Below are 144,179 nucleotides of genomic sequence, written 5' to 3'. Positions count from 1 at the left end.
AGACACGGGGCATGAGCGGGGGGTGGGCGGCGGGAGGGATAGCGACACGGGGCGTGGGCAGCGGGAGGTATAGAGACACGGGACATGAGCGGGGGGAGGGATAGAGACACGGGACATGAGCGGGGGTGGGCAGCGGGAGGGATAGACACACGGGGCATGAGCGGGGGGTGGGCGGCGGGAGGGATAGACACACGGGGCATGAGCGGGGGGTGGGCGGCGGGAGGGATAGACACACGGGGCATGAGGGGGGGTGGGCAGCGGGAGGGATAGACACACGGGGCATGAGGGGGGGGTGGTTGGCAAGAGGGATAGACACACTGGGCATGAGCGGGGGATGGGCGGTGGGAGGGATAGACACATGGGGCATGAGCGGGGGGTGGGCGGCGGGAGGGATAGACACACGGGGCATGAGCGGGGGGTGGGCGGGGGGAGAGATAGACACACGGGGCATGAGCGGGGGGTGGGAGGGATAGACACATGGGGCATGAGCGGGGGGGTGGCGGGAGGGATAGACACATGGGGCATGAGCGGGGGGGTGGCGGGAGGGATAGTCACACGGGGCATGAGCGGGGGTGGCGGGAGGGATAGACACACGGGGCATGAGCGGGGGGTGGGCAGCAGGAGGGATAGACACACGGGGCATGAGCGGGGGCTGGGCAGGAGGGATAGACACACGGGGCATAAGTGGGGGGTGGGCGGGAGGGATAGACACATGGGGCATGAGCAGGGGGTGGGCGGCGGGAGGGATAGACACACAGGCATGAGTGGGGGGTGGGCGGCGGGAGGGATAGACACACGGGGAATGAGCGGGGGGTGGGCGGCGGGAGGGAAAGACACACAGGGCATGAGCGGGGGGTCAAGGGTGGGGGGAGGGGATAGACACATGGGGCATGAGCGGGGGGTCGGGGTGAGGGGCGGGGGGAGGGGAGAGACACACGGGGCATGAGCAGGGGGTGGGCAGCAGGAGGGATAGAGACACGGGGCATGAGCGTGGGGAGGGATAGATACACGGGGCATGAGCGGGGGGTGGGCGGCGGGAGGGATAGAGACATGGGGGTGTGCGGCAGGAGTGATAGAGACACGGGGCATGAGCAGGGGGAGGGCGGCGGGAGGGATAGAGACACGGAGCATGAGCAGGGGGTGGGCGGAGGGAGGGATAGTGACACGGGACATGAGCAGGGGCGGGCGGCGGGAGGGATAGACACATGGGGCATGAGCGGGGGGTGGGTGGCAGGAGGGATAGACACACAGGGCATGAGCGGGGGGTGGGTGGCGGGAGGGATAGACACACGGGGCATGAGCGGGGGGTGGGTGGCAGGAGGGATAGACACATGGGGCATGAGCGGGGGGTGGGCGGCGGGAGGGATAGACACATGGGGCATGAGCGGGGGGTGGGTGGCGGGAGGGATAGACACATGGGGCATGAGCGGGGGGTGGGCGGCAGGAGGGATAGACACATGGGGCATGAGTGGGGGATGGGAGGGAGGGATAGAAATACGGGGCATGAGCGGGGGGGTGGGCGGGAGGGATAGACACATGGGGAATGAGCGGGGGATGGGTGGCGGGAGGGATAGACACACGGGGCATGAGCGGGGGGTGGGCAGTGGGAGGGATAGACACACGGGTCATGAGCGGGGGGTGGGCAGCGGGAGGGATAGACACATGGGGCATGAGCGGGGGGTCGGTGTTGGGGGGGAGCGGAGAGACAAACGGGGGCATGAGCGGGGCGTGGGCGGCGGGAGGGATAGACACACGGGGCATGAGTGGGGGTGGGCAGCGGGAGGGATAGACACACGGGGCATGAGCGGGGGGTGGGTGGCAGGAGGGATAGACACACTGGGCATGAGCGGGGGGTGGGCGGCGGGAGGGATAGACACACGGGGCATGAGCAGGGGCGGGCGGCGGGAGGGATAGACACACTGGGCATGAGCGGGGGGTGGGCGGCGGGAGGGATAGACACATGGGGCATGAGCGGGGGGTGGGCGGCAGGAGGGCTAGACACACGGGGCATGAGCGGGGGTGGGCAGCAGGAGAGATAGACACATGGGGCATGAGCGGGGGGTGGGCAGCAGGAGGGATAGAGACACGGGGCATGAGCGGGGGGTGGGCGGCGGGAGGGATAGCGACATGGGGCGTGGGCAGCGGGAGGTATAGAGACACGGGGCATGAGCGGGGGGAGGGTTAGAGACACGGGACATGAGCGGGGGTGGGCAGCGGGAGGGATAGACACACGGGGCATGAGCGGGGGGTGGGCGGCGGGAGGGATAGACACACGGGGCATGAGCGGGGGTGGGCGGCGGGAGGGATAGACACCCGGGGTATGAGTGGGGGGTGGGCAACGGGAGGGATAGACACACGGGGCATGAGGGGGGGTGGTTGGCAAGAGGGATAGACACACTGGGCATGAGCGGGGGGTGGGCGGTGGGAGGGATAGACACACGGGGCATGAGCGGGGGGTGGGCGGCGGGAGGGATAGACACACGGGGCATGAGCGGGGGGTGGGCAGAGGGAGGGATAGACACACGGGGCATGAGCGGGGGGTGGGCGGTGGGAGGGATAGACACATGGGGCATGAGCGGGGGGGTGGCGGAAGGGATAGACACACGGGGCATGAGCGGGGGTCGGCGGCGGGAGGGATAGTCACACGGGGCATGAGCGGGGGGTGGGTGGCGGGAGGGATAGACACACGGGGCATGAGCGGGGGGTGGGCAGCAGGAGGGATAGCACACGGGGCATGAGCGGGGGCTGGGCAGGAGGGATAGACACACGGGGCATGAGCGGGGGGTGGGCGGGAGGGATAGACACATGGGGCATGAGCAGGGGGTGGGCGGCAGGCGGGATAGACACACAGGCATGAGTGGGGGGTGGGGGGCGGGAGGGATAGACACACGGGGAATGAGCGGGGGGTGGGCGGCGGGAGGGATGGACACACAGGGCATGAGCGGGGGGTCAAGGGTGGGGGGAGGGGATAGACACATGGGCCATGAGCGGGGGGTCGGGGGTGGGGGGCGGGGGGAGGGGAGAGACACACGGGGCATGAGCAGGGGGTGGGCAGCGGGAGGGATAGAGACACGGGGCATGAGCGTGGGGAGGGATAGATACACGGGGCATGAGCGGGGGGTGGGCGGCGGGAGGGATAGAGACATGGGGGTGGGCGGCAGGAGTGATAGAGACACAGGGCATGAGCGGGAGGGATAGAGACACAGAGCATGAGCAGGGGGTGGGCGGAGGGAGGGATAGTGACATGGGACATGAGCAGGGGCGGGCGGCGGGAGGGATAGACACATGGGGCATGAGCGGGGGGTGGGTGGCAGGAGGTATAGACACACAGGGCATGAGCGGGGGGTGGGTGGCGGGAGGTATAGACACACGGGGCATGAGCGGGGGTCGGCGGCGGGAGGGATAGACACATGGGGCATGAGCGGGGGGTGGGTGGCGGGAGGGATAGACACATGGGGCATGAGCGGGGGGTGGGCGACAGGAGGGATAGACACACGGGGCATGAGCGGGGGCTGGGCAGGAGGGATAGACACACGGGGCATGAGCGGGGGGTGGGCGGGAGGGATAGACACATGGGGCATGAGCAGGGGGTGGGTGGCGGGAGGGATAGACACACAGGCATGAGTGGGGGGTGGGCGGCGGGAGGGATAGACACACGGGGAATGAGCGGGGGGTGGGCGGCGGGAGGGATAGACACACGGGGCATGAGCGGGGGGTGAAGGGTGGGGGGAGGGGATAGACACATGGGGCATGAGCGGGGGGGCGGGGGTGGGGGGCGGGTGGATGGGAGAGACACACGGGGCATGAGCAGGGGGTGGGCAGCGGGAGGGATAGAGACACGGGGCATGAGCGTGGGGAGGGATAGACACACGGGGCATGAGCGGGGGGTGGGCGGCGGGAGGGATAGAGACATGGAGGTGGGCGGCAGGAGTGATAGAGACACGGGGCATGAGCGGGGGGAGGGCGGCGGGAGGGATAGAGACACAGAGCATGAGCAGGGGGTGGGCGGAGGGAGGGATAGTGACACGTGGCATGAGCAGGGTCGGGCGGCAGGAGGGATAGACACATGGGGCATGAGCGGGGGGTGGGTGGCAGGAGGGATAGACACACGGGACATGAGCGGGGGGTGTGCGGAGGGAGGGATAGACACATGGGCATGAGCGGGGGCTGGGCGGCGGGAGGGATAGACAAACGGGGCATGAGCGGGGGGTGGGCGGCGGGAGGGATAGACACACGGGGCATGAGCGGGGGATGGGCGGGAGGGATAGACACACGGGGCATGAGCGGGGGGTGGGCGGGAGGGATAGACACATGGGGAATGAGCGGGGGGTGGGTGGCGCGGGAGGGATAGACACACAGGGCATGAGCGGGGGGTGGGAAGCGGGAGGGATAGACACACGGGCCATGAGCGAGGGGTTGGTGGTGAGGGGGAGTGGAGAGACAAACGGGGCATGAGGAGGGGGTGGGCGGCGAGAGGGATAGAGACACGGGGCATGAGAGGGGGAGGGATAGACACACAGGGGGTGGGGGGCGGGAGGGATAGAGACACGGGGCATGAGCGGGGGGTGGGTGGCGGGAGGGATAGAGACACGGGGCATGAGCAGGGGAGGGATAGAGACACGGGGCATGAGCGGGGGTGGGCAGCGGGAGGGATAGACACACAGGGCATGAGCGAGGGGTGGGCGGGAGGAATAAGCACATGGGGCTAATGCAGGGGGTAGGCGGCGGGAGGGATAGACACAGGGGCCATGAGTGCAGGGGTGTGGGGGGAGGGGAGAGACACACGGGGCATGAGCGGGGGTGGGGGGGAGGGGAGAGACACACGGGGCATGAGTGGGGGTTGGGCGGCGGGAAGGATAGAGACACGGGGCATGAGCGGGGGGTGGGCGGCGGGAGGGATAGAGATATGGGGCATGAGCAGGGGGTGGGTTGGGGTAGGGATAGCAACATGGGGCATGAGCAGGGGGTGGGCGGCAGGAGGGATAGACACACGGGGCATGAGCGAGGGTGGGCGGGAGGTATAGACACACGGGGCATGAGCGGGGGGTGGGCGGCAGGGATAGACACACGGGGCATGAGCAGGGGTGGGGGGAGGGGAGAGACACACGATGCATGAGCGGGGGTGGGGTTAGGGGAGAGACACACGGGGCATGAACGGGGGGTGGGTGGTGGGAGGCATAGAGACACGGGGCATGAGTGGGGGGTGGGCGGCGGGAGGGATAGGACACGGGGCATAGGCGTCAGGAGGGATAGAGACACGGGGCATGAGCGGGGGAGGCATAGAGACACGGGGCATGAGCGGGGGGTGGGCGGCGGGAGGGATAGCGACACGGGGCATAGGCGTCAGGAGGGATAGAGACACGGGGCATGAGCGGGGGAGGGATAGAGACACGGGGCATGAGCGGGGGTGGGCGGCGGGAGGGATAGACACACGAGGCATGAGCGGGGGTGGGCGGCGGGAGGGATAGACACATGGGGCATGAGCGGGGGGTGGGCTGCGGGAGGGATAGACACACGGGGCATGTGGGGGGGTGGGCAGCGGGAGGGATAGACACAAGGGGAATGAGAGGGGGATGGGCGGCGGATGGGATAGACAAACGGGGCATGAGCGGAGGGTGGGCTGTGGGAGGGATAGACACACGGGGCTTGAGCGGTGGTGGATGGCGGGAGGGATAGACACACGGGGCATGAGCGGGCGGTGGGTGGCGGGAGGCATAGACACACGGGGAATGAGAGGGGGCTGGGCGGCGGATGGGATAGACAAACGGGGCATGAGCGGAGGGTGGGCGGTGGGAGGGATAGACACACGGGGCTTGAGCGGTGGTGGATGGCGGGAGGGATAGACACACGGGGCATGAGCGGGCGGTGGGTGGCGGGAGGCATAGACACACGGGGAATGAGAGGGGGATGGGCGGCGGATGGGATAGACAAACGGGGCATGAGCGGAGGGTGGACGGCGGGAGGGATAGACACAAGGGGAATGAGAGGGGGATGGGCGGCAGATGGGATAGACAAACGGGGCATGAGCGGAGGGTGGGCGGTGGGAGGGATAGACACACGGGGCTTAAGCGGTGGTGGATGGCGGCAAGGATAGACACACGGGGCATGAGCAGGGGTGGGGGGAGGGGAGAGACACACGATGCATGAGCGGGGGTAGGGTTAGGGGAGAGACACACGGGGCATGAACGGGGGTGGGTGGTGGGAGGCATAGAGACACGGGGCATGAGCGGGGGGTGGGCGGCGGGAGGGATAGCGACACGGGGCATAGGCGTCAGGAGGGATAGAGACACGGGTCATAAGCGGGGGTGGGCGGCGGGAGGGATAGACACACGGGGCATGAGCGGGGGTGGGCGGCGGGAGGGATAGACACACGAGGCATGAGCGGGGGTGGGCGGCGGGAGGGATAGACACATGGGGCATGAGCGGGGGGTGGGCTGCGGGAGGGATAGACACACGGGGCATGTGGGGGGGTGGGCAGCGGGAGGGATAGACATATGGGGCATGAGCGGGGGGTGGGCGTCGGGAGGGCTAGACACACAGGGCATGAGTGGGGGGTGGACGGCGGGAGGGATAGACACAAGGGGAATGAGAGGGGGATGGGCGGCGGATGGGATAGACAAACGGGGCATGAGCGGAGGGTGGGCGGTGGGAGGGATAGACACACGGGGCTTGAGCGGTGGTGGATGGCGGGAGGGATAGACACACGGGGCATGAGCGGGCGGTGGGTGGCGGGAGGCATAGACACACGGGGCATGAGCGGGGGGGTGGCCGGCGGGAGGGATAGACACAAGGGGCATGAGCGGGGGCTGGGCAGGAGGGATAGACACACGGGGCATGAGCGGGGGGTGGGCGGGAGTGATAGACACATGGGGCATGAGCAGGGGGTGGGCGGCGGGAGGGATAGACACACAGGCATGAGTGGGGGGTGGGCGGCGGGAGGGATAGACACATGGGGAATGAGCGGGGGTTCAGGGGTGGGGGGAGGGGATAGACACATGGAGCATGAGCGGGGGCTCGGGGGGTGGGGGTCGGGGGAGGGGAGAGACACATGGGGCATGAACAGGGGGTGGGCAGCGGGAGGGATAGAGACACGGTGCATGAGCGGGGGGAGGAATAGACACACGGGGCATGAGCGGAGGGTGGGCGGCAGTAGGGATAGAGACATGGGGGTGGGCAGCAGGAGGGATAGAGACACGGGGCATGAGCGGGGGGAGGGCGGCGGGAGGGATAGAGAAACGGAGCATGAGCGGGGGGTGGGCGGCGGGAGGGATAGTGACACGGGGCATGAGCAGGGGTGGGCGGCGGGAGGGCTAGACACACAGGGCATGAGCGGGGGGTGGGTGGCAGGAGGGATAGACACACGGGGCATGAGCGGGGGTGGGCGGCGGGAGGGATAGACACACGGGGTATGAGCGGGGGGTGGGTGGCGGGAGGGATAGACACACGGGGCATGAGCGGGGGGTGGGCGGCAGGAGGGATAGACACACGGGCATGAGCAAGGGCTGGGCAGGAGGGATAGACACACGGGGCATGAGCGGGGTTTGGGCGGCGGGAGGGATAGACACACGGGGCATGAGCGGGGGATGGGCGGGAGGGATAGACACATGGGGAATGAGTGGGGGGTGGGTGGCGCGGGAGGGATAGACACACGGGGCATGAGCGGGGGCTGGGCAGCGGGAGGGATAGACACACAGGGCATGAGTGGGGGGTCGGTGGTGTAGGGGAGCAGAGAGACAATCGGGGCATGAGCGGTGGGTGGGCGGCGGAAGGGATAGACACACGGGGCATGAGCGGGGGTCGGTGGGTGGGGGAGAGGGAGAGGGGAGAGACACACGGGGCATGAGGAAGGGGTGGGTGGCGAGAGGGATAGAGACACGGTTCATGAGAGGGGGAGGGATAGACACACGGGGCATTAGCGGGGGGTGGGCGGCGGGAGGGATAGAGACACGGGGGGTGGGGGGTGGGGGGCGGGAGGGATAGAGACACGGGGCATGAGCGGGTGGTGGGTGGCGGGAGGGATAGAGACACGGGGCATGAGCGGGGGAGGGATAGAGACACGGGGCATGAGCGGGGGTTAGGCAGCGGGAGGGATAGACACACGGGGCATGAGCGGGGGGTGGGCGGGACGAATAAGCATATGGGGCATGACCGGGGGGTGGGCGGCGGAAGGGATAGACACAGGGGCCATGAGTGCAGGGGTCGGGGGGAGGGGAGAGACACACGGGGCATGAGCGGGGGTGGGGGGAAGGGGAGAGACACACGGGGCATGAGCGGGGGTTGGGCGGCAGGAGGGATAGAGACACGGGGCATGAGCGGGGGGTGGGTGGCGGGAGGGATAGCAACACGGGACATGAGCAGGGGGTGGGTGGCAGGAGGGATAGACACACAGGGCATGAGCGGGGTGGGGGGAGGGGAGAGACACACGATTCATGAGCGGGGGTGGGGGGGAGGGGAGAGACACAAGGGGCATGAGCGGGGGGTGGGTGGCGGGAGGGATAGTGACACGGGGCATGAGCGGGGGGTGGGCGGCGAGAGGGATAGCGACACGGGGTGTGGGCAGCGGGAGGGATAGAGACACGGGGCATGAGCGGGGGTGGGCGGCGGGAGGGATAGACACACGGGGCATGAGTGGGGGCTTCGCAGCGGGAGGGTTAGAAACACAGGGCATTAGCGGGGGGTGGGTGGCAGGAGGGATAGACACACTGGGCATGAGCAGGGAGTGGGCGGCGGGAGGGATAGACACACGGGGCATGAGCGGGGGTGGGCGGCGGGAGGGATAGACACACGGGGCATGAGCGGGGGTGGGCGGCGGGAGGGATAGACACACGGGGCATGAGCGGGGGGTGGGCGGCGGGAGAGGTAGGCACACGGGGCATGAGCGGGGTGTGGGCGGCGGGAGGGATAGACACACGGGGCATGAGCGGGGGTGGGCGGCGGGAGGGGTAGGCACACGGGGCATGAGCGGGGTGTGGGCGGCGGGAGGGATAGACACATGGGGCATGAGCGGGGGGTGGGCGGCGGGAGGGATAGACACATGGGGCATGAGCGAGGGGTGGGCGTCGGGAGGGCTAGACACACAGGGCATGAGCGGGGGGTGGGAGGCGGGAGGGATAGACACAAGGGGCATGAGCGGAGGGTGGGCGGCGGGAGGGATAGACACACGGGGCATGAGCGGGGGGTGGGCGGTGGGAGGGACAGACACACAGGGCATGAGCGGGGGGTGGGTGGCGGGAGGGATAGACACACGGGGCATGAGCGGGGATGGGCGGCGGTAGGGATAGACACACGGGGCATGAGCGGGGGGTGGGTGGCGGGAGGGATAGACACACGGGGCATGAGCGGGGGGGTGGGCGGCGGGAGGGATAGACACACGGGGCATGAGCGGGGGCTGGGCGGGAGGGATAGACACACGGGGCATGAGCCGGGGTGGGCGGGAGGGATAGACACATGGGGCATGAGCAGGGGGTGGGCGGCGGGAGGGATAGACACACAGGCATGAGCGGGGGGTGGGCGGCGGGAGGGATAGACACATGGGGAGTGGGGGGGGTGGGCGGCAGGAGGGATAGACACACGAGGCATGAGCGGGGGGTCGGGGGTGGCGGGGAGGGGAGAGACACACGGGGCATGAGCGGTGGGTGGGCGGCGGGAGGGATAGACACACGGGGCATGAGCGGGGGGTCAGGGGGTGGGGGACGGGGGGAGGGGAGAGACACACGGGGCATGAGCAGGGGGCGGGCAGCGGGAGGGATAGAGACACGGGGCATGAGCAGGGGGAGGGATAGACACACAGGGCATGAGCGGGGGGTGGGCGGCGGGAGGGATAGAGACATGGGGGGTGGGCGGCGGGAGGGATAGAGACCGGGGCATGAGCGGGGGGTGGGCGGCGGGAGGGATAGAGACATGGGGCATGAGCGGGGGTGGGCTGCGGTAGGGATAGTAACACGGGGCATGAGCAGGTGTGGGCGGTGGCAGGGATAGACACACTGGGCATGAGCGGGGCGTGGGTGGCAGGAGGGATAGACACATGGGGCATGAGCGGGGGGTGGGCAGGAATAATAGACACACGGGGCATGAGCGGGTGGTGGGCGGCGTTTCGGGATAGACACACGGGCATGAGCGGGGGGTCGGGGGTTGGGCGGCACGAGGGATAGACACACGGGGCATGAGCGGGGGTCGGGGGGTGGGGGGGAGAGACACACGGGGCATGAGCGGGGGTGGGGGCAGGGAAGAGACACACGGGGCATGAGCGGGGGTTGGGCAGCGGGAGGGATAGAGACACGGGGCATGAGCGGGGGGTGTGCGCTGGGAGGGATAGAGACATGGGGCATGAGCGGGGGGTGGGCGGTGGGAGGGATAGAGACACGGGGCATGAGCGGGGGTGGGCGGCAGGAGGGATAGAGACACGGGGCATGAGCGGGGGGTGGGCGGCGTGAGGGAGAGACACGGGGCATGAGCGGGGGTGGGGGGAGGTGAGAGACTCACGGGGCCTGAGCAGGGGTGGGCGGGAGGGGAGAGAGACAAGGGGCATGAGCGGGGGTGGGTGGTAGGGGAGAGACACACGGTGGCATGAGTGGGGGTGGGGGGAGGGGAGAGACACACGGGGCATGAGCGGGGGGGAGAGAGACACACGGGGCATGAGCGGGGGGTGGGCGGGAGGGGGAGAGACACATGTGGCATGAGTGGGGGTGGGGGGAGCGGGCGAGACACACGGGGCATGAGCAGGGGGTGGGCCGGAGGGGGAGAGACACACGGGGCAAGAGCGGGGGAGGGCAGGAGGGGGAGAGACACACGGGGCATGAGCGGGGGAGGGGGGATGGAGAGAGACACACGGGGCATAAGCGGGGGTGGGGGGGAGGGAGAGAGACACACTGGGCATGAGCAGGGGGTGGGGGGGAGGGATGAGACACACGGGGCATGAGCAGGGGGTGGGGGGAGGGAGAGAGACACACGGGGCATGAGGGAGGGGGTGGGGGGAGGGAGAGAGACACCCATGGCATGAGCGGGGGTGGGGGGGAGAGAGACACACAGCGTTCGTGTGCAGGCGGCAGATCCCGCTCCTCGGCCCTCCGCTGGCCACCGTGTGCCGATGACATGAGCGGGGGGCTGGAGGAACAGGGGAGACACGAAGCATGAGTGGGGTGGGGGGGACAAGAAGGACACACGAGGCATGAGCGGGGTGGGAGGAACAGGAGATAGACACGGGCGGACTTACTGTGCAGGCGGCAGATCCCGCTCCTGCTGACAAAGCCTCTCATGCGAGGAACAAAGATGGCGGGCATCTCTGAAGCCAGACGCACTGCACGCTTTCACTGCATCCAATGAGAGAGCACATCAGATGTCCGCGGACATCACGCAAGCTGCTTGCCAAATCACCATCCTGTCCGCGGAGCGAACAGGGAAGTGTGTCCGCGAAGCGAACACAGATATCATTCATTTTTTTCACTTACATTTTTGTCATTTTCTTTAAAACTACTGGACGGATTTACACCAAATAAAGCAAAACACGCTTTCGGGACCAAGCCGGCGCTCCGGCCGCAAATTTGGTGTAAATCCATCCAGCGGTTTGGGCTGTAGGCGTGAGCAAAGTTTTTTCCCATTATGCCTATGGGAAAAAAGAAATGTTTTGTGACCCCCCCTGTAACTTTTCCCCCACCTGGACGAATCCTTTTTTGAGGATTCGTCCAGGGGGAGCGAAGTTATATGCCGCCCAAAAAGTGCTCTTCCTATGGAAACACCAACTTAACCATAACTATATGGCCACTACCGTGGCCATGTAATACATATATATATAAAGGAAACACAAAACCCACCTCTGGGAAGACGAACCACACTACAGGTTGCCGAATTCCAGAGAAAATAGCTTGGTACATGTTTATTTGCACAACACAACATGCATGGACACACATGACAAAGTCACACGTTTCACGCTCTCAGAGCACTTGATCACACTAAGGCAGCGGCAGTACAATAACTGTTAAAAAGGGGTCTGAGTCCCTCTAACATGTTGATGTAGCATATTGATGTAAGGTCAATGAAAAAGTCAACATGGCAGACATCATGTGGTGTCTACAGCCCAACAATAATTCAGATAAGCATTAAGCTATTGCCTGAGCAATACACACCCATTGAACATAGAAACAATTCTAAAATCACAATGAGTAAACATCCTGCAGGCACAACAATTCATCATAGGAGCATTTTGAGGGAAAAATACACAAATAATCAATACATTGTAAAAATATTCATGTCCATGTGGAGTTGGAACAATATATATCAAGCAGTGTGAACTGCAAAAACACACAACATACAACACTCAGTAAAGCCAAATAAAGTGCAAGTGCATAAACTGTCAGTTTTCCACGGTGGCAATGAAGCACCTCAATTGATGATTGGAGCATATTCATAAAACACATATACATAGTCAGTACAGTATGAAGATGTTCCTGTTCATATGGAGATCGAGCAATAAATATCCATCAGACAAACTGCAAACAGCATACAGCAACTCCTAGTCAATGAAACTAATACATAAATTAGGCCAAAATGACCCAAATATCAACCCCCAATCTTAAGTGTTGATTCCATATGTTTGGCTGACCCAATGACCAGAACGGGAGCTCCTAGCACAGTTAGGCAAGAGATGTTGAAAGAAAAGCATCCATAGGGATGCTAATGCAAGGCCCGAACAGCAACACCGAAGGCGAAAGCCAATAAAGTGCAACTGTAAGGCACAACAATGGACTGACCTACAGTAAGGTACAATATATGCCCAATTGGAAATTGCACAAGGTATCAAGTCAGCAACAACCGGTATGACAACCCGGTACTGAATAAAGTGCTGCGTGCTTGCTGCATTGGAAAAAGGGCAGGAGTGCTAAAAAGACATGCACTCTAGTGCCACTGCAAGCGATGCACAGCATTGCCAAGTGGATGGAAAGCAGAAGTGAGGGTACATAAACAGTACAATCAAACCCCAAAATAACAACTGATCCCCAACAGGAAACGGGTGTGCCTGCTCTCGAGGTGCCACAAACACTGAATGTTACTGTGTAAAAACGATGAAAAGACATGACAAAGGGCTGAATAGACACCATGTTCACCAAAATATCAACATTGCAAAATGCACTGCAGATAAAATAGACTTAACAACGTCAGTATTAATGAACACGAGTAATCCGTTAAGGTTTACTTATGATACCAGAGGACTGCAGGACAAGAACAAGGGTAATGATGAAGTCTTTAATGATGTACAGGTGGAAGCTGCCTGTCAGGAAGAAATTATGACAATTGGAAAGCCTCTTTGTGAATCCGGCCTCTGTTCTGCCAATGACTGTTCCTCTACTGAAGATTATCAAACCTTGTAGTTATTTTTAAATGGACTAGAGCCAGAGCTTGAAAACATGCTAGGTCCACAGAAAGAGGAGGACTCTAGTACGCCTGACAAAGAGCGTAGAAATTCCATAGTGGTTGCTGATCGTTTGTCACAAGATCTAGTACGAATTAACAAACAGCTAAATGCAAATAAAGAGCAATTAGCTGCCCTGAGAGGAAATTCTGCTGTGATCAAAGAAAACGAATGTCTGTCATTGGAGCCAAAAGTTACATCACACTCCGAGACACACTCCGAGACTAAAGGAACTTTGTTGGCTGCTGGTAGCAGCTATGAACATCAACCAATGACAAACTGGCAGAGCATGGATGAAGCGAATGAGCGTTACATTGTCATAAAACAACCTGAGAAACGAAGACACCTAGATATCAGTCTCTCGCCTTCGATTTGCTGTTCGCAAAAAAGAATTGCAATGAAAATAAATATTGACATGAACAGCAAAGTTAGGTTGCTGCAAACAAAGGAAAAACCTTCTGAGACTGTGGATTCCTCTTCGGAGAGTTCCTCGTATGAGGACTCTGACTGTGATTTACCTCCAGACGTGCAAAGCCAGAGGATGTCCAATCAGCAGAGGTTCATAATGGGACAAAAAAACAAGAAAGAAGGGTGCCAAACTGGCTGCAAGCAACAAACAATACAAAGTATAATTAACAAATTAAAACCAATTCTAATGTCTGCTACTACAATAGGCACTGCTCCCTTAGTGAAGATCTATGAGCAGTTCAACGAAAGTTATAGAGACCAAAACACTTTAATTGCACTTGTGAACAGCAAAATGGTCAAGGTGGAAATTTACTTGACTTGCAAGAACTTAAAATTCAAATAAAAAGGAACGGCAGGACACAGAGAGGTCTGCAAGTAGCCTTTGAGAAGCACAATCATCATCAAGAGACGACAAGAAACTCTTAGAGGAGATGGCAAAAGAGGCGCTCACGTTATTACGGAAAAAAACAGTATGTAGCTACATATGGTTCGGCAGGGAATCCAGATGGGGAACTCAGAAGGATGTCAAGTCGCGAGTGAATCCATCAGATGGATACCACCACCACTTTGAGCTGTGAGCCAAAATTGCAGGAAGAAAGGTGTGAGGATCTCCGGGAGCCTGCTAAGCTTCCAAATCCTGGCTTCACTGATCTCGCCATAATCGACCACATGAAGGATGTACCCTCTCAGGGCAAGGAACCTCTGGAATTACCCACGACGTCTAAAAAGGCAGAGGGTATTGAGATCAATCCCTTTAAAAAGTCCACAGAGAACATGGGACAAGAATGCCTCCAATCCTTGGCCGATAAATGTGCAGTGTGTGAAGCAAACAAAATAAATGGTAACCCTGAGAATGATAGAGCTTTCTCAAAATCTGGTGGTGAACCTGCTATTGTACCAGCTAAAGTGACTTACCCGATGTTTGAGAAAGAAAACAAACTCAGAGAAACAGCAGTTCAAGCTGCCAATGCCTCTTCAGCAGGTGGTAAGAGAATGAAAAAGACAAAGAACATGACAACACGCATGAAAACTAACAACAGAAATGCGTGCAAATTCCTGAGAAACCTGAAAGGCTTGAATGAATAGATCCAAAGCAATGTTGAGAAAGTAAAAGATGGTAAAATGCAGGCTCCCCAAAAACGCACGGTCCAAATTACAACGCCCGTGGTCAATCCAACGCCAACTTTGCCACCAGTCCGTAATGAAATAGTTGAAGCCAACCCCATGGCTGATCTACTAAATATGTCCACATACGACAGCACAGAGGATGAGGACGAGGCTGCCATAGATGATGAGAGCACTAGCATTCGATACATCTCATCATCTGATGAGGAAGAAGATGATGATATCAAGGCAAAATCTACAGCTGGAACGCACGGTACGCAAATCTGGAGAAGGGTGGTACTCGACCGCTCACCCATTAACACTGCACCAGCTGTCACCAGACTTAATACATCGGTGAATGATATTCAGAACTTTCAAACAATTGAGGACCGTAGAAAGACAGGAATGCAAAATGCTTTAGGCCTTCCGTTAGCAACTATGCCCAACAAGACAACTCCGTATGTAAATCATTTAAAGGAAGTCGGGAAACCGCACCATACAAATGGAGTCCCTGAACGGAGAGCTAAGAACCTGAAATCCTCCGTTGGCGATGAGGGCGACTCATGGAAAACCGATCGCCATTTAAAAGAGGTAAACAAGGAACAGATACTGAAGAAAGGATGGTTGAGTGATATGGCAGTGCGGATACTTTTGGAAAGAACTAAATTAGTCAATGATGGCTTGACTATGAACAGATATAATGTACAACAACTGCTTCACCACATACCGGCAATGAAAAGTATCTCAACGGCAGACATAAAAACCATGGAAGTTATTGAAGATTCTGCCCTGGATTGAGTGATGCTTCATATACAGTCAAAAGTTGTTGGAGATCTTATACTTGACAATGCCAGGAACTTTGCGATGTAGGGTTCAACATCATGGAGATTTCCTCAAGGAAAACACAAGCAAGAGCTTGAGATGAGCTTCCGATTCACCTGCGTAGGCAGAACTCTGATATCCATAAAGTGTATCCCGAAATTCACAAGGCACAAAAAGAAAATCTGTGAAACAAATATCACAAACTAGATGAAGCCAAAGAGACACATAAAGAATTCATGCAATTCAAACAGTCAAAGAAACCATTCAATATCCTAATTGAGTCTAACAAAAAAGAAATAGACCCAGCCGTCAGTAGAAAAACTGTAAAAAATAACAGCTTAAACAAACAACAATGGGATTGGATTGCTGGGTCCTTAAACGAAAAGGGGCTGAGTTAACATTTGAAGCAAAAGAAAGAAGAAGTTAAACCATTTGGCTGTTGGAACACTCGAGGGTTTGAGCACCTGGTATGGAGATCTCAGAAATTGTTAGGTCGGTTGATGTTATATGCTTACAAGAGATATGGATGAAAGAATCACCCATTGTTGAGGGATACCATCTAGCCTTTAATCCTGCCAAACCTGAAGTAAAGGATGCCCCATGGCCGGATTGGTTACCCTGATCAAAAGGAAAAGTGGACTTGAAATTCTGAAATCATCCAATCCTTCTCCATATACACAGGTGACCAAGGTTGGTCTGAGAGCTCAACCCGGGAAATATATGCCAATAATTAACATCATAAACGTCTACTGGCAGCACAAAATACTGGGCAAGACTGAACTCATTGAACATCTAACTGAATTGTTGGACAATATAACCTCAGAGGAAGTGAATGCTTACAGAGTCTTATGTGGTGATTTAAACAAAGACTTAATATCTGAATTTAAAGGCCAAAAAAGAAAGACGTCCAGTGATAAGCTACGCACAGCGGTCCTCGAAGAGTTAGATGTTAGAAGCCTGGACATCCTCAATGGAAACATGAGGAGGGATATTCCCCCCGTTGCCATGTGGGAACGTGATGATCAAAGCTCCATGATAGATTACATAATCACTTCTAAAAACATGACCCCGAAAGTCAGAGATTTGAAAATTATCATAACAGTACAAAGCAATCATAATTTGTTGTTAATGTCATTTGAATTTAAAAGAGCTACATCACGAGCTCAGATGAACCAAATGGGACCTAGAAAAAAATCAGCTGCGACTAAAAACCCAGAACATTGTCAGTTTGACAGAAACACTAATAGACCAATAAAATATATAGGAGGCTAACACCCTAGAATATGATGGTTTATTAGAAATGTATAGAACCAACAATTGCCCGAACCAAAAAACAGCTGTAAGGAAACATGTTTATGATCGAAAAGTTGTTGATAAAAAGAGGGAATTGAGAAAGACATTGGGCCTCATTACGATGTAGGAGGCTATTAGCACCATGGCTACCCCCTTACCGCATTCCGGGTCCGGGTTCTCGGAATAGGGAATTACCGGGTCATTCCAACCTTGGAGGACCCGGTAAGTCCTCATTCTGAGAACCATTCCCCATTCCCATTCGAGCCCCCATAGGGCGCAATGGGAATGGGGCTGGAGTTAATAACGGGCCCGCTAATAGCTGGCCCGCTATTGGCTCCCTGGTCCCTTAGTGGCTCCCGGACCCGCTAAGGGACCTCGTTATGCAGTGGTAAGAGGTTAACGGCAACGGCACCCTTACCGTTGCCATTAAGCCCTCACCGCCGATCTCGTAATGAGACCCATTGAGAGAAATAGAGCAGTCTTGTCTTGACAGAAACTAAAAGATCAGTGGGAAATAGAAGGCGAATATGAAATACAAAAATTGGTTAAAATGGCACAGAATGTCTAGGGAACAGAATGACGCAGAACGCATGATGATCTTTCTGGCTCAAAGAAACTCGAGAGACTTTTGGGCCACAATAAATGAAATTGAATGTCCCCAGAACTCTAGTATCTGTAATGTAGTGACAGACCAAGAATGGATTAAACATTAAAGTCAGTTATTCCAAAATCTATAAATCTATATCCTTGTAAAAACCATGATGAAACAACAATAGAGCAATGGCACATAACTATACCTACGGAAGAAATCTATAACAACATCAAGAGACTCAGTTCCTCTCGAACACCAGGGCCAGAGGGTCTCATGAATGCGATATTAAAAAGAAATCCTGAAGAATGGGCAGACTTTTGTAACCATCTTTTCAAGATCATAATAAAGAACAGGAAAGTACCAAAAACATGGAAACGTGCCATAATTGTACCGATTTACAAAAAAGGGTCACAACTTCAACCGGGAAACTACAGACCCATAGCACTACAGGAAGTAGTGGGGAAAATCTTTGCGACTCAACTCCTATCTCAACAATCAACATGGATAAAGCAAGTTGGAGTAATCAACTTAAGACAAACAGGTTTTGTCAAAGGAGTAGGTTGCAACCTAAATCTGTTAATCCAGAATATATTGAAAATGGAAGCAATTAAAAAGAAACAGCCGATATACATCACCTTCATTCACCTGGCCCACGCCTTTGATGCTGTGGACAGAGAGATTCTATGGTCTAAAATGTCAAAGGAAGGCTGTCCATAAGCTTACTTGCCGCTATCGAAGCACTATACAGTGAAACTTTAATACATATTCGGCGTGACACAAAAGGAAATGTTACTGCTCCGATACGAACATCTCGCAGAGTCAAACAAGGGTGCCCGTTGGGAGCAACGCTCTTCAACATTTTTATATCACATGTTCGAAGATCTATTGAAGAAGTGAAGTCCTTTCCACCTAAAATGAATGGCACCCATGTTAGCACATTAATATACGCTGATGACATTGTGCTACTGGACATGACCCCTATCAGCCTTCAAAGAAAAAGAATGGCTCTTGAAAAATACATCCAGGAAAACTGACATGAGATAAATGTAAATAAATCAAAGATTTTGATACGTAAAAACCTTGAAGGAGCCAAAAAAAATACAAAGTACGATAGGTACATCTGGACTTTGGGAGAAGAGATGTGTGGTCAAAGAAATAAAATATCTGTGGATCATGTTAAATTCAATTATTAACAACAAACCAATGATCAAAAAAATAGCATCTAAATGTAATCAGATGGCTGCAAAAGCCGACAGGCTACACAGAATGTATGGCAAGTTCTCAATGCTACCTGTAATCTGTTTTTACAATATTAAAATCATTCCAATATTAATATATTGAACTGAGACAATGTTTGACAGCAATCATGAAATACGGACAAGATGGGAGCATGTTATCTGAAGGAGGATCCTTAAATTACCAAAAGGTTTCCCTACGGCTTGCATAAGGTATGAGGTTAGTTTACCATCAATGACCGCTGTAATAACATGGAATGCCTTGGCACTTTACAGAAAAGCAATTGGAGGTGACAACATACCCCAATTTCAGATATTAAACAATGATAAGAACATTGAGTTGGAAACTATACTAAACCAATGGAAAAATGCTTGTGAGAACATTCTGAACCAACTGGATACTGACAAAAAATGGCTTATATGCAATCCAAACGCAGTAAAAAAGAAACTATATGAGCAAGATTGAATCGAAACAAATGAAAAACGAATCCAACACTAGAATGAGCAACGCGCCGGTTGAAGTAAAAAAACTACAAGTCATCTCAGAATACATGGTGAAGTTCCCATGTAATAAGATAAGAACAACATTCTTAAAGTTTAGATTAAACAACTTTGACAGACGAGACGTGGGATATGGGATGAAGAACGTGGCTAAGCAAACCAATACCATGTGCAGACTATGTAAAGCTGAAGAAGAATCTTTGAAGCACATTGTTCTGTTCTGCCCTAAAATGGAAGATGACAGACTAGACTCTTATCTTTGAACTCGACAAATACCCAGACCGGTGTGCTGAGGACTGGTGGCAGATTTTACATGACGGCATTAACAAAAAAAGTAATATTTGCATTATTATTCTTTCTAGATAAGAAAAAATAGAGTCTTATGAATGATAATAAGTAAGAGACATGAATGATAATTGACGATTATATTCTTTTACGATGTAACATTTAATGCCCTCTTTTATTTCTTTTCCTTTAATTCTTTTTAATATGATGTAAAGAAATGTATTGAATTTAGTTAGCAGTTTGTAAAGGAGAAACTTCTTTTTTTAAAAGGTTTGTAATAAACTAATAAAAATAAAAAATAAAATAAAAAATATCAACCCCAAGATATAAACCACAACAAGTCAAGAGAACAAAACCACAGAAAGCCACAATGGACAAATACAAAAACAAAAACAAATAAGCCGCCGCCTAAAGAACAAAAGCAAACATCATTACCACAGACACAAAGGCCCACTAAATGGAAAGACAACCCACTAACATCATGAAGTTACGTACGTATATGTCAAGTCTACCATTGAGTCGGCCATAAAACATTTGAAAAAATGTAATGAAAACTAAACAGAAAAACAGAAAGGAGCACCCCAACAAAAGAAGCAGGTAGGCATGAGATCACAAATTTCAAATCATACCAAAATAGTGTTTGAACACTTGCAAGCTGCTGATCTGAAGGAAGAGACAATTTTAGAATGCAAAAATATTAATGAATAGAGCAACTGACAAGAACAAAGGTGAAACAGCCAGGCTAGACCCCTAAAAAGGTGTAAAGGTCTTCATCTAAATCATGGCCCAGCTGGACCATTGTGTCCAGGTCCAAAATATATTTGGTCTCCAACTGGCAGAGCCAAATAACTCGATCACCACCTCTGGGGTTCAGGGTGACATGGACAACCCCCAAAAAAGCTAACAAATGGACATAATAAGCATGATGTTCCTTGAAATGCTTGCCCATGGGTTGAGAGGGATCAATCTTTTGATAGCCCTCAGATGTTGTGAAATATGAATTTTGAGTTTACATGTGGTGCTGCCCACATACCACTCATCACATGGACAGTAAAGTACATAAACAACAAATGTAGTGTCACACATTATGAACTGTTTGATATCACACAAAGCAGAAGTGACTGGATATACAAAACATTTCTGAGCAGTGGCGTGTGAACAAACCTTGCATTTGTGGCATTTGGCAAAGCCCGTGAGTGTAGTGGTGAGCCAGCTGGATTTGGTAGCTGATGTAGAAAGTGGATGCAAAAAACTATGAACAAGTTTGTCCTTCATTAAGGGAGCTCGCCTTAAGGCCAAACGGGATGAGAGGCCAAAGAGATGAGATCTTTGTCCATCTTGAGGACATGGCAGTATTCCTGGACAATTATCCTGACATGGAGAGAGGAACTGCCATAGGTAATAATCCAATAAGGGTTCTCATTGTCATGACACACCTCCCTGCTTAGTGGCTAATATGTCCTCACGATGCAGTGAGCTGGCCTTAATGTAGGCATTCTCAATGACTCCCTTGGAGTACCCCTGCTTCAAAAAATTATGTGAGGTCGGGAACAGCATTGATCAAATTATGCAGTATCTGAACAATTTTGACGATAATCTACAAACTCACCACAGGGTATACTCTGTTTGCAACTCACCGGATGACCACTTGTTGCATGAAGAGGCAAGCCTGAACTAAACCTGAAGTGTGTAAGCCCAAGCCATCCAAAGAAACAGTGACATTGAGATAAACACTCTCAGTGCAACTGTGACTTTCAGTAAACACCAGGCTGACTGTGTTATTGTTGATGCATTTCACAAAATTCAAACAATCTGACTCACTCCCATTCCATATGACAAATACATCATTGATATAATGCCACCATACTACAATCTGTTCGGCAAAACTCTTGTTGACAATATCACTTAGGAAGGTAGCTTCCAACCAGCCCATCATCAAATTTGCATAAGATGGGGCAAAATATACATATCCATGCCATTGCAAGGGAATGCAGGATGTAAGCAGCGAAACCCCTGCATGTGGGGTCAGAGTCAGGATATTTGAAATCATGAGAACAAGAAGGTCACACAAGTGATATTTCCAACAACGAGTCGCAAAGTGGGCTGCCAAAGAGCAGTTTACAATGATGTGAACAGTAAGATGGTGCCAAAAACGTAGGTCAGTGGGAAAGGGTTTAAAAAGTAAATGTTCATTGTTTTTATTTTTTTTATTGTGATTTAGCCAAAAAATTAAATTCTACTGTTTACACAAAGTTTTTAAATATATATATATTTAAAACTTCCATGAAGCAAAAAAGAACAATGTTCAATGTAACACTGTCACATCTGAAAATATGATCGATTGAAATGTACGTAGTCATTCACTCTACACATACTCCTCTTGGAGCAACCAATTAGAAGTCAATTCAGAATGATACATATTTAAAAGTGTATTGTCCAATTAGAAAATGTGTGAACGAAGATGATCTAAATGCAAATCAGAACATTGATTAACATTTCAATTCAGTCACAAGATTAGAAAAAAACAATTAATTTTAGCACCTACAGTGTAAATGCCGTCAGCCAATGGAAAACAGGAAAGCATAATCAGACTGTAACATGTGTTGTCTTTTCCTTTCTGTAATTTGCTATATAACCAGCAATATTATGATGTGTTTTTGAATGTCTGTTTAGATGTTTCCCTGCCTAGGCAGTTCTAATAGATTTTAGTTTTTCTCATATCTCGTGTTTTTGTTGTGGATGTTTTTGATAGATATTTTGATATTTGGATCGGGACTTGGCTTACAGGGTGCTACTGGACTGTGTAGCCATCATTTCCCATGCAGCTGCCAACTTGTCCATGCTGCTGCTCCAAGAAAATGTCAACCAATGTAGGTGTATTCACTGTGAATGCTCCTGTAGTCTGAGTTGTTGGTTAGCCTGCCTATGGGTGTATGGCAGCAGCAGGCAGGTTCATGGACATCAGTTGTGTCTGTGGTGAGGCAAAAGGTAGGGTATGTGGACTTACAGGAGTGATGTTCATGGACTCTCCACTCGATGTCTCCTCTGCATCAGACACCTGCATTAAGGGGCAACTGTCTTCTGCTGCACCACCAGGGTTTCCTCCTCTGCAAGTGGGGCAAGTTGGAGACCCACACATCGAAAGCTAGATGATGCAACATGACTTTGTTTCTCAGCATTGGGGGTGTATATTCCTACTCCTTCCTCCTACTCATGCTCCTTCCCAACACCTTGTTGGGCCTGGTTGCACTGCTGCTGTCCATTGTCCTCATAACTCCTATCCATGATCACCTGCGGCTGTTTCCTCAGTGACCACAACTGGTAAGTCAAGACAGACTCATTGTGGCGGCTCACATAGTATGACTATAATAACATAGCATGGATTTTTGTTTTTACTTTGCAGATCAGATTTTAATATTATGTTGGCACAATCACTGACTGCACTCTTACTCATTCAGGTGGAGCACATTTGCTTTGTCTACAAGAATAGGTTTATGTCTTCTTTGGTCTAGTGTGTATATATTCTGTTAAGCATGCTCAGTTATGGTTGCATGCAGTGCAGCCCTGATGCAGCATGTCCCCTGGGCCATGCTCATTTTTTCTTCAGGGTATTTGTCACTCCAGTGTTTCGTCTGATCTGACTAGGTCTTCTTGCATAGGCACAATGTATCTGCTCTCAAATGTGCATTTTCTTTTCTTTCTGTGCTGTTCATTCATGGATCACTATATTGTTTGTGCACTGTGTGGCTGGACATCTTTATTCTATGCAGTGAAGTAGTTGAAAGTGTGTTGCAGGTGCAATGCCCTCCCAAGCTCATTACCATGGTCCTGGTACCGGCAGGAGGTACATGGAGACAGTCTAATAATGTTTTGACTTGCACAATTGCCTGTCAGCGTTCGACAAGTGGCAAACATTTGAGGAAGTGTGTGTGGAATATTGTTGTGGGGATGCCAATATCACGGCAATGTACCCTCTATGTTTCATGTTGGCAAGCTATCCTGAAGGGGCCTTTCATATGTCATGAGTGGAAATGTGTGCCTTTATTGGGGCCTGGTGGTTGTTACAAGTTTACAATTTGAAATGTAAATGGGCGGTTATTTGGAGAGTCGTGTATGGCTCTGGCAGATGAAAGAGGGTTGATTTTGGTTCTTCAATCCAAATATAAGGCTGGCTATGCAGGCTTGATGAGCTGGTGTTGTATGTCAAGAGATGGTGAAATGTGCGTTGAGCAGGAACAATGTACCTGATGCAAGGGCCAGGTCCAGTGGATGTGTATATGTGGCAGCAGTGTGATGTTTGTGTCGTGTTTGGTGTCACAACTAGGATTCTTACTCATGACTGCAGGCACAGCTAGAGAAGTGTACTACAGATTTGTCATGGGTGTCCTAATTCTTCACTTGACTGTCAATTGGCTAATTGACACTGTGTATGCATGGCGTTGTGGTCTTCCACATTTTGTCAGTGAATAATCTTTTCCATTCTTTCATTTGAATGCCATTGGCTATGTTGATATGTGGGCAGGGTCTCAAAGGTCTGTGCTCTTTTTCATATGCAGGTGCAATGAACAAGTATGTTTTCTTTAGTCACAGTGCTGTGTTTATGTTTTGTGTCTGCCTTCTTGGTTGTACAGATGTATGGGACTCCACTGAAAGTGTGCCACTGAAATCATTATCTGCAAGTAGCATCTTACATGGGTCATGTTTGCTCCCCCTCAGATGTGGGGGCAATTCTGATGTCCTCGACATTCATTGTCAGGTTTTCACATATGTGTCATTTGAGTTGTCATAATAGCCATGTGGCTTGTGTGTACTTCTAGTAGATATGCCATCATGAGCCTTTGTACCGCAAGATGTGATACTTGTCTGATATTAGTGGTGAGCATGAAATGTTGACATATTTCTTTGTCTGTTTTGCTTGTGTAATGGGAGCGGATTTAGAGTATGCCAATTGTGGAAGTTCCAACATTGTATTGCTGTATTTCCGCATCAGGGATTTATCCCACATGTCAGTGGTGAAACTTACAGGGTATATCAGATAAATGTGGCCACATGAAATGGGTGTTTCTGTGTGAGTGCCATGCCAAAAAAGGGAGTGTCTGGGTTTTTGTGGTGTTGTCAGGGAATGTTTTTATGTTTTGTGTGAGTGTCAAGAAGTGTGGACCATAAATTATGGGTGTGTCAGGGAGTGTGTGCCAGATTATGTGGGTGTGTTTCATTTATGTGTGTTTTCAGGGGCAGCACACCTCATGGTGTATGTTTGGTGTACGCTTGGTGGAATTCGCTAACAAACTCTGCTGCTGTAAAACTTAACTCCATTGTCTTGATTTATGCCTAGCAAGTTGTTGTGCCAATGTGGTGTATGAAGTATGAAACTTGACGGATGTGATCAGAAATCAGTGGGATGGATGCAGTAAGTGCAAAAGTGTGTGGAAAATGGTTTGCTTGTGAGAGCAGGAGGATTTCATTTTTTTATTTTTATTTTTTTAGTTTATTACAAACATTTAAAACTAGTACATTACATTTGCCTGTTTTTCCTGTGGAGTGCGATACCTCTTTTATTTTCTTTCATGTATAACTCCACTGCATTGATAAAAGGGGGTATCACACTCCACAGGAAAAACGTTCACATGTAATGTACTATTTTTTAAAATTTGTAATAACCTAAAAAAAAATGTTAAAAAAGGATTTCATATTTATCATCATTTGTCTTCTGTGTTCACTTGTGATGGCATAAGCTGTGACTGTGGGAGTTGGGTGGGCTTTTTGGTGGTGTAAGTGTGTTTTTTTAAAGAATCAAGTTGAACTTATGGAAAGTTGAAGTGGTGGCTGATTTTATTCTGGCTTAGTGATGCTGATACTCTTACACATTCTAAAAATGTATGCAAATGTATTCTATGGGTTATTGATATACGCCTTTTAATACTTTTAAAATAATTGTGTGCTTGAATTTCAAGATTGTATGGCCTTCCCAACCTCACCAAATGGAAAATAAAGGGCCTGACAGTGGGTAGTCTGACGGCACCCTGACAATGGATGAACAAACACAATGGCTTCCAGTTCCATCAGTTTACCCACTGGCCCATTACCCTAGTACCCCTTGGCTCACTATGCCACTGTATATCACCATCTGCCTTCTCTGTTGTCCTGTACATTCTGCACCAACAAAAAAAGATATACATTACAAAGACAAGATAAAAATAAATCAACTTTTTATCACACTGGCCTCCCACCCCACTATCCATCCCTTCTAAGAAATTTGGAAAAAAAGAAAATGTTTACTGTTAATTAATCAAATAGTGGAAATAAATATAATTAATCAAAAATTAGTCCATAGGCACCCCTCTGCGAGAATGAACAAGTTCCATTGACCTCTTCTTTGGGAAGGTACCCACTAGAGAGTCCGCACCCACACTTTAACTCACTGTACCTTTTACATATGGGAAATATCAATTTACATAGCAGTCTTTGTCCTGCCCACATGGGCAGTCCAGCACCAAAATGCTATGGCCATTCCCTTCTGATCAAGAGTACCAACAGCAACCCCATAGACATGTTTCAGCCTTGTTGGGCCTCAGCAGTGAGGTGGAGCTGTGCCTCTCTAAGCAAAATGAGCAAGGGGTCCACGTCTGGAACACCCTAGGAAACTTAGGATAACTAAACTTAAGTCCCTTAAATAATCAAAAAAATAGTCCATAGCCGCCCCTCTGGGAGAACGAACACGCCCGATTGACCTGTTCTTTATTAAGTATAATTAATAACTACCTGTACTTTAGTATGAAACAATGTGAGGCTCACTCAGCAGATCAAGGGATATATCTGTATTCTTCTCCTTAAGAGGAAAGGAAGTGGAAGTGGTATTTCTTATAAATATTAGGGATAGCAATTTGATGTCACACAGGTGTCCGCCCTTTGAGTTCAGCTCAACTGTGAAAGGATTATGTGTATTTTCCCCAGAAAGGCTGACCTGGTTACTGCTAGCAAGACTGAAGCCGTGGGGATTGCCTCCATGTGTTCCTTCATGAGGGCAGGTAGCACCTACCCCACAGAGACAGCCATCCGACAAGTCCTGGGAAAAGAATCAAAGGGCACACCCATTCACAACAGTAGTAGCCTTAAACCAGGGTGCAGCATACCTTAAGACCCTTGATATGATTGAGAAGGGAAGGGTGTGGGGTTAGTTTATATAGAGGGAGCTTTTTACATCTAGATGAAGGTTCCATCATCTTGTTTCTCTCTGCCTCTATTTTTCCTTCTTGACCCCTGATTTCCTTTAGCACAAAGCACTTTGAGTGTGATGTCAGGAGGGGAAGTCTACTTGTTCTATGAACAAGGATTGGAACCCTAAACCAGGCTAGCTTTAGTCCAATCACCAATTAGCTTTTGATGTTAAAAGAAGGGTTCTCCCACTGCTTATTTGATTCACCTTTGGACAAACACTTATGGACAAATTCATTAAACCTCTGCTAGGATAATTCATCTTTCCACTTTCCAAATTCCCCTGTCAGTGAGGTGAAGACGGAATTTCCAAGGCAGAGGTGGGCACTGTCCCCTAACCATCCACAGGAACCAGTGTGGAGGGGAATTTCTGCTGGTACGGGTCCTGCCTAACTGCCAACAACAGTGATACCCAGGACCTCACCATATTTAAGGAACTCTGCATTTCTGGGCCATCCTTCCCTGTGTTTGGCAGCACAAGAACAAGGGCCAATCTGCTCCTCGAATCCCTGGATTGGGATTCACAGCATCCTGAAGGCCAGCACAGGCAGAATCCCAGTTGTCTTTGCCTGAAACTGATCAAACTGCTTTTGAACTCGGTTGTCCACATCATTTGGCTTTGGCCCGCCGTGAAAGTTTTCAAACCAGCGTACTGGTGACTTGAACCAGTTTGATGCAGCTTTGTAACTTTGTCACCTACTTCGCTCAAATAAAATTCTCATTGGAAGACCCTGTCTGGAAACATTGGAGTGTCACTTACCGACTCGAACAAGCAGTTATTCAAACCATTGAACCCAACTCAATCTCATACTGCTGCTTCATCAAAACCACACACTGAATCATCAGGATTACAGTTTCGACCTGTCATCAACCCTCCACTCGAACCTTGGGAGTGTCACTCGCTAACCCTACCCACAGGTTACTGCACGACTCAACCCAGCTTAACCTCAAACCAATACCTGTGAATGCTCTAAACTTCATCACTCCTAGGCGGCCTTTGAAACCACTTTGAGCCCCCACATCTGACGAACTTGAAGATAGCTTGCCATTTGGATCAACATGACTCATTATGTCCGGATTTTGCTTTAACTGCTCGCACCACAGATCGAAGCCTGGTTCGACATTGTCAAACCACCTAGAAGAACAAAAAGGCACTATTGACTGATAACTGCCCTCATGGTCCATTTTTGGGCCCTACAGACTGGTTAAGTCACATTGTTCCCTTTTTGCATCCAAGAACATATTCCTGTAAAGAACATTGTGGCTTGTGCTTGCTTTTAGCTTCTGATTCATTAATCAGAGTGTTGCATTTTGCTTTTACCGATTCTGTGATTATTTCAAAAGGGTGTTTTTTGTAGCGTTTTGTATTGAAGTACACATATTCTTATAGAACCTTGATTGGACATACCTTTATTTTATTTTTATATTACATTGTTATACTTCGCCGTTTGGGTTGCTACTGGATAACATTCACACCCCTCTTGAAGGTACAGCATTCCCTTGCGCCATGTTACTACAAAAGGCAAAGGAGGTATTTCTCTTAACTGTGCCTGTTTTACCTTTGTGTTGTCTCTTGCTTTGTAGAAGTGTGATGGTTGGGGCGCTTTAGCATCTACTCATCCATGTACTCCTGCAGGGCAGAAGTCAATTTGTCACCAGTGGTTTGCAAGAAATATTTTAGCAAAGAGTGCTTTACAATATTTCCCTGTACCCACTGCCTTCATTCAGCAGGCAATACATTAGTGAAATGTGTTCTTCGGCTACAGCTGTTTGTGGAGGAGAAGAATGTAGCACCTGCAGAGCAATCGTTGACATTAGTAAATATGCATCGCTATAAACCCACAACATTTTGTGGGCATCAATTATTGCCAGTGGCAGAGTCGTTGCTACAGCGGGGTGGGGGAGGGGAGCCGAGGGAGCTATAGCCCATCGTCTTTTGGTTGTAGCCCCAAATAGAAGCTGAGGGGCTACAACCAAAAGGCTAGCTAGACCCCAGTCCAGACAGTCCTGACATTAGCGTAGCCCCAGATCTTTTCCAGGCAGAGCAACACCCCTGGCCAGTGGAATACGTTGCGACTGTGGTAAGATTCCCAAGGTTTTGCAGCAAACGTCTGGAGGTGTGCAAAGGTCATGTCCTGCAACTCCTCATAGCCCTAATTGAAAGTACTGTTTTATGCATACGTTAATGCTTTAGATCAGTGATCCCCAACGTGTAGCTCGCGAGCAACATGTTGCTCTCCTGACCCTAAAATGTTGCTCGCCAGTTGCTCTGAGTCATTGCGTGGAGGCTAAGAAGGAGGCCATTCAGGGATGAGACAACAATGGCAGTGTACCCTGAGCCATAACTGTGCAGGAAGGCTAGCCAATCAGCCTACTCTTTTTGACAGGCATGACATACTGTTAGTTATTGAAGCTTTAGCTGTCGAGGCATCAGTAGAGTGGTCTGAATGGTGGGTCAGGCCAGGTGGTTGCAGGGAGCAAGGGGGGTGGCTACAGAAATTAATCTCTTGGGGCTTCAGATGAGACAGTCCCCAGTGATTGAAGAGAGCCGGAAGCACAGAAACTAGGCTGGCCTGGCCATCCATGTGAATACCCATTGCACTGCTCTGTAATCAGAAGTAAAAGTGACTCCACACTGAACCCACCCTTATTGAGACAATCCCTGTCTTAGCACTCTAAAATGTCTATGCCACTTGGAGCTCTGGTACACTATGAGGTGCATTGCTGCTGGATCAAGAATACAATCTACGAAGATAATGCTGCTGCCAACGGAGCCTTCCCATGCTGCACTCAGGTAGACAGAAAAGGGGGCTAGTCGCTGAATAAGTGACTTGAATGCCCAACTGTCAAAGAAGTTCCAATTAGCTTCTTTTGTACATGTATGATTTGCATTTGTTGCCAAAATGCAATTTTTTGGTCCAAAATGTTCCACAATAATTGCATAATCTTTGTGCAGACATTTTCATCTTCTGATTCTTCTTTCCAGTATGGAAGTGCATTAATGGGAAAAATAATCTAACCAAATGCCTGTGTTTGTGTTCTGGTGACAGTTGCCAACTTCTGTGCCTTTATACAGCTGGTGCCCACATATTGGGCAAATAAGTGGCATGCATGCTCAAACTTTCCTTCTTAAACAATGTGCTTATGCCAGTTTCTTTACATGTGAGGTTTGTGTTTGCGGGCCCCATGCGTCATAATTGGCACAAATGTTACATACTACTTGTATTTGCAGTACCTGGTGGTAATATTCACATTGTATGATGCTTTGCTTATCTGGCATTCAACCAATGGGTTGCTAAGGGGAATGAGCTCCAAACTGTGCACACTTAATTAGTGTAGCTACCAATTGCAATTCACAGACGTTACTGAAAATAATTTCTCAGTGACATAGAAATTATTTTTACTTTAGTATAGTGTTTCTTGCTAGATTCTTCCTGCTTCTAAATTCTTTAAGAACGGATATTACCCAATGTAATGTAATGTACTGAATTCATCAACCTCGAGCGATGAATGGCTAAGTCGCCCCTGCCACAGGTATGAACATGCGAAGTGCAGGCTGACCCCATGTCAAGGAAGTGCACTTAACAAGCGAGGTATACAACCATAAACATATAATGTGTACAATATGAAGGAAATAACCCACCCCTCTGTAAAGTGGTCTTCAAAAGTTCTAGTTTGTGAACAATGTTACTGGCCCACTAGCATGCTTAAGAATGCAGCACTTACAACTGTATTTCCCAGGGGATTGCTTGGGGAAAGAGTACCCAAATCCATCAGACATAGTTTTTTTTATTCCTAATCACTTGTCTTCAGTGTAAGAGACCTTGAGTGCTTTAAAAAGCACTATTTTCTACTAGATTTCTTAGGCGGATAACCCTCCCCTCACACAAAGCCTGGTTAAAATGATCTTTAGATTCTACCATATTATTTCCAGTGTTACTCATCCTGTTCTCCTAAAATTCCTTTGGAGGGATAGATGGGGCAGCACCAAAATAAGCCTTTATATTTTGGAGTAAATGCTACTGTTAAAACGTGCTTAAAAAACATTTGCCATTAAATCGCTTGAACATTTCCTGGGAGAGAACTCCAAGCACTCATATATTTTCATACATCCTACAATGTTTTTGAATAGTTTTGCTGGCCTAGTGCCTAAAAATGCACTGCTTGCCACTTAATTTACTAAAGATTGTATTTCTATACCAATTTAATGTCAAATGATGTTTAAGGCCATTATGAATTGCGTGGACTAGGCTTACACCTGGATGAGATCACTGTTAATTACTAATAATTAACAGTTCTATTAGCAGTATTGAGCTTAGTTTAGTACAGTTATGTTTTGTTCCAATTATTTTACCACTGACTGAATGCCGATAAATTATATCAAAGTGCTGAAGTTGCTCACCATTTCATCTGACCCTCAAATGTTGCTCATTGCTAACAAAAGGTTGGGGACCCCTGCTTTAGATTATAGGTTGCAATGATAAATTATAGCTGCATGAATGTAAACACAGTTGGGCAGTGACAGGTTCAAAATGGGGATTGTTTTTTTTGTTTTTTTTTCAGGAGGAAAGCCCTACTGGTTTGTTTTAGTTGCTAAAAAGACACGAAATGTGCAACCAATCTTATAGACCGTCGATCAAGTCATGCACACAGCGAATTCCAGACTGCCATTTTTAACCAGATCTTTTCCCACAGGAGAGAGCATTGCTAGTCTTCTACAAGACAAAATAAAGGTGGATTGTCTAGCTGTGATCTATCAGTCGCATAAGAACAACAACATAAATTACTTTAAATATGTTTTCCAAAACCACTGTACCTTCCTCTTCTTTCAATGTTATTGCATTCCCGTTGGACAAGCAAAGCGCATTGAGGTCACTAACAGGTTTATTGACTGCCTCCATACGTAGTAATGCCACGCTGTTCGTCATGTGCAGCTCTTCTCTGCATCACCCCTCAGATCGAATGCGTACCGAGCATGTTCATTTCTGTATGTGTCATTTCCTTTGTGGAGGGGTGAGATTCTTATTATAAGGATGTGTGTGACGTCGATCCATGCATCTCCAATCAACAATGAGAATGCGGGCCTTCCAAGGGCCGGTCCAGGGTCTCCTTAACCTACATGTTCAGGTGGATAAACCCCTGGTTGGTGGCTGAAGTAACAGATGCCAATTCCAGGTTCGGGCCCCACACCCTGCAACTGCCTGCCTTTAGCAGCCATTTTGTGAATTATATCGTTGTGTGCGCATTACTTCTGTGGGCTCTGCTCTGGGTTCGAAGTCCCTGCAGTAGTGGAAATACACAGAGAAGTGATGCCTCACCTGTGCCACACTCCAGCTTTCGCAGCACATCTTCCTTACAGCGATGCCTTGCGGCTGTCCATCACTCTCTCAGATGTACACGTTCACCCGAAGCAGTGAGGCAGAGTACTCTCTGCCTTCATGCATAATGCATGCAGAATAGGTAAAGTAGTATGTAAAGTGAATTTTAATTGGTTATAATTGTCATTTCATTTAGTAAAGTATTATCCAGAGACTCGGATATCAATTAGCACTCTACGGACTCTGTTACTTATGAAAATATGCATGCACAGCGAAGATGTGCCTCAGCAGTAGATATTCTTTAATTAAGAAAACTGTACAGTAAATTAAATACCTTTAAAGTATTAATTAATTGCTGTACAGGTCGCTTTTCAGCGTCTACTTAATAAATCTAAGCTCTGTCGCAAGCCAAGGAGGAAGACCATTGCCACACGCGTCACCACTGTTGGCTAAACGATTTCTGACACTACACAACTGTATCTGTGGGCGCCTGCACTTGATTTTCAGGCATGTGGGTCAATCAACTGTTGAAACGTGAATAATGCATGTGTCTTGGAGGATAGAAACCTACAAGAAATAAGGTCCATAACTGCTGTCTATTTCAGGTCCAAAATGTAAGCAAAAATGACCTGTCCTATGGTCTCCACCAAGAGATGAGGGCCCGGTGGCCAAGTTGTAGGCCCAAGCGGAGGAAGGGAACATGGCAGGAAGGAGAGCTTGGATCATGAAATTCAGCAAGCAATTTGAGCAACATGATTGGCTGCCGCACCCACTCATGATGCTAATTGCCTCTATGGATATTTCAGTGTTCAGGGCATGCACATATAGATGTGGCAGGAAGCTGCATATTACCAGAATCACCCTTATGGTGTCTACAGCTATTAAACAATACTTTCCCTTTTGACTGGTCGAGCTATATTGTTAATGGACAGTGGACAAAACGCAACTACAAGTCCCATCATGCATGTGATTGTTCGTTGAAACCGTACTGCAAAAAGGTGTTGCTGGTGACATGGTCTAAGGTGGTGCTCACTCCCCACAAACCAATGATATAATTATAGAGCATCTGTTTTTAGGGCTTTGTGATTTTGTGTAATCTTACTAAACTTCGGAGAGGAGGTTTGTTTGCCATGTAGCCTGTTCGAGACCGCTATCTGTTCTATCAGTATTCACTTGACTCTCCAATAGGTTTATATTTTGTGAAACAGTTTGTTTACATTTTGATTGTTCTGGTTTATTCACTTGAATCCTCCAAGATCCAAAAATATGATGACTTTCTTTCAGTGATGTTATTAAATGGCGTTTCACGGCCTTTTGCTCTGAAAGGATGTTCTAGGCAGTGCGTGCGTGCAGAGCGGGTGAATGTCACCTCTCTCCTCCTTCTGCCGGCGCCCGCCGACGCAAGCTTCTTCCTTTTGATTGACAGCTATTAATAACCTTCCTGCCCTAAGTGCCACGGAGACGCTTTATTAGGACAAACAGCCAAGGAAATCTTGGAAGGAAGCCAAGTCTGCAGTGAGTTATTATCAGGCCTGTATTTATCTCAGCTTTGTAATTTTTTTCCAGTGATATGCAAATCCGGAAATAGATCTTCTGTTGAAGGACAGGTCCCTCTGTTAATTGATCCACTGAGATTCAGCCTAACCTCTCGCAGCTCTCATCCAGGGAAACCGGCTACATGAAAGCAGCGCCGAGCAGCGCACAGCGCTCATAAATTCAATGTGCATCCTACAGGGAGAACCTCCGAACAGAAAATGCAGCTTTTTGGTTCATGGACATAACTCGCACACCGGTGACATTTGCATAACTTCATAAACAGGCAATGCCTTCCAGGCTTTTATATTTGTGCACTATTTAAGAAAACGAACAAATGCCTTTTTTGATTACGCACAATTTTGTTTTGAAATGTGACAGCAGGTGTGGTATTTTTTCTTGCACCAGTGCACAATTATTATTTTGGACAAGGGCATTCATTGTTAGTGTAACGAACAGTTGTTGTGCATTTCCAAATGTTGATTCAAAATTTGGTTCTGCTTGCAATTGCAGCGACATATATTGGGTCAATAATAGTGCAGACTTTTCTTCCACATACAGTGAAGGATCGATGCAGGATTCGCTCGGATTGTGACAGTGAGTGCAGGTCCAGAATTCAGCACCTGGACATCCTCATTAATGCATAAGGTGAAGCTACCGGCATTTGGTGACTAGTTTTTAAAATATATTTTCGAAAATTGTTGAACAAAAAAGTAAGATGTATTATGACTTGGAAATAAAGTATGTGTTGGGTTGTGAACTATGTGTGAATTCAAAAGATGTTCCCAGGGGTCAGGTCCTAAAAATTATAGTGGGGGGACTCATCAACAAACGCAATGGGATGTGACATGACCAGAAATTAACCTATCAAGGTGAAATATGCACATTTCATTAAATTGGCTTTCCATAACCACCCAAATTGCACTGATGAGTGGCATTTGCCTTTCATAAAATCAACACACACACATAAAACCAAGAGAGGATATTTTCTCCTAATAGTATTTTTTGAAACCGTTAAAAGGTGTGCATGTTTTAAACTCCAAGAACCAATACAAATGATTTCCCTGGGACTTGCAGTACCGAAATGGGACATTTCACCTTTACTTGTTCATTATTTTTCATCAGGTTACATAGTGCAGTGAACCTGACAGCTACGTTTCGATCCCCGAGGTCGGCTTTCATTCATAAATTGAAAGAGGACATTCAATTTCTCATTTTACCTCTGCCACCCACGTGCACCCTCAACTTGAACCCTAGATGTTCCCCTAAAATGATTGTTATTGAATTTTGATTATGAATGTTACCCAGGGTGCATGAGGTTTTGGGCAAGCACTAATGAAGACACCTGACACGTTTTGCTATGTTGTCCTGTTTATGTGGAAGTTGGTCTTATTCATTTATTAAAGAGTCATGGAGCAAAGAAGAGCACGACATGTTCTTTTTTTGTCAAGGTAAGGATGTACCCTCTATTTAGGATCTCAAGGTTTTTGGTCAAAGGTTAGAGTATTCACTGAATGAAGTCCATAACACATATTAACACCAACCTTGCATGTGTTATGTTTTGTTATGAAGCAATTTACTGCACCCATTTCCACCATACAAGTCTTACACCATCCAATGCTAATTGGCTGCGTCTAGTGGAGTGGCAATGTCCAGGCAATACACTTCAAGGAGACACCTAAAAAAAGAGATAGATCAACCTTATTCATAAACAAACAGCAAGTGGCTTGATTGAGTCTTGTAACAATCTGACCCACTTCCACCCTGGTGTAAGTCATGTTTGGGGCTGGTAAAATCAGGAGGAACAATTGCTATTTATTTTGCATTGCCCCTAAAAATGTTTGCCCCCCCCTTTTCTCCTCCCCCCCACCAATTCTAATACCTCTTTCAGGGAAAACAATATGAACATTGTGTTATCTTGTTTCACCTTCACATAGTAACAAGTGTCTATTTCCTGGATTGAAGCTGCATCATTGTACTTTTGGATTTCGCAGCAATCCTGGAGCAGTGAGGCAACTTCTCCAAGTTGGCCGATGCCATTGCCACTACAGTTTTTGCCCATGATGTCTGCCTCGTGCAGCCCATTGGCTACCAACCTTTTCTTGTGGCCTATCGGACGGCGCTGACAGGCGAAGCCGGCACACCTCCAAGGCACACACTAAGGCTTCTGACTGTGCCTGACGGAGCCGAAAGGAACGATTGAACGCAAATGTTCATGGTCCACTCTCCACTGCCTAATTGGTGAGTCAAAATTGTTTCTGCCTCAGTAGCCTCAGCTGCAGCTCATCTAGGAGCTACAGCCTTACAAATCGGACACCCAACACAGTATTGACTTTGCCTTATCACCTTTCAATACTACTATCGGACTACCTCTATTAAGTCCAGTCTCTTTAAGTTACCAACAATTGTCTACGTGAACACACCTGCGCTATAGAAATGTTGTGTTTGTCATAATCTGCGTCTAACCTGCCTTCGCTTGTAACCTCATGCTAAAATTTTAATTGCTGATCCGTATGCCTTTTCCAAATGTTACCTATTATCGTCCAAATTCCCTACATCAATGTATGCCTACATGTCTATATGCTAAGGCCTGAAAACCATTGGTACTCCATGCAAGCTTTATTGCCAAATTTTCGCCTGTCTGCATAACAGTTGAAAAGCATTATTCTCTGGTCAACACTGTGTGCCGCATATAACTAATGTGTGCCCTTAGTGCTTGTCCTTCTGTTTTTCCCTACTGACACAAAGTACTATTATCCTATTATGTCGCGCCTACCTTGATCGAAAAACCTCAAGTCGGTCGCAAATCCTTTTCCCCAAGGCCTATCTGCTTCAGTCGTGTGACTGCTTTCCCGCCGTATAGCCGTACGTTACGCCATAAAGTGCTGCCCATGTGTTAGACAGAATTATATGCAGTAACCTTTGGGAACACCACACACAATTAAGACTACAAGTGACAGTACAAATTCACCTTTGGTACAAGCCTGTACTACACAGTAAAAGTGGTAGTGATGGCTGAGCAGCCAGACTTATCTCAAGAGCAAGTGAGCAGTATCAATAGTTACACAAAGGACAGCAATTACTATGATTCAAACAAACACTGACTCAAGGTTTCTGAGTAAACAATATACATTTATTTACATATCAGTTGTATAACATTTCACTAAAGTAAAGCAGTTTAGAAATCACACTATTAATACACCACAACATTCCCAATAGTTTCCAGACAAGTTAAGCCCACAAATGAAGTGGAAGCAAAATGGCACTCCAGAAATTTAAATGGTAGGTAAAGACAAAGTTAGGCAGAAATTGACCAGCATCAACATGTAAGTAAGCAGGGCAATCTAGAAAGAGGAACTACAGTGATGACATGAAATCAAAAAGGCTTAGGGCCAAAGTCAATAGGACAAAAGCCTTTTGCTCAAGATCACACAGCTCAGGGTAGTTCGCGTTTAAGTCTTTGCCAAGAGTTCCGGACGAAGTTGCTTGGCAGAAAAGTTAGTTTAAAAAGTAGAGAAGGACAAGCTCTCAGATTGGAGAAAGATTTCACACTCTTTCACTGCGGCTGAACGAAACGAACAACCGGATTTGCACAGTACCTTTAAATGGAGAAGAAGCTGTAGCTGAGGCGGACGTTCCAGGCAGTTCCTGCAGGCTCACGGTTCCTGAAGCTAATGTCAGACTGACATGATGTAGGAAGACCAGAGGGTCCTGCACTGCCCAGGGAAGAAACCAGCAGCAGAGCAAAAGCAGTGAAAAAAAGGTGTGCTCCTTAAAACCCAAGCATGGTCTGACATTCCTGGCTATCCGACCCACTGTACCTCTGTACAGCAAATTCCACCAGAGGAGGGAGTCCTGGCTTGCAGTTTGGGCGAACTGGTTGGTCCCACCAGCTCAGGGGAAGAAGATTCCTGGAGGATCTTCTCTGTCGTTGGAGTTCGAGGATTCGGACCTGCAGCAGGGCTTCACCGGGTGGTTCAGTCTTCCGTCAGCTCCTCGTCGGTTCTTTTGTTCCAGTGGCGACTCTGCCTTTCCAGACCTAGAGATCAGATTATTATGCAGTTTTCCCGCATTCACACAGCCTGGCTGTCAATCATACAGCAGGGTGGCTGTCCTGCTGGGACAGTCACCACAGCCAATCAGTTCAGAGTGCGACATGGGTCTCCAAGGAGACCCTGTGCAGGGAGTTTTAAACCCCTCCCTCACATCCAGTCCCCCCCAGACATACAGGTGCCTAAGGAGGGCTTCTGTGTAGAACCCTGCGAAAAGACAGTGAACAAAGGAACCAAACCTGGTGCGCAGAGTAAAACACGAGAAAGACTTTTACAAAAATAAATGGAGAATAAACCCAGCCATTACCGTAATAAAACTTATATGGTCTAGCAGGTTTAAGTTTGAGGCTACAAGATAGCCTAAAACAAACCAAGGTTATTTAAGATAACCGCGGTAGGAAAAATAGGGTAGTTACATTTGCCACCAGCCAAGTCTTGATGAAAAGGGAGTGAAACAATGCTCCACAAGAAACAGACAAAACGGGATAAGTGTTAACCCTGCCCAGTACTCCATGTAAGATGGTTTGTACTGGGTCTGTGGTTTTACAGAGGCTAATAAAGTTAATGGCAACTTTATATGTTCTGGGAGACAGTAGTCAGTCCCAGAAATTGGAGTCTGAGTTGGGACGTCTAAAAGAGTACCCTGTGTCACCGCACTGAAGGTGCTGTGTAACACACAGTAAAAAGATGATGCCTGTGGATAAGGTGAGGCTCCACAATCTATGAACACAAAAATGTAAGGGTGGCAAAAAAGGCTCACACGCTTACCAGCTGAAAAAAAATAAATCCTAGAAATCCAGCAAAGCTGCTGAGGGACTCAGTAGGTAAGGGAAATTAGCCATTCTGGAGAATTCTCCCTAACACCATTCAATGATAGTGAACACAGTCAACCAGCGCTACTGCTTTCACTGCCAACTGTTCCTATCTCTGCCAACTCTGTGCTAGGGATGTAATGGTATAACGGTATACCCTTAAAGATACCGTGAACCACTTAATTGAACAATAATAACCGTCACATTGTTTATACCGGTATACCGTTTATACCGTTAAGTGTGCTTTTCAATCTGATTTGGAAAGGCTGCAGTAAGAAAGTGCTGCACAGTCTTGGTCTTGCACTGTTGGATGTGCCATCTGCCAAGTAGTTTCAGTTGGAGCAGTTTTTAATGCCATTCCATAAACCACACGTGCCTGACAAAATCAGTATGTTAGCAATAGGAATAGCAATAGGAAGAATAAATACAGTGCCAAGAAGGAAAATGTTTTACTTTGGGTTGGTGGCTTCGGGGTTTATATATTTATAATGGATAATGTTTACTAAACATATGACAATGGGGGATTTCTCTGGTTCTATCATTGAATTTACATATAGTAAATCACACTGCGAAATTCACTCATCTCTGTGGGTATTCCCTGCTGCCATACCAAAGGGTAACATGTTCGTGATTACTGAACACCATTTGGCCCGCAAGTAAACTAAAGGCTGTAACGTAAAGAGCGTGCGTGTGCGTGTGTGTATGCACACAAGCGTATACTACAATCAGCCTCCATTGATCTGTGGCATGCAGGTTATAAAGATGGCAACATGGTCATCTTCACCAGTAGCCAGTGGGGGAGCTAAAAGCCTAAATGACTACTTAAGAAAAGCTATTCAGTTTGCTTTGCCAGTCGCAGCAGCCCCCCCCCCCTCCTCTCCACATGTGTGTTTGTGTTTGGTGGAAGCAAGTGGTGGCATTTCAGTGGAAAATATGTTGAAAAGCCCAATTCTGGCCCTGGGTGCCTGGATTTGTTTGTGATGATAACTCTGACAATTTTTGACCTTTTAGAAAATATTTGTTAAGATTGGTTAACTCCACCTGCTATACCATGATAAACCGTCATTTGGCAATAAGGTTATCGTACCGTCATAAAACGAATACCGTGACACCCCTACTCTGTGCCAACTATAACTGCAACAGCATCACGCAATACACATCCCTGTTGAGTGTGCCTACCTGCTTGGTGTCTAGCGATACAGTAACTGTACTAGGAGTACTACCTCACTACTGATCTACGTGCCTTTGTATTATGTAACAACTACCCTTATGCTACCTATGTATTTACTATTTGCATGCCACCTCTCACCCTTTAGACCCACCTTTAAAAGTGCCCTGGGTGATCCCACATGTCCCTACTGTACCCTAGTACTACCACGTATTGCTATGGCCTGGCACTCCTGCCTAAACTCTTTGATTCTGATTACTGAGGCCTACGCCACTCCAGGAATCAAACAGACCATCGGCTAAATTGTCCAAATGTTCTATTTTCAACGTGGCCTTCTAGCACTTCTCAGCCAAAGGCTCCCGTGCTATGTGACCCGTTAAAATTGAGGTAGACTTTGCATATCTGAATTTATCTGCATCCAAGGCAAACACAGAAGCCTCATTGCACAGGAATGATTACTACTGCTAACTCCTATCTAATTAAAGTAGATATCCTGAATCTTAGCACTTTAACCAGTCATTCAGGTCATACCGGTACTAAGCATGCCTCTACTTACCTGTTCCTAAAAGTATACTTAACATACCAGCATCCAGACATGTCTAACCATTCCTTATCCTTACTCGGGATCAAACTGACTACGTTCTTGCCCCCACTTAAGTATGACTGCCAACCCATTTCCATGAAACCTACAAAATGTCTTCTTAAATTGAAAGTAACAATTAATACCTTCTATTCGGAATATATTAGTGACACGGACCCTGACCATTCACCATTTACTAACCCAGATAGCAATAAATCCTCCTTGAAAGCTAACTTACCTTGCTCTTCAAGAACTACTAAAGTTAACTTACCATGTTCTACAAGAACTAGAAATAACAGACTTGCCTTCAGACTAACTAGACCCTATGACCCACTGACCCCCAGCATTCTAGACAAAGGAACTTCTCCTATAAAGGGGAATAACCAGAATGCCAAAAGAAATGCCTCTACAAAAAACAACACTCTAGACAACAATCACAGATCTAAAGTTAGAGACACATACAATAAGAGTAGAATTCAGAGTAAAACTAGTGCCCTCCTGACCAATACTAAGACTCCTACCATTAAGGGTGCTCTAATCAATGCAAGGTCATTGGTGGCTCATGCGACAGACATAGCAGACCTGATCACGGCTGAAAATGTGGACTTCCTCGCAATAACTGAGTCATGGTTACATGCAGCGGCAGGCCCTGACAACTACAATATCATAAGAGGAGACAGAGACAACTCCAGAGGCTGGAGCATTGCCTTTATTCCTAAGTCTTATTTAGGCATGAGAACAGCCCCATCGCCTACTGTCATGTCTTGTGAACTACGTACAGTTAAAATACCCATCTCTAGCTCCCATACCGTAACCACCCACCTAATCTACAGACCTCCAGGGCCCACTGGCTTGTTCGAGGAAGATATCAGCACTATTCTATCTGACAATATTAAAGCCATCTCACAAATACTACTGCTTGGAGACTTCAACTTAGGTTTTAACAACCCTAATGACCAACAAGCATTAGTAGTGTCTAAAGCACTTACTGAACTTGGTTTTACCCAAAGAGTGACCCAGCACACCCATGACAAAAGCAGAGCGTTAGATTGGGTAGCTGATTCCAACTGCGATGCCCAAATCACCTCCATAACACCTCAATCCTGGCCTGATCACTCCCTAATCTCCTTCACCCTCTGTGCCAATATCCCCACCACCAAAGCTAACTACCTCAACTCAGTGTCGGACACCACTGACCTAGACACATTAGTAGGTGTATATAACACTACCATTTCCAAGGCCTTATACAGCATCGCCCGCTTAAAATGCCGAAAAGTAGATCCATAGCCCACTTGAACTCAAGGTTCACTCGGCAACTAAAAGCCTTCAGAATGGATAAAAGGAAAATGAAAGACTTATGGAGACACCTACCTACTGAGGTGAATAAAACTAACCTGTTGAATATCTCTGCCAAATACAAAAAAGAAATAATACGCACTAAACAGGAAACCTACAATGATAGGATTAACAAAGCTAGTTCAAACACTAAGGAACTCTTTGTTATTCTAAGAGAATTGGAACCCCCTTTTCCTTCCACTGACACTTGCGTGAAGGATCAACTCTGGTGTACTAACATTCAGAACGCCTTAACCAATAAAATTGCCCTCCTCCAAAACAAAGTCACAGACAAAAGAGCGTCCTTACTGAATTTAGGCATGCAAGCCAGAACACCTGCCTGTACTTCTAAACATCCTCAAAGTTTCAAATTCTAACAAGTCTCTATCTGTGAGGTAGAAAATATGATTGCTTCCCTCAAACCTTCTAGGTGCCACGGTGACAGTTGCCCAGCTCACATAATTAAAGGAGCTGCAAGAGACTTGTCCCCTTTCATCTCTAAACTAATTAATACATCATTCTCATCTGGCACTGTACCCAGTAATCTAAAGGAGTTCTGGATCCTACAATTCCTAAAATAACAATCTCTGGACCCTACCATACCTGTAAGTTATAGGCTGATTACAACTGTCCCGTTCTTATTAAAGATACTAGACAAAGATACAGGAATACCTACAGACTAATCACCTCACAGGTGTTCGACAATCAGGCTTTAGGCCTCAACACAGTACAGAAACAGCACTGATCGATCTAAAGACACAGATTGATGAACTCAAAGACAAGGGGAATCAGCCCTGCTACTACTCTTAGATCTGTCTGCTGCCTTTGATCTGGTGGATTATGAAGTTTTTTGTTAACACCTTGCCTCAGCAGACCATTTCTCGCAGGACGCCATAACTTGGATCCAATAATTTCTGAACAATAGGACCATGAGAGTCTTCTCTCCATCAGCAGCGGCAAACCCCATCCCAATAACATGTGCAGTGCCTCAAGGCTCATGTGTTTCACCAACATTGTATAACATATTCACAAAGCCACTGTTTGATGACTTTGGTATCTGCGTATCACCTACACTAACTATGCAGATGACATCTAGATCCTCATACCTCTCACAGGGGACTATGACTTGGACGTGGCCCATGTGAATAAAACGTATCTAATCATCCAGGCATGGATGGCCTCCCACAGTCTCTTAGTTTCAAAATAGGGATTACCTTACTGCCACAGGTTCTACAGGCTAAATATAATGGAACAACAAAATGAACCTGGGCGAAATGAGATCAGAACATATGTACACATTTAAACAATACCAAGTCTTGTCAAAACATATATATATATATTTATAAGCAATTTACACAAATATTAATTGTTCTCAACATCCACATTTAAACACCAACATTAATTCCATCATTCATTCACAATCTCACTATACATGTCAATATTCCACACTTGTGGTACTAAGACCCCCTAGAACCAATATAATAACATAAATTTCAACACCTCTTGGTGATTACAGTAAGTGTCAATACAAAAACAAATAGCATATTGCTTATTTGCTGTAACTCAACATATGTTTCAGTCGTCACAATAGGCCCCTAATTAAAGGCGGCAAATATAAGCAACCTTCTTCAGGAAACGGATGGTTCTGTTGCAACCACTCCGAAATGTCAAAAGGTGGAGGATGTCATCAAGCCTCAATCTACAAACAAACAATATACATAACATCAGAATTCCGATCTCTTATTTGTTTAGACACAGATATATCTTGGGTGTATATCTCAGTTTATGTGTATACAGATTGGCACTCACCTCCACGTGAATTAATGGAGACGCGTGTCAATGATGGACTAAATCCTGCAGTGGTGCTAGATAACTCTGCGCCTATACTGCAACGTAAGAGGAGGACAAAGCATCTTAGTAAGCCTGCCCTATAAACAATACACCATTATATATATGGTATGGACACACCATCTTACCTGATCAAAAATTCAGGTATGGGGGTGTCTTGCATCTTTAGTCAATAAATCCAAAGAGGAAAAATCCCTGTTCTCGCCTGAAATGCAACACAGAAACTCAAGACTCAAATATTTTCATCTTGACAACACTGGAGGTAATCAAAACCTCCTATCAATTCGCCTCACCTCATATGGCCGAGTCCGGATATGTTCTTATTATGGTACCCCAGTTTTTTCTCACTGCGCGGTGGTTCCAGTTCAATGTTCCTGAAGAGATACATGGAACTAAACGTCATGCTCATATATCTAACTAACTCAGAACATTGTCAAGGTTTTGTTAATTCTGCTGTCTCAATCCCCTGCCCCTCCCTACATAAAGTTTTGTGGAGGAAACAGATAAAAACTCCCTTCATGAACCTTTGTACAATCATGCTGGAGGCCTATAACGACCCCACTATCATATTAGGCTTTTCTGACCCTAAAAATAAAAATAATAATAATAATGGGTCAGTGTGCACAGTGACTGCCAAACAGCTTACAATGCTGATGGAAAACACACAACTGCAGCCTTAGCTGGGCTCCTGCCTTAGCTGGGCTCCATGGCTGTTCAAACACCTCTATATGCATGAAAAGGGAAAAGCAGACACATGCGCTGTGCACGCTGATTGTCAGCAGAAATGGAATTGAAAGGTTCGAGTTTACCCTCGCACTCTCTCTCTCTTCAAAACCTCAAACAAACTGTGTGAATTTAAACACTCAAACACACACACACATTTTACTTACCCTGGGTTCCTTCTCTCTTGTCCTGCACACACACCACATTTTGTGCTGGTTCCTGGGCTTGGCTTCCTTAAATACACCATCAACATGGTGAAAGGACTCTTGAGCCCCAGTTCCCAGAGACTTCTGGGCCATGTAGTCCCTCCGTGTGTAAAACATTTTGTAAAGCATTTTTTCTTTTTTTCTTTTTTTCTTTTTCGAACCAAATAGTGTTTTTTTTTTTTTATTCAAATGATTTTTAAAGAACCACTCCTTCTTGTTGCCAAATCTGGGGAAACAATGCAGCGTGAAGGATGAATTACCTAACCCTATTACGTGCATGAAAACAATAAATGCTGCTAAACCCTGATTGTTTCTGTTGGTGGACAGGACTGTTAAGCCCTGGCTCCCAGTGACTTTGGGCATTGTAGGCCCTTCATAGACAAATGTTTTTTACATAAACAAACATTTTGGATTGTAATACTAGTGCAGCATGAGGGATGTTACAAAAATGCATTACCTCACCCTCTTTCGTGCATAGACCAATGGGTGCTTATGCAGCATAATTGTTACTGTTTGTTTATGCGGCTCATTACAACATCCGAGGTGATCCTTGGGTATAGCTAGCTATTCTGGGTCATGGCCACTCACCCTCAGTTCATCCTGGATCATGGTGTAATCTAATGTGCAGGTTACTTCCATGACTCACTATTCAACACGAATGCCCTTCCCCCTCACAGTGGCAGGAGGCGCATTCACCAAAACCAATATTATAAAATTCAAATATGGGTAATCCAGAATCCAAATGTATGTGCTGACATGCCATGCCCTTCATATATATTTATTAGATGGCATGTATATCCAAAGTTCACCAGATAACTGATACAAAATGGAGCTCAACCAATAAGAGCAGAGACCATGTCTCTTATCCAGTTACCAGTTTGTTCCACTCTATGGAAATATTCAAATATTAAAATTTTTTAACTGAGTCCAAAGAGTGAATCCATCTTTGTTCCAGTCTGTGTAACATAGTGGACATGTCGCCTCCTCTCATGGGGGTCTTGATGGTTTGAAGTACAAACCACCTAATGTCTTTGTCTGTGTGCCCCAATTTAGAGAAACGTTCAACTAAAGGTTTGTCTTGCACTTTGTTCCTTATGCAGGAACGATGTTCCGATATTCTCTGGCGTACCTCTCTCATAGTTTTTCCTACATATACAAGATCACATGGACATTGGATAATGTATATGACATTTTTGCTCAAGCAATGGGTGTGATTTTTAAAGAACCACTCCTTCTTGTTGCCATATTCAAATTATTTTTTCGTAGAGGTAAATTGACACGCCACACAATGGCCACATTTGTGATGTCCCATAATGGGTTTCAAACCCCATTGGTTCATCACTGTTTTGTTATCTTCTTGTTCTTTGTATGTGCGGACCAGTTTTTGTCTTAGATTCATGTTGCGTTTAAACGCGAACATTGGTTTCTGTGCCAGACTCCCTGGGCATTTCACCAGATGCCAATTCTTATTAACACTCCTCTTGATCAGATTGCTTATTGGGGAAAATGTAGACACACTCAATCTGTTATTCTTTTCTTTGGTCTTCATTAATAAACAGATCTCCCGATGTGTGTTGAGGTCTCGTTTATAGTGTTGTTTCACCAGCTTTTTTGGATACCCTCTATTCATTAGTCTGTCCTTCAATTTCACGGAATGGTTCACAAACTCGTTTTTTTGTGTGCAATTTCTCCTAATACGGAGAAATTGACCATATGGTAGATTTTGTTTAAGGCCTCCCGGGTGAAAACTCGAGTAATGTAGGAGTGTGTTTTTGTCAGTGCTTTTCCTGTGTAATGTTGTTTCCAAGTGATCTTCTTTCTTTTGGATCACTAGATCCAGAAAACTTACATTCGCTTTGTTCCACTCCATTGTGAACTTGATGTGGGGATCACATGCATTAACCCACGTATGGAAGGCCACCAGAGATTCAATAGAACCTCTCCACACAAAGAACACATCGTCTATGAACCGTTTCCACACTCTCAAGTATCCCCCAAACGGCTGTTGTTTCAAAGCACATGAGGGTCCTAGTACAAAATTATGTTCAAAATCAGCCATATATAAATTTGCCACGTCAGGTGCAAAGGTGGCACCATACTTACCCCTCTGAGTTGTTTGTATAAACTTTTCTTAAAAAGAAAAAAGTTTTCACACATGGCCAAACGCGCACATTCAAGTATGAATCCCGTTGGTAGATTTAATGGTGTTTCTCTTGTATCGAGATGTTAAGAAAGATCCTCAAGTGTTAATAAGAATTGGCATCTGGTGAAATGCCCAGGGAGTCTGGCACAGAAACCAATGTTCGCGTTTAAACGCAACATGAAACTCCGACAAAAACTTGTCCACACATACAAAGAACAAGAAGATAACAAAACAGTGATGAACCAATGGGGTTTGAAACCCATTATGGGGCATCACAAATGTGGCCATTGTGTGGTGTGTCAATTTACCTCTACGAAAAAATAATTTGAATATGGCAACAAGAAGGAGTGGTTCTTTAAAAATCACACCAATTGCTTGAGCAAAAATGTAATATACATTATCCAATGTCCATGTGATCTTGTATATGTAGGAAAATCTATGAGAGAGGTACGCCAGAGAATATCGGAACATCTTTCCTGCATAAGGAACAAAGTGCAAGACAAACCTTTAGTTGAACATTTCTCTAAATTGGGGCATACAGACAAAGACATTAGGTGGTTTGTACTTCAAACCATCAAGACCCCCATGAGAGGAGGCAACATGTCCACTATGTTACACAGACTGGAACAAAGATGGATTCACTCTTTGGACTCAGTTAAAAATGGTTTGAATATTTCCATAGAGTGGAACAAACTGGTAACTGGATAAGAGACATGGTCTCTGCTCTTATTGGTTGAGCTCCGTTTTATATCAGCTATCTGGTGAACTTTGGATATACATGCCATCTGATAAATATATATGAAGGGCATGGCATGTCAGCACATACATTTGGATTCTGGATTACCCATATTTGAATTTTACAATATTGGTGTTGGTGAATGCGCCTCCTGCCACTGAGAGGGGGAAGGGCGTTTCGTGTCTAATAGTGAGTCATGGAAGTAACCTGCACATTAGATTACACCATGATCCAGGATGAACTGAGGGTGAGTGGCCATGACCCAGAATAGCTAACCATACACAAGGATCACCTCGGATGTTGTAATGAGCCGCATACACCAACAGTAACAATTATGCAGCATAAGCATCCATTGGTCTATGCACGAAAGAGGGTGAGGTAATGCATTTTTGTAACATCCCTCATGCTGCACTGGTATTACAATCCAAACTGTTTGTTTATGTAAAAAAACTTTTGTCTATGAAGGGCCTACAATGCCCAAAGTCACTGGGAGCCGGGGCTTAACAGTCCTGTCCACCAACAGAAACAATCAGGGTTTAGCAGCATTTATTGTTTTCATGCACGTAATAGGGTTAGGTAATTCATCCTTCACGCTGCATTGTTTCCACAGATTTTGCAACAAGAAGGAGTGGTTCTTTAAAAAGCATTTGAATAAAATAAAAAAACACTATTTGGTTCAAAAAAGAAAAAAAGAAAAAAAGAAAAAATGCTTTACAAAATGTTTTACACACTGAGGGACTACATGGCCCAGAAGTCCCTGGGAACTGGGGCTCAAGAGTCCTTTCACCATGTTTGTTTGTTTGTTTGTTTGTTTTATTATTTATAATGCGCACATAACCACAAGGATAACAAGGCGCGAACATAGTAAGAGGGTTGTATAGCTTAGTTACATACAGCAAATTAAATAACGTCCCGTGGAGTTACAATGTGATGTTGATGGCATATTTAAGGATGCCACACCCAGGAACCAGCACGGAATTTGGTGTGTGTGCAGGACAAGAGAGAAGGAACCCAGGGTAAGTAAAATTTGTGTGTGTGTTTGAGTGTTTAAATTCACACAGTTTGTTTGAGGTTTTGAAGAGAGAGAGAGTGGGAGGGTAAACTCGAACCTTTCAATTCCATTTCTGCTGACAATCAGCATGCACAGCACATGTGTCTGCTTTTCCCTTTTCATGCATATAGAGGTGTTTGAACAGCCATGGAGCCCAGCTAAGGCAGGAGCCCAGCTAAGGCTACAGTTGTGTGTTTTCCATCAGCATTGTAAGCTGTTTGGCAGTCACTGTGCACACCGACCCATTATTATTATTATTTTTATTTTTAGGGTCAGAAAAGCCTAATATGATAGTGGGGTCGTTATAGACCTCCAGCGTGATTGTACAAAGGTTCATGAAGGGAATTTGTATCTGTTTCCTCCACAAAACTTTATGTAGGGAGGGGCAGGGGAGTGAGACAGCAGCATTAACAAAACCTTGACAATGTTCTGAGTTAGTTAGATATATGAGCATGACGTTTAGGTCCATGTATCCCTTCAGGAACATTGAACTGGAACCACCGCGCAGTGAGAAAAAACTGGGGTACCAGAATAAGAACATATCCAGACTCGGCCAGATAAGGTGAGGCGAATTGATAGGAGGTTTTGATTACCTCCAGTGTTGTCAAGATGAACATATTTGAGTCTTGAGTCTCTGTGTTGCATATCAGGCGAGAACAGAGATTTTTCCTCTTTGGATTTATTGACTAAAGATGCAAGAAACCCCCATACCTGAATTTTTGATCAGGTAAGATAATGTGTCCATACATATATATAATGGTGTATTGTTTATAGGGCAGGCTTACTAGATGCTTTGTCCTCCTCTTACGTTGCAGTATAGGCGCAGAGTTATCTAGCACCACTGCAGGATTTAGTCCATCGTTGACACGCGTCTCCATTAATTCACGTGGAGGTGAGTGCCAATCTGTATACACATAAACTGAGATATACACACAAGATATATCTGTGTCTAAACAAATAAGAGATCGGAATTCTGATGTCATGTATATTGTTTGTTTGTAGATTGAGGTTTGATGACATCCTCCACCTTTTGACATTTCGGAGTGGTTGCAACAGAACCATCCGTTTCCTGAAGAAGGTCGCTTATATTTGCCAGCTTTAATTAGGGGCCTATTGTGATGACCAAAACATATGTTGAGTTACAGCAAATAAGCAATATTCTATTTCTTTTTGTATTAACACTTACTGTAATCACCAAGAGGTGTTGAAATGTATGTTAATATATTGGTTCTAGGTGGTCTTAGTACCACAAGTGTGGAATATTGACATGTATAGTGAGATTGTGAATGAATGATGGAATGAATGGTGGTGTTTAAATGTGGATGTTGAGAACAATAAATATTTGTGTAAATTGCTTATAAATAAATATATATTTTTTTGACAAGACTTGGTATTGTTTAAATGTGTACAGATGTTCTGATCTCATTTCGCCCAGGTTCATTTTTGTTGTTCCTCCCACAGTCTCTGCCTGAATGATGATAAAACAGAGCTCTTGATTCTAGCTACTGTAGCTAACCTCAACAAACTCACTAATACATACTCCTCTTTAAACATTGACGGGAATAACATCAAAGTGGTAAAAGAGGTAAAAACTCAAGGATTTTACTTAGATTCAGCTCTTAATCTAAGTAAACAAGTAAATGCCATGGCCTTGGCAATGACATGCACTTGTAAGCTCATTATGGCATGCAAACCCTTTCTTTCCAAAGAAAGCTGCACTATCCTCGCCAGAGCCCTCATCATGTCTAAGCTGGACTATTGCAATGCCCTATACCTAGGTGCTAGCAAGTACATGGTAAATAAAATTCAAATCCTTCAAAATAATGCCCTTAGAGCAGATCTAGGCATTCCAAGGAGAAATCACATTCCGCAGACAAGGAGACAGAATAAATGGCTTTCCATTAAGGACAACATTTTGTTAAAAACAGTTTCCTTGATACACAAATGCCTTAATCCAGCTGCCCCTCTCTACCTCTCTGAGAGAATTGTCAAAAAATCTTCATCACGTCCTACCAGAACGGCTAACTCAGATTGCATGGTAGTACCCAGATACAAACTAAAAAAAGCCGGAAGTTGTAGCTTCCCTGTTATGGCAGCGCAGTATTGGAACGCCATTCCCCCGGCTCTGAGAGCTGACCAGTCTTTCCACAAATTCAGGCAAAATACCATTAATCGGCTTTCAGCCAATCATCAATGACATACCTAGGACTATTTCTGGAACGTTTGAGTTACACTCAAATGTGGATACTCTTCCGAGAACTAACACATGTTACTGATTGTCTAACATGCTTTTCTGTATGTCATTGTATTATCGTTCATATCATTCTGTATATATTGACTATAACTACTGCAATTCATGATACTGTAAATTGTCTAACGTGCCTTGCTGTACATCACTGTATTATCTTTCATATCATTCTGTATATATTGACTGTAACTACTGTATTTCATGATACTGTATACTAGCATGCACTTTATCACATTGCTGTATTTCACTTTATTATCCTTTGTACCACTCTGCATATATTGACTGTAACTACTGTAACTCATTGTAATGTATACTTGTAACCTTTGCAAATGCACCCAGAAACCTCCGGGTTTGGTGTGCTTTATAAATCAATAAACAAACAAACAAACCAAACAAACCTTCGCAGAGTAAATTTGCACCTGGTAATTTGCTCATTACGGGCCTAATTCACAGAAGGGGTTTATAATGGCAAAACCCAGATGGAAAATACTCTGTGAATAAGGACTTTAGGGTCTGATTCATATCATTTCTTGCATGCTGAAAAGTTACTTTGTGCACTTTTCAGCACGCAAAACTACTTTCAGTGATTCATGTAATGGACTTTGTGTGCATTTCCCTGGCTTTGTATGGATCCCTCACATCTTTGCATGCAGTCGACTGCGACACTTCACGCAAAGTGTAGGACAGGCCTATGCAACCAAATAAATAGTGGGCGGAACATGAATATTCCCCATGTCCCAGATGAAATGCGGAAGAACAATGAATAACGTGGACTTGTTGAGGGATGGGCCACACAAAGAAACCACTCCCCCTTCCAAGCACAAACAGAACCAAATTCAAGGATATCAATGTCCAACTTCACATTGGGAAAAGTCACACACAAACCTTGTGATCTCACCCCCACATTATAGTAAACGCAATGTACAATGCACAAAGCAAACAGTGTGTATAAAGCATGCAATGCACACCATTCCACCGTCAATCAGCCACGATGAATGTAGGCATACTGGGAGCCATTATACATGGACACAGAAGGAGGAGGTGGATGTTAAGACTCCAGATTTTCACACCATGCACCACGCTGTTTGGGATGCCAGATGAACAGGTGTCTGCAAGGTACAGGTTCCCCCCATGTCATCTTAGACCTGGTCAGAGGTTGGGAGGAAAATTTTTGCACCGCCCACCATCTGCTCCCTTGAACTCACCCCTCCGGGTAAGGTGATGACAGCACTACATTTCATAGCCACAGGATCCTTTCAGCACACCACTGCCATTGTAGGGGCATATCTCAGTTCACGCAATCCTGGTGCCTACACCAGGTGTTGACCTGCATGACACTGCGTGCATGTGTCCACAGGCATTTATATATGTCAGGCACACTGCAGGAAAGGCAGATAGTTTGCCATTAATTCTATTCTGTAGCACACTTTCCACTTGTACTTGGAGGCATTGATTGCACAAATGTTGTGCTACACAACACCCCCCTCCCACCAATTTCCAGAGCACATATACTGCAACCGGAAACATTGGCATTCGATCATTGTACAGGTCATCTGTGAGGGAAAAGGAGTCATCCTGCTAGTCAACACCAATTTCCCTTCTAAGCACAGATGACAGCCACATCTATCGCCAATCACCACTCTACCAGCCCCTGCCTTTGGGAACCTTCGGCAACTGCAGGCTCCTCAGTGAGCATCAACTGTCATGCACATGTATGCAGTCACATGACACACTGTACAACTGACCATGGCAATCAAAGCCAATAACAACCATCTACGCATTTGCTTAGGACAGTGCCTACCTGCTCTCACCATTCCTGCTCAGACAATTCAGGAGTCCTGCCAAACCTGGTGAGTTAAGGTAAAATACAGCACATATAGCCACTAGAGGCATAGTGGAGCACACATTCGGGGGGCTCAAGTCCCATTTCCACTCCCTTCACCACTTTGGTGGGGTATTACTATATGCCCAACCAGTAGTATGCAAAATCATTGTAGCACTTGCATCCTGCATAATGTTGTCACACAGCGTGGCATACTAGTAGAGATGCAGGAGGAACGTCACCCTCATCCACAGGCACCACCCATGCCCTTGGTTGGACAAAGGGCACAAGAAGAGGCTGCATGTAATCAGCTTGTGCAATCGTACTTCACATAAATTACAACCCCTTTGGCGCACTAACAGTGAAGCCACATTCCTGGTGCCCTCCAATGATGAATTGGGGCCAATCCTCCGTGCCCATAACAATACCCTGAGAATGTGTGTCTGGGAGAGGCAAAATGTGTCTGTCCATAGTCATGCAATGAACTGAACCAACCACTGACACAGTCAGAGCAAGTGGAAACAACAGTATACATGTTGCACACAACAAGGCACACAACATGATCAACAAAATCCCATTCCACTTACACATGCCCCAACACAAATAATGTGTACACAGACCCCACTACATGAGTTCTACACAAATGAGAACACAAGTAAGGTACAGTGCAAAAAGCAACCAGCAACAATCATATGTGACCACAGCCCTGGCCACCCTGGGCGTGTTGCACAACATACATGTGTACTGCCCACTTCATTCTCTGATAAAGATCAAGTATGCAATACACATCTACATAGCAATCAACCCATGCACCACTCTGTAGGTCTCCAAATCAGCTGAAACTGCTGAGGTGTTGCCTGCAGGCATCCCACAGCACTGCTCCCTTGAATATCAGCCACCATCTGCCCTTGTAGAATGCCTCAATCCAGAAAAATAACACACAGAGACAGCATGTAACACATCCATACTCCAAATGACACTGCACCCTAATGTCCCCTGGATGACGTGCAACAACTGCAAGTAATGAGTCACCATCCTACCATCACCATGTTACACCCTCACCCATGCAGCTGGACCAGCTCACCTCCCGCCAATGCAATGGAAAAACCCCACACATTGACACCATCACCACCCACAACACCTACACTGCCTGCCCCCCTGAGTACCATGCCATACTTTGAAGGACCAGGATCCACTTACACTGTGTCCCAGCGAAGCGTCACTGTGATACATCAGATTATGCTGTAGTCAGAATGACACTGAGAAAACTCCTGAATAGAGATCACTAGGAGGTTTGAAACCCAGGATCCCTTGAAAGCCATCCCAATGCCACAATGTGCCATCCCCTGATTACCATGCCATCAGGTCTGCATACAAAATTCTGGCAGGGGAGCAAATGATGAGATGTCCAAGATGACAGTAGGTGAAATCCTCAGCAATTTCAGTGAAGACAGGATCCGGCAAATGGCAGCTGGGCAAGCAGGTAGCAGTCACAGAGGAAAGCATGGCACAGAGGCAACAGGCAGAAAAGAGACATAAAGACAAAAGAAAGGAATGATACATTGAGGGCAAGGATACTGCCACACAAAAAGGAGCAGGCAATATGCAAGAGGAAGGGAAGGCAGAGCCCAGAGGTACTGGACTGAACGGACGCCAATGAGCATGGAACTGACTGGAGCATTGAGATTCACTGAGTGACTGGTAACAGGTGTCAAAATAGCTGGTACGCATTGCCATGGCAAACAACAACATCAGGCCTTTGGTGTGTGCCTTGTATCCTGGGGTGGGACATCCGCCATGTTTTGGATGGACAAACAGGGCAGCCTCCACATGTCCTGCCATGCTGTCCTGGGTGTGGAGTATTCTAGGGAGTGCAACCCCATACAGAGCCAAAGCAGCAGGATTGGACTGCTAATGGGGGCGTACATGCCATGTAAAGCTGAGTGAATGGGATACCGTGTGATATGCATGACACATAAAAAAATGCATGCAGTGACTCGCCAGCCTCCCATCCCATGTGTCCCCACATCTATGCAGTAGGACCTGCTCACTTCTGGCCAATGCAATGAATAACACAACCCACACATTGAAAGTCTGCCAGCCACCAATGGCACCACAACATGTGCCCCCCTGAGTACCTTGAACTTATATTCACAGGGTACCCACCTGTCTCGCATCAACAGCATTCCACCTGAAACAACATTCAAAGCTTGCAAAGACACACATTGCATGAAAGTAAACAAACTGGATAACTTGACAACTCCTGTATGGATCAAGCTAACATGACCGCCATGCACCACCCAGTTTCAATGACCAGAAGTCCAGATAACAGAGCATGGGCAAGTATCAATCCAACAACATCAAAACTCATTGATGGAGCAATCACTGCCAGTGAAGTAAACACTTTTGAACCACAGACTAGAACATGTAATGGAAAAAAAAGTCATGCACTACATTAAGGAGGAGAGAACATACAGAAAACAACAATGAACAACAAGTGACTTGAAAGGGGAACACAGGTAAACCAGTACAAACCTAGATGCACCAAGTGTGCCAAACCTGTCCTGTTGAGTGCATTAACACATATGGCCAGATCTGCATTTCCAGAGCCAAGGTCATGAAGGGGAGCATCCGCGGTCTTCTAGATCTGTGAATGGACGTGATTTTAGATCTAGCAGGGCAAGTCATGTGATTGGACTGGAGCATGTAGTGGACTCCGGCGCAGGTAAAAGAGTAGTGTAGACAGGGAGTACACCTGCAGGACCCCATAGGACAATTGGGGTGGGGGGAGGAGAAGGGTGGCAGTAAGAAAACATAACGGTCAGTGAGGCAAGAGGTGAACAATCATAATGCAGAGTCCAGATGTACAGAGAATTTAAGTTGTGAATGAAGTTGTTGTAGAATGTAGCAAATACTCATTCAAGTGTGATAAGTGCTGCACATTCCCATGAGACGGCTGTCCATTGTCGAAGTGCAATCTCAAAAACAATGCACACACGTGGATGTTCATGGGGACAGACCTACATCTGCACTGACATTCACTGTGACAAAATGATTACATCCGCTGAAAATCAAATGTGTGAGAATGCATGCAAAGATTGTGGTGCCCACTAAAACAGACATTTACATAATTGACAGTGCTCAACATTATCTGCTGACAGACCTGCACTGATGCGATTCCTGCATCACCTCTACCGAAAACTGTTCCTCCACATTTGTGTCAGTGCCTGACAGAGGGCATGGGGACTGGGGAGGTGATAGAGTGCATGGTGGAACCATCATGGAGTGCAGTCACTGGATGAATCTGGTTCACTGCAATAACATGTGACATTGCATGTCACAAGCCATAGCAGCAAATCCTGCATACTGCACATATGTCCGAACAGTCTATTAACCAATTGCTACCTGCACATGTGAACCTGTTGTAATCAAGTCAACCATGGTAATCAACACCTCAGAACATCACTGCATTTCCAGTACTTCACACATTAATCTGTTGAGAGGGCAACAACACATCTCTCAAGGTAGGAAAAAAAAGAAAAAAGGTCCATACCAGAATGGGGGAAAAAGTCTATGGGCCTCATTACGACCTCGGCGTTAGCCATGCCGCTGTTGGCGGCATGGCTGCCGGCAAAATCGCCTCCGGGTCCGGGTCCTCAGAATGAGGAATTACCGGGCCATTCCGAGTTCGGAAGGCCCGGTAATTCCTCCCTCCAAGGACCCGGACCCGGTCCTTCCCCATTCCCATTTCAGCCCCCATAGGGCTGAATGGGAATGGGAGAGGGAGCAAACAACGGGCCATTACGAGTTGGCCTGTTGTTTGCTCCCTCTTCCCCTCGCGGGACCCGGTAAGCACGCCTGGTTTGACCAGGCGTTGCTTCCTGGATCCCGCAAGGGGACCTCGTAATGAGGCAGTACGGGGTAAACGGCACCGGCACATTTTACGGCACCATTTACCCCGTACCACCAGGGTCGTAATGAGGCCCTATATGTCCATCCTGGACAGGGGTATACAAAAATAAGAACAATGTATCTATCTCAAACAAGGTGGGCAATATTCAAAATTCAGACCACCCCGGTCAGATTAAAAGAAAAATGACCATCCTGGACTGGGTGTAAAAATGTATCCACCCCAGAGGGGGGAATGGAAGGGTGCGTGTCCATGTCCGTGTCCGTGTGTGGACCAAAATAATGAACACCAATACAACAATCCCCCAAACATACATCCTTCCATGGGCTAATAGACATCAGAGCAGATGTGGTTGAGGTGGTGTGGGTGTGATGGGACCACCATCCTGTGGTGGATTGGCAGGTGGGGGGGTTGGTGGTGCTTCCTGCCCATGCAGTTCCAAAACCTGGTTTTCATTGGTTAGAGCCAGTCATGGCACGAATGCATGCACCAGCACCCCAAATGTGGTGAGGTCATAATGCGCTTCTTCCCGAATGGCCACAGAGTCTGTATGTGTGCTTACTCGTGATGCATTAATTTGCTGGGACAGTGTCTGCCTCAAGGCATCATCAGTTTGTGGTGCTGGGTCCATGTGGCTGAGAGTTCTTCATGCAGTGTAGCCCTTAAGCTCTCCATCTTAAGGTGATTGGAAATGCCATCTCCTGCTTCAGGGATTCTCTATGTGCCTTAGCATCTGCATGGAGGGAGTCCTGCAGACACTTTATATTAGCCCAACAGCCCTTGATTTTGGCCTTCACACCAAGTCTGTGGGAGAATTTTGGCGACTGAATCCAAGCATCGAGTTTCTTCTTAAGGCTGGACTACATTTGCTGCTGTTGCGCATCCTGGGCAACTCAATGTCCTCTGCAATATGACGTAACATATTGCATTGCCGGATGGTGACATGCAACGTATGCTGCTTCCACATTGTCTCCCCAGCATGCACACATCCATCACGTGTGCAGGGCCCATGGTGGTGTGATGCAAGAGACAAGGCCTATTGCGGTGCAGACCCTGTCATTGGCTGTTGGTCTACAACTCTCTATTGGACATTGGCCCCCAAATCTGACACCAACTCATGGGAGGGAGATCTTGAAGCTGTAACCACCGCAGACATGGGGCTCACCACTGACTGGCCTTGTGAATCCTAGTGCACCACTGCAGACTCATCAGCCCCATTTTATCTGCTCTTTGGGGCACACACCTTCTCCCTCAGTGTGTCATCCACACCTGGTTCTGCATCTGAACCTGCATAGTGAGAAGAGTCTGATGATCGCCTGTAGTACCTGTGGATTTTCCTGGTGAAGGACACGACGGCCTCCACTTTTGGACTGACGTACAACACCACCTCTTCCTGAGTCATGTTTTTTCTGACATACATGCACATGTGCATTAAAGTGCATATAGACACAAAAGGGATGGACACTCATGTATCAGACATTGTGACTTGACACACTGTGCGCTGTATGCCACGGATGCTGACATGCGCCCCACAGTTCTCTCCAAGCCGTTAGTGTACACATAGATGTACAAATGTGGCCTACTCATGACTGATGGGCCATGAAACAAGCATTTCATTAGATAACCCAGGGATAAGTACTGCACATGGGGCATTGTAATCCTGAAACCCAGCACGTGGCATCAGTTAGCCGGCTGAATAAACAGATACTACCAAGATCGAAATATGATAGACATTACATTATTCCATCTTTGTACTTGATAACCATGTCATGTCAATTCACACATGTAGACTTCATTCATTTCACTCCATTGCTACATATGCTGCATGCCTGAGAAGCCGAACTGTGATGTCCTTGTAAAGGTGTTCCAGTGGATGCATTGGGACACAGCCTAAATGTATTTCCTGTCAATCTACATCCTCTCCATCCGCCCAACATGTGAAGCACTGTCAGAAGTCACCAAAATATGACTCCATGTTGATTAGGACAGCAGGGTCCATTGTGTCATTGTGCAGACCGAAGTCCATGTACAATCGATGATGTGATATTTCTGCAGCAATAATGAGTGTGCTGGCTAATTCACAACCCTCTCATTCAATGCTTTCCTGTGCTGGGCCAAAATGTGACTACACCAATAACTGTTACCATTTGGTGTGTTATATCAATGATGACACCAAGTCATTAGTTTAAGTGAGTGCGAGCGGTCAGGAGTGGTGCTCTCTACTTTTTTAAATCACCTTTTACAGCTCCTATACTTTTATTTTAAAAAGAAACCGTTCCGGAATGGTTTTGTTTTAAATAAAAGTGTAGGAAGAAGTTGAAACTTGCACTTTCAGTGCACTGCATTGACCATTCCCATAAAGAGCAGGTGCAAGTGTTTTTGTGTGTGTATTGTGTGTGGGATGGGTGAAGGCCAGTAGGGAACATAGTTCCACGACTTTATTTCGTACACTTCGACCACTGCACCAAGTCTACCAGCATCCTGTTTGTGAATTTACGTGGGCGTGAGTCTCCTGCTGTATGCCTAGCACAGTTCAAGGATATGCATTGTCAACTCATATTGTGTGCAATGACAGTGCCATTCACATGACATTGTCATCTGAAGTGTCAGGAAATGACTGGCCATGAGTGAGTGACAGTCACTGATTGTCGCTTTGTATTGTGGAGTATTTTTATCCATTCCACTGCACCACACTGCACCCCTTTGCCAATGGGGAAAGGAAATTGCCAAGAATGGAGGCAATAAGCCCGGTGCACACTAAGCCTGAAAAATTGTGCCGAGTTCATAAGCCCCCAAAAGAGCTGCACGCCCTGCCACATACATCAGAAAAATGGTGTAAAAGCAGGAATCACTGCTGATATCTGTCATCTGTCATCACTGCTGTCATCTGTCATCTGTCACTGGAAACAAGCCCACAGAATGGCTAAAATCTGAAAATGCCCCTAAATACAGTTTCCTAATCAGTGGCAATCTTCAAAGTGCTGTTTTGGCACTAAATGCAGTTATTTTCCCCAGTGAACTATTGAAAGGAAAGTGTGTTGAAATCCATGATCCTCCAGGCATCACAGCCTGACAGCTGCCTAAAGAAATTGGCTGTAAAACTCAGCTTAAATGTATTAAATATATTGTCTTTGTCCTGAAAAATTGGAAGATCCACTATTTCAAGCATGTTGGTGAAGGGCTAATTCTTTTAAAATGTTTAAATCCTTCATACACTGTGCTTATATTTTATATTTGAAATGAAAATAATTTCTATATATCCAAGAGCCCAGTCTGTGGCCAATCCACATGTGAATAATGATCTGACAGTGCCTGGCCTGGGAAAACTGACATCTCAGTTTGACACTCCCTTAAGAACAGGAAGGCTAATGGCTGTTAATGGTTCACCCATAACCCCAAAAAGCCACTAAATGGGGCTGAATTAGACATTCGTCTGCTGGCTGACCAAATAACAAAGGACATGCTGAGAATTGGCCTCTGCAAGGAGGAGCAGGATGTGGGGGAGGTTTCTCAGTGAACTTCAAAGGACTGGCCATCTGCTCACTTCGGAAGTAAGAAAAAAAACTTGGACTGGATTTTGAATGGAAATTACTTGTTTTTGCCTCCGAACTTTATGATATTTAACATGACAGCCAAAATAAGTAGACAAGTGAAAAATACAAACTTATAAATCTGAACTCATGCTAGACAGTTGAAGATGTGGTAGGAGTTCTTACTACATAAGGAACCAAAGATACACTAAAATACTGATTATGGCAAAACTATTAATGTTGCAAGCTTAAAATAGTATGTACAGGATCCACTGATCAGCACCTAGCGGTGTATCGAATTAGAAATGATGAATCAAAAGTGTTATGGGTAAAATTGATAAAAATCCATAGAAAGACCAATACAGCTCTCACAAAGATGGAAATTGAATGTAAATGTAGACAATCAAATGTGAAAAATATTTGTCTAATTTTATGAGGGTACATAATGGTAGAACTGTACATTTTTGCAAAAGTATGTTTTGGGTAAAAATCATGTGGGAGTTCCTAAATCCTGACATTGGATGACGGCTCTATTTAGGCTGCCAACCAAAACAAAGCGCACGCCGGTAGCCACTCACAGACATGGGGGTGTGTTTTGAGGTTCTGCCCACGCCATAAAATGTGTAAAGGATAAATATAGGAAGGGCACTACACATAAGGGACTGCTTGCAGAACACACTGCTTCCAGAACACACTGCTTCCAGAACCCATGTCCGCGCAGCACCTTATTGCAGAACTTTTCAACTTGTAGCTGACTCCAGAATTCTTTGAAAGATCCAGATTTCTTTGCAGAATCCAAATTCTAGCATTGCAAAATTATTGCTAGCCTGACCCCATTGCAAAAATCCCAAACTTGAAGGGACTTAATTTTAATTCAGCTTGGCTGGCTACCATCAGGCTTGCCCACTGAAAACTTGCATCCAGCTATCTACTGTGTCCAGTAACCAGAAGTGGCCCTCTCAAATCCAGTCTGAGGTGCAGTCCAAACTTGACCAGAACCGCGCCTATTCCAAATCCCTCCAGAGGTGCCTGTTTGCCGGTAGACCTGTCTGATCCAATGACCAGAACTGTCGGTCCAGTTTAATTACAAAGGACTGTAAGTATGAATAGGAAGAACAGTGACCCAAAATATATCTGCATTGTATGATCCCAATCTCAAACCCATCCCATCTTTAATTCAGAACCATAGTATTGTTAGAACTATCCTTGCGCTGACTTTTCTCTCATCTGTGTTACTAAACCATAACTCCTTATTGATTTGATAAAGAAAAGTAATTCCCAAACCAAACGGAAACTAGAGTATCACGCATGAAGATTTGTGATCACCCGTGAATAACTAATTCCTGTGTGGCATTTTCTTTTTCGTAGTCCTTAATATAGTATAAGAAAACCTATCTGTCATTTTCAAACCCGAATGACTGTTTTCCATTTACACGCCTATTTTGCAAAAACGCTGCTCACAAAAACCTCTATAACTCCTTCAGTTTTAAAGATAGAAACAAAATTTCATCTCTCACTGATACCTAACATCCTTAGCTATCTCTAGAACCCAAAACTGCAGTGCGATTGACCCGTTATATCAAAAATCGCATAAGGAACAATTTGCTGTGAATTGACATTTTGAAAGGTTTACATGTGCGAATAGCTTTAAATTATTTACCACTTTTACTCTTCTGAGCACCACAGGTCTCAAGAGACCAGGCCCTCAAATTCTGCAAGCCATTCCCAAGCAGACAGAATGAGGGAGAGCCTAGAGGATCAGATAGCCATCTCCTGTAACAGTGGCTCTGAGTGAGAGGATGAGTGGACAAGGGTGACCAAAACTAAAAAGGCCAACAAAATTAAGAGGGCCCTACTGAAAAATCCCCTGAAGCAAATCAAGGCCATTAGGAGTGTTATGACTCCCTATCATAAAAATGCCAAATATTCAGTTTGGGAACACCTCGAGTTGTATGAGCAAATGATAGATCCTTTCCAACTGAAGGATACCCAAAGTTGCATGCAATATGACAAGTGGACATTTTGCCCTGAATACTCCAGCTTCTTTGCTGGGCTGGAGGATCAGAGCCAATCCCAAACAGATAGCCAGGGAGGTAGCCCCACAAATGTGACCCCTAAATCCCCTGACTATATCTCCCCCCGTTACAAGGACAGTAGACCCATCCTGGGCTATGTGTGGACTCCCCCAGCCTAAGGGGGGATCCAACCAGGCAGCTGCCAACCCAGGAAACGTCCCTCCTAACTTTCCATAGGAGGGCAGTAATCCCCCTGTTATGCTCACCGGGGGCGTTGGGGCACAGTTGGAGCCCTCCCTCGACTTGGCTCCTCAGGATCGCCTCCCTTTCCCGGTTGTTGCAGAGCCTGCTGTTCTGGATACTGGTATTGCCCCTGAGAGAAGATGAGAGCTAATGAGAATGGTGTGGGGGTATTGTGACTTCCCTCGATCCTCTCATGCCAAAATGAAGTATACAAGCATTTCCCATGCAATCTCACATGTTGTGTTGTAACGTTGAGCTATCCATCCTGCTTATCGTAGCTGGGGCGCGTATAGTGGACCGAGTTGCTTCACTGGTCTGTGGAAGTGTTGATCCAGACTGGCTGCGACCAATCCATTTAGAAGGTAAGTTTTTTGATTGTGATTATAGTTTATTTATTATAATGTCTTTGTCTTGTTCAATAATAATTCTTGCAATGTCTATTCTCATCCCTAGAAGGTATGAAGAAGCATATCGGAGACGTGGAGCGAATCCGGGGACTTCCTTGAGCCTGATGGAACTGGTAAATTGGCCTTTCTAAAGGAACTCTAGGCACTGGTATGGCGGCCAAGCGTTTGTTATTCTTATGAATTCTAACCTGTTGTTCTCTCTTTTCTCTTGCAGGACCAGGCCGACGGTGAAGAACAAAGTCTGGATGCTCGATGCAGCTGTGCGGTTGCAGGGTGAAGATGTCGCAGAGAAAAGGAACGAAGTGGCGCACCGGTTAGCGGGACGCTCGGATCAGGTGAGAAGAAGGCCTCGACTCTGGTAGAGATGGGATGCAGGCAAGAGGCGCACACAGCGATGGAGCACCTGGGATCAGGTATGAGTGCGTTTGGCGATGGAGTAGCTGGATTCAGGTAAGAGGCGCACACAGCGGTGGAGTAGCTGGATTCAGGTAAGAGGCGCGTACAGCGATGGAGGGGCTGAAAGCAGGTAAGAAGCACCGTCAGCGGTGGAGATTCTGGAATCTGGTAAAATGACTTCAGAGATGAAGCAGCTGGGATCAAGTGGATGCGCAGGTAAGAATAGCGGTAAGCGTTATGCTGTAAAAGCAGAATAACGCAAAGCCGAGTCATGTGGATGGGTTGCCCTTATATAGGCAGGCCCTGGCCCTTCCCTTTAGCCCTGTCTAGTGGCTCCACCTTGCCCCACCCCGGGACTCCTGCACATGCCTTCCAATGTTGTTCTATGGCCACGCCTGGCCCTGCTGCACGTGCCTTTGGCACAGCGTGTGCTAGGCACACTTTTACATGAGCCGGGCGCCAGAGGCACCAGGTCTGGGTCCATTTGGACCCTGGGGATTAGGGAGGACTGGCCCTTAGTTCTGTGGCATAATGACACCCCCAAATGCCGGGTTGAGTTTCTTTCCCCGGTACCCGCCAAACATCAACCCCCAAAACAACCCTTCTTTCTTTCCCCACTTTCCTGAGCCTAGACAGCCCAATCCGGGAGAGGGGAAGACAAGGGTGGAGGGGTACCACAACTGTCCAACCAAGGGTATTATGGGAGAAGGGACAGTATACCTTCCAGTGATCGACCAAGGATGGACCAGAGAACCCCGTACCAGCCAAAGTGGGTGTCCAAACTTGAGCGCCAGATCCAGAACTTGTCACAGGATCTGGGTTGCATGTAGAGCAGAACCTCAGATGAACATGGTGACTCAGAACCTCTCAAATCAAGGGTCTGGTACTCCTACTACAGAGCAATGATGAGGAGAGAACCCCGACAACCCACCAGTTCCCAGGGAGAAGGCACAGGGGAAAGGAGGGTGTAAAGTCATAGAGAAAGCATCCTTCCCCACTGATGAAAAGCCCCTGGAAACCCAGGAACCAGAACCAGAATCTTCTGCCCCCAAAAGTCTGTAACCTAAGGAACAGAGGGCGAGTAGGAGAAATAAAGGGCCTTAAAAGACCCATTTTGTGGAGGAGGTTAGAATCTTCAAATTTGAAGGAGAGGGGTCCTGAGAGGATTCTGGGAAAATGATCTTCTCCTTCAGGGATGGGGGAACTCCTCCCAAAGAAAAATGGGTCCCGAGAGATCCTGATCAAGACTGAGTAGATGCGGGGAGCGAGTTAAAACCACCCATCATGGAACCCCAGAATGACCAGCAAGAAAATCACCTGGCCCAAACCAATTCTGGTGACTGACACCAAAAAGGGGTGGGGTGGCCCAGAACCAGAGAAAGAAGAGTCCTTAGCTCCCCAAAACAATTAGGAGGACTGTCTACAAAAGGGGGGGGAGGGGCAGCCCCAAATCAGAAAGAGAGGAGCCCGAGACTCCTCAAATCACTGAGTGTGAAACTCTGTCCTCAGATTCCCACACCACCCAACTCCATTCTGGGAACCGTCTCCTAGAAGGGGGGGGCAACCCAGAATTAGCACAAGAGGAACCCCAAACCTCACCAACCACTTCCGGTGACTGCCTCCAGAAAGGGGGGGAGGGGGCAGCCCAGAAACAGAACAAGGGGAGCCCGAAACTCACCAAATAGCTAGTGTGTCAAAATTCTGTGCTAGATGCTTCAACTCCAACACCGTCTCTTGACCCAACTATCCCGGTGTCAGAGTCAGAAATGAGCAAATTGACCATCAAGTTTAGCAAAAGCACCCATTACCTTTGCCCAATCGAGTAGAAGGAAGGTAGATTCTATGCCTCATCCAAGTGCAAGGGCAATGTGTAATTCCAGCACTAGTGGACACTGAATCCCAAAAAACATTGCTGTCAAAGAGGATCTTTCAGCAGCTAAATTCAGGAAGGGGGAAAGATATCAAAATTCCTCTCACCCCTCTTCCTGGACAGCTCCAGAACTTTGACAGGAAGGAAATTACGGTTGAAGGATCTGCAGAGCTGGAAATTTAAATTGGCCAACACAAAATGAAGCACTCGGTCCTAGTTGTGGTGCCAGAGGGAGCCCCCTGTCTATTAGGGAATGACAGCCTCCGCAGTCTGTCTCCCCTAATAGATTGTGTGAATAAGGTACTCTGGACCCAGACTCACAGGCCAATTAAATTAAAACAAAGCATCAACCATGTTATTCTGAATGGCACATGCCACACGGTTGAACAAAAACCGGACCAAATCAGGTTCTACTTCCAAAACAGTGACATACCCCCCCGTCACCGTCATAGCTGTGGGACAACCAACTGGTGATGAGAACTCCTCCCCATTTCTGCAAATCAGCCTCCCCTCCAGTCTCAAGTGGCATTCCACCCTGGAAGGGGATACATTGAAATTTTATACTGATGTACAATCAGAAAGTCCCAAGTCCATAGCCAACATTGATATCAAACCAGCACAAAACTTAGCTGGCATTCTGAGAAAAGGTGAACAGCTCTTCCTCCTGATTCAGTTAAATGATAGGCAGGAGTCTATTGTCGCCCGAGTTGACTTGAATAGCGAAGAAAGCTTCATCAGCGAAGCATTATTTAAAAAACTCCCAAAAGACCAGACCCTACCCGCCGTAGAGTCAGTGCAGCAATGGGTATGGGACCTGGAAACGCCCGATCCAAATATCCTCTGCTTAGCAGTTGTATGATCAACATTTCTAGGGATGACAAAAGCATAATACATACTTGGGTTATGCAAGGTGTTCTTTCTGCCTTTTATATGAGCAGTGACCTCCTCAACCAACTCAGGATTAATTTGGACTTTAGTTATTGCCAATCTCGGTCCCAACTGGAGAGTAAATATCAGGGTCCTCGTAAACCTAAAGAAAGCCTTCCGGTCAGCACTAGTGCTATGGTAGGGAATGGAATTTCAGAAATGGAGGAGAGGTGAGCTTCCCAGGCCTCACCTACAGAATCCACCTTTTAAGACCATTAGTAAACATAGATGGGGAATATTGCCAATTGTTAAGGAATGCTCGTGTCTTTCCCACTGCTGACATCCCCCGAAGATGTGTGGAAACAGTTCTGGGAACATTTCCATGCTATGTTCTGTCTTCTAGTATTTGAATTAAAAATCATCCCAAGAATCACAAAGGAGGACTCTTTGGGGACCGGAAAAAGAACCAAGAGCCCAGAGTGTCGCTCCACACCCCCAACCAGAACCAGTAAGGAGAGCTTGTCGCATCTATCGCTGAGGGGAGAAACAACCGGATTTTTCCACATGGACCAAAAGAAAAATAATACCACTTGCCCAACTCCCCCATGACTGGATGTCACGAGGGAGTCGGGGGGGTATGTGGAGTATTTTTATCCATGCCACTGTGCCACACTGCACCCCTTTGCCAATGGGGAAAGGAAATTGCCAAGAATGGAGGCAATAACTCTGGTGCGCACTAAGTCTGCAAAATTGTGCAGAGTTCATAACCCACCAAAAGAGCTGCACGCCCTGCCACATACACCGGCAAAGTGGTGTAAAAGCAGGAATCACTGCTGACATCTGTCATCTGTCATCACTGCTGTCATCTGTCACTGGAAACAAGCACACAAAATGGCTAAAATCCCAAAATGCCCCTAAATACAGTTTCCCAATCAGTGGCAATGTTCAAAGTGCTGTTTTGGCGCTAAATTCAGTTATTTTCCCCAGTGAATTATTGAAAGAAAAGTGTGCTGGAATCATGGATCCTCCACAGTCAGAGGAATCCAGGCATCACAACCTGACAGCTGCCTAAAGAAATTGGCTGACATGTTTGTGAAGGGATAATTCTTTTAAAATGTTTAAATCCTTCATACACTGTGCTTATATTGCATATTTGAAATGAAAATACTTTAACATCCAAGAGCCCAGTCTGGGGCCGATCCACATGTGAATTCTGATCTGACAGTGCATGGCCTGGAAAAACTGACATCTCTGTTTGAAACTCCCTTTAGAACAGGAAGGCTAATGGCTGTTACATTCGTATGCTGGCTAACCAAAGAACAAAGGACATGCTTAGAATTGGCCTCTGCAAGGAGGAGCAGGATGTGGAGGAGGTTTCTCAGTGAACTTCAAAGGACTGGCCATCTGCTCACTTCGGAAGTAAGAACAAAAAAACCTGGACTGGATTTTGAATGGAAATTACTTGTTTTGGCCTCAGAACTTTATGACATTTAACATGACAGCCAAAATAAGTAGGCAAGTAAAAAATGCAAACTTATAAATCTGAACTCATGCTAGACAGTTGAAGATGTGGTAGGAGTTCTTACTACATAAGGAACCAAAGATACACTAAAACACTGATTGTGGCAAAACTATTAAGGTTGCAAGCTTACAATTGTATGTACACGATCCACTGATCAGTGCCCAGAGGTGTACCAAATTAGAAATTATTAATTCAAAGTGTTATGGGTAAAATTGATAAAAATCCATTGAATGACCAATACAGCTCTCACAAAGATGCAAATATAATGTAAATATAGACAATCAAATGTGAAAAATATGTGTCTAATTTTATGAGGGTACATAATGGTAGAAATGTACATTTGTGCAAAAGTATATTTTGGGTAAAAATCCAGGTGGGAGTTCCTGAATCCTGTCATAAAATGACAGCTCTGTTTAGGCTGCCAACCAAAACAAAGTGCACGCCTGTAGCTGCTCACAGACATGTGGATGTGTTTTGAAGTTCTGCCCACACCATAACATTTGTAATGGATAAATATAAGAAGGGCACTACACATAAGGGACTACTTCCAGAACACACTGCTTCCAGAACACACTGCTTCCGAAACCCGTCCAGATGTCTGTGCAGCACCTTATTGCAGAACTTTTCAACTTGTAGCTGACTCCAGAATTTTTTGAAAGATCCTGATTTCTTTACAGAATCCAGAATCTAGCATTGCAAAATTATTGCTAGCCTGACCCCATTGCAAAAATCCCAAACTTGAAGGGACTTAATTTTAATTCAGCTTGTCTGGCTACCATTAGGCTTGCACGCTGAAAACTTGCATCCGGCTATCTACCGTGTCCAGTAACCAGAAGGGCCCCTCCGAAATCCAGTCTGAGGTGCAGTCCAAACTTTACCAGAACTGCGCTGCTGATCCAAATCCCTCCAGAGGTGCCTGTTTGCCGGTAGACCTGCCTGATCCAATGACCAGAACTGCCGGTCCAATTTAATTACAAAGGACTGTAAGTATGAATAGGAAGAATAGTGACCCATAATATATCTGCATTGTATGATCCCAATCTCAAACCCATCCCATCTTTAATTCAGAACAATAGTATTGTTAGAACTATCCTTTCGCTGACTTTTCTCTCATCTGTGTTACTAAACCATAAGTCCTTACTGATTTGATTAAGAAAAGTAATTCCCAAACCAAACAGAAACTAGAGTATCACGCATGAAGAGTTATGATCGGCCGATAATAACTGATTCCTTTGTGGCATTCTCTTTTTCGTAGTCCTTAATAGTAGTCCTTAATATAGTATAAGAAAACCTATCTGTCATTTTTAAACCCGAATTTCTGTTTTCCATTTTCGTGCCTAATTTGCAAAAACGCCTCTCACGAAAACCTCTATAACTCCTTCAGTTTCAAAGTTAGAAACAACATTTCACCTCTCACTGATGCCTAACATCCTTGGCTATCTGTAGAAGAAAAACAGTGCAATTGACCCGTTATATCAAAAATCTCATAAGGAAAGTTTGCCACAAATTGACATTTTGAAAAGTTTATTTCCCACTATGACTTTGAGATTCCTATTGTTTCCTTTTGATTAAATCATTGCTTTTGTTTGCTTGCATCTGTTCAAAGCGGCTCCTGTAGAAATGTATAATAATTTAAGCAGTTTTGACCACATTTGGTGTTTTGCTCAGCCAATTTCAAAGCCATCCTGACAGTTGAGAAGTCAAATCCTTTTTTCTCTTGTATTTAAAGGGGGAAGGTGGGAGTGATATTCTGTTTGATCTGTGTTATTCCTGAGTACCTGCTCTCTCCTCACATTTATTTAAGTTGCCTATGGTGGGTTGAGGGATGTTGCAGGGGGAAACCCTAACCACAGTGCCATCTGTTCCAAACCGACCCAAAAGTATCCTTTTCTTTGCTGCATTTGTTTTTGTGCTGATTACTTGATTCCTAATGCATTAAAGATATTATTCAGTGTTCTGTCACCCCATTGGGGATTGTTGTTACCTATTAAAATATATTGTGATTTAAATTCTAAATACATAAATAAGTATTTACCTTTGCAAACTAGCCTGATTCCTGGTTCAGTGTGACCGGGGGGGAGGGTCTCAGGAGAAGGGTGTCATATGAACGGTATATCATTCAGAAAATTGAACTTGTAGATAAAAATAAATAAGGGTTTCATTTGCACACTACATGCTGGGCGAGACTTGGGTGTGTGCCAGATTGAAATCACTTACAGTATGACACTTTCATGCAACAGGCGCTGTCATCTCACAAAATGCAAAGTGACACTGCACATTGTGCATGTTGGCTCTGTGACCGCACAACTTGGTAGTCCCTTGAGCCAGCTCTGTGTCACTTGTGCATTCAATAGAGCACTGGGAATGTTAACATATGCATCTACTACGAGCGTGCCATACTTTACCCACACTAAATCACATGAATCAATCACAGAATTCACCTCAAATTCAATACTCCACTGAACAAAACCACCATACCACATAGCCAGAACATGGTATTCACTGTCGGTCAAAGCATGGCCCTGCTCTTTTGTGCACAATCCACCCAGTAGGCATGCCTGATAGTGAGGAGACATTGGGCATCATTACGAGTGTGGCGGTAGGGGGTTAACGGCACCAGTAAGGATGCCGGTGCCGTTAACCGCCTACAGCTGCATTCCGAGGTCCCTTAGCGCGTCCCACTAGGGCCGGCTGGTTTTACCAGCAGCCCTTAGCGGGAGCCACTAAGGGACCAGGGAGCTAATAATGGGCCCGCTATTTGCGGGTCCGTTATTAGCTCCTTCCCCATTCCCATTGAGCCCAATGGGGGCTCGAATGGCAATGGGGAATGGTTTTCTGAATGGGGACTTACCGGGTCCTCCAAGGTTGGAATGACCTGGTAAGTCCCCATTCCGGCTACCCAGAACCGGACACTGGTTCGGAGGCAGCCATGCCACTAATAGCGCCATGGCTACCTCCAAACTCGTAATGACCCCCCTTGTCTGTGTAAATATGGACCCCATATGACATATCATAAGCCGCCTTTGATTGATTATTTATATAGCGCTTATGCACAATGTGTTTCAAAGTGCGTCAATGCAGGGAGTGAACAAGGGAGAATACAGTGACATTCTTACAAGTCCTTGATACAGTCAGAATGCGAAATTAACTATTGTCCTAAACCTGGTGACATTTCAGATAGTGCAAGAGCTTTTGACAATGATAAGGAGGGGAGGGATTGGGAAGGAGAATGAGACAGACAAATGACTACCTTATTAGGCCTGATGACAATTTTGGTAGTGACGGAATTTAACAAGAGGTGGGTGTTAGGGGGAGAACAGGGAGAAGGAGAAGAACAAAACAAGCCACGATTGTACTAGGCCTGACGACGTTTCAGATAGTGCTGGAGGGGAACAAGGAGGAAAAAACACATGGTTGGGGAACAAACAAGCTGCTATCATACAGGTCAGGTGACATTAGTGATAGAGTAAGAGCTTTAACAATGATAAGGAGCGGAGGGGGGTGGGAAGGAGAATGAGAAAGACAAGCGGCTACCTTACTAGGCCTGATTACAATTTTGGTAGTGCCAGAATTTAACAAGGGGTGAGGGTGGGTGTAGAGGGGGGAACAGAGAGAAGGAGAAGAACAAAACAAGCCCCTATCGTACTACGCTTGATGACATTTCAAATAGTGCTGGAAGGGAGAGGGGGGGGGAACAGGTGAGGGAGGGAAGGAGACAGATAAGCTGCTATCCTATAGGTCAGGTTACATATCTGATAGAGTAAGTGCTGAGGATACAGTGAAGGCAAGGAGGAGAGGAGAGAGGAGGGGACAACAAGAAGAGGGATTCAAGAAGGCAGACATCTCAAGCAAACAACAGGGAGGGGCAAGATAGAACAGGCAAGCCTACAGGCAACAAAGGGGTGATAGAGAAAAGGATAGAGAGAGGAGTAGGGATCAGCAAAAGATGATTGCAGTAAGCACAATTAATGAAAACACAGCCACATTTAAACTAAGCTCAATGCATGAAAACACAGCCAAACTTAAACTAAGCTCAATGCATGAAAACACAGCCACATTTAAACTGAGCTCAATGCCAATGCTCAATGTCATTCATACTGCTGAAGGTCATTCATGCTCTGGGAGTAGTATGAAGGTCTAACAATCATTCCCTACAATCGTGCTTCCTGTATGGGTGCATTTGTTGGAACATCAGTTCCTGTCTATGAACATCAACCTACAAAGATGTGCCAGTTTTGTTGACCGGGCATGCTCATACTGAGAACCTGCACCTTCTCATCTTCAAATCCCATGACACAAGGAGCAACAGAGGCCTCATGCCACATCGGAATGGGCAATGTTGCTGCCATGTAATTGATTATAAAACCAAATCCATGTGTCTGGACAAGTATGTATGTCTCAAGTACACAGACATGGCAATGTCCAGGTCAATGTCGTCAACAGTGATGTGGGCAACAAGGCATGTGTCTTTCATGCATCAACTGATGACCATGTACATGCCTTTCATGTCAGACTGCTGATTCTAATATGGACTGTATATTCATATTTTCAATTCAAACATGCACATACATGGCATGCAATGCACACAGGCACACTCATTCACATAATCCATCCCTGTAACCTTTCTCATGGCTGTCTGTACACATTTCAATAGGAGAGTACCAGGCTCCCTACCTTGGAATGTAGACCCACTATCTGCTGATTTTCACTATGTTTCATCTAATGGCGCCTCTTGCAATATACAAGTTAAGTTGTTTCTATATAAAGCCTGCTACACAGGACAGTGGTCTGTGGGCACAAACGCCCCGGCAGGCTGGTCACACCACAGTGTGTCATTGCAGGCAGCTTGGAAATGCATTCTGACAAGACATCCCGTAAGAGCAGCAAATGATGTGTGTGGATGACATATATTGCATGTACCTGATGTAAAATGGAAAGAGACAGGCCCCATGAATGTGCCAATGATTGATTCATGTTCATGAAGTATGTTTTGGCATGACACAGAGGTGTGCCTTGTGGGTGATGTGTGCCTGTCAGGGGGAAAATTATGGGGTTCTGCAATGTGCACATATTTTGGACATTGCAACTTGCATGCAAGTACTGGCACATCCATGAAGCCCAGCAGACAGTGATGAGTACTGTCACACAAAAATGTACCACACATGGGAACCAAACAGTAACCTCCCACAACGCAGGACATGTGACAGAAGTGAAAACTGTAGCAAACATGCATTGGCCAAGGGTGGCTGACAACTGCAGCCAGCTGTTATATACACATATATATATATATATGATATTGGTCAACCATAATTGTCCACACATATGATGGACATAAATGTAACTCATCAGATGTGTAATCATAGGTATCCATGCCTCCCACACCTTGCACCTGCTCACTGCTGATGAGTTGACCCGTAGTCTCTTCATTTGGAGTCAGCTCCTCCTCCTCTGATGGCCCCCTTCCAGTGGCATGTGCAGCGGCCAGGTTGCCACTGAGTTTCTTCTTGGTCATTCGCATGAGATCAGTCATCCACTTCTGGACCTGTTCAGCTATGCGCCTCTCCACACCACATGAGTTGATGAGCCCTCTGACATGCTGCCATTGTGCCATTTTTCGTGCAGGGGTATGGTTGCTGCCCGCTAACTAGTACATCTCATGAGAGTGATCTGTAACATAGTCAACGAAGATCTGGAGCTCCTCATCAGTGAAGCGCCTATTCCTCTGTGGACCCTTCTCCTGTGCCTTGTCTTGGGATGGAGTCCCTTTCTGCTCTGCAGGGTGTCCGATCATGGACCTAGTGGCGGTAGATGGTGTTGGTTCAAGTGACTGCCCCTGACCATGTACACATACAGGTGCCATGTCAACTGCGGGCTGAGGCACAACATGTCCTCTTGGGGCTGGGGCACATCTGTCCTCACTACGTCTCCATCCTCTGCTATTTCCTTTTGGGGCCTTACCACTCATGGTGCAGGCAAAAAGGATGTATGAAATGTACACTGATATACAGTGCAGGGCAAAATGAAAAAGAGAACATTCCACATGATGTACAACGTAGATGTGTGGTCCAGCAAGGCATCAATGCACCCCAAAAGCAAAAGTATGCAGTACACAATATGCAGAGGCACCCCGATAAAAAAATGGTATATGTGATACCCGGAAAGCTCACACAGGAAAATAAAAGCGGTGCACGATACGCAGTGGCACCCCAAGAGCCAAATATTATGTGTGCAATACCTGAAAGCTTTCAAAAATGAAAAACAGCAGTACATGATGCAAAGAGGCATCCCAAAACAAAGATATTGGGCCTCATTATGACTAGTGCGGAATGGGTTTAACGGCGCCAGTAATGGTGCCGGCGCCATTAAACCCACTCTGCACTATTATGAGGTCCCCTCAAGGGACCCGCTCTGGAAGTCTGGCATTTCCAAACATCAATAGCTGGTCCCGCGAGGGGACCATGGAGCTAACAACGGGTCCGTAATTGACGGGCCTGTTTTTAGCTCCCTCCCCAATCCCATTGAGCCCTATGGGGGCTCGAATGGGAATGGGGAAGGACCGAGCCCGGGTTCCATGAAGGAGGAAATACCAGGCCTTCCAAAGTCAGAATGTCCCGGTATTTCCCCATTCAGGGAACCCGGACCCCGACACAATTTTGGGGGCAGGCATGTTGCTAATAGCACCATGGCTACCTCAAAGCTCGTAATGAGGCCCATTGTGTACGTGATACGCCGTAGGCCTCAAAATGGAAAAAAATACATGCGCGTATGAGCAGAGTCAACCCCCAAAAAGAAAAATGTGGTACGCATTATTTGAAGGAAGTAACTTCTGTAGCACCCCCAAATACATGTCTGCGAAACTCATCCATCTTCATACCTTCTCGCACACAATCAATGATGCACATTGCACCCTTGAAATATCCCTGTCATTGCTGTGTGCTGCGTGAACTTAGGGTCTTTACTGTGTTCTTATCTGCCTCAGATGAGAGACGTGCACCAAAGTTCCACCTGCCTGCGTTCCATTTCTTTTGCACTTCTTCGGCCCGGCATTGCCTCATACACTAAATATCTGCTGCTGCCTGGTGGAGAGTAAGTGCCTGCTGCCTACCAGCACTGTCATGGAGTGCCAGCTGTTCTGCAATCTCATGTTCTCCTGTGTTGGGACTTCCACCACTCCCTACCCACTCCACTACAGCTCTACAGCACCTATACAGGCCCCAGCATAGCCACACCTGCCTCAGGGATTGCCATGACGGGACCGTCAATCTATTCAGGAGATAGCAGAACCCTCACATGAGCGAGGCAGAGGGCTGCCAACTTCACCATCACCGAAGTTGGCATTGTGGTGGATCGATGCTGGGTGCCTATGATGCCCTCCTCAAACCTGCAACACAGCTGGGTAACAAAAGACGTCAATAATCTGGGAAGAGAGCATGGCTGCCTTCAACCTGGAGGGGGTGGCAGACTGCCCACTGAAGTACATTAAGAAGCATTGGGAGGACCTCAAGACCCGTAGACAGTACAAAAGCGGAGGCAGTCCTTGTGACCGTGCCCACTATAGAGGTGTATTGTTCAAGCTGCCACCAGTTGTCACTAAATCAGCTGTGCGTAATGGAGAGGTTGTACCGGGAACATCACTCCCAGGTCTGCAAGTGGAAACAATGTCTGGAAGCTGTTGGTGAGTACTCATGTGTAGCACTGCCCTACAGTGTATGTGTGGCATGCATGATTGCTGGTGCCCCACTCTGTATACAGTATGTGTGTTTCAGTGAGCCACAGCAGCATGTAGCCTCATGCCAATGCTGGGCATTTGTGTTGGCAGACATACGTTTCTGGTATTTGCAGAGGTACATGCACTATTTGTTCTTGGTGACTTGTTGAACTTGGGCACATGCTATTTAAGATCAAAGAGCAGGTGCAGGGACAGTGCAGATGCCAGCTTGAAAGTTTGTGGCCATGTCAGGGACATGCATGCAGGGCACTTCTATGTGTAGCATATGTGCAAGTGAGTCCATCCACACACATCCGCTGAGAGTGACACATGTGCATGGATGGATGTGAATATCAAGTTGGTGCATTGACCTCTTCGGGACAGGGAAGTGATGTGTCAATCCAGGCCAATTTAATATGTGTTCATGCAATATGTATGTACTGGGCCACACAACATAAGCGGTTGTTCCTCAGAAATGTGTGCCAGTACATGCTGCATGCTTACAGGTCAAGCTGTCAGGGATGCATGTTGCTAACTGTAATTGGGTGGACAGGTACCCAAGTTCTCCTCCCATGCCCCTGACTGCATGTCATACATGGGTCACTTTGGCATTGCTATGGTGGCATTGCATGTTATTTGTAATGTGTTTGTGGCCACACAACAATCTGCTCTGTTGACATGTGTGTGTGTCATGACTGTGATTCATCATTGTCCCTACATTTTTGTGTCAGTAGTCATGCAGATTGCATTTGTGTGCAAATGTGGGGGTATTTGTATGTGTGTGAGTTGCTGGTTGACACGTGCTGCACGATTGTTACTGTTACTGTTGTGTATGCAACACATGCATTGACACTGATGACTGATGTCAATGTTTTTTGTCACATTTTCCACAGTTGCTGCATAGGGCAGTGGCATTGCTGTAGGAGCAGAAGGGCATGGACCATGCCACCAGACCCAGGCACACACCCCAACCAGCCACCATTGACACCACCTCTGCTGAGGGAGCTTTGGCTGTGGGAACACTAGTACCATCAGGCGAGGCTGCTGGGGGTAAGTCCCAGGAGGGAATTGTGGTGGGAGACTCCTCTGGAGTCATCCAGGGAGATAGAGGTGGAGGTTGAGGAAGAGACAACTGCTGGTCAGTGCACAGGGTCTGGTGAGGACATCCATGAGGGTGTTCAGTATGCACCCCTTTCCCAGGTACATGAGGATGTGCACAGTCCACTGAGGAGATTTCTGCACAACCACCTATCCCTGTGCCATCTGCTGAAGCAGTGACCATCGTTGTGGATTCTCCACCCAGCCCAATACCCTCCTTATGACTGGGGAGTCCAACCAATATCTGGTGTAGGCCCTTCTGGCTAGCCTCGTGAAGCAGACAACATTGATTTATGATTCTGTGTCAGCTACCTGGGAGGAGCTTGCTCAGCATCACAAATCGATGTGGCAATACGTGGGCCAGCTAGCAAGAGCACTGCTTTCGGGTGGTCTCTGTGTGCTGGTGCATTCAATTGCCCCTTCCACTTCCTCCTTGGTGCCCCAGTCATCCTCCAGGGAGCCTTCCATGCAACATTCCAACATGGCCCCCTGTGCACCAATCCCATCCACATGCCCACTCTGGTAATGCCTACATCCCTGCCCAGGCACCAATTCAGGGACAGGCAGTGGTTGGGACGCTGGCACTTCGGGTCAGTGCAGGTGCTGTGCCCCTCCCCCTCCCAAATGTCACCCAGACAATGGGGGAACCTGAACAGATTGCACTCTGGCAGGCAGCAGCAGATAAGGAGTGTGCAGAGGCTGTCAATTCAGGGCCAATTAACACTGTGGAGGCAATTCAGCCCGAACATGTTTAATATCTAGCAGGCGCAAAGGAGGCAGCTCCGGCAGCTAGTCTGGGTTCTGTAAACATTTTCACAGGCAGCTGATGGCAGAGAGGCAGTGGGGTAAGGGGCACGTATTGGCAGGACCAAGACAGAGGTGTCAGAGAGGCGGTCATTGGGGCAGGTAGCCATCCTGCAGGCTGCTTGCAGGGAATGCTGAAGAGGAGGGGAGGAGAATGATAGAGGCCCTGCAAGACCTCCAGGAAAGTACGGAGGTCCCCCTCCAGGCGGAATATGAGGAATGGGACTCTGCCCTGGAGGACACACTGAAGGACATATAAGCCTGCTTCCTGTGTATATAGTTCTTAATGTTAGGCTTCATTTTCAATATTTATTTTACTTTCAGCCCTGGACATTTTACCCTTACCCATGTTTTGTTTTTGTTGTCTGCTTGTTATAATATAATTAGTATCAAGATCACACACTTGGTCCACTCTCTTTTTGTCCATGTGAAAATCACTTTTTATATGATTTTGAAATGCATTTCAACTATAACTGTCACATTGGTTGGAGCCTCAATGTGGATGTGTGGGCTACACTCATCGCTTGGGCACTCCTTATTCGGTGGCTGTATCGCTCCCAAGGCAAGCCCCCACCCTCACACATCTGCAATCACCCACAACCTGCTCTCATTTCATGCTGCACATCTGCTAATGAAATGCAGGAATGCTTGATTATTAGTTTTTAAGTCTGGCTGTAGACATTGTCCAATTACTTAACTTTCACAGCATTCACCTCACCCAGCTGCATGCGAGTTCAATATGAGCCACTTGCAGGGACTTTGCCACCCCTGCCTACCGACCTGACTGGCTTCCTTTATTCCTTTGTACAGGCTAATATGCACACACACATTACATGTGACTCACTGCAATCTGTTATGTCTCAGACTTGGGTCCTCTAAGGGCATTCACCTACAGCGCTTTGAGGCCATTACAATGGCACATGGGCACCATGATACGTTAAATTGCATTCCATTTCATTGCTATTTCACATGTACGAAGTGTGGTCACAGTGTAGCTGGTGCTACATTGTGCTGTCCTGTTGATGTGCAACTGAGTGTGATGTACTAGGGAGTCTTGTGATGAGCTACGGACATGGATTCTGCAGCAGTGCTCCCAGTTGTTCAAGTTGGAGGAGGATATGTGGCTTATGCACTTCGTATTGTAGACCGGCTAGTGTCATTGAGATGAGTTGTTGATCAACTTCGGAATGGTGGGTGAGTCATCTGGCAAAGACCGACTGGGGGTACCGGCAGAGCTCAGGGTAGGGCGTGCTGTCAGGGGGCTGCTAGGGATAGTGGTGGAGGTGAGGGGGGCTGCATCTCCCTCACTGTCTTTGGCACTGGCTTTTTGATCACTTACACCCATTCTGGCGTTACCCTTTGCCCCTCTTGTGATGTGATCTGCCCTATTTATAGCACTTCCTTCTGACAATATTGTAATTTAGCCTTGTCCACCTTATAACCATTTTCCACCAAATCTGACAACAAGTATACTGAGTCATTTCTTCACTGCTCTTCTGTCTTGCTACAAATTAAAGTGTCATCCACATATTGTATGATTGTCCATGCCATCTGTTTGTTGCCTAAGTCCATCTGGAGGACCCTGTTGAAGATGGAACGTGACTCACAGTACCCTTGTGGTAACCGTGTATGTTTTCACTTCCGGTTTCTGTGCAGAAAGGATGTTAAGTCCTGTGACTCTTTGTGAAGTGGTATAGAAAAGAAGGTGTTCTTCAAATCTATTACTGTGAAGTACACAGCTTCCTTCCGGATAGTGCACAAGATTGTCGCTGGATTCAGAACTAGTGGAAATTCTGCCTCACAAATTTGGTTTAAAGGGTGCAAATCCTGTATTAAATGCCACAGCCCCACTATTGTCTTCTTCACTGGATGTACAGCGGTGTTACACTGCAGTTCTGAGGGCACCAGAATGCCTTGCTTACCAGTGCAGCAATTGCCTCATATATGCCCTTGTCTGCTTCCCTTGATAGAGGGGTTTGTCTTACCCTTAGTAAAATAGCCCCTGGTTTAATCTGCTCCTATAGCTTTTAGCAAACCCATGTCATAGGCACTGGCAGTCCATAAGACTCTTGGCACTCGCCCAAAGTCTTCCTCAAGAAATGGTGGTGGTGGTTTTTGCACCACAGTCTTTCTCTGTGGAACCTCTCTGTAACATGTCAACACCCAATGTGTGAGACTTAGGACGTATATCATCTCATGATCAGATCGATCATCCTGAAATAGCTCCTCATCTGTCATGTCAGTCAACCAATATTCCTACCCTACTGCAATTACAGTTCTCCATGATCCCAAGTTCCCTCACGTCATGGAGCCTGTACGCATCGTGTTCAGGATTCTCTGTTGGACCGGTACCTGCTGGCTCGGTTGTGGGTGCTGCATCGGTACCTGTGCCTGTGGTGCATGTGTCATAGGCTGGTATGGCTACATCTGCATGTCTTGGTCATGTGACTGTGTTGGTGTGGGTATCTGCATCTGCTTGTAGTCCTGGGCATAATAGTCAGTCTGATCTGTCTGATACGTGGACTGTTGCTGCATTCCCCCATTTTGAGACATCCCACTTCTGTACCTACACACTTGCCATATGTGGCACACCCAGCAGTGTAAAGGACCACCCATTGATCTTGGCTGCCCCCCCTGAAATCCCTCTTGTTTGTGCTGCATTGGATGTCCAAACCCTCTTACCTGGGGAAACCCTCCCTGCCCCGTGGCCACTGGTTCATTTTTCCTCGTCCTGTGAACACTCGTCCTGTCCCTTGTGGTTGGTTCTGCGCTGGCTGGGTAACAACCCCTTCTACGCTCATCAGCAACACCCCTTCTATTGTATACTTGGCCAATTTTTTCTGCATTAACTTTGCTTCCTCCTGCTTTCTCTCCTCGCGCTTCTTGCAAGCATTCTCTTGCATTAGTCTAAGGAAGTGCACTATGGTGTGCTGACTCTCTGACAGCGGTTCCTTCTCCATTCCAATTAACTTCTTAAGCTGCTTTTGCACCTGATCTGTTATCTCTTGGCACAAGATATGGTAAAACAATCTCACTGTTTTGTCCCACGGTTCTCTCATCTCCAGGTGCCCTTTCTCTTGGATCTGTTGAATGTATTGAAGTGGGTCTTCATTGTGACACATTTTGCATGCCATGATCGCTCTAATGTCTGACGTGTCTGGGTACTGTCCCCTTAAAGCTTCCCACACGGCCACTCTGCAATTATTAAACAGTGCGCCATTGTGTGCGTTGTTCTGTGCAGTCACTCCGGGGTACCCCGCTCTCCTCCATATATCATCAGCTACCTCCCAGAGAATAGCTGAGAGAAAACTCTTCATATCCCCTACCCCCAACATCGTTGCTGCTATCAGCCTTTTGATCTCATAAATCCCCTTGCCTGCCCCAGCAGTTAGCAAAGGCAGCTTGCATCTTCCTTATCCATCTGTTGCCATAATATATATTGTGGTTATCCACCACCCTTTTCCAATAATGGGAGTTTTGTCCCTGTTATCCTTAGTGGTAGTGAACGCCCTTGCCCTTTCTGTCTTCGTCTGACCTGGCCAGGCCCTGAGCCTCTGCGCATAGGGAATCATATTCCCCATGTCTCCCGCTCCGCCCTCAGCATGCATTAACTGTTCTAAGATGCCCCACTCTCTTCACTTTCCCATACTGTATCTGTGTATGGACTGACTCCCCTAAAATGTCGAGAGTATCTTCCCTTCTCCTTGTTCTCACTTCCCAATGAATCATCTTCAGACCATATGGTCTCCAGGCTATCATCATTCTCTTTGTCTCTATCCTTGTCAAAACGAAGCCTTTTTAAAGTCATGTCCGCCCACTTTTTTCCCTGCGTAAGGTCTGTAACATCGATCTCCCCTCTCACTGAGTGTTCAGCACTTCTGCCCACTTGTGTGCCTCCGCCACTATTTCTCCTGCTTTGCTAGAGATCCTATACCCTTCTGTGTATACCTTACCACTCATCACCCCTTGAATGGTCAACATTGAAACATAGTTTTCTTTACTCCCGTCTCCGTCTCGCTCTCTCCTGCGCTCTTCCTTTCCCACATGTCAGCATTCCTTAAATAGCTGCTCCACTTCTAACTTTCTTCTCTCCTTCTTTATCTGCTGTTGCCTTTCCCGCTCTTCTTCAGCTTTCTGCTTTGCTAACTTGCCTATCTCTGTCTTCTTTACTCATTTTCCTCTTTCCCCTGAGCTTCTGCTTTCTCCTTTTCCTTTCTCACCCTTTCATTTTCCTCCTTCTCTTTTTTCTACTTCCTCCATTATCTCCGCCCACTCTTCGGTTTCTTCCTCTTTCTCCTTACCACTTTGCATTCCCTTCTCTTTGCGCCCTGTCCCACCTACTGTTTTCCTATCTAGTTATGGCAGTATTTGTCTGCCTACCAATTTGTTTGGTACTACCGGGTCTTGGCCTTCCTTGAGCCCTGTTTAACCCACGTCATTCTCCTTTAGCTTCACTTGCCTACTGCTGTGCTCCTTATGTTTGTGGCTTCTATTTCACGCTGGGTCACTTGCTTGTCTTGCACTGTCAGGCTCGCCCTTACCACTATACACTGGAGGTGCGAACATGGGATTACAATATTCCGCCGCTGCTTTTAATTATTTCATGGATTAAAACCCTTGATGTTCTTTTGTAGTGCCTACATCTGCTGTTTGAGGAGGAGAGGGAGCCGAGATATGTTGGTCCCCCAATGGATCAGCATCCAATGATGCCATCCTCTTGCTGGAACATTTTCCAGAGTTCCAATATGGCCAATAGTTTACTCAGTTTATTCCCTTTATAAATTGCCTACAAATACGTGATCAGTTGTTGTTGCACACATTTGAAAAAACTGCCGTTTTTGGGCTAAGGCTTTGCCATTTTGCCCTCTGTATCGCGAGAACATCCTGCGCTATAATTGCGTATCTTGTCCTGATATGCGGGATGAACTTGCACAAATGCTGAAGAGGAGTGTCCCTCATTCTGTTACCTAAGTGCAATACTTTGTCAATACATACTTAACCTCAAATTGGGATTTCAACACTTTTGCCATTAATCAGTACAATATAGCAAGACATTCTCAACAGCCTCTCTGGCTCATCACCAAACACAGGCATGCTCCACGCACCACCCTTCTCTCAGTGTCCTCTGCTCCAAAGGATCAAATGACATATTCACTCCTGAGCTTCCCAAGCTCCACCCATATGGCACAACACTGCTTTCTGCACAATCAACAACCTACCTACCTTGTTGTGCCCTCGTCTACACGCTTCAAGTCCTATGAACCAACTTCACCAGTGACGTTACCACTAATGCAGAGAAGTGAGTTGACAAAAAATATCAAACATTCCCACAATGTGTCTGCTTACAAACCACCCCAAACACAATGACAGAGACAATATAACATGTATACGGCCGCCTTCCTATGTTTTCCTAACAGGGAATTCCAAAATTCACGTGATCCTTTATCCATAGCATCGCTTTATAGATAAACGCCTCTGAAAAACTTAACCAGGAAATCACCTTCCATGACATAAGGTAGCCTCTTCTGCTAACCAATATACCAAGATATACCATTCAATAATCATCCATGAAAAAAGGTAACTGCCTAATTCCACAGGGAACCCAATATATGTTTTATCTTTTTGTTATTTCAAAGTGTTTATTTCTATTTTTACAAAGGTTTCTTTTCATCCGTAAGCAAGGCTGACTGTCTAAGCTGACCACCCAAATTGACCACCTAACCAACAGATATCCTTTATGTTAAACTAACACTTCAACAACAGCACACAGACCTTGCCTTCCCCCTTTTGTCAGATATCTCAGTCTATACTTACACTCTTACACTCCATGATCCGCTGAGGACTCTCGGACACTGACTCTCCCCCAACCTGCCACTCTGCCTTCTGGTCTGCTAGGCATCCCACAGGAAGAGGGCATGAGTGGCTCCTCTCTGCCTCTTCTTTATCCAGACCCTTACCGACATCCTCTTTGTCGTTCCTTCGCCAGATCTATGGACTCCTCATATGGTCTCTGTGCTCTGCCCTATCTCCTCCTCTCCCATTAATGGTGGTACTCGCTGGGAAGTTTTCATGGCTTCCTTTGACTCCTCTAAAGTCATCATGAATGTCTACCTAAATGGCACTGTCATGGTCCAAGGCCAATCTCCTCCTCTTTGATAGGCGCTTCCCTCGCCTCATCAATTTCCTCTCATCTCCTGCTGTCCCCTCCTCTCCCCCTTGACTACCTTGCCCTCTCTCTCTCCTCCTCCTCCTCTTTCTCCTCCGCAGGGCATACCTCTGATCTGTACCCCTCCCAGGAAGGTCTTTAAGGCTGGCAACCTTCTTCATATTGCCACTCTCAACTCTCGCTATGCCGTCAAACACTCCTCTGACATCTACCACCTCCTTGAAGAACTAGACCTTGATGTCCTTGGTCTTACGGAGACATGGGTCACGGCTAGCTCTGTCATGAGCTTTGACACTCTCCTCCCTGATGGCTACAAGGTCCTCTCAGCACCCAGATCCTCCCGGTCCGGTGGGGGGGGGGGGGGGGGTAGCCCTGATCTTTCCTGAGTGGATTCCTGCCTCTATCATTCCCACTCAGACCTACTCCTCTTTTGAATGCCTTGTCTGTAGGCTTTCTCTCTCTCCTACCCATTCTCTTACTGTGGTTACCATCTACCGGCCTCCTGGTCAAATCACCTAATTTCTCTCTGAGTGGGCAGACCTCTCTTCCTCCCTCCTGGCCTCTACCACTCAACTCCTCCTCCTCGGTGACCTAAATATACATATAGACTCTCCTTTCTCCTCCTCTGTACTCTTCTGTGACCTCTGCGACTCCCTCTCCATCCATCCTCCTCTCTGGCCCGACTCACTCTGCAGGGCACACACTCAATGTCTTGATCTCCTCTGACCTCCCCCTCTCCATCCCTCTGACCACTCCTCTCTCCTGGAGCAATCACTCGCTCCTCTCATCTCATCTCTCCCTCTCTTCCCCCCAAGCCAAGCCTACCCCAACACTGCCACCTACCTTCTCGGACATCAGGCCCATGAAGCGTGTGTCAGTTGAGGCTTTTGCCGCCACTTTCTCTCCCCCCTCCACCTTTGGCTGTCTCACATCCTGATACAGCCCTGTCTCTGCTCTACTCTTGAATTTCTGATATGCTTAATGCTCTTGGCCCTGTCATGAGGATCCGTTTGAAGTCCAAAGCCAAGTGCAATTCCTGGTATGACTCTGACCTAGCTACAATTAAACATAAGTGTAGGGCAGCTGAGAGGAAATGGAGGACTTCCTGTTCATCCTCTGACAAACTGGCCTGTCGCCTGATACAAAGGCAATACCGACTGTCTGTCCTCACCAAGAAGAGAGTCCACATTCAAGCTCGTATCTCTGCGGCATCTAACAACTTTGCCAAACTCTTTAAAATCTGCAAGGAGCTGGCCAACCCTGCTGCAGTCTATACCCCTCCTGTTGCCTCCCAGGCTCTTTGCAATGCCCTTGCCTCTCACTTCATTTCAAAATACCAGGACATCCTGTCCACCCTCTCCACCCGCACTCTTCCTCTTCCCTTGCCATCTGTGCTTGCTGACCTTCCTTTAGCCACCCTCCCACCATCCTTCTCGTCCTTTCCTCTTTTCACCCCTGATGAGGTTGCTAGACAAGTCCGATCTATGAAAGCCTCTTCAAAACAGGTTCATCCCTGTTCCTCTAAAACCAGCAAGGACCACATTGACACCCTTGCTCCGGCCCTTGCTGATTTTTGCAACCACTCCTTTGCCTCTGGATCCTTACCCTCCCCTCTGAAGCACTCCTTTGTGCATCCTCTTCTCAAGAAACCCACAGCTGATCCTTCTTGTCCAGCTAACTATCACCCAATTTCCATTACTCCCTTTCTTGGCAAACTCCTGGAAAGGTTGGCCATCTCTCAGCTTAACCTTCATTCCAATTCTGTTGGCTGTCTCCATGATCACCAGTCTGGCTTTGAGCTGCCAGAAGCACGGAAACTTCTCTCCTAAACATCCCTGAAGATCTGCTCACCAACCTTGACTCTAACATTCCCTCTGTCCTCATCCTCCTCGATCTCTCTTCTGCCTTCGAAATGGTCAACCATACCATCCTGCTCAACCATCTCCATGAAAACCTGGGTATCATTGATCAGGCTCTGGCCTGGCTGACCTCTTTCCTCTCAGATCGACCCTCCCAGGTCCAACTTGGGTCCTTCCTTTCATCTACCTTCCTCTCTACCTGTGGTGTTCCCCAGGGGTCTAACCTCTCGCCCTGGCTTTTTAACCAATACCTGGCAACTCTCGCCCACTGCATTACCATTTTCTTCTCACATTTCCAGTGCTACGCTGATGACACTGAACTAATTTTCAGGCTGCCCTCTGCCACCTCCTCTCCCTCTCTCATCTCTGATTGTCTAACTGCCATTCAAGATTGGTGTGCCGCCAATGATCTTTGTCTGAATGCCAAGATGAGATGCTTCCTTGTATAGAAGCAACTCCAGGACCTAGATGGCTACAGGTCTAATAAACCTTTTCAACTCCTACATGTATTATACATGGAGCATGTTCTAAAACCCAGAACCATTTGTGAATATTTTCCCCTTTGGGTCACGCTTAAACACTCTCCATTCAGCAAATACTAAAAGGCCTGAATGGGCATTTCTTTCATGTACCTTATCAAGTTATTGTTGTCTAGATTATTGAAATTTGTCTCATACATATTGCTTTCAAATGTTTTTTGATGTTCTTATGTACCCCACTAAGTTATTCGTTGTCTAGATTATTGAAATTTGTTTCTTACATATTGTTTTCAAATGTGTTTTTTTGATGTTTTTTTTTCTCGCTTTAATACAAACCTTTTATGTTCACAACCTTTGACACGTGTGAGTCTCCTTATTCGATCTTTCTTCTTTCTGGACAAACCTTATGGGTTACTAACTCAGTGGATTTAATCCATTAGTATAACTATACCAGGCTCCCCGATTTCCATTTGTTCCATTTATTGATAAAAATTGGGTATGAACCTGGAAGGTAGCAGTTCTACTTCCTTTTGTTTTTGTATCTTTGATGCCTGAGTCTGCTACTTGTCACCCTGGGCACACCGAAGCCCTCAGAATATACTTTGTCTGAATGCCAGCAAGACGGAGATCCTCCTCATCGGCACACCTTCACCATCCTTTCCCCTCACTCTCTGGCCGGCCTCCTTTGGCCCTCCTCCTACCCCCACCTGTGAGGCTAAGTACCTTGGGGTCATCTTTGACTCCACCCTTTCCTTCTCCGCCCACATCTCTGAGGTCTCTAAAAAGTCAAATTTCCGACTGCACCTCCTCAGAGGTACTCTGCCTTTCCTCTCCTTCCCCCAGAAGCTCATGGTATCTCAAGCTCTGGTTCTCTCTAGCTTGGACTATTGTAACAGCCTCTTTCTAAATCTACCTGCCTCTACTCTCCGCCCTCTGCAACTAATCCAGAACAGGACTGCAAGACCTGTCCTTGGCCTCAAGCCCTGGGATCGCATCTCTCCAGCTCTGAAATCTCTCCACTGGCTCCCAGTGGATGCAAGGATTAAATTCAAAACCCTCTGCATTGTCCACAAGGCTTTCTGGGGCCTGGGTGCAAAATACCTTCAGCTATCCCTCCGCAAATACCTCCCCTCTTGAGCTCTTCGCTCCTCTACCTCCAACTCACTTAGGGTCAGTCGTTTTTCTAAGAAAGGAGCTGGGGGTAGATCTCTGTCTTCAGCTGGGGCCTCCCTCTGGAACAGCCTCCCTGCCACTCTAAAACTTGAGGAGAACCATCTCCGGTTCTGGAAGCACCTCAAGACCTTCCTCTTTTCTTCTGCCTTCGCTCCCCCTCTCCCTTGCTGATCTGTTCTCTCTTGGCACCATGCACCTGGCCACCCTCTGTCTTTTGGGCCCAGGTACCTTCTCATCCTGCCACCCTCCCGCACTGCCTCCGGGCCACCCCTTGCACTAGGGTCTGCATCTGTACCCATACACCCCCCCCTTTTTCTTCCTGCACTTATCAGACCTACCCTGTCTGCTGCCTTAAACCTAGCACTTGCAAATTGCTGGCTGCATTACCACTGTTCGGTGCCTTTATTATTTATTTATTGTTATTTATTTGATATGATGTGAAATTTATAATGCACCTATACACAAGTGTTTCAAAGCACGAAGAGGCAAGGGAGAGGGAACAAAGGGAGGACAGACAACAATCCTACTAGGCCAGGTGTCATTCAGATCACGCAAGTGCATGGGAAGGAGGAAGGGGGAATGTGCGGCGGTCAGGGGGGAATGGACAGTGCAGTACATCGGAATAGAATAATAACATTAAGTAAAGGTACGGCCAGCAGGTGGCAAGTGCAAAGGTAAGTGCAGACATCAGGTGTCAAGTGCTGGTAGTGGGACTGTAGAGATACAGAAACAGTCCCCGAGTGCGGGGTTTGCCAGGTAGGCAGTGCAGGTGTGTGTGATTGGCGGGGGAAGGACCTGGGCCCGGGATCAGAGGGTGGACATGTAACCAGTGCAGTTTCAGTTTCAGCCTGAAGGTTCAGCAGGGGAGAGGAGGAGAAAAGGCAGAAGCAAAGAGAAAGGTTTTGAGGTGCTTCCAGAACCGGATATGGTTCTACTCAAGTTTCCGGGAGGCAGGGAGGCTGTTCCAGAGGGAGGCACCAGCCGAAGAAAGAGATCTACCACCAACTCGTTGCTTGGAGAAGCGACTGACCCTGAGGGAGTTGGAGGCGGATGAGTGAAGAGCTCAATAAGGAAGATATTTGGGAAGAGAGAATTGAAGGTGTTGAGGCCCCTGGTCCCAGAAGGCCTTGTGGACAATACAGAGATGTTTTAACTTGATCCTCGCAGCAACTGGGAGCCAGTGCAGAGATTTCAGTCCTGGAGAGACACAATACCAGGGCTTCAAGACATACTAATGCCACCGCTCGTAACTAGGCAGTCTGATCCACATATGTAATTCATGTAATTCACCTACATTATATTTTTACTAACAACATGTCCTTTCAAGACATCGAAGGGCTTTCAACTAAATGCACAGAAACACTAGGGTTTTCCACCGAGGAGGCGGCTGCCATTCTCGAACTGATCAGTGAAACAACCATTGGCATGCATGCTACCACGACTAAAGACCCGGCCAAACACATTAAGCAGCTTGAATACTTAATACGCAAAGAAATTAACCGTAAGCTTCATGCGATCACATTGGGTCGCTATTTCAAGAACCAACGCATCCCAAGAGGTTTAAGCATTCAACTTCGCAAATCGCTTTGCAAGGAAAGTAAAGAGTTTGTATGCAATGGGAAGCCATTCTGAACAAGTGTTCTTTAGACCTCATCTTATTAACCATCCAAGAGTTGTCTAAAAATGTGATCACTCTCAACACTGAAATCCAAGATATTGAGAAAGATCTCGTTGGTTCATTGGGGAAAGAGGAATATGACATTATTCTAAAGGACATCAATACGAAACTTGAAGATTATAAGATGGAGTTAGAGCAGAAAAAAGTGAAGAAGTTTAAAAGCGATACCTACGACTACATCAACGAAGAAGTATATACATGAATGGATAAATATGACCAGTAGCACCTAAAAAACTATACAAATATCCATCGGACAATACATCGAGCTCCGACTCAGAGCACAAAGGGAGCCTGACGCCCCGACAAAACAGACATTGGGTGATCCTAACCGCACAACCAGCCCTTCTATACAAACACCTTCGACCTCGTCTTTTTTAGGAGCTCGCTCAAAAGAACCCGAAGGGGGAGGAGGAAATCTCAGAAACAAGCCACAAACGAGATTACAGCTAAGGAAAACTTAGTCATCAACATATCCCGCAAAATACTGAGTAAGACTGAACAGAACACACTGCAAAAGGGGTTGAGTTTCATGCCGACTCACACCACGACACTGTTTAACACCAAGATTGAACTCTACAAGTTTATAAGAAAACTAAAATTTGAGGTGTGCTTTGAGGAACTAGAAACCCACAAGAGCACTTCGGATGCTCCTGATTTTCAAGAGTTTAGAGCTAAGAGTCGATTTATACCACCAATCTCAATACCATCGATTGATATCTTCCAAAAACTTGTTACCAGATACCTTGAGCGGATCAGCTATAAAATTCTGCCACATAAGAATATGAAACCCCATGAGATGAAAACTATTAGAGACCTGTACTGTGATAAGGACATTACAATACGTCCAGCTGATAAAGGAGGAGCTTTGGTAATTATGAACACTACTGACTATGTTAACAAATGCACCAGACAACTACAAGATCAAACCATCTATGCACCCTTGGATCATGACCCCACCGTGTCTATCAAACAAAATCTTGAAATATTACTTGACAAGGCCATGGAACTTGACTGGATCAACGAACATACCCGCACATTTTTGAACAACCCTCATCCCAGGATTCCTAACTTCTACACATTACCCAAAATCCATAAAGATCTTGCCAAACCACCAGGAAGACCTATCGTTCGAGGCATGAACAGCATTAATCAACCGCAGGGAGTGTATATCGATTTCTTTCTTCAACCACTTCCACTTATATTAGAGACACTACACATTTCTTACAGAAACTCAACACCACAACTTTCCAACATGATCATCTGATGTTCACTATTGATGTGAAGAGTTTGTATACATCCATACCTCATGATCTTGGCATAGAATCTGTTGAATGGTTATTACTGAGAGAACCTGCAGTTCGTGCACAAAAAGAATTCATATTGACTCTCCTTCAATTCATTGCAGAAAACTCATATTTCCAATATCGCAATATGTTCTTTCTACAAATTTCCGGAACATCGATCGGTGCCACCATGGCACCATCATATGCGAATTGCTTTATGCACAACTTTGAAATGGATCACATACTCAACAACCGAGAATGGAGCAAGAATATACACTTGTGGTCACGCTATATCGACGACATTTTTGGAATTTGGATAGGTACTGAAGCCGCATTCAATGATTTTTTTGTATATCTCAACAGCATTGACCAGCGTATCCAGTTTACCAGGGAGATATCTAGAGACAGAATTACATTCCTTGATGTCCAAATAGAGAAAAAGGATACTGGTTACAGCACCACTCTGTTCCGTAAAACCACTGATCGGAATAATTTACTACATCGTTTGAGCTTCCATCAACCCAGTCTACTTAGGAACCTACTGTACAGCCAACTATTCCGAGTCAAAAAATGTGTTAGTGATCCTGAAGACTGTTTAGCTCAAAAATCTGAAATGAAAGACAAATTTGTAGCATGTGGATACAAAAAGGAAGAACTTGATTCTGCATTCCAGAGAATCAATGCTCTTGACCGGGACACTCTGTTGTCCAGTACCTCCAAACCCAAGAGAGAACTTAAATCACCAGTATATGTCTCAAGATTTTCGGTTCAGAGTAAAGAGATTAAGAATTCCATCAAAAAACACTGGAGCATCTTTAAGAACGATCTTAGAGTGCAGAATCTATTTGACCAACTTCCGGTATTGCCTACCAGAAAAGCAAAAATCTATGAGATGAACTAGTCCGCACAAGACCCCCCATGAAAGAACCCATTACCCCACGCACAGGGACATGCACCGGTTTACACTGCGCCAACTGCAATTTGGTAATCAAAGGCAACATCGTGTACCATCCCAGTACATGCAACAAGATTCTTCTTAAGACATTTGGTACCTGTGACAGTGTGAACATTATATACAGAATTAATTGTCCCTGTGGGAAATATTATGTTGGACAATCCACAAGAGCAGCTAAAGTATGTTGGAACGAGCATCGCTCCTGTATTCGTAACTGAAACCCGAACTCAGCTGTGGCTCGTCACTGGAGTGAGAAATGCCACAATTTGACACAAATCAGGTTTCTAATCCTGGAAGTGTTGAATAAAGTTAACCCCCATGAGGATTTGGGCCTGCGGCTCAATCAAAGAGAAACATTTTGGATTGACAGACTTGGGAGTCTTTATCCTAATGGCCTCAAAGGAGAGATCAATTATCATTGTTACATTTAATCTGTTGTACTTCTTGTTTGATCTCATGCAATGTTGTATATACTGTTATATATGTTTGACTATCTTCAAGTATCTCCGACCACTTATGTCATGTTGAGACCTTCCAGGTATTTGATGCACCCCCGCGTGTGTAGCATTCTTATGCTGTTTCATGCCATCTATAGTCGTTCTTACATGTTGCACCATATGTATACACCATATTAGTACTTTGAAACTCCCGTGCGTTTGCGCTTTTGCACCTGCGTCGCTACTCCCGGACATTTGTTTGGGACCCAAGGTAGCACTCCTTGGTGCTACCACTTGCGGCAAAGATTCATCCTTTTTTGAATATGTTTGTTTGAACTATTTTTGAACATTTAAGGATGTGTATCTATTTTGACTGTGTTCAGTCAATACACAATTTTCTTGACATATATATAGATAATTTTCTTGATTGACATGCCTTAACTTGCACAGTATTTCTTTTATGTCTATTTCGATCTCTGATTATTCATTTGCTTTCATTTGTTTGACCAGCTATAATCTTTGCAATGCACATCTTTTGCTCAGCACAGTTCAATTGTGTTTCCACTGGATTTGTATCCATGGCTTTCACCTTTCCAGTATTTCTTTTATGTCTATGTTTTTTTTTATTTTTCCATTTTCATTTCTGCACCCTCCAATATTTCTGATTAACCTTCATTAGCCCTTATTAATGCTTTTCTTGACCTTTCCAGGCCCCATTATTCCTCTTGCAGTATCCTTTCACGCTTGATCCGCATCGCGCCTTTCTTTGGACGCGATGCGGTCACATGTTCATATTAGTTACCGTTACCATAGTAACGCTTCTACATGGTGATGCGAGGCGGCGTTCACTCGGCCACCACAGCTCCAGTTCTGTGAACCCAGGTATGCTCGCATAGAGCTTTCCCTATTACCATACTTACCCTCAGCAGGATCCCATTTCTGGCTATTTACTCTACATTTCCTAACAACCACAGATTGCTATCTGGATCACGTCCAGCTCTTGATCCTTTGCTCCTTCTGACTGCGTTGGAAGACAACACGGCTTACATAGCACCATAATTGGTTTTACACTTCTCGTGAGGTAACTTGCCCGTTCTCCTACCAAATTCAGTTATTTGACTATGCGCTTGCACATCACTCATTTTTCTTTTTCTCTTTTTTTCCTTTTATTATATTTCTACATGATTTGAATTCCACCATGTTCTGGTATGTGACTATTATTTTTCTTGACTATGCTTGGTTGTAATATGTTCTGGTTATTTTCATTACTCACTACATAATATTCTGATTATGCCATACTTACACTTGTTGTTGTTATTATTACACCTTTGCAGCACAGACTTGCCCTGACGAAGGAGATTAATTCTCCGAAATGCATTGGCACAATAAGTCTACTCAAATTATGAGATGTGTTAGCCGCGCCCTCACTAAGATTGGATTAGTGACCATCCTTTGAAACAATTTTTTTTTTATAAACAAATATCATTCTGACTCAGACTTGTATTTTATTCGAATTTGTGTGAAATTTATCCTGCTCAAGAAGTGAACATTTATTATTTGAAAAACTCTTTTTGCAATCACATTACCCTTTTTGGGTTTAAACGGAGAGTGGCTGTGTGACTAGGTTTATAATCTAGTGACCTGCTTCACATGTTTTTCGAGTCAGGGTGTCTCCAGACTCTTCGCAGCCAGCTCCTGTGAACATGTTTGTCGATTTTTCCTAAACCGCAATTTTTATGCAAAATTTTCAAGAATACCAGTTTTAAAGTGAATTTTCTAAGTGGTGCCCACTTATTTCCTTTCGATCATAAGTGCATGGCCATATATCAATAAAAAGTTGTGTGTACTACCTGTTAAGTTACGCCTCAGTATTCAAAGGTTGATGGGTCTTTTGAGGCACAAGCAGAGACACTGTGGATATTACAGATGTTTATTTATTAAGATCTATTGTTGACTCCACAATAAGTATCTTTCCTTAGGTATGTTGTTAAATTCATAATAAGTATCTATTTATAAAGTACTTTTTCTTTGAGTCCTTGTTAAAATAGGTTTTTTTCTGGCTTGGATATATTGTTGATTTCACAAAAGATATCCTTTCTTATTTGTTGTTCCTTTGGAATGGTCTTGGTTTGAGAGCGTCCTTTGGATCCTTATTGCAGAAAAGGTCTGTACAGAAGTGTTCTTGTTTTTAGAAGTTTTTTTGTGCACATGTGTTGAATCTCACAACATGCTGGTTCCCTCGACATGTGTTTCCCCAGTCCCCAGTATGTTGGTACTGGTTCTTCAGGAGGGTAGAGAGGGCTGTGTTACTAAATAAATGCGCCTGATTTTTCACTCTAAGGGAGGAAAAAATATAGAGATTGAAACAGCTATGGTATGGTGATTAATTTGGCTAGCATGATGTAGTGCTCTCTATGATGATATCATCAAGGTCAATGTGACATGCAGCTGAACAGTGCAATTTAGTGCGACAGAAATTGCTATGTGAGTTGTATTTATGGATACGGCTTTTAGTGGTGTAGCCACAGGGGAGTTGAGAAAGCCTTCGCATACTTTAGAAAAGCTTGGGGATATCATGGAGTAAACTGACTGGCTGATTCCTGAATTGGATAGGTCTTGAGTTTAAAAAGGAAACCCACATTTAGCTCGCTCAGCGTTAGTACATATTATGATACAATATTTAAACATTCTAAGTGTGACAATGGGCACACATTTTTGGTTATTATTAATCGGTGTAAGGCTTACCTTACTTGCTTAGCAAAATTGTTGTCTTGTAGTGCTTGTTTAAATGCAGCGGCAAAAGTCACCAAATAGCGGGAAATGGGCAGCAGATTTTGTTTGATCGCACCGTGTTTGGAATACCTAAAGTGCAAATAATATCAGGTTTATCGGGCGCTGGTGATATTTAATACAAAAAGTAAAAACGTTCCCGCTTATTAACGGCATCTGATAATCAACGGGGACCCCTCAAAAGGACTATTTTTGTAATTGTTGACACTACGAGCTTACCTTCGTAACTGGAGTTTATTAGGTGAACGCCGATATGATTGTGCCCGCTCATGAGCATTGCCATGAACTTTGCCATGAACTTTTGCTAACGCAGTTCACTGACGCCCCTTGTTCTGATTTTCCTAGAGTGATCGATGGCCTGGTGGCCCGCCTCTGTTCTATCCGGATTGGGTTTTCAACCTTGCAAGCCTATTGGCTTTTTGTATATAGCCAAAACACGTGCGCATCTTGGGCAAGTACCGAGACAAGTACCACTTTCCCGCTTACCCGCGCAAACTAAGTGCGGTACTTATTTAAATTGATTTATTTTATGTGTATTATTATTCTATTTTGATTTGTCACATGAAGTTTGTTTTGTTACAGGCTACAATTGTGTTATTTCACTCTGCTTATTAGTGAATGGTGTTTGCGACTTACAAATTTACCACGAACATGCCTGAAAACACGTGTTCTCTTCTTACTCTCGCCCCGCTTTGGCGACGGAGCGGCTCCATCACCCATTTTTTATTCTGCCATCACGCTCACTCCTTTTTTTACCGCAACGCACACCTGGTGCTGCTCTTCCATCCAAATTTCCTTTTCCATCTCAAGCCTTTAAAGCCATCCAGATGGTGGAAGCACATACCCCTACTAGTATTTTTAATGATAGACCTAGTTCTATCCTTAAGATAGTCAACAAACCCTCATTCGCATTTCACACACCACAGACCAGTGCAAATCCTCACCCTTTGTCTGATGTTACCATGCTCAATTCTCTGAATCCAATTTCTCTAGCCCCAGGCCAAGGCCCCGCTCCCTCCTCGATTCACTTTCCTACTTTACACCCTGACTCTTCTGGCATTTCCATTCATGCCAGCCAATGTGAATCGCCCATTTCCCTGCGAGCTGAGGAAGAAATGGATGGGATATCTATACACTCTTCTGTTACTCACTCCTCCTCTTTTATTCAATCTTTTGCTGTGCCCACGCCGAGACGCCAAAAATCTTTTCCTCATGATCATACGTCCCAACAACTTGCCTTGAACCAGTCGACTCTCATTTCTATCAACCTGTCCATTTCTACTAGGAGCAAATTATATGATACTCTTGACACTAAATTCTCTAACCAGATGAAGCTTTTCGAGGAGTTAATTAAATGGTTACATGTCACTGGCTCTACCCCCAAGCCCACCATGAGTGATGACTCTTTCCAGCGCCACCATCAGAGTCATTCTCTTGCAAGCGTGGATGCCCTTCCCCCTTCTGAACCTCTTACCCATTCTCCACTTCCGGAATGTTTCATTGTTCCTCTGACTAGTCACTTACCATCCATCCCAGGCGTTATTCGTCCAATTGTCCCCTGTTCCCCTCTGTTACATTATCTAAAACTGTCTCTGGTAACACCGCTTTTGCTCCACCAAGCACTTTTCAGATTCCTTCTGCTCATTTGATTGTTCCTTTCATAGAGGCTCCTTCACATGCAATCAATATGACTTCTCTCTCAACTTCTCCACACCAAACTCTTCCAATTTTGGAAAATGCACCCTTGAATGAGATCCTAATCTCTAGAATGCCAAGAAAGAGGCTGCAGCCGCCTGTTAAAAAAATGAAAAACCTGGCAAATCTTAAACATACAAAGCATACACTCACAGCTTTTTTTAAAGCATTGGGCAAGTCTTCTAATCCTAACACAACTCAAGCCATATCCAATCTCCCACCTCAACCTCCAGTATCTAAAACTGCTCCTGTCACTTTGCCTTTGGTCTTACCTAGTCGGGACTCACTTCCACAACCTGCAAGTCAGTCACTTTCTCTCTCTCCATTAAGCCAATTAGCCCAGTAGATTCAACAAACCGAGCTCCCTCAGCAAATTGTAAGTGAGGCTATACCATGCAAAAAGACGGTCTCATTTCAAATTCCACCTACAGTATCTACAGTCCCAGAACGTTCTTTCCCCGACTCAGCAATTTCCAAACTCAACGCCAGTGTTGATGCTTCTTTAGCTCTGCGTCTGGGTTCATTGTGTTCTGGCTTGGATGGCTCGGTCTCCCAGCCCCCTTTCTCCTCTTCTTTGACTTCACACTTAACTTCTGGTCCTTTGAAAGCCCCAATTTTTGCCTCCAACCCTTTGACTTCAATGCAAGAAGAAGAAAATGTGTTGCGTTCTTGTCTCAGAACAAATCCAGTTTCTTCTACCGTAAAGTGGTCTCCGTCAAACTCTTCTCTCAAGCTTCTGTCTAAACATCTAACTCCATCACGTTCCAATTTTCAATATTTTATTCTCAAGTGTCGAGATGGGAATTTTCCGATGTACGATCTAAATCGGTCCAGTGTCTTGAACATCTTTGGTGATATCGAGGACCTACATGATATCTCCACACATGACATAGATCAAATTGAATTAATCTCTCACACCAATTCATCTGTGGTTAGACTCTGGATTCCTTCTGGTGTAGTGTGGAATACAATCTGGCACTGCAAAATGCAACTTTTTGATTTGGGCTTCCTTCTAGCGTTAGATCCTGAGTTCCCATCGGACAAGATGCAGTCTTGTAAGCACAAATCTAACATTTATCAGGGTTTAACTAGCAGGAGTAAAAGACATCCACCTATGCCTTCCTTTCAGCCTGCCTAACCATCAACCTCTGAGAATACATTGCTCTTGAACATTGCTTGCTGGAATACCAGAGGCAATGCCCATTTACAAATGTCTATGCAGAAGTTTTCTAATGAATATCACATTATAGCTTTACAAGAAACCTGGCTATTGATTTCACCTTTATGATATGGCTATGATCTTACATTGCTTCCAGCCATCACTAACAAGGGCAGACCGTCTTCTGGCCTCCTCGTTGCAGTTAATTCTAAGATGGGTTTTACTATCTCACCCTGGTCTTCAGTGTCTGCATATATTCAATTAGTTAAAATCATTAACAAACTGAACACAATTGCATTGAGTAACATCTATCGCAACACTCTAGGACAAACAGATGAGGCCTTCTATGAGGACTTAGTCTTTACTCTCGATATGGTGTTGTCAACCCCATGTATAACACACACAATCATCCTACGTGATATAAACCTTGACTGTTGGAAGCGTAACTTTTACATTGTTAATGGCTCAGTTCAGGGTGACCTACCTCCACAACACACCTGGCATCGAGGACTAAGTTCAAGCACTATTGATTACATCTATGTAGATGCCAGGTTATTCCAAACTGTTTGCAAATTGACTATTACTGACCAAGCAAATAGTGACCATAGACTGTTGTCCATGGACATTGAGTGGAATTTGCCACAGGAGAAAGACTTGTATTTTACCCTGAACTTATCACCAATCCAGCAAGATCATTTGTGCATTGGAACGTATCAACTTTATCTGTCATGACCCGGCGAAATTGCCCCTTCTGGACCTCATGGTCATTGTCACGAAGGGCTTGTACTCCTTCTTCCTCCCAACATGGCCGTACCAAGCTCCGTGCTACGCACTAGCTTTCACGTCGTGGCACGTACTATAAATTGGTCACGCCCCTGTGGGTCCGCGCATCTCAACGCTATCTTCGGTAGTGACCCGACGTGTGCTTACTCTCTACATTGATTTCCTTGATCCTCTTGCTTCCTTCCTTGCCTTTATCCTGCTCCCGGATTTCCCCCCTACTTACTCGTTCTACGCTAATCCTGGATACCCTGGAACCACCAACTTCCCGGAACTCTGAACGCGTCCTGCAACCTGACAAGGCTCGGGCGAGCCTATTCAAGACCCGAGCCATCCACAGGAAGAGTCCTGCGGCCGAACAAGGGAGATCCCGATCACAGGTGAGACGGGGAGATTTACGACATTATCGTCCTTTAGAAGTATTATTAAACACAACACACAACTGGGTAATATAGCGCACTATTCTGATCTTTTGCACCCTTTTGCTAATACTTTAACTGTATTGGTTCGTTCGAGAGGTCTTCACAGACACTCCTTTGACCCTGAAGTACAAGTTGTTAGAGCTGACTACAGGCGAACATTGAAAGCCATCCATTCATTAAAATCCCCCACGTGTTGGCAGGACCTTAATACTGTGAAATGCAGGTACAATATCTGGCTTAGAAGCAGAAAGGCCCTTCTTTTCCAACGTGATAGTGAAACAATGTCCAGAGCCTTGGCTAATAAAAATTTGGGACACATGTGGCAATTACTTCATGATCACACATCTAACACTCAGGGCACCTCCCAGATCAATGGGGTCTCAGATCTAAGCTGGCTGAGTCATTTTTCCACCTTATATGCTAATGTAGAATTTACCAAGCACACATATGAATTGAAATCTGTATCCTCATGGCTAGTCGATACACTCGATCCTTTTGATCCAGGACCAAATAATGAAAGCAAGTTCATCGAGGGCAGCGGGTCCCAATGGACTTTCAAACATGATCTTTAAGACACACCCTTTTGAATGGGTGTCTATTCTAAACCTCATTTTCTGAAATATTCTAAGATCTCGTTCAATTCCTCCATCGTGGAAAACATCAATAGTTATCACTATTTTCAAAAAGGGCGATCGTCGTTTACCAGCAAACTGCCGCCCTATTGCTTTGTTAGATGCCCCGGGCGAGCTCTTCTGCAAATCAATCTTGTGGGATTTTAACACATGGACTACTAGCTCTCTTCTTCGTGACCCCCTGCTGACAGGGTTTGTGTCTGGTTTAGGTACCAGCATCAATTTATTCTGTTTGAATGCACATAAGCACAATGTCATTCAGTAAAACAGCAAGGTTTTTTTGCTTTTGTGGACCTTCATGCTGCGTTCGATTCTGTCAGCAGGCCAATTTTATTCTCGAAATTACATCGAGATCATTGTCTCTACATACAGATACTTCCATCCAAATTCACCTTTCTCTGGACAGCCGATTATCTCCAAGTATTCCTACGGCACAAAGGCTAAAACAAGTTTGCCTCTTAGCCTAGGCTATATTTAACTACTTTATACAAGATGTAAAACTTGTCTTCAAAAATATCATCTCAGATTCACCTACATTTTATAATAATCCCATTAAAGCCCTAATGTACGCAGATGAATTAGTCCTCATCTCCAAAACTCATTCTGGCCTACAAAACCTTCTGAATACTTTTTTTGATTATATACAACACAATGAATTGAAGATAAATACTGCAAAAACTCAAATTGTGTTGTTTTCCCCAAGAAAATGTAAACCTTTGACTCATTTATGGACTATTAATCTCACCCCTTTGATTGTTGTTCCTCAATATACTTATCTTGGGATGATTTTCAGAGGCAAGTTACATGCAAGAGGCCATGTTATGCGCCTGAATGCTAGGTTAGCTACAGCAATATCTCAGACTTCCATCATTTTGTTTAAATATGGCAAATTCTCTGTTCGTCCTGTGCTACATTTTTTGGAACATGAAAATAGTGCCTACTTTACTATATGGGCTAGAAACTATTCAGGAGGATCTCTCTCCCCATTTTGTCCAATGGGAGGCAAAACTTATGGCGGCACGTACTACATCTGCCCCAAAGCACTCCCTGTCCTTGGATCAGATATGAGTTGGGGCTAGTCTTGTTGCAAGCTCTTTATAATTGGCGAGTTTGTGCTTTTCTAAGAAATTATTTACTCTTGACCAATTATAATTCAATCCTGAAGATTTTGTCCAAATATATGTTTTCTGTTAAACATGTTTTTATTAACATCTGGTTGTCAAAAGCATATTGGCCCTCATTACGACCCAGGCGTTGGACCATGGTGCTAATAGCACCATGGTCCATGCCGGTAACTTACCGACTCCGCCATGGCGGAATGGGGAATTACCGCCCATTCCGAGGTTGGCGGGGCGGTAATTCCCCATGTCGCCATGGCCCTTCCCCATTCCCATTTTTGCCCCATAGGGCTCAATGGGAATGGGGAAGGCGCTAAGTACGGTGCCGCAAATTGCGGCACCGTACTTAGCACCAAGGTCCCTTTGCGGGTTGGTTTTTTAACGCCTGCTAAAAGCAGGCGTTAAAGTGCCACCCGCAAAGGGCCCTCGTAATCAGGCGTTAAGGGTTTAACAGCGCCGCCACCTTTTACGGCGCTGTTAACCCCTTAACGCCTGGGTTGTAATGAGGGCCATTGTATCTTGGCTTCTGCAGAGGTGTCTATTGATACCTTACTCACAAACCCAGACACACCCAAGTCCCAAATTTATCAAGCAGACTGGATTGTCACAAGAGATCTTTGTTTACAATACAAAGATGGCGATGGGCTTAGGTTCCCACCGAAAACAATTCGTATTGTAGCACCGTACCTGGTGCTATCACCATCTCCAAAATATCATCTTGGTGTTCTCCGACTGAGGTTCAATCTATGGATTACCAGGGATATCCAAGCAAGACGCAAGCTCATTCCATTAACCAGTAATTTTTGTCGATTCTGCATGATCTGTGATGTACAGGAAACTTTGATCCATTTGATAACTGAATGTGTAGCACTTCTTGAAAAAAGAGAAATACACTATTCAAGATATTGTAAATATCTAGGTGATCTGGATCCGGTACATTGTTGGGTTATCATTTTAAATTTGTCTCACACGGCACTACAAATTGCCACTGTTAACTATCCGAACTGTATGAATCTAGAACTCCCAGACTGTTAAATTGCTATAGTCTAAAAAGTTGACTTTCATGTTTTACATGTAATTTTTCTGTGAATGTTCTTAAGCTTTTTTTATGTTATGTTTGTGATTTTAGCATGATGATATTTTTTTCTGTTTGTATTACATGAATTGTTTTAAAATTTGAAAGCTTGATTAAATTCTGCCGATACAAAAACAAAATAAAAAAAATTTAAAAAGATGGCCACTATATTCATGTTTTACACATCCCTCAACTATAGTCTGATAGAACGTTTTGCCCCTCACTCAGATTTTTGTATTTGTCCACCTCTCCTTATCAGAGAAAAGACAATTAAGACTGAGACGACAGCTACAGAATGAACAAATCGAATTCCATTTATTCAGACTTGCAAGTCATCAAACAGACAGCATGCCACGATTCCCAACCACCTAAGTCAACCTAAACCACCTCCAACTTACTTGGCCTTTTAATTACCCACGTGGTCAGACACATCTAGAAAATGTCACATCCATTTGACCTACCCCACCCTGTAATACAACAAAAGGCATCTTTGTATCTCATCTCAGTCTGTCCACCATTTCCAGCTTTTTTCAAGCAATCACATGATGTTCTTATTCTGGATCAACAACCTCACTCTGACGACATCCAGTGTCTGCCTTCTCTGGTGATGGTTTTTGACTCAAAATAAAACCAGGAAAAAATAAAAAGATACACAAATTGCCGAAAGACAGCACTTTCATGTATGCAATTCACGACAGGGAGGTCATTCAGTCTCAAATGACCAAAAGCACTGAGAGCACTTGACCCACCCACATCAGGTTTCAGTTTTTATAAACAGAATACACAAAATTATAATAATATTCCAGACATTAAGTAAATGCAAATCCCTATTCTCCTACTGGCTCTCACCATTTACAAAGCTAAAGCCCAACATACATTGCCCTATTTTATTGGTTAGTACATTACCTGTGACATTCCAAAATCCATCCACCTGCAAATGATCTAATCAGGCAATTAGCAAAAGAGAAATCAGCACCAAGTGCAACAATATTAGGTACACTAACATCCTTTCCCATTACACCAGAGAGCTTGGCGCTCTAGCCTGTTCCCAGGACTTGTAGCTTCCTCACTGTGAATGACTATGCTGATAAATGTTACGATCCCCATTGCATGACTAGATAAAGGACAGAAAACATTAGCTTGCAGAACATTTATCTTTCCTGGGAAAGAAAGAGAGAGAGTGCTCATAGAAAAACCATGCAACAGAAACCCCACTTTTGAGATGCAATTTCTTGTATTATTTGTACTACCAGACCACTGTGTCACAAACTCGACAGTCCTAAGACTTCACTAGAGGGCAGTAGATCCAATGCTTGATGCAGTATTTTGACAGTGCTTCAACCTGAGTCCTAATTCACGTAGGACATATCTTTTGCAAATATTGTGTTTCTGTTTGGTTAGTGCTAATAACATAAGTCGTTATTATTCTGTGTTTTCGACTTCCCTGGGAAAAACTTCAAGAGAGAGGGTAAAATGATCTTCATCTTTTCAACAATAACTAATATCATTCATATTTGCACTGTCTGTTCTCTTAGCAATGTACTTTGCAAACTTTACAAGCTCTCTTAGATTCAGCAGAAATGAAGCTTAATCGAAAAAGCCAGAATCACTACAACAATATGGATCCTTTACGTTTTGAGTATTGTCATAGTCTGTCTTCCCCTTTAAGTTTAGGATGTTGTAGATGCATATGAACATTCCCCCTCTAATTAGTTCATTAACTACACCCCTGTTCTCTTTCATCTTGCCAGAAGGAGTTTTTAGTACTCACATTTTACTGACATTATGCAAATCTCTGTGACATTATTCTGGCCTGCAAGGTACACAATTCACAATACCCATCTCGAGCGCAATCAATATAAGTTTCGAAATCATTTTTGGGTTCACTCTGGCGATCAAAGTGAGTATCAGGTTGACCAATTGGATTCTCTATTGTAACCATGTCTGGCGGCTCCTCACCAATCCATTCTCCTGTTTGCGTGTGAATATTTTTCAAAAGTTCAGTGTCATTGACACATTTCAGTGTGAGTGTCATTCCACTCTTTCCTCATTTAAAGTTTGCCGGTCCAGAAATAAGGGTGCCAGTTGCAATTTACCGGCACCCTTTTCAGACCAGCAAATTACAACTCTGCCTTCCAGGGCCGTTGCACTCAGCAGGTCTGACCTGCCAGTTGTAACAGCCCCGGAAAGCAGAGTTGTCACAGAAGTACCAGCACCTTTAGAAACAGTGCCGTGCTCCCAACTTCTCATTCCCATGGAGTCCTATCAGACTCAATGGGGACTCAAATTTTCCGGCGCCTGACTTCCTGATCCGCTGGCACGAGTTGTTAGCCATCAGATTCAGTGTTATGAGGATGGTGGCAACCCGCACCAGCGGGTTACCTCCATTCTCGTAATTAGGCTTTGGTGCATCTCACAATAAATTGACAGGTGATCAGCAAAACAAGAACAGGAATCAGCAGCTTGAAAATATCTCTCATCCATGTGAGGCACCGATGATAACAATGATGTGGATCAATCATTTTCCTTCACCCCACCCTCTTTCTTCATTGCAGTGTGCAAATTACATATTACATGTAATGCCTGGGTAAGTGTTCCATTGGTGGCTTAGTTGGAAGGTATACAAGTACAGCAAGAATTGCCCAGTTTTGCACACACACCATCTTCCCTTATGGCATTCAGTCCATGTTTGATTTGATTAGACAGCTGTATTAACTCCCAACATGTAATCTCAAGCCATTTGGCATTGGCTGTTGTTTGGATTCCAGGTGTAAAAATGCTTTGCGCTGGAGTGTTGGGACAGGTGGTTGTTATGGTGGTAACGCTGCAGGCCCAAAGAATGTCTGTCCTGCTGATGCAGTAAGTGTACAGGCTTTGTCATGGGGTGCTTGCTGATTGCTGTGATGTTAAGAACTGGGATCACCAACATGGGTGCATGTATCATTAGCCACTGAACATACTATTCTCAAGGATGGCAGTCATTGCACATAAGCCAACCCTCTACAGATCTGATAAACATTCATGAGTGCTGCTCTACCCCCTTTGATGTCTGAGAAATCAATCATCTCATTACACTGCTTGTTAGTGCCCAAAGACATAATGCTGTTCCCTCTGAAATGCAAGGGAAATCATGTAAGTATTATAATCTCTGTCAGGGTTTATGTGGATCAATCCAGGTCCAGTGCCTGACCTATTTTTCCAAGACATCAAAACAAGTTTAATGTATTTGTTGTACTTCACTCTTTGGTAATTCAAAACATCCCTCCTGCTTTGCACCCAATCAGCCTTTGACCCATTCATTTTTACAAAATAGCACCTTTTGTCTGTAATCATGGGCTTTCTCTGAAGTGAGACTGGCTACTCCTGTCCTATTCCAATACAATCCTGGAATGTTGGTAGTAGCATAAAAACAACACCATTCGTCACTCCTCCATTTGTTTGATAGATGAGAATACCACTTTTCAAACCATCTTTCTCTGTCATTTTTTTTTTGTTTAATGTAGTTTTCTTCAAAAACTGTGGCATTGACTTCTACTCATTTATCAAACTCCGTGCCAACCTCCCTCCCTCCCTCCTTACCTGGTTCTTCACTGATTCTTCACTGGGGCTTTCTTTTTCTTCTGTCTCCCTCCTTTTCCTTCTGGGATTCTTGGAATTGATGTCTTTCTTCGTTCTTTCTTTTGCAGCAAATAAAGTCTGTCTCCTCGGGATGCCACACTGTCAGTAGGGAAATGAACCCCCAACTGCGTGGCCTCCCCCACAGCCAGCCCCGAATGCAGGGAAAAGCCTCCTGGCTGAAAAACCCTGCAGTCCTCAAGGAGATGCTGGTATAGAAGTTGAAGATGGTGAGAAGAGTCAATCAGGTGGTTTGACTATAGTACCCAGAAATCCGGGGTTCTGTAATGAAGCTGCTTCAGATGGAATGCAGCTCCGTGTGATGGATGATACTCCGCCAGAAGTAAACATACGAAGACAGAACGGTCTGGCAAACCGTGGGCCGTCTTCGTCGAGGATCGCGGATCAAGTGAGTAACAGGTAAACAATAGGAAGAACGCCAAGAGAGTCCCAGCAAGGTAAGTAAGGAAAAGGCAGCGGCAGGGGGAAATGTGCCAGAATAACACAAGCAAACAGGAAAGGCAAGGGAAAATAAAGGAGCGACGAGCTGCGATAGTCTAGAAGGAAATGAAGTACAGATGGAGTGGCTGCAGAGGTTTTCTAAACAGATCAGAAACCGAAGCAAAGGCGAAAAGGCACAAAAAGAAAACACAAGTAAACAAATTAGCGCACAATGGAGAGCAAGAGAGAGAGATTGTCCTACATGGAAGTATCCGAGGTGCAACACACCGGCGAGCAGACCGAGTTGATGTAAATGCCTGGCGGCGGCCATGTTGGAAAGAACAACTAGACCATGCATGCAGCAGCGGTCTAAAAACGTAATGGAACATATTAACGGCGACCCCACCGATTCCAAACCTTCCAGGAAGGCATGACACCATTCTATTTAAAACTTGTGTCCCTGAATCAGTCCTCACACACTACATAAGGCCAGATGCACTAAACATTGTGCCACCTCTTGTGGTATATCTTGCGCTATATACAACCTGGGAGTGGCTGTTGCCTGGGGATCAATGAACAAACAAAACAAGGTTTGCTTCATTTATCCCTTCCCAACACCCTCATATGACGGCACCACATGTTGTCCTCTGCAGGGTGATGTACATCCTTAAATCTACCTGGAAAAACACTTGGGCTAAAAAGAAAATCCTAATTCTTGTCATGGATGAGATGTTAAGATCATTATTGGGCCCACCCCTAGAATGAAACAATATGAATTTGCCAATGAACAAAGATAGAGACCTAAGACAAAAGAGAAGAACAATGTAAGACACATACGTTCTCATACTGTCCATAGTCATTGAAGGCTGCACAGAAATAGTATTATTGTCCAACCACCCAAAATGACTTATGACTTTAAAAACACTTGAAGGAATGTCAATCATTTTATTAAGCCTGACTCTTCTTCCTGCTGCGGATGGGGAGGGAGGGTGAAGCTCTTCTCTTTTCTGACATTGCTGATGTGTATCCATGGTTGACGTCCACGACTTTGACAGCTGTGGCATAGATGATGTCGAATGGCCCTTCAAACCTTGGCTCTTTCCACTTGCACATGAAGTTACGTATCAGCACACGATCACCTGGGAATAGCTGTAGTGGCTGTTGCTGTGGTGATTCTTGCAGTTGCTGTGAATATTCGGCCACTGTTCCAGCATGCGCCTTTTGGTGTTGCTCAATGTGGCAAGATATAAGTCTGACAGATTTGTTTTGTTCCCAAAGATGCCTCACAAATTCATCACATAAAATGTCAGCAGAATGATGTGCACCAGATGCTGTAAGTGCGGGTGTGAGAGGTGTGTGCAGTCTCCTGCCTATGACTATCTCATGCATTGTACAGTGATGATCAGTTCTAGGCTGGTTGCGTAGTGCAAACAATGCGAGCAGACACAGTGTAGCCAAGCTCTTCTTCAAAGTATCACACAACTTGGTAAGGTTTTGTTTTAGTAGACTGTTTAAGCCCTCAACTATCCTGTAGGCTTGGCAATGTTAAATTGAGCACAAAATGTGCTTTATGCCCAATAAAGAGGAGATCTCTTGAACAGCAAATGAAAAAGAGAGCCCTATTTTCTGATCTCAGGACATCACATATTCCCACCAGGGAAATACTTAACACACTAGGAATGTTGAAAAAGAGGTACGGGCGGCCCTTTGCGAGAATGCACATGGCTTAATGACCTGTACTATGGCAAGGTGCCTAGTTTAGAGACAACAGCCAAATTTTATCTCACTGTACCTTTCACAAAGGAGGAATATCCACCCCATACACATGTTTTTGCCTAGTTGGGCCTCATCAGTGAGGTGGAGCCGTGCCTCTCTCAGCACAGTGAGCAAGGGGTCAACATCTGGATAACCCTAGTTAATTAGGGTGACCAACTCTAATTTGCTTAACTATAGAAAAAGAGGAACGTGTGCCCCTCTGCGAGACCGAACATGGCTTAATGACCTGTTCTATCCCAACCACTTTATTCCAATATGCTTGTACCTCTGCGGGGAGACACTTGCACAACATGTGGCAAAAAACTTCAATATGTTTGTGTCAACACTCTCCCGTCTCTAACCACCACCTTTCTTGTATCTGCTGGACATAGAGAGCAGGGTCCTCATCTTCCTTCATTGTTTGAGCAATGATACAATGTATGTCAGGTCTGTCTTTTTACGTGTCTCTCAAAACTTCCCATATTTGTGCTCAACAGTTGTCAAGTGTCTTCGAAAGCGCTGCTTCAGCTGTCTTACATTGCATGCTCCTCTGAGAGGCCTACAGTGCAAGCATCTTCCAAGGTCAATAGGTGGGATTACCCATTTAGTGGGCCTCATTCTGAGTTTTCTGGTATCCTGGTGGTAGAGCTGGGAGGATACAGGCAAATGATGTTACCATTTCCGGCATTCAGTCAGGTGGCATTGCCGCTGGGTTCTGAGTGCCAGAAAGATGGTTTAAATCTCTGGGATTTGCCGTCATTACCGGCACAGGCAATGCTAGTGCTGGTAATGAGGGCTTTTCTTGTCGGTAGGGCACCTGGCTTCGCAAACCCGTAGTCCGGTGGTCCAGTAAAGTGCCGATATCCACAAATATCAGCACTTTTTTCACCAGACCGCCCGACTTGGAATGAGGCCCAATGTCCGCTACAATAAAAGGAAAATCATAAGCACTCTGGCTCATATGATGCTTAACGAAGGTTTAGGTATTAAATGTTTGATGCGATTGTCCACAAAAAAGAGTCCTCTCAACATCATTACCTACACAACAGCCGCACATTATATGGTGCCTTTATGACATTGCCATGTCACAAATCTTCCTTGCTCCTCGGGGTTTGCAAAGGATAACACCCTCAAAAAAAGACTGTTTTAATTTTCTAACTCATCCTCAAGTAAATACAATAGCAATTACAATTCAATCTGCATCCATTGTTCTACCTCTCCCTTAATGCCTCTTGCAACCTCCTGCCACTGCCTGCAAGACGGATCACCGTATTTACAGCATTTTGCCCACACTTGCCAGAACCACTGAGCTTAAACTCCAAAGGAAGTTCTCAGAATTACCATTCGGATGAATCGGACCTCGCCTGAATATATTCACCCAGGCTTCCTTACCACATATCATAGCTCTGCCCCTTGAGGACTCGGTGTGGCATCAACATCAGAGTAATTAGGCCACTTAACATCGGGTGTCAATGACGGGAAAACGGTCTTCAAATTTCTTGCAATAAGGACTGATAATTGATCGAAGTGAAACCTTTTTTTTTAATGCAGCATGCACCCTTAGACCCAAATGCGCCCTATCTGAGTTACTGAACCTATAACAAAGTAGGGTGCTGAATTAAAATGCCAGGAGTAATAAAAGAGTTGGCAAAGACAAGGTATACAGTCCAGATGCTGGGAATCATTTATGTGTGAAGCATGAGATGCAATCCCACATGTAGACAGCTTGGTGCCCTCTTCTGCTGATTGTACGAAGTTCAAGTGAGAGTTCCCATGGGGTAGCTCTGGTAACATCATGGTACCACATTCAGGATAATTGCCTGACACATGAGCACACATCAATCATTATCTGAGAGACTAGTCCAGGTCATCAGGCAGTCTTCCTGATTTCATTCACATCTCTGCATTAGGCAACAGAGGCTCTCCCCTCTCATTGGTGTCACGTCACAATGGGATGTCTTCATCAGAATGGGGGGGTTTCTTCCTCCCTTTTCGCGGACTGCACCACCTGAATGCTATCGGGTTCCAATAGGCTCGGTTTTTTTAATTTGCATTTGTATTACACCTCTTCACCGTTTCAGTGGATGAGCGGCTCTAGAACAATAGAGTTCTCTCCCATGAGTGTCTGGTATTGCTTTCAGACGTCTGTTCTCTTCTTTGCATCTTATCTTCCAGTAAGCCAACCCTGCTTTCTTTCTTTCACAAGGATACTGTTACATGCCTCTCCTCCGCAGTTGAAGAGTTCAATTAAATACACATTGAGTTACAGAAAGCATAAGTCACATTAGCCGCTATAGACTGTAATAAAGCCAGGAGGATTTCTGGGTAACTCCTGTGACAATAGTAAAGGGCAATTGAGGGGAATAAAGAGAAAAATACGCAAACCTCATTATTTGTCTGTACAATATACATTAAACGAACGTATACAGTATGCGACCCCTCATTACTTTCCTCTTAGTTGCAGCTTCGCATGGTAAAAGTACACTTTAAATTCATGGTGAGATTAAAAGCCATCGACAACCAAGCACTGGTTCAACGCTTGCAGTAAGCATGCCTTGTTTTAGGGATACTTTTAAAAACGCAGAAATGGGCAGACACATGAAATGTCTGAGAACCTGCAAAGGAGTGCACATGGAGTTGGAAGCTGAAAATGCCGAGGGCGATGCACCCGGTGGTGACACTTAAATAGATGAGTGGTCCGCATCCTTCTCTCTCAAAAAATACGTAAAAAAGGGTGTTTTTTGAAGTGCAAAACACGGAGATCTGCCTCCGTGAAATGCAAAGGTATTTTTTGTTTTGTTTGTAAACGCAATAAGGCACCTATAAAGGCCTTTTACATACACTGAAGCTGAATTTATAGCAGGGTTTCACAGGCCCCAGGACATTCCCCAGGTCTGTTTGTTTGAAGCCTTAGCTTTTATTATTGGGCTGGGGCAGACACACGTGTAAAATGTCCTCTTTCACTGACAAGTCACAGCTGACTGGGAAGGGGTCATTGGCATTCCAAACCCCCTCATTCTGTGCATACTGTGCAGTAAATGTCTGCACCATTTGAAACAGATTTTTCCAGCCAGTCTGTGATGTGTCTAACACGGTGCTTTAATAATGCATGCACATGTTTGTTACAAGATGATCGTGTGAAACAGCTCTGTGATGTGAAGACACATGGGGCAATACACAGGTGTCTAGTTGCCTTGTGCAGGTAAGAGATTTGCAAGCATCAGGGTTTTGTATTTGTTTCACGGAATCCTTGATTTTTGGAATAAGGGGTTTTTAAAATGAATGTTGAAAGCAAGGAAAGGGGGTGTTTTTAAAAAATGGAGACCAGCATGGGAACAACTTTAGACTGAGAGTGCTACCACTGGGCGATGCAAGCAAGTGGATTAGGGGTGAATATATAGCACAGGTGGGTCAGCAGTCCCTTACCCACTGCTGTAGAGAAGGGAGTTGCATCAAAGCAGGCTCAGGTTCAGGATTCTGAACTATGTCCAGGAAGATCTGTGGGAAAAGTTGGCCAGTTGTCGGGGGATGTCTCAGCATCTTACGTTGTAGGTATTATTCGACTATCTGCACAGTCATGGTCTTATCTGAAAAATAATGCTTGACATTAGCTTTGCTTTAAAAACAATTAACTTGCATGGAAGAATTAAGCAATAAGCCTGAACTGGAGGAGCATTACCACTTCAGGTAATGCCCTGGGGTCCATAGTTATGAATGGTAATGCCCCCCTGCGATGGGTTTATGGCTGCTAGTACTCTATCCCGTAAGACTGAGGTAATAAAAGCATATTTCTTCTTTTAAAAAACGCTCCAGCGAATCAGAACAGAAAAACATTTAAATAAAAAAATGCCCGCTGGGGAAATGGAAAACAAAGTCTGTTTATCCTTTCCATGGTGGCCATTGACATTTTTTTTTTAAATTTAAAACCGAGGGGGGTCTGGGAAACTATCCACCAGCAGGAACACAGCCATTGACTTGTTCTTGGGTGGATGGCCCCTGGGAGAGTCTCAACCAAGTCTTTAGCTCACTGTTTCTTTTATTTTTTATTTATTATTAAGCCTTCAGTGTAAATAAATAAAAACATTTACTTTAGAATTTCACATCCTCGTTAGATAGCCAAACCAAAATCTTGAAATTTCTGCATATTTACACGATCACAATGTCCAAATAACATTTCCATCCGGGCCTTCTTGTCCTTAAGACCGTGGTTTGGCTATATGTTAACAGCCCTAGATAAACACACAAGGGGAAATTCCTTCATCAGATTACTGTTGTTCATTATTATGGTTTTTGCAGTCCATTTGACAATCTTTTTAGCATCATTTCCAAAAATATACCAAGTGCTCTAGTTGTCTTTTGTTTTCGGATCATCATACTCAGCTGTCCACCACAGGTCAGAGTCGCCTAACGTTGTGTGTAGCAATTGTACTCTTTCTAGTTTTAGTTCAGAGCAAAACAGGATCAAATGCTGCAATGATTCTTCGTCCTGCTGCTATATATATATATATATATATATATATATATATATATATATATATATATATATATATATATATATATATATTATCACTTGCTAAGCCATATTTCATTAGATTCATTTTTGTTTTTCGGATGTTGAGTCCGCATCGTAAGATCACATCCCGATGTTTGGGATTAGCACTCTTTCTCAAATATCCTGGCATGATTTTTGGAGCTATGGTTATTTTTGTTGAAAGAGTATGAAATTTAGAAGAGGCTCAAGCACTTTCCGTTTGCAACCAGTCTAGAGACAGGAGTAGTAATTTAACCCACGTTGGATAATTGCAAAAGGTATCTATCAATCCATTCAAGTTTTGTGGAATCTTGTTGCACCTTTTTCTCCATGCAATTAAGGTCCAAATGGCATTCTTTAATTTTCAGCTTTCAAGATACAGTATTGCAGCGGACAATCTATTGAGGCTTCCTTTTCTGTCTGTAGATAGGGCTTTCCAGACTACCTGTGCCTGCATTGAGTTTAGACCCAGTTTGTGTCGTATTATGCTCATGGGTACGCAAATTGGGATTCCAAGTACTCTCCTCCAAAACCTGGCTTCGAGCTTATCCCAGATTTCCCACAGTATTCTCAATGCTGTGTCTCCTGCAACAATTTAAAAAAGTAAACTGACAAAATGGCAGCTATGGAAAGGGAGAAGGGACTACACTTAGTCCCTTCTTCCTTTCATTGGTGGCCTGTCACATATCACGAGTGGACGTGCTGGGAACAGAGTGTTACCATGCCATCCACTCCCGAAATGGACAGAAAAGAAGGTAAATTGGGGTGGGGGGAATGCAGGGAGGGAATTCTGAGGATGGGGAGAGGAGAGAGGGACCACTTATCTTGTTCCCCATCAAGGTAAGATATCATCCTCCAGCCATGAGGATGCTCAGAGCGGGGGTTTACCCTCTGGTAACTCCCCCATTCCAAGTATCAACATTGGCTGTGAGGCTGCAACTGCTCCCCCACACTCCCCGCCGGGTATTAATATATGATAATATTTTTATTTTAATATTGCATTTTAGACAAAGTGTGAACTTGAATCATCAGTGTTCCTTTATATTATGCATGAATATGGCACCATGACGTTAAACTTATTTATGTAGTGAAATTAAATGAACTACTCACATTCTCAGTACTATGAATCCAATAAAGCAACCGTGACAAGCAAATTACCTAACCTGCCAACCCTTATTCTTTTGTAACCACATAACAAGCTCTGATGATACCCTGGTGTGGTCACAATGTGGCACGTCATGGACAAGGTTAAATGCCACAATCCCACTACAGGTGGTGATGGGTGCAGCGTAAATACTAAATAACATAACAGATGAGCCTGAACATTGTGAAGTACATATTTAGCAAATACTGTACATGAATGATGTCAATCAGGATCATCCATCTCTATTCCTTCTGACTCCTTTCCAAAGATTCCACAAGCTCAAGACACTGATCCAGGGATGGAATCGGGGCCTTTCAGCTTTTTCAGTTAAAATTGGTCTTGCGCTTCAGAGGTTCCCCTGAACAGCTTCCACCTTGTTGGCAGTATTATGTTAAAGTAAAATACTTCTTTAATTCAGGACTCTTCAGTGTGCACGTTACAGGTTTCTTTTGCAGGTACCTTCAAGATATCTCCCCTCTGGGCTTTGCAATATCCAGCTGTGTTTGTATTACCTTCTTGCCTTTTTACTCTGGTTTCAACTACATTAACACATTGCTAATAAAGAGAGATTAATAGCTTTTCAGTGGCGATTTAGTGTTTCAGATGCTCACTGTCAGCCTGTCCTGTGATGATCTCTAGTGATTAACCACCTCTCTGAATTTCTTCAAGTCTAAATAATAATCCCATGGGTGTCTCAGACTGTTTTACCCAGCTGATCTACAGAATCAACTGTTCAGATATAAACATTTAGAAAAATACAACATGTTGAAATGGGCCCCCAAAATGCCCTTGAACATCTTAATTGGGCCCTTCATTGATCATTGACAACTTACTCCCTTGGAAGGTATTCAGGGTAGTTTGCCTTAGTAGGTGCTGATGCAACATGATGTGCAATCATGGCTTCAATGATCAGAATCACAGATATCAAGCCATGCCACAATGTCTCAAAATATCACTGTGGATGCATTTATTTCACCATTTGAAACGTTTTGATGAGCGCTGGTCCCATAATGTGTTGCTGTAGTTCCTCTTGCAAAACGTTTCAAGGGCTCCTCACTTATCCCATCATGTGCCTAATGTTTGAAGAAAGGTAATCTGGCAACGATAGAAGGACTAGAGGCAGGTTTATCCTTGAATGAGACAAAGAACATTGAATGAGACAATGGGCTGTACACAAGGAATGATGTAGATGGATCAGTGGGCAATGCACTTTTCACAGAATGAATTTTGGTATAGTAACTGGACATGGTGCCTATGCACCTTGTTAATATATTTCTCTGTTTGTGGCAAGAGAAGGCTTTCATGTGTTATCCTCTTAGCCATATGTTCAAGCATATGATCAAGTGACCCAGTACACAAGAAAGGGTAGATAGTTTTTCTATTCACCCCATTACACCTGGCACCCTAAACAATTACTGGAGCCAGATAAAGGTAAGACAAACGTTTCCTTTATTGTTCATAATGCAAACTGCTCAGCGGTTGTTCCTATGCCAACTATTTTCATTTGCCCACATGGAGTCCCATCTATACTCTCCTTGCTCCCAATGACCTTCCCCTTCTTCCCATCTTGTTTATGCCTGGGAGCCCTCACAAATCCCTCCAAGTGTGAGTGAGACAACGTTCCATCCATGCCTCCCTACGTTGCAGCCCCACAACTCACATGCAGTGTTGCCTTGTCACATCTACCTATGCCACCTGAGCACCCAGACAAGAGCATGACAAGGACGGATACACTCTCCCACCATGCCTCACAAAAATAGGGCACAGCTACCTGATTGCCATTTATGGTGTTCTGGAACCATATAGCACCAGCTGCTTGCTAATTTTCTCCACCACATCTCTCACATGAACACACATGGCCTCATTACGAGGTGGGCGGAATGGGTTTAACGGCACCAGTAAAGGTGCCGGTGCCGTTAATCCCATTCCGCCCTATTACGAGGTTCCCTTGCGGGACCCACTGTGGACGTCTGGTTTTACCAGATGTTCATAGTGGGTCCCGCGAGGGGACCAGGTAGCTAACAACGGGCCTGTTATTAACGGGCCCGTTGTTAGCTCCCTCCCCATTCCCATTGAGCCCTATGGGGGCTTGAATCGGAATGGGGAAGGACTCGGTCCGGGCTCCCAGAAGGAGGAAATACCAGGCCCTCCAAAGTCAGAATGGCCCGGTATTTCCCCATTCAGGGAACCCAGACCCGGACATGACAAAGTCGTAATGAGGCCCACAGACTCATCCTACGTAGCTCACTTACAAACTGACCCTGAATCACTCTCTCACTCACTACACGCATCTCAACTCTTCACCCCCACGGCCCAGCAAATAACACACCACCTTTCCTTTACACCACAAACTTGAACTTGATGGCATGGGTCCCACCAACCTAAATGCAAATCCTTTCCTTGAAACATGCTCCTCCGTCTTGCAATCTTACTGCACTACCTAAACCCTCTGTGATAACCATCCCCCTAGAGGATATCAAAGCTCCCTTTCACAACCCTTAGGGAAAACATACATTGAATTCACTCCCTGGAGGAACATTCCTTTGTGTCACTGCATGGATTCTATCTAAAAGCTCCTTAGCTGATCTTATTCGCCACAATTCACCTTGTTACCATTCTTTCCTCAATTTCTATCATGTTCACCCTATCCATCAACAGGCTTTGTGCATTACCTAAAATGGTGCATTCATGGTAACAGAATATGGCACTAATCTGTAATAGGCCACTCTATCGAGAACACCTCTGTCCAGTCACCTCCAGCCTGCACTTCTAGGCATATTATATCCATTATTGTACTATTAAATATCTCCACACAACTACAGCCTTGTGGAGGAGACACTGATGTTACTGCATGATGAATTCCCAATCCAAAAAACAAGGAGGGGGTCGAGGGAGTCTCTCTGCCAGACATTAGACCTGGTTGCGAGAGTTTAACCCAGATTCTTTAGCTCACTATCTTTCACACAGGAGAAATATCCCAAGCATATCAGTCCTTTTCGCCCAGGCTTGGCAATTCTCCTCTGATCAAGAGTACCAACAGCAACTCCAGACATGTGTTTCGGTCTGGTTGGACCTCATCAGTAGGGTGGAGCTGTGCCTCTCTAAGAATAGTGAGCAAGTGGTCCACGTCTGGATTCCCCTAGTAACTTAGGGTGAGATCCAAAGTTACTTAAATATGCAAAAAACAAGGGGGGAGTCCTGGGAGCTCTCTGCAAGACATTAGTCCTGGTTGTGAGAGTCTTACCCAGATTCTTTAGCTCGCTATCTTTCACAGAGGAAAAATATCCCAAGCGTATCAGTCCTTGTCCTCCCCAGGGACAGTCCAGCACCAAAATGCTAGGCAATTCTCCTCTGAACAAGAGTACCAACAGCAACTCCAGACACGTGTTTCAGTCTGGTTGTACCTCATCAGTGAGGTGAAGCTGTGCCTCTCTAAGAATAGTGAGCAATGGGTCCACATCTATATTCCCCTAGTTCTCAATCCAAACAAGAACTCTTCCATTTCTCTAGAGAAAAACTGTGAACCAATGTCGGACAAAATACATGTAGGTACTCCTTCCATAGAAAGCAAACAACAAACTGTAAAAACGGAACTATCTCTCTGGTCGACTCAGTCTTTGCCAGCCCCACTTCAGGCCACTTGGAAAAAACGCCTACCAACACACCCACAAATGATTCTCTTCCCTCTCAGCAATTAAATGTGTGCAGCAAGCCTATTTCTTTTACTTCCAAAGGCACCCGAAGACCATTGGTCACTTGAATGGGGTAGCTATATGTGACCACTAACTTGTCACTGTTGCAACATTTCACACATCCCTTCACCTCGTCCACTATGCATCCGTCCTTTCCCGGCTTCCAAAAGTCCTCTCTCACAACAGTATTGGTGTCAACAATCCCCAAGTTACCCTCATGGCCAATCTCAATGAAATTTCATCTTCCCCTTTCTGGGAGCACCAACCTATGCCCTCAATATATTCTATCATCCGTAACACTGAGCTCATCCATAACTCTCTTTTATGGTTTAAACTCCAATCCCACTTCCACATCCCAACCTGGCTAACATTCCAAGGGGGCACATCTCTGCATCCACCTTCCCTCCTCCGTGCACTTCTCTAGCTCAAACACTTCTCCCATGGTGTCCTCATTCTCATTCATAATAGCTTTCTTATCTCCTTGACACATTCTTCACATCTGCAACTACATTCGCCTTGACACACATATAGTCAAGTCCTTGCACTGCAGTCATCTATTGAATAATGCTGCTGTATACACCTTCTGTTCCCTTTCGATTAAAAGTTGCCACAATAGGCCTGTGGTCCGTTCACAGTTTGAAAGATCTTCCCCACAGGTCCATCTTCAACTTACTGACAGACCAGAAGCAGGCTAAAGCCCCTAACAAAATTATTGAATATCTTGTTTTTGCCCCTTAAAAGGGTCTTGAAGCAAATGCCACTGTTCTCTCGTGCATTCCATTAGATTACACCAATCTTTCCAGCCCATTCTCATTTGCATCGTCGTGAAATATTGTTTTCTTGTCTTCACAAAACGAATCCAGTAATGATATTGCAAATATCGACTTCACATTCTTGGGACCTCACAAAATGATGCTTTCTGGCTAAATTCCTCATCTCTTTTGTTTCATCTTCCAAATGTAAAAAAAAAATCTAGAGTAAAATTCCACCGATTTTAGATATCCTTTTTATTCTTCGCTGCACACATCTCCTCAATAGCATGAGCAGCATACATTTTCATTTTCGTATCACAACTTTCTCTGTCAACATAAATGTGTCACTCTTCTCTGCTGAAATGTGAATTTGTCAAAACTGACTGTCAATCCGCCTCATCTCGGCCGAGGTGTAGACAGGGTCGGGCGTGAGTGACCCACTCAAAATCTGTAAATGCCCCCTCAGCAGTGCTGTCTGAACATGTACAGTTGTCGTTGTGCAGGCTGACCAGTAGGGGTCACTCTCTGGCTCATTAGCACATATCAGGGATGCAGAAGGGAGCGCATGTTTTTTTTTGTTTTTTTGTGGCATGGCATATTTTTACTTGTGTCAATGTCAAAGGCGAAATGATGAGTATCCTTATCCTTATAGGAACACTCATCATGGCAAGACAAATCTGCCATGGCAGGGGGATTTGTGTATACATCAAGGAGATGTTTTCTTATTGTGGCATGTTTTTCTTCTAGCATTAAAGCAACGGCAACAGGAATATGTTCTTATGTGGGAATACAGGCATATTTTTGCAGAGCCGGCTTGATCAAGTTTTGTTATGGTATCCTTACTATCATTATGGCAAAGCAAACATGAGCATGTTCTTATGTGGAATACTGGCATATATAGGCGCACCAGCATGGTCATGCATGGGCACAATCAGCCTGACAATATTTTCACACTTGCATATTACTGGCATATAGTGGGCAAAGGCATTATGAAAATACATTGGGAAATCATGTTGTGCATTGTTAGTGACTTGACAGCTAATGGATTTTCTTTTCAGTGTCTTAACCTTCAAAACCTATTGTAAACACTGTGGCTTTTTACCTAATTTGTAAAATGCACCATTTGAGCCCATTATGAAAAAACATGTCACTGGGAGAGAACAACCCTTTAACCAACCTTGATTGGTTTGGGCTCCTTTGCTATTCTTTGTTGCACCTTTAAATTCAGATGGGGCAGTACATACCCCTTCCCTCTGCGGGCTCCTCTTGAAGTGGGTCCTTCTAAAGTAGGTCCATGCCCCACTTGTTAGACAACCATGGCTATGCCTCTGCTTCTAGGTCCTCAAGTACATTCATTAGCTGTCATGATCCTGCCTGGTGCATCCTCACACCTGCAAATACAATTAGTATGTTTTCACTCCTCATATCTTTCCCATCAGCTTGTACATGACTCTTTGGAATATGTTGGCTGAAGATATCAGACCAAATGGCATTATCTTGTATTAAAGTTTCCCCAAAATGTTACAAATGCAGATACGTCCTTGAAATCCTCCTGCAGACAAACTTTATGGTATGCTGACGTAAGATCAATCATTGAACATATTGTCATCCCATCAATTTCTGTGAAGAGTTCAGATATTTTTAGAAGTGGAAATCTCTCTGCCAAAATGTTCTTATGCAGTTGTTGCATGTGCATGCACAGACTAATGCCACCATTACCTTTCTTTACAAGTACAATGCAACTCATCCACTCTGATGGAAATGTTTTCTCTATTATGTCCTCATGTTCCAGTGCCTCCAATTCTCTCTATACATCATCTTGTATATCCATGGGTACCCACCACACTTTACATTCTGCAGTTACTGTTCCTTCCTTCAGCTTAATTCGATGGACAAACACCTCAGACATCCTATCTATTTCCTGAAGACTTGTGCACACCACGTTTCAACATCTTCGGTAATTGAGGCAACTTGGTCTTCGATTCTTCCACTTTGTATATCTGTTTAGATCTACCTGGGTTCAATTTGTGTATTCAGTTCTGCTTGGTCATTCCAAGACGAGACATTGTTTACCTTTTGGGTTAGAAATCCTGTGATGCTAACCTTCAAGATTTTGAACTCGATCTCTTGTTGAAATTCCCCAAGTAAATGAATCAGTACTTCTCCATATGCTTCTACATGATATGTATGTTAGGCTGAAGTGTGTTTTGATGTGGAATTGCAGAATTTACAACATTTAAAACGGCATTGCTTAAAACTTGAAAGTTTAGCTTAGGAATGTTACATTACTGCAAACTTACTATTTCATTGTACTACTTTTTCTGACCATATAAGTTTATTGAGTTCAGGTAGATCCCCCAGCAGGCAGGATGGTCACTTAACTTTGTCAGTGGCACGTTAGTGCCGGCGTGTTTACAAGCTGGGTTTTGCCAGACAATTTAAATAGTTCTAGCTCCTGAGCCTTCGATTGTGGTGTGTATGTTAGGCTGAAGTGTGCTTTGATGTGAAATTGCAGAATTTACATTTTGAACTGTGTTACCTGGAACTTGAAATTCTTCCTCAGGAAACGTATTATTTAATCTCCCTGCTTTTTCTGACCTGATAAGCTTACACCCTTCTTCGTTTCAAACGAGTTCAGGTAGTTCCCCTGAACTACATCTCCCAGCATACTGGAGGCTAATTTAACTTCATCAGTGGTGCATTAGCGCTGGTGCGCTTCTAAGCCGGTTTTCGCCAGTTTGTGTCTGGTTTGCATGGGTGCATTGTTATCAACTGTTAGCCGCTGTGTGGATTTTAACACTATTCAGATATTATTTTGTCACCTTATGCTGATTGTAACAACTGGCATCATACACACACACATTCTACCTGAATATCAGTTGTAATGATGCAATATGTCTGACTTTATTGCACTTCTAGACCATATGCGTAACTCTAGAATAAATTTCCCTGCCCAGAATGTGTAACGCTTACCTGATCTCTGCAAGAGCGCCTCAGAATGTGCTTCCTACTATCCATCTAACCCCTTCCAAACAACGAAAGAGAAGAGTACTGAAAGAGAGGGAGACTCTGAATCAGTAGTCAGCGAAGGTCCTGTCTTTTTCTCAGCTCCTAACACCCCCCCTTCTAAGATTTTGCCATGGAACTTTCAGAGAATTGTTGTGCTAGCTCACCTGTGACTTTCATTTGGGGAGCCCTCCATCCTGCATCAAAAGTGGGTGCATGTCCTGAAGAACGTTGATGGCCCGTGCCACTTGAAGTGGGGAAGGTTGATTGGAGAATTTCACCCGCACTTCCAACTGAAGATGAGAACCCCACTATGATATCTCTCAAGCGGGAGCTGCTGGGAGCTAACTACAAAAATGTTAGAAGTGACCAACTCTGACTGCACGTTAGGAGGGAAGGCTTGAGTACACAAGGCCTAAAAGAAACTCAAGCTGTCAACGGATGGTTACTGTTATGGACACAATGCTCCTTGGGAATGATTTTCCCGATAAAAATTAACCCGGATTAACCCTCTTGCCCTTGCCTAAGCAGTATGGATTAAATATTTGTCAGATGCACTCCACTATATCGGACACAATTGTTAATGGTTTTACAAAGGAACTGCATTTCAATGTATCTCTGCTTAATACATGCTCTTTGGTTCAACACAGAGTCGAGATCGCAGACCATCTTGTTACATCCAATCAAGACATGTTCGTCATAACGGAAACGTGGTTCAATGAGGCAGCCCATATGACACCCTCTCAGGCCCTTGCACCCAACTATAAGATGTTTAGGTCAGACTGATCTGGGCAGAGAGGGGAGAGGGTTTACTCTTATTTTGAAGCAACATCTGGATTGTTATTCCCTTAGCACAAAAAATCTCGAGGGCTATGAAATCGTGTCTGTAATAATTTAGGTTATTAAACCTCCTAATAATATGCCACAGCTTGAAAAACACTTTCTTTCCCTCCTTAATGACATCACTAAACCCCAGTCACCAGTGCTTGTGCTCTGTGACTTCAAGCTCGGGGCAGAGGATACGCAGGAACCTCAGGCATTATCATTACTCACAGCCCTTGCAGCCATTGACTGAGTACACTCAATCATTTAAGTAGCAAACACATAAAGATGGTCACATATTATAATGGGCATTGACCCATATTATCATTATCTTTTTCGCTCCTATTTCCACATTGCAGTGCCCATGGTCAGACCATGTATTGCCCAACCACTCAATAGTACAACATGTGAAACCATCTAGGTTGGACACACTACCCAGAATATCAGAAAAGAGTAGGAATCTCAAGCATCTGCCTTCTAGGCAACATAAACTGCTAAATTGGATCCCTGGCATCTTCTGGCACACCTACTGACCTGGTATGGCATTTGCTACAAGCTAACTCAATTACTACTGACTCCCTGGTGACAGAAAAAGAGTCCTGGAACAGAAATGAAGGAGAAATCCCTACCCCCATACTCTGACTGCCTATAAAGAATCTGTGAAAAAAATGAAACGTGTTATTATTGGGGCCAATTCCATGTACTTTAACACCAGCATTAATAACATCAGGTCTAACTCTAAAAATACCTTTGGGTGTGGGTTTGTCACTTCAAGTATGTTCCGTATACAATTCCACACGGTTTCAACAGTCTGCACCAGATATTGCACAGTCACCTGTTCGGACCCTCCGGACATTACTGGCTGCATGACATTTGGACACCCCACCCTTTTCCCAGGATTTCAGCAAAAGTCTCTGGGTTTGTGGTATTGTGGCTTCATGTATGTTCCCTATACAATTCCACACCATTTCACCAATCTGCACCAAATGTTGCATTGTTACCTGTTAGGAAACTCCGGCCATTACTGTCTACATTACATATGGACACCCCGCCTCTTTCCCCAGATTTCAGAAAAAGTTAACATTTGTGGGTGGGTTTGTGGTTTTAAGTATGTTCCCCATACAATGTATACCGTTTCATCAATCTGCACCACATTTTGCATAGTCACCTACTAGGACCCTCTGGACATTACTGGCTACATGACATGTGGACACCCTTCCCCTTTCCACAGATTTCAGCAAAAGTGAACATTTGTTTGTGGGTTTGTGGCTTTGCGTATGTTCTTATACAATTTCACACCGTTTCATCAATCTGCATCACATTGTGCACAGACACCTTTTAGGATCCTCCAGACAGTACCGGCTACATGACATTTGGACCCTCCCCCTTTCCCCGGGATTTCAGCAAAACTGTCTGGGTTTGTGGGTATGTGGCTTTTCATATGTTGCCTATACAGTTCCACACCGTTTCACTAATCTGCACCACATTTTGCACAGTCACTTGTTAAGATGCTCCAGATATTACTGGCTACATTACATTTCGACGACACCCCACCCATTTCCCTGGATTTCAGCAAAGTGAAAATTTGTGGGTGGGTTTGTGGTTTTGAGTATGTTCCCTGTAAGAATCCTCCAGACATTACTGGGTACATGTCATGCCACCGCTTTCCCTGGATTTCAGCAAAAGTGAAAATGTGTTTGTGGGTTTGTGGCTTGGCGAAGAATTGTTCCTTATACAATTCCACACTGTTTCACCAATCTGCACCACAATGTGCACATTTACCTGTATCTATGAGAGAATGAAAGCCCATGCAACGCTTGCTATATCAGCTTGTGCTCAATAAAAAAAATAAAAAAGGTCTGTTCCAGTGACAACCACAAGCTCTCACAACTACGCTTTAAGCTGGTGAAATATGGTGGGATCAAGCTTTGATGTGCAATCTCTTAAAGAATGGAATGCCCTTGCTTTTTCCTTGAAGATGTACTCCTTCTCAATCATGGTCCAGAGCTCCGTCAAAACTTGTTTGTTCAACATTGAACCAGGTTGAGGAGAGTTGATGCCATTGACTTCCTTTGTTTCTGTTGTCTAATTTTCTAGTTGTTTTGATTTTTTTTGTATCCGTGTTAGGCCCATGGGCATGTGGCATGTAATAAGAATGAAATATTAATTGAACTGTTGGGTACATGTCATCATACTTAATATTTCATTATTCGCTCCACTATTACTGAACAAATCTGTATTTTCTCCATTGATAGTGGCAAATGCTGTCTTTCTTTTGTTCTTTCTTTGCACTGTGCTAACCACATTTATTTATTTACAATCCCTCAGTCCATGATCAATAGGCAACTTTGAAACTGCTTGAATCGTTTTGCCTCCACTCTTGACTTGAGGATGACCTTTCCTCCCATACTATCTACATATTATGTTCAACACACATCATATCTTGTCATAAGCATAAGCAAGATGTGAGCTACTCCCACAACCATAGACCAACTCACTCACACTGCTTGTCCTTTCACCCCTCCAGCTTTGGTCTTCCTTCACTTTTGTCTTGCTAAGTTTTGATATTGGAAGCACATCACTGGTGAGCCTTTGATCACATTTTTGCATGTCACTTTTGTGATCACTAAGGAATGATTCAGTGTTTTCTACATTCTTGGCTATATCAATGGCTCTGTCCAATGAGGGGTCCATTTCTTTCCATAGCTCCTTAGTTATCTGGTGGTTCTCACACTTAATCATCTGCTGATCCATGTTGTCCTCTTCTGAGACCTCTCTGTGCTGTTACAAACTGCTGAATGTATTCACCTTGTGTTTAACCCATGTTGCAAAATGACATCTAGTTATTATCTAGTTATTATGGTATTCTCCTTGACCATGTAGTATTTATCAAGTTTGATCATGCTTCTTTGATCATGCAGTAATTCGCTATATAAGTACCTTTAACATAACATAACATACCATATACTGCTAAAACATATTTTAGGAAATCTTCCTTCCAATCTTCCCTTTTAATAATGGGGTCTCCAGGAGCAATGAAGAAATGACGAGGGACCTGGAACATTAGCCATTTTCTATACGTTTACTGCTCAGCTATCATGCTTGCTTGACAGTAGATAGTAGTAATACAGCACAGGAGCCAGTCTTTTCACACTATCTTTTGGCTTCCTCTGGCCTGCTCAGCTTATTATGGATCAACTGTGTGTTCTTCTGGGTCTGTTATGGGCTGGTGGTGCTTGTAGCTAATATTCTTTTCACTCTGTTACACCTGGCACCTTAAACAATGCATGGAAGCAGATAAAGCAAAGGCAAAAATTGCATTTATCAGAGAGCATCCCACTTAGGCCTTGGTCCCTGCACATTCTTTTCATTTGCCCACTTGGCATCCTATTCACATAAGGCCCTTCACATCAGCACGAATAATCATCATATGATCCTTTGCATAAATTGTAATATAATGACCAAGTGCAATATCTGTAACAACAGTATGATGTTTTGTAGTATTCATAATGTGTCAATGACCGCTACCATGCCTGTACCTGTGTAACTAAGTCTTGCAAGTAACAGTGCCTCAATGCCCCTGAGCTGCTTGTGTGCTATATAAATATAAATATATAAATAAAAATAAAATCCCCTCTACTCAGTCCCAACCACTTTTCTTCAGGTGTGGCCCTCTCAAATCCCTACACACCCTACATTGCTGCCCCGCAGCCTCTATGCAGTGTTGTATTGAAATGACGGCCTCTGCCATCTGAGTCTCTGGACAAGAGTGTGCAAGGACATATACACTCTTTTACTGTGGCCTCAGTGCCCACAATCACAGGGCACAGCCACCCACTCTTCTAGGGAAATATGGAACACAACCAACTGCTTGTCTCTTTTCTGCAACAAATACACACACGTACACATCATACACAGATCACTTTCAAACTCAACCTCATTCACTCTCTCACTTGCCACATGCATTTCAAACCATTGTCGGGGGGAAATTCTCCCGGGGCCAGCTGGGCCGTCCGCGGACCTCCGGGCAGGGAGGCCCCAACTCCTCCCGTATATCCCAAAAGATAGAGTATGAGACACACGCAAGAAGCAAGGTGATTCTGCTGTTTATTAAACAAAATGGCAGGGATGGTCAAGGATCCTACGCGTCAGTCCTGACACTCTCTCAGCAGCGTGGGGCTCGCAGGCCCTTTTTGCCTTAGCGTGACGCGCTACTTGCGTCACCTTAGCAAAATTAACAAAAAACCTATCGCCACTCTGGATTGGTTCCCCGAGTGGTAGGGTTAGTATAGCATACGTATAGAAGACTTGGTTATTGGTTAAGGGTCAGTCATGTGGTATACTTGGGTTGTCCCTTCAGTTTGATACATAGAAATGGTTACATGAAGACCCCTGAGGATTGGTCAATGTGAATGGCGTCAGTGATAAAGGTCCCATGTTCTGATTGGTTCACCCGCGAGCCCCCCAGTCTGGGACCATCGCTGTTCCCAGCTTGCGGTGCACCTGTCATTTGCAACAATGTTTCACTATGGGTGTGTGCAGACAATGTGAGGACTTATTCATGAGCAGGAAGGCCGACTACTCCCACCGTCGCAGATGTCTGTTGAGTCGCTTAATTGTATCTGCCTGTGTCTTGAGACGGGGGATCCAGACGCCTTCTTCCTTCTGGGCTTGGCACCCTATCAAGTTCGGTTCGGTCACATGAGGTAGGGACCGTGGTTGAGGCAGAATTCTGCACAATTAATATTATATTTCTCACTGTGTGCCAGGCTTATCTTGCAGGTGCGACCTTGGCGTCGGCTTGCGGTATGCAAGTTTGCAACGTTGTGCCCTTGACTGTCTGCTTTCGCTGGGCTCATTCTGCAGGGTCAGCAACCGAACCCTTGCTCATTCAATGTTCATGAAAGCTTTTGCTTGCGGCCTACTTGGGCCTGGTGCATAGGAGGAACCACTTAATGTAGGGCGCTGTAGGTTATGGTGTCGTATTGCTCTATCGTCAGTATCGTGTCTTCGTTATATTCCTCATTATGGTACATGGTTTTAGAAGAAGCGTGAGCAAGCCTTTTTAGATAAGTTCATTATGCGTCTTGCGTTTCTGCATTTGAAAAGCCTATGTTGAAAATAATAAAGATGCACGTCCGTGGGTGTGTCCGTCGCCTACGTCATAGCACTGAGCATGTTCTTTGTGTGAATTTGATGTGGGAGTGTCCAGTGTGTATGTTGCACGACTGTGCTGACCGTTAGCTAGGTCGTCATGGCATCTCTAACGATGTGTTGATTTGGTGCTAGATGGTTTAGTCGAGTTCATCCATGCCGCAAGTGTCGGCATGTGCAGGGCAGGCTGGTGGGCATGCGAGTGGGCACATTCGTATGCTCTTGTACCAGGGTATTTGGTCGTCTGGGAGATGGGCAAACTCCTCTCGCGGCGGGTGCCTGGGCCGTGATCCTCTAGGCCATGGTTGAGAGGGGATTGGTGGGAGCCTTTTGGTCGCTTTTCCCACTTCAGTCCCCCCCCTGGTCGACTTGTCGACCACAAACATATCTTTTTCCTTATCTCCTCTTACTCTCCATATTTTAGTCACTCCTCCCAAATATCCATAGTGGTTGACATGGTCTTCAAATGACCAGTACATATATACACAGGTTCCACCAGGTGTGCAGTATACCCATTTCCCTATGTAGCTCCTCGGGTTTCTTGGGTTCTCGAGCTTCACAGATTATGGGTCCAGGTGATTAGTGATGATCTGGTTGCGCAACCTCTCTCTCTCTTTTATTATGGTGCCTGCGTGTTGGCCGTCATCTGCTGGCATCAAGGGGTGCATACCGACCATTTCGATCATCTCATCTGTGGTGCGTGCCTTCCGGGACTTCCAAAACCTTATTAAGATAAGTGCAGCTCGAGCCAAAATAATGCATCCAACTATGATCTTCAGCCCGTCCGACAGCCAAGATGGCATCCATGACCATAGCGTCGAAAACCAGCTTTCGTCCTTTTTTACACCTTTACTTTCATCCATCATTTTGGAGTGCATCTGGGCCAATTGTGATACTGCTTCCGTGAGTGTACCATTGTCAGCATCGTTAGCAGGAATGAATGTGCAGCATGATTGTCCTATCTTTGCGCAAACTCCTCCTACCATTGCTGTGAGGAGGTCCAGTACATATCTGTTCTGTAGTGCAACCATTCTTACTGCTCGCAATTCCTCTTTTATTGCGTTGAATCCATTTACTGTAGAGTTAATTGTCATCATTAGTTCCCACCTAGTTATCTGGAGCCATTTTGCGTTTGCGTAGGCCTGCAGTCCAGGATGTATTATTGAGGAGAAGGACATAGCTGCTCTGCTGAATAGTCTGTGTTCCGGCGGGATTGAGGTGAGTGCTGTTTCCGACCTTCCCCACAGGTAATTTCCTGTCAGAGGTTCTCCTTGTCTTTTCCTTCTGTTGAGGACAGTGTTGTTGCCGTTGCGCCGGTTCTCTGGCCCTTTCCGAGGCCGTGCAGATCTCTTTTTCCTTTTGTTCCCTTCATCCATTTTGGGGAAATTCGCCATATTCACATGTTTCTGGGGCACCACTAGTGATGGTACATTAACGTGTACTATTGTGCATACACCATTCCACAAAGGGGGCAGTGTGTGGTACGCATTGTCTCCACAGGCCCAGTAATGGTCCATTACTACTGCTGTTCCTGCTCCCCCCTCAGGTAGCTCTGTCACACTTGCACAGTTGGTGTTGTATCCTACATCTACTTCTCCTTTGTGCTGATAGCATATCTTAGGTGCAGTCATCGGCAGTATCGTTATTGGGTCCTCATCCTTCTCTATCCATGTTAGCATGGGTACGTACTTGACCCAAGTCATCCAACATCTGTTGTTGTGCTCTGCAATAGTTGTAGTATCTTCTCTCGTTACTATGTTGCTGCCAACCACTCCTATGTCCCATTTGTCACCCAGGTACACCTTTCCTGTTATTATTATCAGTGGTCTTTCCCAACATCCTTGTTTACCAGCAGCTTCAGTGGCGTACCAATCACATGGTAGGTACTGTAATGTAACTTTCTTTGTTTCTCCTTTCTCAGGGCCGCTTGTTATGTATCTGAATGCTTCGGCATGTAGGCTGGTCTTGTGGTAGCTCAAGTAACTCTTAAGGAAGTTATTTTCGTACGGGTATGTGTCACGTGATTTCCATACCAGGTGTACCGTGTTCCCTTGAAATCTCCCTTTTGTTTGGAACAGTGCCAGGTATATTATACATCGTGCTGTTTTTTCATCTATTTCCGTTGCAACAAAAGTTCGGGATGCACTCATGGCGTATGGGATCAATGAGCAGACGTAGCAGCCTTCTTCTGTTGCTTGTTTACCTATTTTGGTCATGTGTTGGTACCACATGTTGTTAGTGACGTGTGCTGAATTTTGTATGTAGTTGTCAATATCTTTATTCTCTGAGTATGTGCTGCGTTTAACTCTATTACCCTTGTGTCTAATTTCGCTAGTACCACCTGACGTAACACCTGTTGCAGCTGGGGGTGGGGGTATATTAGGTTTGGGAACAGCAAAAATATTGATAGCATAATTGTGCCGCCATACAGAGGCAGCCACAAACCCGGTGATCATCAAAATCCCTATCATCTTTATTACAGAGGCTAGTTTCACCGGCATTTTGCTCTTACCTTGCTGCAGTCCGGCAGCTAATTCTTGCGACGTTAAAGTTGCCCGCCTGAAAATTCTCAATATGCTTGTTATTAATGTTAGTTGTTGTTTTCAAGCTCTCCCTATCAAGTAGTCGTTCAGTGCCCAGGCGAAGAGCTGTTCCCACGCCAATCTAAGCGATCTATCTCTTAGGACAGGCAAGTATGGCCGGATGTGGGGCATTGATTGCTCTATGGCCAAGAGAAGTGCTGTGTAGTATACACGTACCCTCCTTCTTTTCAGGTGCTGTGGCCTTTTTATGTAATAGACAAATTGGTGCGATAATTCTTCAGGGTAGTTATTGTCTGAGGGTATCATCTACTCCTCCTGGGCAGTGAACTTTGTTAGTTATCTGCTGTCTTAATAGTACAATAATACGCCGTACCTGCATGTGCGAGAGAAAAAAAAAAGAGAACATTCACGTGTTTACATGTGTATGTGCAAAAACAATGTCCTTCAGTTGGGTTATTATTGCAGTGGGTAGGGGGTCAATGGGCAGAGGGTTTGGGGTTCAACTGGTAGAGGTTTCTTTACTCTTTGAACGTGTGACCATGGGGTGAGCGGTGTGGTAGTTACCCCTTTTTATTTCGGTGGTTGTCTTTGGGGAATCAGGGGGGTGGCAGGGTATGGGGACACTTTGGCCGTTAGTTGCGGTAGAAGTCCCTTCCTCCGTTGGCGATGCTGTTGCTGCTCTTCCAATGGCCCTGTCGGTGATGCTAGGGCGGGTCTGGAGTTTGCAGATCTTTACGTCGTGCAGGTGGTTCCAGGCACGTTTGTCCTGTAGCTTTACTGCTCTCGTTGATACCTCCTCTACCAGGTGGGGGCCAGTGAAGCGTGGGCTGTTCCACTTTCTATTGAAATTTCGGAGTAGTATGTGATCGCCTTTGGCAATTTTGCACAGTTTTCCCTTTTCCAATTCTTCATCCGCATCTTCTTGTTGACCACTCTGAGACCCGCCCCGCGTGCGCTCGAGCTGTTGAGACACAAACACCACACTAGTAATCAAAGAAGACACATATTGGTACATTTCATCACCAAGGACATTTGCAGTGCTCTCATGGTCGGTAAATGCTCTTGATGTTGGCGTCAGAGGAAGGCGCATTTGGCGTCCGGTCACCACCTCGTGAGGAGTGAGGTGGTGGTCGGAGCCTGGTCTATTCCTTAACTCAAATAGGGCTAGCGGAAGGCAATACAGCCAACTCTTCTTTGTTGTTTGCTGTATTTTTGCAATTGTCTCTTTTAATAGGCCATTCAGGCGTTCGCATTAACCGTTGGCCTGCGGTGATATGCACATGCAAATTTATGCTTGATGTTCAGTAAGGACGTGATATGCTGGAACATTTCATTGGCGAAATGCGGCCCATTGTCTGACCGCAATATTTCGCACACTCCCCACCTGGGAAAGACCTCCCTTACTAGGAATTTAGCTGCTCGGAATGCATCTGGGTGTGAGCAGGGCCCTGCCGCGATCCACCTAGAGAATGGGCACACAACTACAATCATATACCTATTTCCTTGACATACGTTGATCATATCAACATAGTCAATATGGATGTGTCGGAAGGGTCCCTCTGGCCGGGGTATAGTACCTTTTATCACCTTCAGCGTGTGGCCGGCCGTGAACTGTTGACATGTGAGACAATTGCTGACAAAATTTGACACATGGGAATTTAACTCGGGGCAGAACCAATCTTCCCTAATGCGTGCTGCGATTACTTCCTTGCCTGTGTGGGCTGGGTGGTGTAGTTGGCTCAGGGCGACGTTCAATAGTGCCAGTGGCATTACCATTTTTCCAGTGCTACCCTGGCGCCATAGTGCGTCAGTTGGTGACATTGTACATCCTCTTTTTACCCATATTTCTTTTTCTGCCATGGGTGCAGCCGCTTGTAGCTCCATTATCTGTGTGGCTGGGAGATGGGTGTACCCTTCTCTTACTAATAGCTCCTTAGCTATTACCCTCCCTCTCCCTCTCTCTGACTCTGGGGGGTTCCATACCTCGCCAAAATATGCAGCATACTTCGCGTGTGTGTCTGCTGCTGCATTCCCCTTTGAAATATGATCTTCTCCATTAGTGTGTGCGGTGCATTTTACCAAGGCTAATTCTTGGGGGTCATTTATTACTTCAATTAGTTCAGCTAATAAGAGGGCATGTTGCACTGGGGTGCCGTCAGCTCTCCTAAACCCTCTTCTCCTCCACTTGGACAACCCGGAATGGACAGTAGATGTAACATATGCAATGTCGGAATATATGGTCACTCGCTTGTCAAAACTTTCCTTCAACGCCAAGATCAGTGCGACCAATTCCGCTGCTTGGGCAGAGTAATGCTCTGGTAATTGTACGCACTTCATCGCCACACACACCGGCGCCTCTGTCATTTTCACCACTGCAGCCCCAGTTCTCCTAATCCCGTCACTTTGGTCAATCGTTGATGACCCATCAATGAACAAGAGATCACCTCCCTCTAGTGCATTCTCTTCAACCCTTCTGGTGCATGAATACATTTCAGTAATCTTTGTACAATCGTGTGCATAGTCTCCTTCCTCAATTGCCTCTGCTATAAACCTTGCAGGGTTGACTGTGCTACATCTAACAATTGATAATTCAGCTCTAGATAATATAATCTCATAACCTGACGCCCTTTGCGTTGTTAATGTGGACTTAGGCTTGTTCAATATTGCAAATACCGCATGTTCCACAAACAGTGTGGTTGGGCACCCCATGGTGATTGCTGATGCTTTCTCTACCGCAAAGGCAGCTGCGGCGAGACATTGTTCGCAAGGGAAATGACCTAGCATCACAGGATCTAAGTGACCGCTGTAAAACGCTACTGGTTTGTAGCATCATGCTTGTTTTTTGAGCCAACACTGCTTTCATCACTGTTGAGTCGCAATGTGAAAATATGAAAAATTGTCGTTCATAATCTGGGGTGGCCAGTACTGGAGCGGTTGATATTGCATCTTTCAGTTCATCAAAAGCCTCTTTCATTTCCATTGTCCACCCCAACTTTTTCTCCCCTTTGTTAGCTTCTTTTAACCCCTCAAGTAAAGTCCTATGTATGAGCTGTAATAAAACACCCATGCTCTGCAGTAGTTGCACAGGCCAAGGAACTGCTGTAGTTCTCTCACTGTTTGTGGCAATGGTGTTTTTAAAATTGCCTGTGCTCTTTGTGGTGCAATCTGTCTTCCATATTGGGATAAGAGCTGTCCAATGTAAAGTACTTGTTCCTGACAGTATTGTAGCTTTTCCTTGTCTACCTTGTAACCTTTTTCAGCTAGTATTGTCAGCATCTTTAATGAGTCCTCTCTGCATCTTTTTTCGCTTGTGCTGCAAATTATTATGTCATCAACATACTGCAACACTGTGCTTTCCACTTCAATGTTACCCAAGTCCATCTGTATTACTCTGTTAAAAATTGAGGGTGACTCGCAGTACCCTTGTGGCAATCTGGTGTGTTTCCACTTAGCGTTTCTGTAAGTGAAGCTTGTCAGATCTTGTGAGTCTGGGTGCAGTGGTATTGAGAAAAAGGCATTTTAAGGTCGATCACTGTAAACCGTGACGCCTCTGCAGGAATGCCACACAATATTGTGGCCGGGTTTGCTGCTATTGGGTATTCTGCTTCCACTTTATTGTTCAAGGGCCTGAGGTCCTGTATGAAGCGCCAAGATCCACCTTTAGACTTGCGTACTGGGTATACAGCTGTGTTGCATGGGGATTCTGATGGGACTAATATGCCATTATTTATAAGGGCTGTTATTGTTTCACATATGCCCTCATCTGCCTCTTTTGATAGTGGTTACAGTTTGACTCTGGGGAGTATTGCACCCTTTTTCAGTTTTATTCTACCCCCCCCTATGCTTTTTATGCACCCCACGTCATAGGGGCTAGTAGTCCATAGTGATGTGGGTACTTTTGCCATGTCTTCCTCAAAAAATGGAACCGGGGTGAACGTGGGTGCCTCAAGCACCATTGCAATTTTCTGTGCCACTTGTTTGTATGTCACCCTTAACCATATTTCCACATTCATCATAAATACCATTTCACCTTCTTCCTTTTCACCTGAGAAGAGCCCCTCATCTGACACCTGGGTAAGTCTACATCCCTCCGCTAGTGCTATCACTGCCCTCCACGCTCTTCCTTCTCTGTCTTGGGCATGCACTGCAATGTAATCAGCGGTTGCTATGATGCTCTCTATGTCCACCAAAATCACCTTTCCTTCTGGTTCGTTAGCTGGCGTTTCTGGTCTAAATAAGTAGGCTGCTGGCCTCCTCCAGATCTTTCCCTCTATCCCTGGCATCCATGCAAATGCCATGTCTGTCCCGTACTGGAACAGTTCACCATCTACTGGCTCAGCCCTAATCACTGTCTGTCCACAGTATGCCTGCATAATCTGTCGCGCCGTGAGCATATTAATTCCTGGAGTGGAGCAAATTATGCCGTCCTCCGTAAAGGAGATCGTCATATTCAACCTGCTCATTATGTCCCTCCTCATTATATTTACAGGTGAGGCCTTGGAATATAAAAGTGGGACTGACATGTCATAATCCCCCATTGATAAGGGAATGTTATCAGTAAAGGGAACCAACCCCCTAACCCCAGAGAATCCTTGGGTGTTCATGGCTTCACCTGACATCTTAAATTTACCTTCCCTTATGCAAGACCGGGTCGCCCCGGTGTCGACAAGGAATGATCATTTTTTGTCACCTATCGTTACCTCTATGCGTGGTTCCTCCGCACTATTAGGTGTTACCGACAGGATGGGACACACCAAGGTCGTCTGTGGGCTGTCCTATTGGGGGTACAATGATTGACCACTTCCTGTGTAAGGGTTGTGTCCCAAAACTGTCACCCTACCCAGTTGTGTTCGCTGTAGTTGGGTATTGGTCGAGGTTATGTTATGGTCTTGAACTTGTGTAGGTGGCTGTACTTGCTGTGCTAGGGGTTGTTGTGTAATCGCTACCTGCTGTTGAGGCAGTAGGTATGTCCGTGGCTGTTGTTGTGTTACTAGTTGTTGCTGTCCATTTGCCTGTTGCAATGTCTGCTGTTGCTGGATGCCCTGCTGTTCTTGCGGGAGCTCTTGTTGTCCGTGTTCATTCCACAACGGTGTGCCTGGTCTCAATCTACACGTACGCGACATGTGGCCCACCAATCCACAAATCCAACACACCGGTGGTTCCCTGTTCTGCCATGGAAAGCTTCCTGTGTTGTCCTGATATGTTGGGTACTCGGTGGGGTAGGAATTCCTAAGGCCCCCCACCTGTTGTTGTGTGTTAAATCCGTATCCTCTCCCTCTCATAACTCCTCCCCTTCCCCGGTTGTAATTATAATACCCAGCTCCTGGCGTTGTGTATCATCCTCCCATGTTAGTCGTGTATGGTTGGGGTGGCGGCATCTGTTGTGTTACAGTCTGCGATGATTGTATTTGGGAGGGGTCTTGTGCAGCCACTACCTGTGTGGGGCTTTGAGTTATTGTGGCAGGTGTAATTATTAGTGCGCCTTCCATCGTGTATTTAGTGAGTTTCTTCTGTACTAGTTTAGCCTCTTCCGTTTTCCTATCCTCTTCCTTTTTTTTCATTTTTTCTTGCCATGTCCTGCAATGATGCACTATAGTCAGTTGTATTTCTGGCCATGCTTTTGCTTCCATCCCCACTACTTTCTTCAGTTGTTTCTGGACTGCTTCTGGGAGCCCCTGTACTAGTATATGATAGAATATTGCTGTTGTTTTGTCCCATTGTTCCCTAGTTTCCATACGCCACTTCTCTTGAATTTCCTGGATATAATCAACAGGATCTTCGTTCTCACGCATCTTGCGCGAGGTAATAGCTCCTATGTCTGATGTGTCCGGATACTGTACCCTCAGTGCCTGCCATAATGCATGTCTGCAGTTTGCGAATGGTGCCCCATCGTGAGATGTGTTTGTTATTGTTACCCCGGGGAAGCCTGCTCTCTTCCAGATGTCATCCGCAGCATCACCTAATATTGATATGAGGAGGCCCTTTACATCTCCCACTGCCAACTTCTGTCCTGTGGTGTGTTTTTCCATTTCATATATCCATTTACCCGCACCTCCACTTAATGATGGGAGTCTACATTTTATATTTTCCTTGTCTGCATGCTTCCAAGGAACGTATTGCGGTCTAACCCCGCCCCTTTCTAGAAGAGGCATTAAGTTGTGTCCCGTTTTACTCCCTGGGTTCCACAAAATCGAGTCCTCACACCCCTCTTCTCCATCCGTCTCTTCTATATCGTCAGCTTCGTCCATACTTCTCCTGCTTTCCACTCTTTCTCCTCCACCACTTCCCCTTCTTTCATCATTTCCTTTATTTGTTGTGGGCGTGTGTATTCGTTCTCCCTGTCTGCGTCCAGGGAGGTCTCTAAGCCTTCCTGCATAGGGTGTCAGTTCTCTTGTGAAGGGCGCTAGTTTAGATGGGCATGTTGCACGTAATGAGCGTGGGGTGGTGGAGCATGCATGACGGGACGGTGACGGCGTGGCTTCACGTGTCTGCCCCTCCGCCATTCCATGCTCCCCCTCCTCACTTCTCTGCAGTTCTTCCTTTCTCCTGCAGATCCATGGTGAGTCTTTATTTGTCCGGGTGGTGTATAGTTTGTCTAGGCTTTCCCTTTCACTGTTTCTTCCTTCCTTCCCCATTTCTTCCTCTTCCTCACTACAAAAGTCATTCATAAATGGCAACCCCCAAACTGTCTTTCTCCCCCCAATCGTTACTGTTTTTAAGTCTATTAGGTCCGTTCCTCCCTTTTCTTCTTTACCACTCGCTCCTCCTTGTGCCGATGTTGATGCTACTTCTGCGCCTCTGTATACATACCTCCTTACTTCACTCTCCCCCCTCCTATCTTCTCTTTCCCCTTCTTGTCTCTCTGCTATTCCCCTACCAATTTCCTCTCCTTTCTTTTTAATTCTTCCATTACTTCACAACTCATTGTTTCCAATATCTTTTCATCTTCTTTCTTCCTTTCCCATCTCTCCCTCTCCCTTTCTATTATACTCTCTATCATCCTCCCTTCTTCGTATTTCCTTGTCGTTTCTGACAGTAATCTCTTCTTCCATATTCCCATTTCTTTTTCTTTCTCCTCTTCCTCTTTTATCCTGTCGCGCAGTACTGCTCTCGATACCCTTTCTGCCGCTGCCTTTAGCCTTTCGGCTTCTCTCCTTTGCTCCTCAGTTCGTTCTCTCATTTTACCCAACTCATTCTTACCTTCTTTCCGTTCCCGTGCCCTCTCTCTTTCCCCCCTCTCGAGCTGCTTAATCAGTGCATTCTGTTCATCCCTTAATACTGCTAATCGTTCCTCCAAATTCTCTTTCTTTTTCCTTAACTGCTCTTCCCCCATTCTTTTCCTCTCTTCTCCTTCCATTTCACTCTCCCTGGCATTATCCTCGTCCATTTTCCTCACCACCTCCTTTTCTTCTCCTGTTAATGAACCGCGTAATTTTAATAGTATCGGTGCAGCTACCCACTCGTCATTTCCTATGTCCGTAGTCTGCTCTACTTCGGTCCTCCCCTCCCCTGCTATCATCTTCCCATGAGCTGACCCCGTTGTACTATTCCGCTCCCCTCCCGTGTGGCCACCTGTAGCTGTATATGGAGGCGGGCTGTATGCCGGGTTCGAGTACCCCTCAGCCACCCTTAATGATTCACTTGCTATTTCTCCTAGTTCTCTTAAAGGATACAACCCCCCTCCCTCTGTTTTCACTACCTTCGCTAGAGGTATATCGTCGCTCTGTTCCTTTTTTATTTCAATTTCGGTTGAGTCGTCACTCTTTTCTCCTCCCTCTTGTCCTCTCCCCGTGTTCTGTGTTCCTTCACTTCCCTTGTCCCCGCTCTCTCTCTCCTCCTTAATCTCCTTGTCTCCCGTTGTTTCCCCTACAATGAACATTCCGTTTGGTCCTGGTCGGGACCCCTGGAACATCCTCCAGAAGTTGAACACCTCCACGTGGTGCGTTAACTTCTTCCCCTTGTATGTATTGTGCAGATAGTTTAATAGTGAGTGTTGGGTATATGGATCGAAGCTACCATTAGGCGGCCATGGTGTCGTCATTTTGTTGTCCGTCCCCTGTGTCCATTCTATGCTGTACTTGATGGTTCATAGTGATAATACCGAATCAAAAAATCTCGAAAACAAAAATCTCGAATACAAAAGGCCAAAAAAAAAAAATTGAATTTTTTTTTCAATGTGTTTTTTTTCCAAAATGGGGGGGTTCCCCCCCAACCCCCCTTTTTTCATTTTTTTTATTTTACCCCTTTTTTTTACTTACCTGACCCCAAAAACATATATAAATAAATAAATAAAAAATTAGATATTTTTTTTTTCGAGATTTTTGTTTCGGGATTTTTGTCATTCGAGATTTTGTTTTCGAGATTTTGACTGACCACTGTACTTGATCAACTTCTCTCTATGGGGTGATAGTGTTTTACATATGTGTTGCAGCGGGGTTGTGAGGGTGTTCCCCCACCCCCCCGATCCTGTCCCGTATGACATAGTAGCGCTCCACTTGTTACCCTTCCCCTATTTGGTAGTGGTTATCTCACTAGTAGTTTACAATATACAACCTTGTACCTTTTCCTGGCCCCGCAAGTTTGGGGACTTGCGATAGTCCGCTAAGGAAAAATTAGTAAAATATAGTATTTACATTTGTATATTCTTTCTTTAGTTTCTTCCTTTATACAACACCCTTACGGCCCCCTGCGGCTGGAGCGCACGCAGCCCCCTGCGGCTGCGTGCCCCTTGTGACGTTCTTATACCGCCGTCCTATTTACACTTGCTCCTCCTCCCTCCTCTGCACTTGCCGTGGCCGGCGTTCTCCGTGCACAGCCACGTACCTTCTTTCGCCTTCCCCCGATCAACTCATTTCCGTGTACCTCCGTTTCCACGCCCTTAACACAGCTCTCCTCCCCACCACTCAAAATGCCTGGTTCTCGAGATGTCCTATGTAAGCCCTGCTGGTGACGTCACCGATCTCTTCAGACTACTGGTAAGTTTTTCATATATTCTATAAATCCAAAATACACTTGCAATCCACCCCCATTAACCCCACAGCTGTCTTCCTGTCACTCCTGGAACAAGGTAATCAATAATATTATCGGACTGCGCAAACTGCGTCGCCTCGCGTGTGATACGCCCCTCAACAGAAGGGCTTAACCAGCCAATTATCTTCCGTATTAGGCAACCAGCTAGCTACTGCCTGCAGGGAAACGTCATCTATCTATCGAGTTTCCTGCTCGAACAATAGGGATCCTCATCTACTCATTGATCAATAATTGCCAAATCGTAGGAAACCACACACACACCCTTACACGTGGTCGCGACCTAGGCCAATCAGTTTCTACGAGCGCCCGCACGTGATGTTTTCGTGCTCCGCCCCCTTCTCTCCCGTAACGTAGCGGACTGCTCTCGCACTCGTCCGGCTACCATTCATTTCATTGCCAACACTAAATTATCAAACCTTCGCCGTGCACCTGTGCAACACCTCCCGCCTCCCGTATTCAACTCCTCCCCCCTCCCTCACAATTTCACATTGCTTGTTGGGCGTGGCATACTCACCAAGTTCTCTTGATGCGGGGCCGCTCGACTGCGTGCACCCCTCCAAGCGGCTCGCCACCTCCCCTCGTCTGGACTACGTCTGGACACTCGCCAACCGCGGGCAGGATACTTCTCAACCGGCTCCCGAGGGCCACTATCCGGATTGCGCCGTCCGGTCTTCTCGCAGTTCCGCGATGGTCCTGTAGTCCTCAAAAGGGGGCAGCGGCAGAGGGGGCTGCGCCGCCGGGCCTCCTCGCAACTGGAGTACTTGGAAAAAATAAAAATAAAAGCGGACCTTAAACAGATCTCAGCAGTGCCTCCAACTTGTCGGGGGAAATTCTCCCGGGGCCGGCTGGGCCGTCCGCGGACCTCCGGGCAGGGAGGCCTAACTCCTCCCGTATATCCCAAAAGATAAAGTATGAGACACACGCAAGAAGCAAGGTGATTCTGCTGTTTATTAAACAAAACGGCAGGGATGGTCAAGGATCGTACGCGTCCGTCCTGACACTCTCTCAGCAGCGTGGGGCTCACAGGCCCTTTTTACCTTAGCGTGACGTGCTACTTGCGTCACCTTAGGAAAATTAACAAAAAACCTATCGCCACTCTGGATTGGTTCCCCGAGTGGTAGGGTTAGTATAGCATACGTATATAGAAGACTTGGTTATTGGTTAAGGGTCAGTCAGGTGGTATACTTGGGTTGTCCCTTCAGTTTGATACATAGAAATTGTTACATGAAGACCCCTGAGGATTGGTCAATGTGAATGGCGTCAGTGATAAGGGTCCCATGTTCTTATTGGTTCACCCGCGAGCCCCCCAGTCTGGGACCATCGCTGTTCCCAGCTCGCGGTGCACCTGTCATTTGCAACAATGTTTCACTATGGGTGTGTGCAGACAATGTGTGAGGACTTATTCATGAGCAGGAAGGCCGACTACTCCCACCGTCGCAGATGTCTGTTGAGTCGCTTAATTGTATCTGCCTGTGTCTTGAGACGGGGGATCCAGACGCCTTCTTCCTTCTCGGCTTGGCACCCTATCAAGTTCGGCTCAGTCACGTGAGGTAGGGACCGTGGTTGAAGCAGAATTCTGCACAATTAATATCATATTTCTCACTGTGTGCCGGGCTTATCTTGCAGGTGCGACCTTGGCGTCGGCTTGCGGTATGCAAGTTTGCAACTTTGTGCCCTTAACTGTCTGCTTTCGCTGGGCTCATTCTGCAGGGTCAGCAACCGAACCCTTGCTCATTCAATGTTCATGAAAGCTTTTGCTTGCGGCCTACTTGGGCCTGGTGCATAGGAGGAACCACTTAATGTAGGGCGCTGTAGGTTATGGTGTCGTATTGCTCTATCCTCAGTATCGTGTCTTCGTTATATTCCTCATTATGGTACATGGTTTTAGAAGAAGCGTGAGCAAGCCTTTTTAGATAAGTTCATTATGCGTCTTGCGTTTCTGCATTTGAAAAGCCTATGTTGAAAATAATAAAGATGCACGTCCGTGGGTGTGTCCGTCGCCTACGTCATAGCACTGAGCATGTTCTTCGTGTGAATTGATGTGGGAGTGTCCAGTGTGTATGTTGCACGACTGTGCTGACCGTTAGCTAGGTCGTCATGGCATATCTAACGATGTGTTGATTTGGTGCTAGATGGTTTAGTCGAGTTCATCCTGCCGCAAGTGTCGGCATGTGCAGGGCAGGCTGGTGGGCATGCGAGTGGGCACATTTGTATGTTCTTGTACCAGGGTATTTGGTCCTCTGGGAGATGGGCAAACTCCTCTCGCGGCGGGTGCCTGGGCCGTGATCCTCTAGGCCATGGTTGAGAGGGGATTGGTGGGAGCCTTTTGGTCGCTTTTCCCACTTCACCATCCACCCCCATTGTCCAACACATTACACTGGTCCAAAGATCTCAGAAAAATATTACAGCTTCTAATTGAAAATAGTATATTTATGCCTTTAATCCCAGAATGTATGCATGTAGGTAAACAATGATGTGTTTGAACGTTGTTTGAAAATGTCAAAAGTAACATCACTATTCATTTTAATATTATCTCTAAACAGAGGAAAGGCAACCCAATCAGAGTAAAGTAGCCAAATTGCGTGTTCATTGGAGGCCTATGCAGTTATGGTGAAAAGGCCAGTAAAAGTGGGAACAGAGACAACACTCAATAATAAAATACCAAAACCAATTTGAACATCAAAATTGTACCTTCATGTTGATTGGTCTAAACTCCCAGGAAGTCCCTCAACCTGCAGTGGTATACTGTGTTTCAGACCTATTCTTAACGGACACTTTCTAAGACATTACACGGATGGCGGTAGGGATTTACTGGTACCGGTATTTTAAATCCCTACCGCCTTACTACGAGGTCCCTTTACGGGTTGGGGGATTTAACGCCTGCTTTTTGCAGGCGTTAAAATCCAACCCGCTAAGGGACCTCGGAGCTAATTACGGCACCGCAAAATTGCGGTGACGTAATTAGCGCCTTCCCCATTCCCATAGAGCCCTATGGGGCAGAAATGGGAATGGGGAAGGGCAATGGCAGAAGGGGGATTTACCGCCCCTCCAACCTTGGAATGGGGCGGTAAATCCCCTTTCCGCCAAGGCGGTGCCGGTATTTTACCGGCATGAGCCATGGCGCTAATAGCGTCATGGCTCACCGCCTACCGGGTAATGAGGCCAATGAATTATGACAAATGTAGACTTCAAACTAGAGTCTTTAAACATTTATGAATCAGTTGAAAAGATTGAACGCTGAAAGAGAAACGTACACTCAAAGATATTTTCTCTAACATCCTCAGAGGAGGAAAAGATTGAAAGTGAATCATAGTGAAACATTCCTACAGTAATGGCATGAATGAAGCTTCGAAGTTGAATGTGCCTGTCATTTTCAGTGAGCTATAGGAGTAAATAAATGGAGAATATCAACATGTTTGATTGATGGTGGTGAAGTAGCAAGTCCATTGAAATGCAAGATCATCTCTTAGATGTGTATAGAAACTAAACTAAAGGGAACCCAGACGTGGACTCCCTGCTCACGGTGCTCCAGGAGGCACGGCTCCACCTCACCAATGAGGCCCAACAAGGCTGAAACACGTGTCTGGGGTTGCTGTTGTACTCTTGTTCAGAAGGGAATTGCCATAGCATTGCGGTGCCGGACTGCCCATGTGGGCGGGACAAAGACTGATATGCAAATAGGCATTTCCCATTTGTGAAAGGTACAGTGAGCAAAAAGCGATGGCTGCAAACTCTAAAAGTGGGAATAAAACCACAGAACAGCTTATCATGCTATGCTCTTTCTGGAGAGGGGCACCTGCTACCTTTTTTGAGTAAAGGGATATCAGTCCTGCAAGTTCTAGATGTACATAACCAATATATTTTTAAAGGCAAACTTGTATCAAGGTCATTCTGAGATTTCAAATGCGTAATATCAAACTCATTTGATCCCCAGCTAGGAAAATAATATGCTGAATGTATAACATTTCACATAAACGTCATATCATTCATTTTATTTGTATACCCTGAAACAATATAAATTTAATGGTAAAATAGATGCATTGAAATATAAAATTGTCAGAAAGTAACAGAATTTCTCAAAATCGCTACTGGAAGCCAGAATGTGAAAACATATCAGGAGGAAGTGAGATCTATAATCTTAATATTGTTCTCAATGCGAGAAATAGTATTTTTTTGGGGAGCATAATGGAACACCTTTTATGAATGATTCACCAGGAAAACATTAAGAGGGGTCTGAGATTTCTTAAACTATAACGTGTGCATCACTGGAGAAAAATCAAGGGTGAATAATGAAACTAAAGTGGATGTTGGGAAGAAAATGGAACTAAGAAAAAAGTAAAATTGCTGAGCAGATAAGCAGACACCAGCAATATAAAGTGTTACATGTATAAGGAAATGGCATTAGAAAACAGTATAAGGAACCAAGACACTCCAACAACAGAAAGTACAGCACCTTAAAAGGGTGTCACGAAAGGCACAAATGAGGAAATGTTTCTTTTTTAGTAACCAAATTATATGAGTTGTACCTGGTGATGTATTACTATCAAGATTAATTTACTACAGAGCTATATCTTCCAAATTGCAAATAGTGATACAGAGATAATTTAGAATTTCAAAACCTCTCATAGAGACAAAATGCATTGATTTAATTGCAAATATAGATGAATGGAGGTGCACCAGCTCACAGAGAGAGAACAACATTGTGTTTCTCTCCCCCCTGATGGATGTTTTTGTCCCGGCCCGCCTAGTCTAATCGACTTCTGAAATTTGCTTTGGTTTTCCTCTTACACCATGTGCCTCATTCTGAACCTAAGATTTTTTATTTCTATTGCCTAAGCCTTGGTTGCTCCTTCACTCTGTGTCTCAGTATATCCTTCTTTTAACTAGTTGTGTTCTCAACTGCATTATCAACATTTTGGTTCACCATTGTTGCAAGAGGCTTTATTATATGCATTTCCAAAAGTGCATAACATATGTATTTACCTCCAGGAAGACATTGACTATCTTTATTCGGTTCCTGTCTTGATCTGATTGTGAAATGCATAGATAGGTAATTGCAACAAACAGCAAATAATACTAAGTAGCTAATTTTGTATGAGGCATAGCGTAAACATAGTGCATACAAGTAATGCATAAGACTTTTACACATTAGATTTATGTTAGACCTTACTGTCAATCATGTATATGGTGGAAAGGGGGGATATATCATATGTAATGATTCCGCCATGCCTTTTCTCTCCACCATACCAATTCTGCAGCATTTGTGACAGTATGTATTTGTATGCTCTCGCAAATACTGCAGATTCCTATGAAATCCATCGTAAACACTGCCTGCCATGCGTAAATGCGAATATGCTACCTTTTTAGACTGCACTGTGCAAAAGTGGAAAATGACATGGAGTGGACCTGTCTAAGCAAAAGTGCAAACATAACAGGTTCCCTCCAGGTAATTTACATGTAACTCAAAAATTAGTCACTAGGTATTTTATAAAATATATTAGGAATATCTTTCAAGAAGTACAGTTATGTAGTGTTATTTAGTGTTGCTGCTAATTACGAGTAGTTAGTGGAGTAGAAACTCACCTCATTATACAAAAAGATAGAAGAAAACCAGGCAATGGAAATAATCTGAAAGAGACCCAATGAAAAAACAGAGCCACACCTTGTATCTACAGATTTCATAATACTGTCTATGAAATTAGACTTTGTAGAAACATTTTTCAATTCTATACATATTTCTTTCCATCAAATAAAACGACCAGTGATGAGAAGAGCATTTACCCCATGGCTATCTAACAACTACATTAGCCAATTTGTAGATGTATTAATTTTTTGCTGCAATCATCTTTCAGGAACTTTGTTAGCTGAACGTGATATATAGATGATTTCTTGGGCATTCAGAGAGCATGTGGGAAACTCTTAATACATCCAGTTACTTATTTCATTTTGGCTTAAATGGCAAGCCTTAAACAATACATGTTTTACAATGAAATTATTCATACAATACCATTTTTCATTATTCTCAACGAAATATCACATCAAATTCCATCTTAAAAAGGAAGATTTATTTTACCACTAATTAATTACTCTCTGATAGAAACTCAAGAAACCGAGAAAAGTTTGCCATACAGTTATCGGTGTAAGGACATTTGTCTTCCATTACCCAAACCAAATAAATGCCAGAGGAAAGCATTTTAGGTTCTCTAACAAAACAGTCAAAGTTGTGATGTTTTAGGGACCTTGTCCATTGACATTGCAAAGTCTACAAATCATTTTCTGTTTCTTTTTTTTTATACCTCAAACGTGAATGAGAGGGCTTAAAGAGAACCCTGCAAGTATACTATCACAATAGTTTAGCATGGCTAACAATGGCAATATATTATTTTCTATTGTTTCATAGTAACACACTTCAGAATAATGCATTGTTAACCAAGTACCTACATATACAAATTGAGTTACTTCCTCAAAACTATCTCTGCACTCATTTTTGGCATTTTCATGCAAATATTCCCGAATAGCAATGAGGGTATGCTAGTGACATTGCACACAATCACCACATATGCAAAGACTAGCAAATTCACATGACTATTGCCGTTTTTGGGACAATAGTTGTCAACAGGGGCAAGTGTTAATTCTATATTGACCTTATACAAGTTCAAAAGTCACCGGAATAGTGTTGGCTTAGTCTTCCATTTGCTGGAATTTTCTTTGCAAATTTGTATTTATTTGTATTTATTGATTTATAAAGCACCTTACACCAAAGCGCTGTGTTTATGGGACCTCATCATTCAGTATAATCTTAATCAACCTGTTGGTATGTTGATTAATACTTAATTTTAAGCAGTCTCTGGCCACAAGCTAATCATCAAGCTTAGCTCACAATCTACCATGTTTCACTCAATCGAAAGCTGCAGATTAATTTAGAAATGCTGCAAAGACTTAGACACGAGATGCCATCATGGCTTGGCCTTTTATGTTATTTATAATGAGGTACTAGTTGTCGTGCCTATTCCTTTTCATAAATATGTTTGAAATGTATTAACTCCCTTAACATGAAAGAGAAAACATCCAGTAAGGCGATGATTCTATAGCAAAATAATCATAGGATTTACTATTGTTTCTACCATG

Source organism: Ambystoma mexicanum, chromosome 7p (assembly GCF_040938575.1).
Source record: "Ambystoma mexicanum isolate Mex_15411 chromosome 7p, UKY_AmexF1_1, whole genome shotgun sequence".
Taxonomy (NCBI): Eukaryota; Metazoa; Chordata; class Amphibia; order Caudata; family Ambystomatidae; genus Ambystoma; species Ambystoma mexicanum.
The sequence above is the reverse complement of the archived record's forward strand: the minus strand, read 5'-3'. Positions refer to the sequence as shown.